Genomic DNA, 134,460 nt, shown 5'->3' with positions numbered 1-134,460 from the left:
TGGGAAATTCGTGAAGACTCTTGTGGGAAAGAAGTTTCCTGTGAAGTTGTTCAGAGAGTGGCCAGAAGAAGGTGGGGTCAGAAAGACAGCGTGTGGCCACATTCAATGTGGAGAATCAGGTCTGTGAACAGTCTGTGCTTTCTTCTGCTTCTTCCCTTCTGTGTCCTTCTTTCCCCCACGCTGATGAACTGATGATGGTCATAACCTCTCCCGACATCAAACACCTCTATCCATTCACAGCAGAGTTTTCTTCCCCTGTGACCCCGAAGCCCAGCCATAATACAAATGATCAACAGTGTTAATAACAGTAGAGTGCTGTCTCCCAAGGAGAGATGGAAGCCACCCCCCCAAAAACCCCCCAAAACAGTAATTCACAAAGAACCTGTGGAAGTGCTCAGCTTCTCATCGCTTGGCACATTTGTTGAAGGTTGAGAGCGCCAAAAACTGATATTCCGATTGTTCAAACTGAATGCATCTCAGAAGCCTACAAGGATAAGTAGTATTGGTTAAAGACAAAGAAGACATTGGGCAAAAATCTGTACAACAATATCGATGTTTAAACAGAGAGAATTTCAAATCTGGGGGAGAACGCCAGAGGACTTTTGGTGTCTGTGCCCTCTCTGTGGTCTTTGGGAAAGAGAGGAGTGCCTCAAGAATCCTACAGAGTCCTGGCGGTCTGTGGCCAGCAAAACGGTCAGAGAGCTTCTGCTACTCTCACCATTGCTGTCAGTGCTGGAAGAGGATGAGATCTCACTTTGAGCTCCAGGTGAGTGGGCCATTATGTCTGCTAAATCCGCTGAGATGTTGGTGGCACCTGGCTTCAGAGAAGATGCCGCTTGCTGCCAGGGAGCTGCAGAATTAGCTCTCCTGTGTAATAATAAGGTGGCGGACAAGTTCCTGGGGCTCTCATGGGAAGGGCTAGCTCTTTCAGAGCTGGCACAGGACTTGGAAGGCTCTGCCTGATTTCCCCCAATGTCTGGGAAGAAGGAGAGCGACTTCTGGCTCCCAGGCATTGGAGGAGGTACAGAGCACCTTGCAGAGGTGTCGGCTTGAATATTTGGTAAAATAGATAGCTTTCTCTGGCTGTCATTCGCAGTCCTTGGTTTTGTAGAAGACGGTGTTTGCCTGAGAAGTTGCACAGAGGCCAGCTGCGGTGAGTCCTCTGCCGTCTGTGGTAGCTCTTCAGGGACTTTTGGAGGTGGTATTTCTGTGGGTGCTGGCAGAGGAGCGGCATCCTGCCTAGTGGGTTTCTTGGGCAATTCTGCTTTGCTGAGAGTCGTTTTTGGTTGAAGAGCCATCTTTTTGCCCCTCCCTTCTGCTGTCGGCTTTCGAGGTTTAGACGAACTCTTCCGATATCCTTGCCTATACACTTCAGCCCAGTCAATCTGCGATGTTAACCGTATGGCACTGCCCTTCAGTTTCTTAAAGCCCAACATCATCTCAAGGAGGACCTTTGTTACTGGAACAGAGATAAATCCAATTTTCTCTGAAAGTGACTGATCGTACTTGCACTTGTGTAATATGTTCCTGACCGCCTTTTCCACAAGAGACTCAATGATCTCCTCTTGACTTTGGAAATGCTTGCCTCTTCCTGACTGATCCTTCTTCACCACCCTTTTAAGCAGGGTCCTTGGAGGGAGCTGAGATCCAACCTATCCGTATGTCCAGTTGCCAAGAAAGAATCAGTGTGAGAAAAAAAATATATTAAAAATTATATATTTCATTACCACTTGGAATGTAAGAAATAGCAAACATTTTCTAAACATGAAGACCCCTTTGTGGTCCTTTTTCATTGGCAGTAGTGGTTTCTGATTAACTTTAGTCAAAACAGCACCAGGCTAAACTCTGCTCTTGTTTGGACCGTGCACACTGAAGCCAAGGGAGCACGATGGGATTTATACCTGTGGTGTGGAAAAGAGCAAATGGCCTCTTATGCTGAGGACACGACAGTTTGGCGTGATACACCAGCTGAGGGGATGTGGGAGTCCAGAATAAACAATTAATCCACGCAGTTAAGCAGGCCCAATGTTGAGAACCATCATTTTGTCTTGTTGAAGGGCTCCCTGCCCCAACTTTCTCCTGACCAGCACCTTTGGATACTGAGCGGACCTCAGCAGCAGGAGGCATCAGAGGCATTCGTAACAGAAAGCTGCAGCTGTGCCTTTCAGATCACGGATGCTACAGCTCAGCTCAGCCTCAGCTACCACTTAATTTTCTATCCACAGAAGAGACACTGGAAGAAATGCAGTGGGGAGAAAATTGCCCTCTGAAGGATGGAAGTAGAAACGGGGTTAAAATTCACCCTCAGGGAGCACATAAGTTACGAACCCTGAGTACAGGAAGGCTGTTCTTTCCTCACCTTGGGACTGTGTACGTTTGCTGGCTCAAGGGTTCACGTGAAGGCTTATGGAGGTGCTATGGCTGTAAGAGACTTGACTGCTGTAGCTGCCTGAGCCCCCAAACAGCCTCACTGAAGTCCTGAGCCCTGCCGACCTCGACTGTCTTACTGGAGAGGATTTTTGTATCCCGTTTCCCTGTAGAGTTCATCTTACATGACTGCCTACCCCAAATGTGAGTTTGCCTTCAAGACGCAGAGCACAAGACGCACGCTACCAACTGTAAAAACAAGAGCTGCAGTGACATCAAGCACGTGTGTCTGCACTGTGCCAATAAAGCACACTGGCTGTTGTGAGAATACTCCAAAAGCAGTATTTTTGGGGCAACCATATGAATACCTGAATTTGAAGACTACATTGTTCTAGTGAAAGGTAAAGCAAATGAAATCTGATTCTTAGGCAGACATTGTAAAGTTACAGTTCAGGTAGACATCATGCAGAGCTGGGTGGGATAGCAGGAAAACCACCTGCCACGTACGATTGATCCAAGGATGTCATTTTGGTTGAGCTGGAAAAATAGAAAGTTACCTGGGAAACTGGAGGGTTTCCTTCACCCTTCTCCAATTTCTTGGCTTTAAGTTTCTGCTTCTGCAGCTGAGGTGGCTTGTTGTCTGGTGCCGGTGAAGGTTTCTCTAGTGGTGTTGGAGTGATTTTAGCCAGCGGAGGGGGCACGGATGTAAGCTTGGGCTGAGGTTCTTCCTCAGGTGGCTCTGGTTTGGTCTCCCCATGTCCCTGGGATTTGTCAGGGAGGTGGGACTGTTCTTCCATTACTGCATTGAGTACCTGGACAACAACCTCCTTAGTGATATCTTGGAGGGCTGTGAATAATACTGTCTTTTCTTGGAAGAAATGAGGAGTGCCAGGGGGAAACTGGCAATGATGGTCCTGAGAAGCTTCAGCTGGGGCTGCTTTTTTCAGGACAGCTGTGATTTCTTTCTCATGCTCTTTGCTAGCCCCTGATGGAGATCTCGTCTTGATCTTGTTAGACAGAAAATCAGCTGTCTTTTCAGTAACAGTCTGCAAGAGGAAGAAAGAGAGTGGAGCTCTTAGCAGAGGAAACAAGGGAATGTGTCAAAGGAAAGGGAAATGTGAAGCTCGTGAAGCACAGAGAGGCAGTGAGAGAGGGCTAAACTAGGCAAATCCCATCTCTGGTTTGAAGAGGGGCCAAAGCCCAGTCGGAAGTCCAAGCCTCAGTAAGTTTTAATGAGAGGTCTGCTGGAATGCAATTTCTTAACTGGACAAGTTCAGCTCTTGACCCTGAGGTGGACCTCAGGTCAGGCAGCCCAATGTCATGGTTTGGACACCACCGGATGCTACCGAGCATGTGCTATCCCAGCAGTTGCAGAGAGCTGGGCAGTGCTGTGAGCACAGCTGAGCTCATGACACAGGTCATGGATCAGACTATGGAAAGAGCTTCTCTTTTGGGATAGTTATTATATCTTCGCAGCTATGAGAAAAAACTTTGACAGTGTAATCCAAGTCTACTCTGAACAGCTCAGAAGGTAGCAGAACATACAAAATCGCTCTGTCTATGTGCTTATTTTAAAAACTTGTAGACTTTTCCTGTCTGGCTTATGGGAGAGTTTTGATAACTAATCTACATGAGTTTAAGCTAGAGCAAAACAGCATGTGCTTGCTCTTCTTCCAGGGTCTTGTTCCATGCCACTGTCCCGCTTATAGCACCAAGATTGCTCTCTGGGGATGTGCTCACATTGCATGAACCTGAAGCTTGCACTCAAGTCTTTGTGGGCTGAGGGCTTCTCTGTGGAGACAGAGCCTTTGCCAGATCCCCCAGGGCCTCGCTGTAGCCCGAAGGGGAGGTATGGCCCATGACCACAAGGCACGTGCCTTTAAGAAAAGTGCCTCCTGCCCATGCTGGGGTTCAGCTTTCAAGTGATGGAAGCCAAGAAGAGAAATTCACTGCTCTCTTCCTCTGTCTCTCCCTTCCACCCCAAGTACATACTGCTGGGTGCGGAGGAGGACTTGGCACAGAACTGGCTGTGTGTACAAGTGCATGCATATCCCACAGGAAGGGGCTAAGGTGGAGATTTTGCTGGGTATAGCTGTGCAACACTACGCATTTCATTTCCAATCAAATTGGATCATGTTCTTTGTGGCTTTCTACTCTGGGAAAAGGCCCTGGGCCCTGAGATGTAGAAGAGGGAGACCTTTGGGTGGAAAACTCTCTCTGCTTCCTCCGTCTATTTCCTCACCTTCCTGGATGCAATTTGGGCAGCAGATGTGTCCGGCATGCTCCATTCCGGGTCCTGCTCAGCTCTGGCCATGCACTGCTTCTCCCAGTCCCCTTCCGAGCTGGAGGTGGCAGGGTAGTGGCAGGAACAGAAATGGCTCCTCTCGGTCTGACAGGAACACCTTTGAGACTCAGTCTGTGGGCTGGAGCTGAGCTCTCCATATGTCAACATGGCATCCCTGATTTTCTGGGTGGTTTCTTTTATGACTGTCCAGAGGCTGTTAAACACCTCTCTGTCAGCAAGGATGTCTGTGAACTTGGCAAATTCCTCCACAGCTGGGTGGGAGGGGGAAAAGGGAGCATGTTGCTCCTCTTGGGCCTCCTCCACGGTGTTCCTCTCCTGGATGCTCCCAGAGGAAACGTCTCTGCCACAGCATGACTCCTGTGGGTCCTGGCATCCACCACATGTCGTCGGTCTAAACTGGACTCTCCAGTCTGTGGGCTTGTGGGAGGACATGTCTCGCTGTGAAGGACCAAAGCAGAGAGTCATTCCGGAGGAGACTGGAAAGGCTGGAAAACCCAGTGCTTGGAGCCCCTGCAAAGTTGATCGCTGACTCCAGTCTTCAGGATGGGATGGGTGTTATGGCTCTGTTGTGAAGCTGCTGCAGGGAATAACCATGCTGCGGGGAAAGGGCTAGATTCATGGCATCCTGATCAGTAAAAGGAAGACCCTTCCCATTCCCTTCTTGCCTTCCACTTCATGTTTCTACCTTGTAATATATGAAAGCACTGCACCACACGGGATAGAAGAGTTGTTTGGTCCCGTTTTGAAAACACGGGAAATACAGTCTGTCCCAGGTCGCAGCATGAGACGCAGCCAGCTCCGAGCTTTATTTGCAAGACTCTCCTTTCCCCTCTCTGACTTGCGTCAACTGACTGATAGAAGAGACGCAAGGTAGACAGAGTCTCATGCTCTCTTGCCTGATAGGGGATTCCAAGTCCTGCATAAACACGTGTGTGTGGTAGAGGCTGTGCAGAAAGAGGTGCACAGTGTGCAGAGAGCAAGGAGGGGTGAGGAGAGGCATGGTGGTGGGTGCCTGTGCCAGGCTGCGGTATCTGGTGTGCACCTCTCAGGGGAAGGTGGCAGGTGGGGGAGGCTGCAAGAGATGGTGAGGACCCAAAACAGTGGGTTCTGGGGTTAGGGGATTATCTGCGCCTGAGGAGTACTTCAGTGAGGCTACGACTTATAAAGACCATCCAAGACCACCACCTCCACCAGCTTAGAGGTGCTGCTGGGCGAGAGGTGAAGCCACTCTAGGTTTCTATGCGAGATTTATCTTCCACAAAAAATTGCAGTGTTTCCAACAGGAAAACTATTGCTACACCAACCTGCAGTCCCAAGAGGACTGGAAACAGAGTGTTACCCTCCAAACATGCTGCAAATATGAAAATGCCCTCCAGTCTCAAAGAGCTACAGGTATCTCCTACACGGAGACGTCGCCTTTCCAGCCATCTGTGCTACTTACAGCTACTTTCCCAGGGACTGACATCTCCAGACTTTGGTTTCTTTGGATTTCTTTCTGTACCAGGGGCTGGATCACAGAGTCTCCTTCAATCACAAGTCAGATAGGGTTTTTCTCAGTACACCTTGCAGGTGAGGAAGCCCCAGAGGGCAAGCCTGACTTGAACGCTGGGGGAAGCCAGACAACTGAGCCTGTCCAGAGCCTGACCATCCCCTCCAGTGGTCACCAGCAACTGTGACATCAGAGACTGTGACATCATAGCTAGGCAACCAGGTGAGTGCGTCAGTTGGGGCATCACAGGCACAACCGTCTCGGAGGCCAATGGGTGCTTTCCTTTGCCCTAGCAGGGGTGATAGCCAGAAGAACTGGTTCAAAGCAGTTTCCTCATAGAACAGGGAAGCCCGCTTTTTTTGTCTCACCCAAAGCTGGAGTTCATTGTTTCTGCTGAACTTCATGAAATTTCACCACCTGTAGTCCTGCTCTCTGATCACCTGAGGCTGGAGAGCTCCTCTGGCTTGTCTCTTGAGGAGAAAGAAGGACTGCATTTTGTGTCTGTTCTGCTGAGGGAGGCACTGGGTGGCCAGGACATGTCCTGGCTCTGAGAGCTCTCCCCTGGACACGCTGGTCAGTGTGCTCATTGCTGTGGCTTTACTGAAGGGGAGAGACTGGCCTGAACCTCCCCACTGTCCCTGCCTTGCTCTCCAGCTTTGGACCAAAGTACTAAGAGGTGTTACTCTGACCGTTTTGGGGGTAGCTGCAAGGGCTGTTTTGGCAGCCAGCTGGGGTATGGAGCCGTGGTGGGAAATGTCTCCTGGAAGCTACAGTGGATGAGGCGCTGGCAGGGGAAGCTCACAGCAGCGGTGGTGGTGGTGGGGAGGTCAGGGCACTGTCACTGTCAGGGAAGCTCACACCTGTGAGCTTTATGGCCAGCAGACCTCCTCTCCTTGTCAGCTCCTCCATCACCTGTGTCAGGAAGTTGTCATCAGTGTACTCCAGAAACCTCCTGGATGGCTTGTGCCCTGCTGTGTTGTCCCTCCAGCCAGGGTCGGGGTGATTAAGCCAATGTCACGAGGACCAGGGCTTGCAAACGTGAGGCTTCTTCCACTTGTCTGAAGAAGGCCTCGTCTGCTGCTTCTTCCTGATCAGGTGTCTGTAGCTGAGACCCAGCACAATGTCACCCTTGTTGCTTTGCCCGCTAACCCTGACCCGTAAGCTCTCGACTGGCTCATTGTCGATCCCAAGCAGAGCTCCCTTCATTCCAGATGCTCTCTCACATAAAGGCCAACTCCCCCTCCTCACCTTGCCCACCTGTCCTTCCTAAAGATCCTGTGTCCGTCCATTGCAGCTCGCCAGTCTTGTGAGTGATCCCACCATGTCTCTGTGATCCCAATGAGCTTGTGACTCAGCAGCAGCACACAGACCGCCCATGCCTCGTGTTTGACTTTCCGTGCTGCGTGCATTAGTGTGCAGGCGCTCCCGAGAGGCGCCTAGCTGTGCTGATTTCTCAGGAAGGGTGTGCGAGCTTCCCCCGTAATGCTCTCCTGTAGGTGCATCCTTATTTATGTGGCTACACTTGGGGTGGGCCCCTGCTGGCCCTGGTTTGTTGATTATAAAGTCCCGGCTGTTGATGTCACCCCACACCCTTTCCTTGCCAACCTGCTCCACCACTTCCTCGCTTGGTTACTGCTCATCCTCTCCCTCCTGTTGTTCCCGGGGTCAAGCTCTCCTTACCAGGTTTGCCAGCCTGTAGCAAAGATGCTTTTGCCCTACTTGGTCAGGCTGGCTCAATGTCTTCCAAACAATCCTTGATTGTCCAAGAGGGCCCCATGGGTCACAACAGCCAAAACCCTGCTGCCAACAGCAGCTGTTCAGCCAGTTTTTCACCCACAGGATCTATCCTGACCTCCTCAAGCCCTTCACCCTTACCAGCAGGATCAAAGAGAAAACTGTCTGGGAATCCCAGGTCCCCTGATCATCACCCACAGAGCAGGTAGTAGTGCTTGATGCTTTGCAGGTCTCCCCAGGCAGTGCCTTTGGTGCTGCGTGGATGAGCAGCAGGGGACAATAGTGTGAGGGAGACAAGGCTCAGCAGTCTTCACCGATGGGCCTTTCCACCACGACAGAAACGCCCTCACAATCATGATCGCAGCCAAGTCACTTTGACCTCCTCTCCCTCTTTCATCCCTGCAGGCCCTTGTTGCTCCTGGCTGGGCTTTGTTTTTATTGCAGGTCCTCGCAAACCCTGGACATCTGCCTGCCTCCTCCCCATGGACTTCAGACCCCCACAGCCTCAGTGACCTCCCTGCACTCCCTGGCACCTTCATGGCCTCGGAGACCCCCAGGAAACCCTGCACACCCAAGGACACCTCAACACCTGCCCATTGCCTCAGGGTCCCCCAACCCCTGCCCCCTCACTAGCCACAAGGTCCTCAGAGTGCCCTGTGGGGTTGTTTCCCTGGGGGACAAAAGGGGGTTCAGGGCCTCCCAGCTGAGGCCGGGAAAGGTCCTAAGGGGAGGAAGAGCTGCCTTCCTTCTCCTGATATGGGAGGGTCCACAGGGCTTTCTGTGTGGGTGGTGGTGAGCATCCCCCAGCAGTGCCCTGACCCTCCTCATAGCTCTGAGCATCTCCCAGTGGTGCCCTGCAGCCTCAGAGCTGTGAGCTTCCCCCGGCAGTGACGTGAACATCCCCACAGCTTTCAGTTCCCCCAGGCGTACTCTGACCCACCATAGCTGTGAACTTCCCCCAGCAGTGCCCTGACCCCCACATCTGTGAGCTTCCCCAGTGGTGCCATGACCACCTGTAGCTATAAGCTTCCACCAGGGTGCTCTGCACCCTGCAGCTGTGAGCTTCTCCCAGCAGTGCCCTGCGCCCCTCCCTCCCCCATAGCGATGGGCTTCCCTCAACAGGCATCTGGGATGATGGCCCTGGGGCAGCTTCCCCAGTGTGTCCATGCAACGCAGGGAGCAACCTGGGCTCGTCTCCTCTCCACCCTCCAGGTCCTGCTGCCTTTCCCAGGAGACCTGCATTTGTCCTGCAAGCACACTGCTCCCACATTGCCCATTGACACACGGTAGCTGCCTGCTGGCGTTTTTCCTCTCCTGGGCCCCTTACAAGCCCAGCCCGGCCCCTTCCCAGCTCTTCCCACCTCCCCTGCCCTCTCCTCAGCCCACCCAGCAGAGCAGCCCAGGTTGGGGTGGCCCCACAGCAGTGCCCACTGCAGGGGGCTGCAGAGCCCTGGGTACTCACAGCACAACCCCAGCCCCCCTGAAGGGCACAGCAGCTCCTGGGGGGCAGAGAGGGGTGTCAGCCTCCCCATCAGCCCCAGGTCTGGGAGCCAGCAGCGGCACAAGGAAACGGTGGCCAGTCACTCTCTGTCTCCCCTGCTCTTATCTCCAGAAGATCCTTGACCCAGACTGTCTGCAGCCCCTCTGTGCCAGCCCCTCTCCCCAGGACGGCACAAGAGTCCTGGCCCTGGGACTCCTCCAGCCACTCCAGTGACAGAGCATCCTGCTCTCAGCCAACAAATAGAGAAACAGGTTTTCATTTATTCCTCCTCACAAGCTCACAATTGCTCCTTTCTTCTTCTTCTCCAGAGACAACTCTGCTCCCCAGAGAGCCTTTCCCCAGGGTGAGTGTATCTGTGCTGGCCTGGCCGGCCATTCCTGCACCTCTCCGCTTTGCTTCCCCCAGGGCTCCAGGGCTGGTGGTGCTGCTCTGCAGCGCGAGCAGCTCTGGGGCCACAGGATGACTCCACACTGGCCATGCTGGTCAAGGCAGACCCAGCCGGACCAACATCATTGCACCTTAAAGCCCCCTCCCCATGATCTGTGACTGTGGAAGATGTTCAGAGCAAACACGGGGCATTTCTAACAGCTCAGGAGGTGTTCAGATGTGCCATTAGATCCAGCACTGTACTGAGGAAATCCCCTTTTATTATAGAGATGCTACCTGGGAGGTCAGCTCTGACACAGCACTAGGCAGATTTATAGAAGGACTCTGGGTCAGACAGATGGCGTTTGCGCTTCTGGAGAAGTGGGAAGAATTCAAATATTTGTGTACAAACATGACTATCACAGACCAAACGCCCAAAGCACCAGAGTTGCCTGAGACAACCGGGACATTGCTTGTGAAGAGAGAGACGCAGCTATTGCTGGTGAAATAGTACCAGCTGAACCAGTTTCCGCAGGGCATCCTTGAGCTCCTTGTTCCTCATGCTGTAGATGAGCGGGTTCAGTGTTGGGGGCACCACCGCATACAGAACGGCCACCATCAGGTCCAGGGATGGGGAGGAGATGGAGGGAGGCTTCAGGTAGGCAAACGCAAGAGTGCTGACAAACAGGGAGACCACGCCAGGTGAGGGAGGCACATGGAGAAGGCTTTGTGCCGGCCCTGCTCGGAGGGCATCCTCTGCACGGCAGTGAAGATCTGCACGTAGGACAGCACAATGAAAATGAAACACCCAAAGCTGAAACAGGCAGTAACCACAACCACCCCGGTTTCCCTGAGGAAGGAGTGTGAGCAGGAGAGCTTGAGGAGCTGGGGGATTTCACAGAAGAACTGCTCCACGACATTGCCTTGGCAGAGTGGTATGGAAAAAGTATTTGCAGTGTGCATCACAGCATTGAGAAAACCACTGCCCCAGGCAGCTGCTGCCATTTTGACACAAGCTCTGCTGCCCATGACAGTCCCGTAGTGCAGAGGTCTGCAGATGGCAACAAAGCGGTCGTAGGCCATGACAGTGAGGAGAGAATACTCTGCCGAAAATAAGAAAAAGAAGAAGAAGACCTGGGCAGCACATCCCGAGTAGGAAATGGCCCTGGTGTCCCAGAGGGAATTGGCCATGGATTTGGGGACAGTGACGGAGATGGAGCCCAGGTCGAGGAGGGCGAGGTTGAGGAGGAAGAAGTACATGGGGGTGTGGAGGCGGTGGTCACAGGCTACGGCTGTGATGATGAGGCCGTTGCCCAGGAGAGCAGCCAGGTAGACGCCCAGGAAGAGCATGAAGTACAAGAGCTGCAGCTCCCGCGTGTCTGTGAACGCCAGGAGGAGGAACTCGTTGAGGGAGCTGCCGTTGGACAATTGGTTCCCCTGGGCATGGGGGACTGTCCAAGGAGGAAAAGACAGTGACAGGTTAGAGCTTGCTTCTTGGAGCCAAAGTCCTTCCATGTCTCATAGAAACCCCCCTCTCTCCTTTACATTCAGGTTCAGTTCCCTTTCTGGAGCTCTGGTTTGCACTGCCTGAATGTGTCATGTGCAACAGGGGCCTCTTCCATGGTCTCTAGAGAAGTCAGTTCTGCTCTGCTGGAGGTGGAAATGGAGGTGTCAAACAGTCTCAGGGACCTGATGGGATTCCTGGGGCTGGGCGCTGTGAGTTGAGGGAAGGGGACTTGGTCCAGAGACGCAGTGAGACTAGTCTCAATTTGCCCTAAAAGAGCTGAATGCAGCACTCATGCCAGGTCTCCCTGAAACAGAAGACCCTTGTGAGGGATTCACCTCCTGCAACCTTGCCCTCTTGAACAGAGGTGTCTGTAGCTGAATCAGTCACACCAGAACCCACTCCAGCAAGGCAGAGAAACAGTCAAGTGAAGGCAGGGGGTGCCCGACCCTTTCTAGATGTCTCCATTCCAACGAGATAGACCCTCTCCTCACGTCGATTTACCATTTGTGCTCTATCTCCGGGTGCTGTAGTGGGAATGGGAAGTGACTAGCTCTGAGGTGCACATCCTGCAGCAGATTATATCCATCCCTTACGTGAAAAGGCTGCTCAACATTTTGAAAACCATTTTCTTCAGAAAATGATCTTCAGCAGAGGAGTCTGATTATATATTGATTTCATTTTTAGATGCCTCCTCCACCTGTTGGGAGCACTCTTGGACAGGGTAGAAATCTTTGGCATTTCAGTTGCTCTCAGCACGAGCCCTTGTGCATCCCAAGAGGAAAAAAGGGCTCTCCATGACCTTGTACAGAGTCACGGGACCGGGTCTGTCAATGAGTCTTGCCCCTCACTGCCCTGTGCTTGCACCTCCCTCAGCTAAAGGACAATCACACTCACATGTTCCTCTCAGAAAATCATGGACTGAGCTGAGAGCAGAGGAGTTCAGTTTTAAAGGGAAGATTTCCAAATTCTTCTCTCTCATCCCAGATAGGGAGGGCGTGCTGCAGAGTGTGACAAGGTTTCTGACTCACAGGACCAGACCGAGGACTTGCAGGCACCACAAAAATGCTTCAGGGAAGCTGTGCTCTTCTGGAGGGCAGTTGGCAGCTTGGCAGGACACCCCAGAGAAACAGTCAAGGGTCCTAAAGATGAGCTCTCCTTAAGAGGGGAACAGCTTTTTAAGAGTCAGCTCTCACTCTTGAGAGGCAGATTAAAAGGTCTGTGAGAAACCTCAGCAAGTCCCTTCATCTCCACCTCAGCCTACAGACAGCACCAGCCTCACCTTTGTGGCCTCAAGAGGGTTTTTCTGACCTGCTCCTTAGGACCTGTGGGCACAGAGATGCCTCTGGTCAATGCTCTGTCCTGTGAGGTTTCTATAGAGCAGAACTGAGCACCAGAGGGTGGGATGGCAGTCTGTGAACATCAACCAGGAAAAGACTTTGGGACAGAGAAAAACTCCTGGAAGGAACAGTTCTGAGCAGCAGGGATGGGCAGGGAATGATAGAGCATTGCTAACAGAAACATCATGGGAGGAGGGATCTGAGCAAGTCCTGGTCAGTTGTGCAATGCCAACACCTTCCCCAGTGTGCTCAGGTCTGCTCTACAGAAACCTCACAGGACAGGGCACTGGCCAGGGGCATCCTTCTGCGTGCAGGTGAGAAGGAGCAAGGTCAGAGAAACTGAGATGGCCACCATCAAAGGGGAATTTGGTGCTGTCTATAGACTAAGGGATTGGTGAAGGGTCTTTCAGAAGTTCCTAGCAGAACTATTGACTGCTAATTGAAACTGTTAATGCGTCTGAGTCCCTTGTCCAAAGCTGACAGCTCCATTTCCATTTCCCCCTTGCCAGGTGGAAGGAAACGTAAAGCACTGCCTCAGGGACTTGTCTTTTCTTTCAGTAAACATCTGCCTTCACCTTCCTTTTGAAAAGTCCCCTCAGAAAAGTCCTGTGCATGAGCTGAAGCTGTGAGCAGCCCTCATCCATGCATGCAGCACCCTCTCAACGGGAGAATGAACCTGCCCTGATGCAGCTCACTCCTTCCACCCAGAGCTTCTCCCCGCCGCACCGTGGAGAGTCCCCCGGGCAGGCTGATCGCTGACCCTCGCAGGCAGCAGAGTCACTGCCTGTGACTCGGGCACACAGCACCCTGGGGCGCAGGGACACTGCTCTGAATTACAGCCCTGGGCAGACCTGGGTGCGCACCCAGGCTCCACACCCCTGCAGCGTCCCCGGGAGAAGCTAGCAGCATGTGCTGCCCTTCTGACAGTGTGGCAGGGGATCCTTGTTCTGAAGTGCTTCCTCCTCCTCTGCACTGGAAATCCAGGAGAGACATCCTAAAAACCCTATCAATCATGAGATGGGCAGAGTTCAGAAGACCTTTCCAGGAACCTCAGCAGTATTGCCCTGCAGCCAGAGACTTACCATGTCAAGGGCTGTGAAGATTTCCCCAACAATGAGCTCTCCTCTGTCCTCCCACTCCACACTGCCTTTCACTTCTCTCTGCCTCGTCTCCTCTTATGTCAGCAAGAGCAGGCAGTGCCTGGAGCGTGATGCTCTTTGCAGAGGAGCTCCTCCCGGACAGAGCTGTCTCTCGGCAGTGCTGCCAGGTTGGCATGAGCTCCCTCTGTCCCAGGGGCCTGGCCCCGCTCAGGAGCAGAGGCCCGGCAGAAGGCGAGAATTTCTCTGTTCCTTGTGCTCCCTCCTCCTGGGAAGTAATCTGAAATATCATCTGTGGTCTGATTCCAAAATTGTAATTTGTCTCATCAGAGGATGGTTATCTGCAAGAGGTAGAAACGTCCCACTCCGGAAGCCCCTATTCCCATCTCTTAACTAGGCAGGACACCTCCACAGGATCAAGAAGGGAGTTCATTTTCCCGTGGTTCAGGTATCGATTCAGATGAGTTATTCCGGGCATCTCTTGCCAGTTTAGAAGGCCCTGGTCTGGAGTGCGATTCAGATCCCACCCATGAACTCCACAGACACACAGGAGTGGGATTCCCCTTGCCAAAGCTGAAGTGTCTACGCTCCCATTATAATCAATGAAGATGGAGGGTGGGAGACAGTTGTTCACGCACAAACACCTGGTGACATCTGAGGTGCCAGAGGTGGTCCAAGACAGGTGCTTTTGTCTGCTTGCTCTGTCAAAGCAACTATGAGACCCACTTTCTTCTAGAGCATCAGGTGGGGGCCAGGTGGGGAATTTCCTTGGTCATCTGAAGTGACACTAGATTCCTACCACGACTAGAGCTGCAGTCACTGTGAAACTGAGACACATGCACCCCAACACTGCAAATAATTTGATGTAATTCAGTTCAGACACTTGATTTAATGACATAAAAATAGGCCAGCAGGACCACGTCAGATGCCTGTGATGTGCCATTCAACTGCATGTTTCCAGCAGGTACAGCATGGGGCCTACAGGAAAACCATGCCCTTTTGCTGAGCAAAGACCCCAGGGCATTTCAGCTTTCCTACTTGTGCCCTAAAAAATTCATCCCATCACTGCCCTTAGGCCCAGTCCATCCTGTCTACATCCAAGCATGCTTCATAAATGGGAGAGGCACGTCACACCAAGGTTTCCACTCATGTCCCTGCATTCTCCAACCCTTCTAGCTCTCTTCCACCTGAACCTCTTCTCGCTCCCAGATGACATGAACAGGGACTATGCTAGTGATGTCCTACTACATCACTGTTTCTCCCTGGATTTGGGTACTGCAGGGTTTGCTCTCTCAGTGGGAACCTCCTTTCACCATTACATTGTCATCTGCTACCTATGCTGGTGGACTATTGCATACATGGTGTCCTTGGCTCTTGGCAACAGGTTGCACTATGACCAGTCTGTGCTCTGTGCCACAGCTGAGGCTCTGCAGCCCAAATATGTGAAAATGCATGAAGCCTGGGGCACAGACAGGGGGAGATGGAGATGCACAAGCTGTCACAGGGTTGCCACATGATTGGAATAACTGAGGTGTTGTGGGACCGCTCACATGACTCAAGTGCTGTGATCGTAGGGTACAAGGTTTTCAGGAAAGACCATCAGGGAAGACAAGGAGGGAGGCTGCCCTTTGTGCAGAGGGGCAGCCCAGATGTGTGGAGCACTTCCATGGGACAGACAAGAGGCTGGGTGAGAGCTTGTGGGTGAGCATCAGAGTAAGGGTGGCATTATGATGGGAGTTAGAGACCACCTGATCAGGTTGAGGAGGTGGACGCAGTCTCTTTTAAGCAAGCTGAGGAAACCTGTGGGTCACAGGGCCTGGTTCTTATGAGGAGCCCTTAATCTCCCTGGCATTCAGTGGAAGGGCCAACAGCAGAGTGCAAGGAGTCCAAGAGGCTTCTGGAGGCTGTCAGGGACAACTTCTAAGCACATCTGCCAGATGGGCCAAGAAGGGTGATGCTTTTTTTGGATCTGGAAATTGCAAAAAAAAAGGAGGTACTCCCCAGGTATGGGAAAGTCAATGTCAGCCTTGCCTACAGTGATCATGAGAAAGTGGAGTCCCAGCTCCCGAACAGAGTGAGGAAGGACTGTAGCAGAGTAAGGACGCTGCACTTCAGAGGAGCAGGCTTCAGCCTCTTCGGGGGACTGGTTGGAGATCCCATGGGAAGCAGCTCTGGAGGGCCCAGGAGCTCAAGAAAGTCCACAGGCCTTTAAGGACAGCACCCACCAAGCACAAGAATGTTTCCTACTGATACTCAGTAAAACTAGCAGGCATCTCAGGGAGCCACCCTGGCTAAAAAGGGAACTCGCACCTGAGCTCCCAGGCAATAAGGCAGCATATAGGAAGGGGGAGGAAGGAGAAGTTGCAAAGGAGGCATCTAGAAATATTGTCCAGCGATATAGGCATGGTGTTAGGGAAGCCAAAGCTCCCCTCGGATTGACACTTGTGGTGGCTTTCAAGGGCATGAAGATGAGCTGCCGCTGCTTCAGTAAGAATCAAAGAATCAAAAGGAAAAGGTGGGCTCACTGCTGAACGGGGCAGAGAATCTAGGAAGAGCAGATGCAGATAGGTCTGAGGAACTCAGCACCTTGTCAGCTTCAGTTTTTGCAAACAAGGTCTCCCAGGCTGTTGTGCCTTGAGTCGGGACTCCTGAGGAGAAAAACATCTGACAGTGGATGAGGGTTAGTGAGGCGCTGCTTGTGAGAACTCACACTATACAAGTCAATGGGGTTGGATGGGCTGCATACAAGGATGCTGGGAGAGCTGACTGCTGCCATACTAAGGCCACTCACTATCACCTTTGAAAGTTTGTGGAGATGGGGCGAGGTCCCAATGACTGGAGAAAGGCAAATGTTACATCCATCTTCCAAAAAGGCCAACGGCACGACCTGGGGAGCTGCAGGCAGTTCAGTCTTACTTTGGCAAGTGGTGGTTCATGGAGTGAATCCCCTTGATCACATTTCTGGACACATGAAGGAGAAGAAGGTGACAGGGAACAGCCAGGATAGATTTACCCAGGGTAAATTGTGCCTCACCGTCCTGATTGCCTTCCATGATTAAATAACTGTATTTGTGGGTGGAGAAGAGTAAATGACTTTTCCCTAGACTTTAGCAAGATGTTTGACACTGTCTTCAACAACATTCTTGCATACAAGTTAGAACATTGCAGACTAGAGGGGTAGACAACCAGCTGGGTAGAACTGCTTGGATGGTCAGGCTCAGAGGGCAATGGTGAATGGGTAGTACTCTTCCTGGAGGCCAGGGAGAAGTGGAGCACCACTGATCTCTCCAGGAACGTGTCCTGTTTATCATCTTGATTAGTGACATGGAGGAGGTAACACTCATCATACTTGGAGATGACCCCTAACTGGAGGCATGGAGGACCAGTCATATGCTTGAGGGCTGCCATTCAGAGGGACCTAGACAGGAGGAATGGGCTGTCAGGAACATCATGAAAATCAACAAGATCAGATGTCAGGTCTTGCATGTAGGATAACCCAGCACCCCAGTGTTAGAAGCTGGGGCCTGAGTGCTTGGGGAGCAGCTCTGCAAAAAAGGACCTGAGGTCCTGGTGGACGGGAAGCAAAATAGCAGCCAGAATCATTCCCTGGTAGCAAAAGTGACCAAAAAACATTGTGGGCTGTATGACCAGGAGCACAGCCAGGAGGTCAAGGGAAATGACCCCTGTCTAGTCAGTATTCATTAGACTAACAATAGAGAATCCCAGGGAAAAGAAAGAGGTTGATAACTGGAATGAGTTTGGCAGAGGGCCCTCCAGAGAGTTGGGGAGCTGGAGCACTTGCTCTGTGAGGAAATGGGGCTTGTTCAACCTGGAGAAAGATGGCTTTAGAGGGATCTCCTACCAGCCTTCCAATGGCTATGAGGATGTCATCAAGAAGATGGAGCCAGGCTTTTCACCATGGTGCGTGGGGGGCATAAATTGAAAAAAGAGATGTTCATGCAGGAGATAAGGAAAAGCTTTTTCACTAGGAAGATGGTTGCCCAGCACTGAAGCTGGTTGTCCAGAGAGGCTGTGCAGTGTCCTCCCTTGGAGGTTTCCAAGACCAGCCTGGATCAAGGCCAGAGCTGACCCTGCTGGGAGCAAAGGGATTGGGCTAGAGACCTCCTGAGATCCCTTCTACCCTGAGAAGTCTGTTGTTCCTCCTCTGGTTGCGGAAAGCATGCAGGTTCCCCGTGACAGTCCACCTTCTTGTCCTACCAGTCAGAGTTGTTCAGTACAGGGCTTCTTGGCAGGAATCCCCCAAAGAGCCCCGATGAATCCTTTGCTTCCCTTTTAATTTAGAGGCAGGGAGATCCATGGGTCAGAGCAAGGTGGGGAAGCAGGCTGGGTGTCTACAGGCCGCAGGTAAACAGCCACAGGATTGGGACAGCGTAGGACAGCCTGTGGTGGAGATGGCCTTTCAGCGCTGAAAAGGCTGAAAGCCTCCACCACAACTGAGGGCTTTGTCCTCTTGGCTATAGCTGGTGTCTCTGCCACCAAGGCCTACCAGAAGACCCTGTGGCAACAGGCCTCGTTTCCTCCTTGTCCCCAGGGCTACCAGGAGGTGCTGTATCGTTGTCCCGCACTTGGCCTTGCACACCCCCACCCTTGCACTGGCCCCAGGAAGAGCCCTGAGCAAAGTGTGAGGGACAGGATCACCCTACCTAGGGGCTGAGTGTCAGTGCTTGGCCCACCTGCTTGATAAAACACACCAAGGTTGACCTGGCATCAAAGCCACTTGCACATTGCCTTTGTCTACCTGTAGTTGGTGCCTCCAGCTTTCTGCTCTAATCAGCCCCCGAGGAGACTTTGTGAGCAACGGCCCTCAGTGGGACCCATTAACGCCCCAGGAAACTTTGGGATTTACTTCTGACTTTAACTTCTTGAGAGGTTTGTTCAGTCTCCTCTGACTATCTAAGGTCCACGGATCAACCCCAATTACATCCGAGGGGCCATTAAAATCGCCCAAACCCTAACAACCCGTGTCACTCCCCGGAATTATCTTCAATTCTTTTGTGGTTAATTGGAGGGTTTTCAGGAGTGAATTTAAAAGAGGGAGATTTCAATGAGCACCTGAAAACAAAAACAAAACAACAACAAGGATTGCTGCTTTCTAAGCTTTCCTTATTCTGCAGCTTATAGGATAAATGATATCTGCATTCTCCATTTCGTATTGATTCAGACTGTTCCCTACTGAATCTGGACGTGTAAGAAGAGCATTATTTTTGATAGAAGACGCGCGTGGACAGAATTCCTCCTCACCTCCCCAGCCTGCCATTTCTCTCACCAGCAACGTGGGATTTGCATCACTCTTATTAAAAAAACCTAACCTTTTCCCCCCTGAGTCTGCAGCTGAATGTTACGGCACATCTGCACCCATTCCCAACTGCTTTCCCTAGAGAACCAGCTGCAAGTAGCTGCAGAAGGATTTTAACTGAGATTAAACAAAAGTAAAACATGACCGAGTTTAATGGAAAAATAAAATACATTCCTCAGCATTATTTCAAGTCCAGGCTGCCTCCAGTAAGGGCCACTTTCCACAGGGGATAGCCTTACGAGAAAAGTTTGAGGCAGATAGAGAGGGAGGGGGAGAAACACAATTAAAGCGTTCGTTAAAGAGACAATATGGCCCCTGAAAGATGAGGCAAGCTTCAGACTCCTCAAAGCAGCAACGAGAGAGAGGAGAGGTATCTGAGTGAATAAAGAGTAAGGGTGGAGGAAAACTGGAAATCCAAGGAAAGGGCGCATGCCCAGATCATCTGACGTAAAGATGACTTCAGAAATGATCACTTTAATCAGGACGTGTGCAAATCTGTGAAAGATTCCTGCGATTATATACACAGCAGAATAAACAGAACGGTAGGAACACAAGTTCAGGGACGGATGAGTATTTCTTCTCCTGAGATTAATATCCTTCCTGAAAATTTCCATTATTTCATCATGGGAAAACACTGACATTTTATCAAAATTATTGAATCATTTCAGCTGAGGAGAAGGTGCACATGGTTTGTAAATGTTGGAAGAAGTTCTTCACCTTTCCAGGCAGAGCTCAGGTGTCCAACCACAAGCACCCCGAAGCACTTGGAGAGGCCCTGGGGGATCTGAGGTGCCTGGCAGCTCTTACAGGGGACCTGCGTGAGACTGGAGCCCCTTGGAGCTGCAGATGGAGGCTGGGCAGAGGGGACCAGGCCACCTGCAATGGCACCAGACATCTGTGACCCTGTGGCCACATCCCATCCCAAATTTGAAAATCACTTTCCAATTAAAACAAAAAAAAAAAAAAAGGAAAAAGAAAAAGAATTCCCCCCAAAGACTGATGTCTTAAAAAAGAAACAAAACAAAAAAAGTTGATAAGAACACAAAGAAATGGATAAGCTGGAAAGTGTAACAATTTTCTCTTTTTTTGCTTTAGATAGTTTTCTTAACTTCTTTCTTGTTTCATTTTTATTGTCATTCCCAGGGCTGTCCGTGCCCCTCAGAGCAAGCCACACTGAAGTATCAAGCTCTCTCGACCAGTAGTGGGCAGCAGAGCAACCACCTTCAAGGAATTGCTCTAATTTTGGGTGGCCAAATCTGTACAAATCTTAACAAACCTGTGTTACAGTGAGGTCTTAAAAGAGTCCCTAAATATCTAGCCACATCTGCTTTTTATCCCCTGCACGGTCAATGAAATACGTCCACATTTTAGGCGACAACAGGGATGACACTTTTCTCAGGTGTCGTTAGAGCCCTTCGGGGCAGAGGTCTATGCCCCACGGCATTTTCTAGACTTCCCGTTCTAGTCAAGGAAGAGAAATAAGTTGTCTCAACTGATACACGTCGAGATACTTTTCCTGGTGACCAGTTAACACTCCAGAAGGGATCCCGTAAGTCCTGGGTCACATTTCTCAGCACCACTTGGGGACCCAGCTACCCCAGGACGTCTCAGACAGCAATAGCCTCTACGTGTGGTCAGATGAATCAAGCCTTGAATGTACATTTTAGTCCTAAGTTGAAAGCTGTTCAAAAAAACAGCTGAAGAAAACCCCACCCTTCATTTCCATAACTTCAACTTTTATTTTTTTATCATTTCTGATTATTTCTTCTTTCTTTTTATTGGCAGCACCATATGTATGCAGTACAGTAATTACTCTCTCTGTGTTAGTGCATATACAGAGAGAGAGTTAGTCATCACGATACATTTCCTACCAACACTCTGAACGGAGAAACTTTGTTCTCAGGAACTACATTCACATGGACGTATTTCCTATCTCTTCTTCCGCCTCTCTGTCCTGTCTCCTTCCTCTGTCTATTCTGTCCTCCCAGAGCTCTCCAGCGAAAGGTTCATTGAATCACAGCACCCAGGGTGGACAGGACCTCTGGACGTCACCTAGTCCAACCGGCCACGAGCTGCACCTTGTACTACTGAGCAGAGCATTTTGGCCCCAGGGTCAATCTTCCACTTGCCTTATGGTCCATTTATCCAGTGCAGGTCTCAGCAATTTGATTAGAGGTAGACTATGGGCAATAGTCCATAATAGCTCCCCTTCCAATCCTTGTCCTTCACATATTTGAAGATGGTTTCCAGGAGGATTTGCTCCATCACCTGAGATGAAGCTGACTGGCCTGTCGTTCCCTGGATCCTCCTTCTTGGCCTTCTTGCAAATGGGTCCAACATCTGCCTTTTTGCAGTCACGAGGTACCTTCCTGATTGCCCTGACATTTCAATGACAATCAACTGCAGCATCGCAATGACTCCAGGACCCTAGGGGAGCACGTGCTCCGCCAGCACGTCTGGTCCCATGGACCCGTGCGTGCCCAATTGACACAAAGGCTCCCCAGCTATATCTTCCTCTACCATGGGTGAGGCTTTGCTGCTATGGATGCTGGTAAGAGACTTGGGGACCAGACATGCCTGGGGGCAGGTCTCTGCAGTAAAACACAAGGTAAAAAAGGGCCATGAGCTCCTCGACCTTGTCCTTGTCTTTGTCCCTGTGCTCCCTTTCCCACTGAGCAGTGAAAACATATTGTCTTTAGCTGCCTTCCTTGTGCTGAATGTACTTGGAGAAGCCCTTCAGGCTGTCCTCCCCACCCCTTGCCAGCTCCAGCTCCAGCTCCAGCTCCAGCTCCCATTCAGCTTTGGCTTTCCTTACTCCATCACTGCACCCCCAGGCAATGTCTCTATCTGCCTCCTGGGTAGCCTCTTCCCCCCTTCCACCCTCTTGGCACTTCCTTCTAGTGGTGGAACACCAAAGTCAGAGTGTCCCTGTTCATCCACATAGGCCTCCTGCCAGGTCCTGCTCAACTCCCTGCACGCCAGACTGGTGTGTTCCTGTGTTTTGAGGATGTCGTTCCTGAAAATCCGAGAGGGCTCCAGGGCCCCTCTGCCCTGCAGGGCAGTCTCCTGTGGGATCCTGCCAAGCACCTCCTCACCTGGCTGAAATCTGTTCTCCTGTAGTCCTCAGCTGTGATTCTGCTTTTTGTCTTTCTTCTCCACCATCTCATCTTCCTTGCAGCCATGGCTGCCCTCAACCTTTACATCCCCATGCAGTTCTGCTTTGTCTATGAGTAAGAGACTCAGCCCTCATTGGCTCGTGGATTGCCTCTGTCAACAAATTGTCTTCAACTCTCTTCAGGAATCTCCTGGTCTGCTCGTGCCCAAACTGACTGCCCTTACAGCAGATTTCAGGGTGGTTAAACTCCCCTGTGGCAACCACGATCTGTGACCATGAGGCTTCCTCCAGCTGCCTAACGAAGGCCTTAGCTACCTCCTCTCCCTTCTCGGGGAGAAGTCAGCAAACACCTATCACAACGTCACCCATGTTGGTGTGTCCTCTAATCCTTACCTCAAGCCCTTGCCTGACTCGTCACCTGCTGCTGTCCTCAATAGCCCATTTTCATCCTGCCACACGTGCGTAATCCCATGGCAAGAGGGGAGAAGGAGCTGCTGGTAAAGGGGACATGGCTGGGTTATTAAACGAGGGGTCCAGAAGAGACGAGGACTCGGAAGAGATGAGGTGGAGAGGGAGGCAAAGGTGACACACTTGCGGGGCTGATGGTGAGGTCACTTCTTTTACAGAGGTATGCAAAAAGGTGGGGAAAATACAAAAAAGGTAAGAAGGGAAAAAAGAGGCAAAAGACGGCAAAAATGGTGGAAAGGGATGGAGAACAGCAGAGAACAGTGGACACAGCAGAAAACGCCAGCAAGTCAGGTAATGGTAGAAACACATCTGAAAAGGCAAAAACCAGCAAATGCAGAAAAGAGCAGAAACCAAATAACTAACAGCTCAGGAAAACAAAGGCATGATATACAAAAAGGGCTAAACAAGGAAAACACTTGAAACTACAGGAACCCTAAGAAGCAACAGAAACAAAAGAAATGCAGAAAACTCTGAAAGAATGGCGGAGAACGCAAACAGAATGGAAAAAAGAAAACACTTTAAATGGCAGAAAAAAGTAAATAGCAGTAAAATATGAAAAAGCAAGAAATGTGGGGAAATTATGCTTAGAAATGTCAGAGCATGCCCAGAATGGTGGAAAACAACAGGAAAGAGTGGTAAATTTTGGAAAGCAGTGGACAATGCAAAAGGAGCAGAAAATGCCAAAAATGTGGAAAACGGTGGAAACTGAAAAAAACAGGACAAAATTCAAAACCTTGAGAAAATGGTGGAATACAAAACCAAGCAAAAAAGGCAGATAAAGAGTAGAAGATTCAAAAAAGATATAAAACTGGAAACTCTTACTGTGCAAAAAAGTAAGAAATGGAAAATGGAATAGCAGAAAACTGTGGAAAATGGTGGAAAAATGAAAAAAAAAACCCTAGAAACTGAAAACTCTTAAATGGTGGCAAATGCAATAATGATAGAAAAGTAACAATGGCAGAAAATGACAGAAGTCACAAAAAATCATAAAATGAAAACAAAAAAATGGCAGAAAAGGAGAAAATGATTGAGTTAATACATAATGGTAAAGACAATATGGAAAAAAGCCTCAAAATGGGTGGAAAACAGCAAGCAATGGGAAAAAGGAAAAATGGCAGAAAATAGCAGAAAATGCAAAGTGATGTAAATGGCAGCAAACAAAGATACCAAAAAGGTGGAATAGCTGGAAAATTCAAGCAGTGCAGCAAAAAAGAAAAAGAAAATGCAAAAAAGTGAAGGAAAAGGGCAGCAAATGGAGGAAAATGGTGAATGCAAAAGTTGCAGAAGCTGGTGCACCACCACTGCAAAAGTTGGTGCCAAATGAAAAAAGGTGGAAAATAGAGGGAAACAGCGAACGAAATACCTGCAGAAAAAGTCCAAAGAATAGGCTGCAAAACAGTGCCAAGAAGGCCAAAAGAAAAAGGCGAAAAGCCCACCAAAGAAACACCCCACTCAAAAATTACCAACCCTCCCCACAGCATCAGCCTCCCAACCCACTAAATCCCCCCACCCAAAATGCAGGTCCCCAACCAACTCCAAATCCTTCTCTGAACATCCAAATCCCTCCTTAAACATCTAAATCCCGGCCTAAATAAAGCACAAAAAGTGCATTAAAAATCTCTGCCAATCCCCCCCAAAAACCGCTTAGTCCCCCAGCCCTCCCAATCTCCAAAAGCAAATACCCTCCACCACAGGCCCTGGGTGATGTGCCTCTCCTGCCCGTAGCGGCCCTGGATGCAGATGCGCTGGACCTTGCCTACATGCAGTGATGGGATTCAGTTGGTGCCCCAAGGCCCTGAAGCTGTCTGAGATCCCTGGGGTGTCTGTCCAGCACCATCCCAAAGGGCACGGCCTTGCTGTAGGTCCTCTGCTCGTCCTGCCAGCCTCACGCAGTTGTGCTGGGCACACCAGGTACGGGACATGGCCACTAAGGCCCCTTTTTAGACCACTGAACTGAGTACCTGCACTGAATTATGCTGTGCGTCAGCAGTGTACGGACTTACATGAGTCAAAACTTCACAGGAGAAAAAAGAAGGAGAATGAAAGGAGAAATAGTAAATGCAGTTGATGGAGCTGAGAGAAAGACCTGGCTCTCCTGATGATACACACCGCTCTTTGGTCAGCGGAGTAGCTCTGAACTTACTCACCAGGAATGGGCTTAACTATCCAAAATGTGGGCACCTGGTGTCATGTCAGGTGGCCAAGGGAATTCCCCCCGCTGATGCTCCGCAAGGACGTGGGTGCCTCAGCAGCGCTCCATCAGAGCTTGCAGGGACTAGACATCCCGGACCACCTCTGGCACCTTAGATGTCTCTGGCAGTTTCTGGGTGACCAACTGAATCTTGTCCTCTCCACTGATGGTAGGGGAAGCTTACATGAGATACTCGCATGCAGACACTTATTTTATTCACACCCACAGTTCGGCAAGAGGAATCCCACTTCCTTCAGTGTCATGGTGCGCATGAGAGTGAGTTGAATCCCCCTCCACTCTGGGCCAGGCTTAGACGTCTAGACTGTGATTCCTCTGAATCACCACCCTAAGCAGGGTAAAGGAATCCCTGTGGCTGTCTAGGTGTCCTCTCTAATAACGGGAAAGAAACAGATTTCTCTTAGGCACCCATGGACTGATAGGAGAAAACACACTGATGGAAACGGTCTCTCTGAGCTTAGAGAGGCAACGCGGGTGATTATTTTAGTCTACTTCAAAGCAGGCGCACTGGGGTGACCCTGCTGCCTTTCAGGAGCTGTCAGCACTGCTGCTGCAGGGACATCTCGAGGGTACACAAGGGACAAAGAACGTCACGCCTTCAGCTGAGCCTCTGCTCCTGAGCTGGGCCAGGCTCCTGGGACCGAGGGAGCTCATGGAAACCAAGCAGGTGATGCAGAGAGAAGGCTCTGCACAGGAGCAGCTCCTCTGCAAAGTGCACCACGGCTCCAGACGCTGCCTGTGGGTGCAAAGAGTAGATGATACAAGCGGGAGATGTTAAAGTCAGTCCTGGGCGGGACGACAGAGGAGAGCTCATTGCAGGAGAAACCTTCATAGCTCTTAACACCGTAAGTCTCTGGCAGCAGGACAACGCAGCTGAGGTTCCTGGAAGGGTCTTCCAAAGCTAGCACATCCCACAGCTGAAAGGAGCTGTCAGGACAGCTCAGCCAGTTTCTCTTGCACGGAGCAGCTGGTGCTTTGGAGCAGGGATTCCCTGCACGTCATCAGAGGGACAGGGCATCGCGGCTCCCTTCTTCAGGGAACGGTTGCAGGGTGGGGTGAAGCCAGAGTGTGCGTGCTGGTCTGCACAGGGTCTCAGCTGTCCCTCAGCTGTCCCTCAGCTGACAGACAGCACCTTTGTGGCCTCATTGAGGATTACAGGACCTGCTCCTTGGACCTGCAAGCACAGAGATGCCCCTGGCCAGTGCCCTGAGCCAGGAGGTTTCTGTAGGGCAGAACTGAGCACACAGAGGGTGGGATGGCGCCTGGGAGCAGTGACCAGGGAAAGACATTGGGACAGAGAAACAGCTGCCTGCAGGGACAGCTCCAGGCAGCCGAGATGGGCAGGGAACGAGAGGCAACTGCTAACAGAATTGTCATGGGAGGATGGATTTGGGCAAGTCGTGATCAGTCCCTCGGATGCAGACACTTTCCTCTGAGCAAGCCCCCTGTGTCTCCTTTCCCCGCCAGCAGAGCCTCTGCCCTGACAGCCACGGAGTCCAGAGCATGAGCCGCTTCCTCTGCAACCAGACAGAGAGGGACATCTCCCCTACCATGGGCCCTTCTCATGCTTCCCGACAAAGGGGCTGAGAGCGATGTCACTATCTGCGAGGCAGCATGCAAAGCTGGGTACGGTGAAGGCTTTCCCAAGTGCCCGTCTGTCCTCTCCTTGCCTCCCTTGGCAGCAGTTGCTCCATGTTTCACCTCCTGCCCACGCTGCTCCTGCTCTTGCTTTTGGGCTGTCTGGGGTTGGGGGGGGGGGGGGTTAGCAGCAGTTCAGACATTTGCCCTGCGAGTTGTGCAACAGAGGGGTCTGCGTGGGAGTAAGGTTGCCCCAGCCCCTTTCTGACCTGTGGGACTGCAGGAAATGCTGTCCGTGGGGTTGGGAAATGAGCAGACTCTCCCTTAAGGAGTCTTCAGCCCTGCGGTGTCTTGCCAGGCTTTGGGCTGCCCTCCAGAAAGGCACCACTGTCTCATAGCATCTCTGTGATACCTGGGAGACCCGTGAAGAAGGTGAGGAGATGCTAAGACTATGGAAACGGTGGTGGGAGGCTGTATACGGGCAGCTGAAGAGAGCCCTGTGTGTCCCTGGCTAGAAGGGGAGTGTGGAGACCTTGCTCTGGTGCCCTGAGGAAGGGAGAGAAGGTTGGAGATCTGCCCTTTGAAGCTGGACTCCTCTCAGCAGTGCTTGGTTTCTTTTTAGGGCAACAGATGAGTGTGATCATCCTCCAGCTCAAAGCGGTGCAAGCACAGGAGACCTGGGACCAAGGCTAATAGACAGACTAGCTGTCCTCACTCTGCCCCAGGTGACAGTGAATCCTTTCCTCTCCGGGCTCACACTAGAAATGCTGAGGAGTTTGACCTTTGAGGAACACTCCCCAGGGGTAGCAAGGACATCTTAAAGAAAATACACACTATTAAAAAATCCCCACCACTCTGTTCCTCAAACCTCATTCTTTAGAGCGGGTGGTGAAGATGCTGGAAAGCCCTTCCGCATGAGCAGTGGATTTCACCCAACAGAAATTCTGTATGTCAGAGCTAGTCAACCCCACTCCCTCCTTCCCACCACTGTAGAACAGGACTGACTCTTCTGCAGCCCATGGGCAGAGGCTGCACAAGGATCCTCTCAGTAAAGAGAGAGGCAATATGGGGAATTCAATACGGGGGGTAGTATGAGAACTGGAACATTCAGGGTTTTTTTTTTTTTTGCTTGAAAAGTCTTCCTAACTTCTCCATGTCTTTTCCTCCTTGGACAGTCCCCACAGCCCAGAGGCATCAAATGTGCAACAGCAGCTCCCTCAACGAGTTCCTCCTCCTGGCGTTCACAGACACGCGGGAGCTGCAGCTCTTGTACTTCATGCTCTTCCTGGGCGTCTACCTGGCTGCTCTCCTGGGCAACGGCCTCATCATCACAGCCGTAGCCTGTGACCACCGCCTCCACACCCCCATGTACTTCTTCCTCCTCAACCTCGCCCTCCTCGACCTGGGCTCCATCTCCGTCACTGTCCCCAAATCCATGGCCAATTCCCTCTGGGACACCAGGGCCATTTCCTACTCGGGATGTGCTGCCCAGGTCTTTCTGCTTCTCTTCCTGTTGTCAGCAGAGTATTCTCTCCTCACTGTCATGGCCTACGACCGCTTTGTTGCCATCTGCAGACCCCTGCACTACGGGACTGTCATGGGCAGCAGAGCTTGTGTCAAAATGGCAGCAGCTGCCTGGGGCAGCAGCTTTCTCTATGCTCTCCTGCACACTGCAAATACTTTTTCCATACCACTCTGCCAAGGCAATGTCGTGGAGCAGTTCTTCTGTGAAATCGCCCAGATCTTCAAGCTCTCCTGCTCACACTCCTTCCTCAGGGAAACTGGGGTGGTTGTGGTTAGTCTTTCTTTATTCTTTGGGTGTTTCATGTTCATTGTGCTGTCCTACGTGCAGATCTTCACTGCCGTGCAGAGGATGCCCTCCGAGCAGGGCCGGCACAAAGCCTTCTCCATGTGCCTCCCTCACCTGGCCGTGGTCTCCCTGTTTGTTAGCACTCTCATATTTGCCTACCTGAAGCCTCCCTCCATCTCCTCCCCATCCCTGGACCTGATGGTGGCCGTTCTGTATGCGGTGGTGCCCCCAACACTGAACCCACTCATCTACAGCATGAGGAACAAGGAGCTCAAGGATGCCCTGAGGAAAATGGTTCAATGGGTCCAATGTCAGCACCAATAACCATCCCAGTGCACCTACTCCTCATTCCTAGGGTAGCTGACATGAAGACTACGTGTTGTTCACTTCTTTCTTTATTTTCTTCTGTTATATTCTTGCAAAAAGAAGAAAAGGTTTGGTTCGTGCCACTTCTCCTCAGGAATCTCTCATTTGAATCTGACCCAGAGAGCCAGGCTTCCCTCTTCATCATCAGAGAGGGGGGAACCTCAGAGCCCACTAGCCTAAGCTCCCTCAGATGCCTTCAGTGCAATGACGAGAGTTTCCGTTTGCAGTGACTCTTCTGCACTGACACCAAGGATGGTCAGGGGACAGAGTCAGGCTCAGATGAGTAAAGATGAGGGGACACCATGGGCTCCATGTCCTTTAGGAGAGCTCTGCTCCCCTGGCTACAGTCAGGGTGTGCTCTCACATCCCTCTCCCGCCAGGGTGGCAGCCAGCTGTCAGCTTGGGCTGATCCCTTCCTCTCCAGTGCTCCAAAACAGCAAGCGGAGGGGCAGTAGAGTAGTTCTCAAAAGCTGGTAGTGGTAGGGTTGCCTTTCCACGTGTATATGTGCTGTAAGTTCAGGCAGGCCCAGGCAATGGGCCCTCTTATGCCAGAGCCAACCTCCAGAATAACGTTCCTATAATAAAAAGGGATCTCCTCTGTGACGTGCCTGAAGTCTGGCCTTTCTTCAGAAGCTGGAATCACAAATATGCCCAAGGGATTGCAGCACAAAAGGGCCCGCTGTTCTGCCTGGGAACTCTGTGGGCTCTGGGGGACAAGCTCAGAGTCCCAGTGTGATCTGTTAGGGACCACAGGCTGCATCCAGGGCTCTTTCCTTGATGACCAGTGCCAGCAGAGATGGCGAATGGTCTCTGGGATTCCTGCCCAGGGCTTTCTCATAGGTGACAGTGCCACTGACAAATGTCCATCCTCCCGGAAGAGAACCTGAGCCACTAGGAAAGCTGCTGTCTATTGCCTTCACCCTTCCCCTTGCAAAAGGTCCTGCACTGCCCCCGGGCAGACACAGGCCGTTTGTCCGTCCCCGTGCTGCCGCGAGGAGGGGCTCAGCCTGCCCCGTGCTCATGGCCAGCTCCCTGGGGCTGGCACAGCTTGGATGGAGGCACCTCCAGCTCCTCGGCCTTCGCCCCAAGACAGTTGGCATGGGACGAGAGCTCTGAGGGCATGGCAGAACGAGTTCCCCTGGGAGAGCATCAGGGGAAGATCCAGAGGTGCCTGACTCAGCCCTGGCCTTTGGAAAACTCCCTCACGCACCCCGAGAGGCTCCATCTGCCTCTTCCACCCTGACCTCTGCTCCCTTCCCACCAACCAAAGCAGAGTCCAGCGTTGCCCGGGTCTCTTCCCTATGCAGAGGAGAGGGAGGTCCTTCACCAGCCCCACATGGACTCCTCCACCCCTGGCCTTTGCAGTTGCATGTGCCTGGGTCTGCTCACTGGCCTTCACCACAGTCGTGGATGCACTGGAAGCCCATGAAAATCCCAGCACTTCTAGCCTCAAGCTGACATCTGCCCTGAACCTGGAGCCTGGCCAGCCACAGAGGCATCAGCCATCCAGTACCCCAGTCGTGCAGCTGAGGGCAGGGGTCTTCGCCCCAATTTCCCTGCTCCTCCTCTGCTCCCAGTACTGCTGCTTTCCCAGGTAAGCTCTGCTTGAGGCCTTCAAACTCCCCAGGTATCCCAGCAGAGTCTGGGGGGTCTGAGCACTCAGCTCCTGCCCAGCCCAGGCTATGCCCCATGCCGGGATCAGTACACAGCCGTGCTCCAGGATCTGCTGGGGTCTGGCTCAGACAGGTCATGCAAGCCTGGCTTTTTCCTCTGCACGGGGATACGGTGACCAGCAGGAGGGCAGAGCTGGCCTACACAACTCCACAGCTGCTGGGAGCAGCCAGTGCTGGAAAAGGGTGATGTGAGGGGCTGCTCTGGGACAATGGCCCTGGGGCAGCTTCCCCAGTGTGTCCATGCAATGCAGGGAGCAACCTGGGCTCGTCTCCTCTCCACCTTCCAGGTCCTGCTGCCTTTCCCAGGAGACCTGCATTTGTCCTGCAAGCACACTGCTCCCACATTGCCCATTGACACACGGTAGCTGCCTGCTGGCGTTTTTCCTCTCCTGGGCCCCTTACAAGCCCAGCCCGGCCCCTTCCCAGCTCTTCCCACCTCCCCTGCCCTCTCCTCAGCCCACCCAGCAGAGCAGCCCAGGTTGGGGTGGCCCCACAGCAGTGCCCACTGCAGGGGGCTGCAGAGCCCTGGGCACTCACAGCACAACCCCAGCCCAGCCCCTGCCCAGGACAGCACCAGAGTCCTGGCCCCGGCGCTGCTCAGGCAGATCCTCCTGGCCCAACGACGGAAACGTCTGCCCCAGCCTCGTGCACACAGGAGAGAGTTTGTCGTTCCCTCCATTGCACGCTCATGCACCTCTGCTCTCGCCCTGTTTGTCCCTGCTCCCCACAGAGCCCTTCCTCAGCTGAGTGCTGGCCTGGCTGGCCACTCCTGAACCAGGCTTTGAGCTCATCCCCGCAAACCCGTGCAGAACCTCAGAAAAGCAAGAGGCCCTTTTAGGGTGCAACTCATTGAGTGAATTCTTGACACCAGCTTGGGAAGAGGCATCCCCATCCTCCTGGCATTGCACTCAGGAGAGCCCCTTTCATTACAGTGGGCCTCGTAGGGAGGTCAGCTCTGATACAGTGGTTCGCATTGCCTGGTGCTGCCTGTACTCACAGGAGTGTGACTGTAGACACAGCAGTACTGCCACCAAGGTCCAACAGACCTCAGGGCTTACACAAATACCAGGGTGTCAGAGTTCAACACTCTCTGACCACATTCTCTTACACAGTCCACGCGTGGAGGGCATAATGATTAATATCAAATTCATTTATTAGAAAATATTTGACATTGCATGGGATTTGGATTTAGCAGAGTGATGCAGCAAAACACCAAAATCACAATGCACATTAGTTACACTTAGCAGAATATAGGAATTGTAATATGAGTTTGAGTCACAGCGCAAATGCGGTTCCTCTTTCTGGTCTTTATAACAATGCTCACCATCACAGCGCTGGGCATCCTCAACCGCCAGGAAGGGATACGTGGGTTTGAAACAGCTCAAGTCTATTGCTCTCTTCAAAGTCCTTTTGTTGATTGTTCGGTTCTTGTACTCTGTGTTGGGAAACCAGTAATTTACAATAGCTGAGCATGTGATTTAACCTAATGTTTCATTCATACGTACTTTCCAGTTTCTGAGACAGCAGATTTACATCAAGGTTATGACAAATAACAAGACAGGGATCATTAACAGGAGGGGCATAGGATGCAACATCAACCGCAATACGTTGGTATTTTTTTGGTGCCCTTTGTGCTGAGATTCATCCAGCTTTCTTGGCAACACCTGTGGTCAGTCACAGCCAGGCTTCTGCCCTCAACCTTCTTCCATTGTGCGGATGTATTGCTTGGCCACAACGCAATAAGCAGAGAGAGTTCCACTTCTTGGAATAGGTGCTAGCATGCCACGCTAGAAAGCACAGCGGTGCCTCTGTCAACATCAACACCTACCGGTGGGAAAAGAGCCTTCTAGGCTGAAATCGACTCACGTATGAAGGTCAAAGAACACCAACTCAAGGGCTTGGAAAAGAAAGAGTGCTTTTCTCCTCAAAACAAAAAAAGGAGGGGGGAGGGCGGCTGGGGAAGGGGTTGGGGCTGGCAGTGGGGGTTCGGGCATCTCCCTGGGGTTGGTGCTTGGGGGCTGGTGTTGAGGGCAGGGCTGGGGACGAGAGCTGGCTGCATGGGGTGAGGGGTTGGGTGAGGCGTGGGGCGAGGTTTGGTGGTTGTGCTGCGGGTTTCTGGTGCTTGCTGTGAGCGTTGGCTAGCTTTGTGGGGGAGTGGGCTATGGCAGGGGTGAGGGCTGGGGTGACGGCTAGCATTTGTTGTCTAGGGCTGAGGGTTGGAGATGCCGGTGAGGGCTGGAGCAAGAGTTAGGGAAAGGGGTTGGAGGTCTGGGTTGTGGCTGGAGGGTTAGAGTTTGGGGTGAGGGATGAGAGGAGGGGATTGGGGCAAGAGGTACGGTGGGGTCAGGTTTTGAGGTGGTGCTGGTGGTTAGTGGTGAGCAGGTGAGTGCGGCCAGGCGTGGGCAGCCGGGGATGAAAGAGGAGGGAGCTGGCCATGCGGAGCCGCGCGCGGCCCCTCGAGCTGCCTCGCCCTGCCCTGCCCCAGCTCCCTCCTGCCCGGGGCGGCCGCGCTGCGGCCCTGGAGCCCCTGGCGGCGCCGGCTGCTGCTGCTGGAGCAGCTCGCGCAGCAGAGGTGACCTCAGAGCCGCCCCCGGCGGGGCCATTGTGACCCCCCCCGTTGTGACACCGGCGGCGCTGTCAGGTGCGGGCAGTGTCCGGGCGGACGGCGACGGGAGAGGGCAGGAGCGCGTGGAGCTCGAGGAGGAGCCCCCGAGCGCAGCCACGTCTTTCCCTGCCGCCCCGGCAGCCCCGCGGAGTCGAGGCGTTTGCCGAGGCCTTGCCAGCTCCTGCTGCGGGTGAGAGCGACGGGGCCGGGCTCGGCAGTGCCACGGGGCTGCGGGGGCCCTCGGCCGTGGCGGGGGCAGGACCTTGCGGCAGGGGCTGAGGCGCAGGAGAGCTGGCTCCAGGGCCGGGACGGGCGCGGGGACCTTTGACTGCGCTGCCCCCACCCCCGTGGGGACCCTCCCCAGCTCTGCATTAAACAAGTGTCCCCCTCCTGCCTCTGCTCCGTGCCGCAGGATGGCGGAGAGACCCCCCAGCCGCCCACGGGTGGCCTGGGAGCAGGAGTACGGCTGCCCGCGCCGGGCATCCCAGGAGCAGGACAGGGTTGCCGAGGAGAGCAGCTCTGCCTCGAGGCCCTTGGAGGGGTTCGAGTCCCAGGCGTGGCGGAGAGGTGAGTGAGCCCCCGTGGGGCTGGGCCGGGCTGGGGTGAGGGCCGGGGAGCGCACCCTGCTCTGCGCCGGGCTCCCATGTCCCCAGCACGTGGTGTCGGGGTGCCCGGGGTGGTGGCACAGCGGTGCCCGGATGCCAGGGCCCGCTCGGGGCTTGGGAGCTGGCCCCAGCGCAGCATGCGCCCAGGAGGGAGAGCGCAGATGGACGCAGCTCCTGCTGCCTGGGACGGGCAGCGAGCGGCAGCTCCGTGGCAGGAGGAGGGATGCTGCCCGTCTGGCAGCACGTTCCCCAGCCTGGTGCAGTTGAGGTTTGCCCTGGCTGGCTGGCTGCAGCAGGGCAGCCCATGTGCTGGGCACCGTGCAGCCTTGAGCAGCCTGGGGGAGACTGCGTGCCCGGGAGCAGGCCCATGGCTGGCCGGCGGGCAGAGCTCACTGCGCGGCTCTCTGCTGCCTGCCCTCCATCTCTGCAGTGCTCCTGGCTCTCTTCCTTTCTCAGGTGCAAGGTTTTCCATCAGCAGCTGGTCCGAGCTGTCCAGAGAGGATGAGGAAGCCTTGGACTTCATCCAGGCCTTTGTGGGTGGCCGAGAACAGGTAAGTGCAGCCGTTTCCATGGGGGCTGTGCCTGGGTCTCCCTGCGGGTCCGCCCATGTCTGCTGGCAGGCTGCTGGGGAGGTGCTGGCTGTGCAGAGCTGCTGCCGTCCGGGGTCCCGCCCAGCACTGCAGCCCCCTGGCTGCTCTGGTCCTGCTGGCCTTTCCTGTCTCCTCTCGCGCTCACTCTGTCTCTCTTCCCCGTCTGTCAGCAAGAGGCGCAGAAGCTGAAGTTTCTAGCGTCCATCGGCACCCTCTGTGGAGGCAGCAGCGCCAAGACCTTGTCCTGGGGCCTGGAGGTGTTCTGCTGCCGACACGAGCTGGCCGAGCATATCGAGGTGAGGGGAGAGGCAGCAGGTGTGAGGACAGGGGCAAGGCCAGCTGGGCCCTGGGTCTGCTGGTGCTGGGTGATGGCAGTTGCCGCGCTGACTGCCGGTTGTGCTGTGCAGGTGCTGCTGGAAGAGGAGCCCTTGGAGTGCCTGGGCACAGCAGTGCGCCAGCAAGCCATGCTTGCTATCACGGCAATGAGGTAGCTAGCAGAGCCCCTGGTTTGGCCAGGACCTGTGCACAGCATGTGCCTGATGGCACCGTCCCTGGCTGGGAGGTGTGCACCATGGTGGGAGGAGGCTGGCGGTGCTGTCTGCTGCGCTTCTGCTCTCCCCTGGCCCAGGCTTGTCAGCAGGGCAGATGGGAGGGCAGAGGGTTGCCTGCTGCAGCTCCCCAGGGCCCCTTGGCTTGTAGTGCAGAAGGGGAGGCAGGTGGTAGAGAAGGGGGGAGGCCTAGCTGCCTGGGCTCTCCTCTGGCCCTGGGCCAGTTCATGGAGGGAGGAGGTGCCTCCCTGCAGGGCTCCCTCACGTGCTCTCTGCAGCAGCCGGGGGACTCCTGCCCCAGCGGCCCACAGCCACCTCCCCAGGGCATCCAGGCACTGCTCCCAGCACCAGTGTCCAACAGGCATCTCTCTCTCTCTCTCGCTCTCTCTTTGCAGTGCAGTGGAGCCGGTTCTGGAGGGCAAAAAGAGCAGCCTTCTCCATGCCTGCTTCAAGAGTGTCTTCTTGCTTCCTCCAAGAGAAGACATGGAGACCGTGGACATGTCCCTCTACTCCAAGGTAGGTGCTGGGTGAGCTACAGGGAGCCCGCCAGCCCCTCTGGGCTTGCCCCTGGCTCCGCTGTGCTGAGAGGTGACTGTCAGCTCCAAGGCTGGGCAGGATCTCAGCTTTGTTTTCCCACCCTCCTGCCTTCATGCCCTTCCCGTGGGCTGGGCCATGGGCAGTGCCCAGGGGCTGGTCCGTGCACAGCAGGTCTCCTGCCCTGAGGCCTCTCGTTGGCCCGTGCAGGGCAGCGGGTGTCCTCGCTGGGCAGCAGGGGTTCAACTGAGTCTGCTGTGGGTCAGAGGCAGTGGGGAAGGAATGCCACAACCCCCTGTCCTCCTTGCAGACCCTCGATGCCATGGACAACATGTTGGAGGTGCTGGTGCTCAAGTCGGCCACTTCCAGCCTCCTGGAGCTGCAGAAGATCTTGCAGGTGTGGCATTTGCAAAGAGTGGGCTGCATTGGGCCTGTTCCTCAGCCCAGAGGGAAGTGACACCCTCGAGTGGACATTCCCCCCCTGAGTGCCATGTACAGGCAGCACGCTGCAGGCAGGGGGCGTTTCTCGCTTGGGTGAGCGGAGGTTCCCCACTGGGCTCTTCTGTGAGCCCAGTGCCCCCTGGCTACAGCCCAAGTCCCTTCCCACCCCAAACATCCTCCAGGCTCTTGGGAACACCTTGCCCCCATGAGCACTCCTGGGCCACCTCTGCCCCCAAAGCTCTCCTTGCACCAAAGCAGTGGGAGGAATGTCGTCACCCTTCTTCTCTAGGCACTGCACTGATGGCAGCTGGTGCTGCTGCCCCCCTGCCTCCGCGTGCCTTGTGCTTTCCTTGCCAGATCGGAATGGGGCAGAGACCCACTGGGAGCTGCCCGTGCTGCAAGGGGAGCCGAGGCCGGAAGCTTGGTTCTTCTGCCATGCCAGGAGGCCGGAGGCCAGGCTGCCCACTGCAGACCCCTAGGGAAGGTGTGGCCTGAAAGGCCTGCCATCCTGAAGAGGGCACCCGGGGCCATGTGCATGGCCAGGAGCAGAGGCTGGGAGGGGGCTTGGGTGTGGCTGGCTGCCTGAGGGCAAGGTGGGCCTTGCAGGCTGGGGCCTGTAGGGGCAGGAAGGCCATTCCAGGCTTGGCTCTAGCTCCGAGGAAGCCTTGGTGCACTGTAGGACTGCAGGCAGGCGCTTAGCAGAGCTGCTTCTGCTGGAGTGGGCGTCAGCTCCCCGGGCAGAGCAGTAGCCTTTCTCCTTGCAGATGCTGCTGCCCTTCACCAAGACGGAGAGAGCAGCTGTGCGTGAGAGGGCCGTGGGGAGGATTGGGAGGCTGAGCAAGTTGCTGGCCAACTATTCCTCGCTGGAGGTAAGGAGCCAAGCACCGTGCAGCCCCCGCTTTGGCCCTTTGCAGCAGCCCAGAGCACAGTGCAGCTCAGGGGGTCCCTCGGAGGGAAGCGTGGGCACAGGTTAAGGCACTGAGCAAGGCTCTGCCCTGAAGCAAAGCTCTTTGGCCCTCTCTCCATGGGCTTTTCTCTGCAGTCCCTTTGTCGCAGGAGCCAGCTGTGCCCCCAGCCCTGTGCAGGGGAGCAGTGCGCGCGGAGCATGATGTGAGCCGCAGCCTGGCAGTGCTGCCTTTGCTGGGCTGCTGCTTTGGGAGGCAAGGCCTGCAGGGCCCTCGAGAGCTTTGGCTCCGCTGGGATCCATGCCTGGGCAGAGTCTTGGCTTCAGGGCTTTGGTGGCGACTGCCTCCCGTCAGCCCTTCTACCTGTCCCACCCGCCTTGCCCAGGTGTGGCACCCCTTTGGAGGAGTGGATGAGAGCCCTGCCTGCTATGGGAAGATCCCCGTGCCGATGCTGGGACAGCTGGTGGGCTGTCTCATCCTTTGCTGTGCTTACGAGGACGCGGAGACCAAGGGTGGGGCCTTGGATGCTCTTCATTGCCTCTTCAGATTCGTCGTGCAGCGAAAACGTAAGAGAAGCTGTGCTGGGCTGTGTGCTTCTGCACGCGGCCACGCTGGCAAGGCCGGGGAAGGCATCGCACTGCCTCGGCCCCTCTGCTCAGTGAGGCAAAGGAGCAGGAGGCGCAGCTGATGTAGGAGCAGGGGAGCGGGCTGTTAGTACCTGTCCTGGATACCACTGGCCTGGAAAACGCTCAGCAGCCCCTGCTCAGAGGCTACGGCTTGTGTCGGGCTTCGCACCGGAAAGCCCGTGAGGCTTTTGGTACCCTTTGAAGCAGTTGCCCTTCTCTGCCCTGGAATAGGCCCCGACCCTCCCTGGGAATCCTGCTCCCCATCCATTCCTGGCATGCCCTTTGTCTCTGCCAGGCTGGTTTCTCTCTGACGCCATGAGTCTGCCAGCTGCAGCTCTGCATGACTCCTGCTGACCGCTGTGTCTTTCTGCTGCTGTTCAGGCCGGGCGATGCTGCAGGATGATCCAGAGTATGTGGAGCCCCAGAAGGAGAGGGAAGCCGACAATGAGCTCTGCCTTTCGTGGACGAGCAACATGAGCGTGATCATGAGGGTGAGGAGCACTTCCCTTGCTGGGACTGTTGGCCATGGGGTCCTGAGGAGACGTGGATGAGCAAAGGGATGCCTAACGAGTGGGGCTGAGGGGGCCTTGGGGTTGATGCAGAGGTGGTGGTGGAGAAGGAAGCAGCTCTGAGTGGCACCTAGAGTACTGGTTGCTGCCTGGTAGCAGCCCTGCTCTCACTGCTGTGTCTCCCGCTGTCCCTGAGCGGGGGGACTAGCCAGAGGCTTGGCTCCAAGAGTCCCAGCAGCAGCTGCAGCCTGCTGGCCACCGGCAAGCTAGGGTTGCCTGCAGAGCCAGTGCACTGTGAGCCTGCTCCCGAGCATCCTGCCTTGCCCTGGTGGCCCTCTGGCCACATGCCCCATGCTGCTGCTACCCAGCACAGCGCGTGCTCCTGGCTCTCCTGGGCCACGGTGCCAGCACTGCCCCGCACCTCTCTCCAGAGCCACATCCACTGCTTAGCTAAGCAGCAGTAGTGCGGCCCGCAGCGTGACATTTCTTCTCTCCTGGGTCCTTTCTGCCCCAGCTGTTTGTGAAAAACCTGCAGCCTTCCGAAAGGACAGACGTCATTGTCACAGCCATCGAGGGCATGAGGAACTGCAGCACCTACAATACGGAGGTGGCTTCCCACATGCTGACCATGTTCCTGCTGGACGCTTTCTCTGTGCTGGAAGATGTAAGGAGCCTGGGGCTGGCGTGCGTGGGGCTCGACCCTCTGGGGCGCTGTTTCCCCGCCGAGAGCCAGTGTTCGTGGGCAGCGGAGCCCCTTGGAAGGCAGCAAGGAGCGGTGGGAGTGGTGGAGAGGGAAGGAGAAGTGAGTGGGAGCTGGGGTATTGGCTGCTCTCTGGGAGCAGCCTCACCGTCCGCCTTGTGTCTTCCAGGTGCCACGCATCATAAGGTGCCTCTACAGGAACGTCAAGTATGTGAGGGAGCTGTCGGCCCGGGTCACCCTAAACAAGACCCTTTGCCAGCTGGCCTGCTTGGAGCCCAGCGAGGTGACCGTGAGCCTGCTGTACTGCTCGCCACTGTGCAACAGGTATGGGGCCCGTCAGCCTGGACGGGCTCCAGTGGCTCCTTGGCCATGGGGAGAAGGGCCCAAAGAGGGCCAGAGGCAAGCAGATGGCCAGCACACGGCTGAGGGGCAGGGCCCTGTGTCTCGCCCACCGTTTCCCAGCCCTGGTGCCTCAAGCAGGCCTTGAGGAGCCAGAGCTGAGCAAGTGTCCCTGCCTTGAGCCGCAGAGCGCAGCGGCTCTGCACGCTCCCTGCCGCGCAAGGGGCTTCAGCTTGGTCATGTGCTGCCTGCCTGGGCAGGACCCTCTTGGGGCTGCCAGGGAGGAGGGGGTGGGCAGGGGCAGGGCTGGCACACAGCTGGGGACCTCCAGGGCTGGCCCAGGCTACGGTGCTGCGGCCAAGGAAGTGCCACTGACAAGGCGCTCTGGGCCTGCAGCACTGCCGTGAGCATGTGGAAGGTGCTGATGGATAAGCCGATGCTTGCGCCGGACATGCTGCGGGAGCTGCTGAGCTTGCTGGAGGAGCGGCCACTGCGCAAGCAGTCCAGCTCCGACAGGGACAACAACTGCATCCTTCCGCTGGCCGTGAGTTAGGGGACGAGGCCTCCCGTGCCCCCAGGCTGGTGCCTGCCTCCCTGGGCCCCCTCCCCCTCTCCGCTGCCCGTGTGCCCCCAAGCAGGGACCTCTCCTGGGCCCATGGCTACAACATGGCCAGCGCCAGGCCTCCGACTGTGCCAGCGCACAGGGCTGCCAAGTGCTGCCTGGCCTCTCTGCACACCAACAGCCAGGCTGGCCATGCCCAGGAAATCTCCATCCGACGCTGTCCCTGCATCCGCCGACCTCGCTCAGCAGGCTGGAAAGCCAGGGTCGGGTTGGGGGCAAGGTGAGGGGCAGGAGTAGGGCTCCTGCAAAACCTGGGCAGGCAGCACGGCCTGGGACAGGGAGCCTGGCCGAGCGTGCACGCTACACGAAGCCTGCCGAGGTGATGGTCATGCTGAGGCAGGAAGGCTCACTGTGTACAACCAGGAGCTGAGGCCCAAGAGCCTGCGGGCGCTGGCCCTGGTCAGGCAGCCAGGCTGAGGCCTCCAGCTGCACTTCCCATGCTCCAAGGCTGTGCTCGAGCCTCCCACCTGGAGGGCTGTGGAAGCATGCCGGGGACTGCTCGGGAGTGAGAGGTGTGACTGGGTGTTTTCTGCAGGCAACGAGGGCACTGTGTGAGATCATCCGGGAGCCCGTCTGCCCAGAGGCGGTGAAGGCGTTTTTCCCCCAGCTCTTCCTGGCGCTGCTCTTGCAGATGGTCTTCACAGCAGAGTTCAGCCACCAGGAAGCAAATATCTTCTTGAGGGAATGCCAACGGGATGAGTCCCGTCCCACCAGCCACGTCAGGTGCTCGATCCCGCTCGCCCTGTCTCTGCACTGCACCTGGAGGCAGGGCCGGGCTGCCAGTGTGACCTGGGCTTTGCTCTGCATGCAGGTGCGCCGTGCAGGCCATGAAAAGTCTGCTGCGCTGCGCCCACTATGAGACCGTAGCCGTGACTGTTGAGAGGAAGGGCGGCTGGGACCTATTTCTGCATGCGGACACCTCGCAGAAGGGAGTGGTGGTGCTGGCCAGGTAGAGCCCTTTCCGGCCTGCTCTGGCCCAGCACCTCTTCCCTGGCTGTGGGGTGTGCCTCCCCATGTGCTTCTTGGTGGGGGAGGGGGAACGCCACTTCTCCAAGAAAGAGGCTGCAGCCTCAGCCCTTGTGGCAAGGGCTCGCCCAGCAGAAGGGCCCTGGGAGCTGCCATGCTGCCCAGCTTGGAGAGCTGCTGGGGGAGCAGGTGGTGTTAGGAGCTGTGGGAGAGGGTCGTGCGCAGGAGAACCTGGGGAGGGCCCAGGGGCACAGGAATCCAAAGCGGGCAGGAGAGGGGATGTGTGGGCAGGCCATGCCGCCTGGGCAGGAAGGCTGTTTCTCCGGTCTCCCACCAAGAGGAACGTAATGATGCCTGACGCTGACTTTCTAATGGCAAGGTGTGGTAGGGCAAGAGCAGTGCTCCATGAGCAAATGCCGCTGGCTGCAGGAGCTGCGTGCCAAGCAGAGCGATGCCAGAGGAGGTTTGCCTGCTCGGCTGAGGCCCAACACTGCCTTCTTGCCTCTGACAGAGCAATGAGGGGGGCTGCCAGTCACCTGCGTCGCTGGATCTTCCGCCAGCTGGCAAGGCTGCTGAGGAGGGAGGACCAGTTTCATCAGCTGCCCGTCATGGCTTTCTTTGTCGAGGTGGGCCTCATGGCAAGCAGTGCCTCTCTGGAGGGGCCTCTAAATGCTGTGCTCGCTTGTGCACATGCGTGTGGGGTGATGCTGGTGAATGGAGCTGGGGCAATGCATACGCTCCTGGTAGTAGCCCCGGCCTTGGCTCGTTTCTGCTGGGCGACCACTCGTAAGCACTTGTATTTCGTGCCTGCTTTGTGGCAGCTGTCTGTGTTCAATTGCTCCTCCAAGGGATGAGAACAAGAGGCTGCGGAGGGTTCAGGGGACGGGAGGAGGAGGCGAGCAGTGTGTGCAGTGTGCCGTGAGGCGCGGGGCTGTGAGCAGGGCCCAGGGGTGTCTGCACAATGCCTGCTGTGTTTGGGCTGAGCTTTGTGAGGGCCTGGTGCCCTTGCCCTGGATGGTGGGTGGGATGGAGAGCTGCACGCTGCGGGCAGTGCTGCCGGCTGTGCCAGTCTTTCAGTGCTGTGTCCATTTCAGCTGCTGGAATGCCCTGAGCTTGCCGACATGGATGAGGAGGTCCTGCCACTCGTCCAGGGTTATGCGCAGAGTGAGAGCCTGGAGATGCGCAGACTGGCGTTCAGAGGCCTCGTGGCCCTGTTGAATAGACCCAAGATGGTGAGGAGGGGGGCAGGCGGGTGAAGCCATGCTGGCAGCCTGGGGCTTGACAGGAGACACTGGGTCAGAGAGTGGCTTGGACTTGGCTGGCAATCCGGAGGTGTGGTAGCTGCTCCCAAGTCTCCGCTGCCCCATTCATCTGCCCCGAGTGTCATGCCAGGCCCTTGGCCGTGCTGCACAAGGAGAAAGGCACCAGTGCCCAGCGGGAAGATCTGGGAGAGGGACAATGAGCTGGAGCACAGGGCCGGGCTAAGGCAGCCAGCTGCTCCTGGGCCTTGAGGCAGCAGCTTTGCTCCCTACAGAGGCCAGTGCATGCTGAGGGCCCCCTTGGAGATCTGTGCCCTGCACTGCAGCCTCTGTGCCCAAGGCCTGCGTGTGTGCAGAGCCCTGGCCCTGGCCACTGAGCCCTGATGGGAAAAGAGCAGGCAGAGCACTTTTGGGCGGGCGGGGGGCGGGGGGGGGTCTGGCCTTGCTTCCCACAAAGAAAGTTGTGTGTTTCCCACAGAAAAGGAGAATGCAGAGCCTGCTCCCAGACAGCATGGAGTGGCTGCAGGATGCTTGCAGGGAAGTGCGTGTGGGAAGCCTGATGCTGCTGAGAAACATCCTCAGCTACCTGGAACAGAAGGGCTCCAACCCGATTGTTCTGCAGCTGGCCGAGAAGCTTCTGCCTCGCTTTGATGACGTAAGGCTGATGGGAGAGCCGGGGCTCTGCTGGTGTGTCCGGGGGTCCGTATGCGTGGTCTGGGTGCTGTGTGCCCCTCTGCATACGTGCCTGTTGGCACGTCCCCGCACAGGCCCTGCTGTATGTCAGGAAACCTTTTGCCCTGTGGTTCTCAGCCCATGCCCTGTGCTGGCCTTGGTGTCCAGGGCTGTGGGAGTAGAGCAAACCAGCCCCCTGTCTGCTCTCGGCTGCTGCGTCTCGTGCTTGACTGCGTGCGGCGCTTGCCGTGGCCTGGGGCAGCGATGAGCAGAGAGGTAGGAGCAGGCTAGAGAGCGAGGGAGAGGCCGTGCCGCGGGGCTGTCCCTTTCTGTCCTCTTGTTGTGTGCGGGGGCCCTGATGGAGGCCTCGGGAAATCCAAGAAGCTCCCTCCAGAGGGAGAGGGAGACAGAGCCCAGGGAGGCTTGTCGTGCTGCTGCCGACAACCCTCATTGTCCAGGCTGCCTCAGCAGAGGCTTGTCCTCAGCTCCGACCTCTGGCCGGGCTGGGGGACAGTTGTGCCCGGAGAGGACGAGGCCTTGCCACGGCAAACGCTCTTGTCGGGCCCCGTTCCTGGAGTCGTTGCTGAGGCCTCCCCTCCTCTCCTCCCTGCCTGCAGGAAGACAGCAGAGTGCGAGAGCTCTCCATGCTCCTCTTCAAAGACCTGCTGGAGATTGTGGTGGGGAAGAACAAACGGAACCTGAAGCAGCATGCACAGAGGAGCCTGGTGCCGCTCTTCCTCCACATGAGTGACAAGGTGCAGAGAGTGGCCCAGGTAGGGAGCAGTGTTTTGGGGAAGCAATGCTGACATGCCGTGGGTGGAGGTGAGCAGCAAGGCAAGGGCTGCTGCCAAGTGTGCCTTGGAACGCATGGCAGCATGAGGTGCAGCTTCCTGTGTGCCGAAGGACAAGGCAGAGCTGCCTCTGCCTTCAGGGAGGGCCAGACCTAGTGGCACGCTGCGTCGTGCCATTTGGGGCTGGGAAAGGCTGGGAGCCTTGCCAAGACGAGGGGGACCCAGGGTGTCCTGCCGTGGCTGCGGTGGCATCTCCTGGTCTCTGTTGCTCTGCAGGCCTCTCAGGAAGCCCTGGTGAGCGCTGCACAGTTCCTCAAGTGGGAGGAGCTCAAGCAGCTGGCCAGAAGAGCGGAGCCATGGAAGATCGGGGAGTGCGTGGTAAGGACGTGGCCAAAGCCCCCGGGGCCGCGGCGGGATGAGGCCTGCCGCCATGGCCAGTGGGCAGGGTGCACAGCTGTGCCCCTCACGCACTGCTGCAGCCCAGAGCCCTCTCCTCTAAGTGCCCGCTGGGGTGCTGAAGGGGCCCCTGGCCTGGCTGGGCCTTGGCAGAAGCATGGCGGGGATCTCAGCACCCGCAGGCCCCGCTCTGCCCTCTGCTCCCTCTGAACCTGGCTACCAGCCAGCTTCTAGCTGGGAGGCGTGGACAGGAAGGAAGAGGAGGCCGGAGCTGGGAGGAGGGACAGGCCTGGCCTTCTGGGGAGGCTCGGTGCCAACCCCCTGTCCTTGTGCTGTCTGCAGCTGCTGAGGGACAGGAGCAGAGCGGAGCAACACCTGCGCCAGAGCCTGCCTTACCTGGAGAACCCGGACGCATCCTTGCGGGAGGCAGCTGTGAGGTTCATTGGTGAGCCACAAGCCCAGGGCCATGCCTGCCCACCCAGACGGGCACACAGGAGGGTCTTCAGTCCCTCCCACCGTCCCTGGGTCCTGCACCGTGGGGACGGGGCTGGGGCCAGCCTTGCCCAAGGGGAGCAGGCTGCGTGGCCAAGCTGGCAAGGCCAGATGGGAGCTGTGCTGCTGGGGGCTTGCTGGGGAGTATGAGGGGTGAGCGGAGGTGTTTGCCTAGGGCTCATCGGGCAGCAAGTGAAGAAGCGGAGGAAGGAGAAGGTGCAGGAGCTGTGCACTGGTGAGTGAGAGCAGCGCTGTGTCAGGCAGCCCTGGCAGGGAGGAGGGAGGAGGCTGGGAAGTGAGCTGCAGTTCACTGGCCTGCCCCAGGTGAGGAAGGCTCTGTGTCCCTATGTGGGGGAGAGCAGGGGGTATTTGGGGCGCATCTGGGGCTTGGCCGACCTGCAAGTGCCAGCTGATCCATTTGTCCTACCTGCTGCCTCCTCCGCATGGGAAGAGCTGAGTGGGGCTGGCCCTGCCTGGGGGGGGATTCCTGGGATCTCTGCAAAGGTGGGAGTCTGTTCTCAGCTCGGTGCCTTTCTCTCGCAGCCCTCCAGCCCCTGGAAAATGATGCAGAACCTTTAGTCCGTTGCCTGGTGTCACAGACCATCATGAACCTGAGGGTGCCAAGGAGAACATCAAGATTCCACCTCGGAGCACTGTGTCCCTGGCTCCCGAGAGCATGGGCGAGGTGGCACCCTCCCGCCAGGACGTGACTCTGTTTGAGCAGAGCTGACGCAGCTGTGCCAATGCCATGGTGCTGCACACCACGCACACACGCAAGTGTGCTGGAAGGTCTGGCTCATTGCTGGCATCTCCCGCAGCCCCAGGACAGCTCGACTCCTCAAGCACAGCCCCTGTTGTGCTACCGCTTCATGGCTTTGTTGGGCTTCCCGCAAAGATACAGCCCCGTTTCCTCAGCCGGAGTGAGTGTTCTTTTTTTAGGGAGCCAAAGGCAAGGGGCAAAACTTGCTGCCTGCATGAATCTGGCTTGTCCTGGGGGGGACGGGGTGTCCACTCGTTCCAATATGCCAGGCCAGCGTAGAGCGGCCCGACACACTTTGGTTTTGCTGCAAAGCGTCAACTGCTCTGCTGGCCCACAATAGCCAAGGGAAAGGGGGAGAAAAGCTTTGGCCTCCCCTGCCCTCTCCAGTCACCCCAGGGCAAGAGCAGGCCCCTGCTGTCTTCAGGGCTTGCATCTCAGGTGGAAGGGCAGAGCTGGGGTATGACATGCAGCTCTGTTTCTATCGCCACTGCCTACCCTGCGCATGCAGGCCTCAAGGCCGAACCGTCCATGAACTCCAGAATCATTGCTGAGCATGTAACGGCCAAACCCATTAAAAGCAGCTAATAAAGATACACAGCTCGCTCATGGGGCTAAAAAGTAGACTGCAGGGGACAAGATGGGATGCACGTGGGTTGGGGTTGACCTCGGAGGAGATAAGGGACTGTGGGAAACAAGGACATGGCAACCAGTGTGGGCTGAAGGCCAAGACCAACCAGAAGGAGAGTAAAGAAGACTCAGTAAAGAAGATTGGGGGAGACCTTCCCTGGCAGGTGGGAAATAAAACTGTAAAGGGTCTAATTAGGCCAGAATTCCTTTGTTCAAGGTCCCTCCCTGGAGGCACCCAGCTCCAGCAGTTACTATGCTGCACCATCATTTAAATAATTAATTAGTGTTGCTGCTAGATGTGCGTGAGGTTCTGCTCCTCGGAAACCTAGGGCTGAAGTGTTTCCAGAGCACTTTGGCACCCCAGATGGGACCGTAGCCAACCACCATCAGACTCTCTCAGCTCCAAAATGGGGCTTCCCGGATGCCTGGGTCCCCTAAGGAGCCCCTGACCCACATGCCTGTGTCTCCTCTGGCCCCAAGCACAGGGGGCCCCGGTGTCCAGGCGCCCCCATGTGGCCAACTCTCCCCACGCTGTCTACAGGGGGCCCAGGCATCCGGGGGACCCAGGCATCTGTCCCAAAATTGACCCCAAGGTCTCCCGGCCGCCTGGGTCCCTCCTACATGGGATGGGGCATGCCTGGACACCTGGGCCCCTCCGAGAATCACCTCCATCCCTGGAAAGGTGATGGAACAGCTCCTCCTGGAGGTCATCACTAAGCATGTGGAGGACAAGGTCATCAGGAGTAGTCAGCATGGATTCACCAAAGGGAAATCATGCTGGACCAATCTGATGGCCTTCTCGGAGGGGATGACTGGCTGGGGAGATGAGGGCAGAGCAGTGGATGTTGTCTGCCTGGACTTCAGCAAGGCTTTGGACACTGTCTCCCATCACAGCCTCCTAGGTAAGCTCAGGAAGTGTGGGCTAGATGAGTGGACGGTGAGGTGGATTGAGAACTGGCTGGATGGCCGAGCTCCGAGGGTTGTGGTCAGTGGAGCAGAGTCTAGTTGGAGGCCTGTAGCTAGTGGTGTCCCCCAGGGGTCAGTCCTGGGTCCAGTCTTGTTCAATGTATTCATCAGTGACCTGGAGGAAGGGACAGAGTGCACCCTCAGCAAGTTTGCTGATGATACTAAACTGGGGGGAGAGGCTAACACACCAGAAGACTGTGCTGCCCTTCAGAGGGACCTGGACAGGCTGGAGAGGTGGGCAGAGAGGAACCTCATGAAGTTCAACAGGGGCAAGTGCAAGGTCCTGCACCTAGGCAGGAATAATCCCATGCACCAGTACAGGCTGGGGGTTGACCTGCTGGAAAGGAGCTCTGCAGAGAAGGACCTGGGAGTGCTGGTGGACAACAAGTTAAACATGAGCCAGCAGTGTGCCCTTGTGGCCAAGAAGTCCAATGGTCTCCTGGGGTGCATTAGGCAGAGTGTTGCCAGCAGGTGGAGGGAGGTGATCCTGCCCCTCTCCTCAGCCCTGGGGAGGCCTCACCTGGAGTACTGTGTCCAGTTCTGGGCTCCCCAGTGCAAGAGAGACATGGCACTCCTGGAGAGAGTCCAGCAGAGGGCTACCAAGATGATTAGAGGGCTGGAGCACCTCTCCTAGGAAGAAAGACTGCAAGAGCTGGGCCTGTTCAGCCTGGAGAAGAGAAGATTGAGAGGGGATCTCATCAACGTGTACAAGTATCTGAAGGGGGAGTGTCAAGAGGATGAGGCCAGTCTCTTCTCCATGGTGCCCAGCAACAGGACAAGAGGCAATGGGCAGAAACTGAACCACAGGAAGTTCCATCTGAACCTGAGAAAAAACTTCTTGACTGTGAGGGTGACAGAGCATTGGATCAGGTTGCCCAGAGAGGTGGTGGAGTCTCCTTCGCTGGAGATATTCAAAAGCCGTCTGGATGTGATCCTGGGCAATCTGCTCTAGAGGACCCTGCTTGAGCAGGGAGGTTGGACTAGATGATCTCCAGAGGTCCCTTCCAACCTAAACGATTCTGTGATTCTGTGATTCTGTGAGAATTGGGTCCCCCGGACGCCTGGGCCCCCCTGTGCACAATGGGAGGGGGTTTGTTGGGGGAAGGTGCCCGGATGCCTGGGTCCCTCCTACGTTGGGGGAGGTCAATAGGGGGGCCCAGGCATCTGGAGTGAGGGGGAGAATCCATAGGGGACCCAGAAGTCTGGGGACCAGAGGCATCTGAGGGACCCAGGCGTCTGGCTGCCCCCTAGACCAGCTCCCCTCCCCCACCCCGTATAGAGGACCCGGGTGTCCAGGTGCTCCCCGCCTCATGTACGAAGGACCCAGGTGTCCAGGGGGGACGCAGGCGTCCTGGTGCCACCTCCCCATCTGCTGCCATGGATGAGGGACCCAGGCATCGGAGGGACCCAGGCGTCCGGGGCGGGGTGGGGGGAATACATGGGGGACCCAGGCATCTGGGCAGGACCCACAGGGGACCCAGGCGTCCGGGTCAGGGGGATCCATAGGGGACCCAGGCGTCCAGGTGGGGGCGGGGGGAAAAGATGGACACAGGAAGACACCGAGCCCCAGAAGTGACTTTATTGACCAAAGCGCCGGGCGCCAACACAGCGCAGCGACGCGTCCCCAACATGTCCCCGAGTGTCCCCAGCCCTGTTGTGGCGATGGATGGTTTGGGGCTGAGAGGTGTCCCTGAGTGCCGGGGACATGGAGGGGACATGGGGACACAGGGCCTTGGGGACACGGGGACAGGGAGACATGGGGACATGCTGACATGGGACATGGGGATGTAGGGACACAGGGACATGGGGACATGGTGCCATGGGGACACAGGGCCATGGGGACATGGGGATATGGGGACATGGAGATATGAGGAGGTGGGGACACAGGGACATAGGGACATGGTGACATGGGACATAGGGATATGGAGATGTAGGGACACGGTGACATGGGGACATGGTGCCATGGGGACGTGGGGACATGGGGACACAAGGATGCAGGGACCCAGGGATGTGGGGACATGGGGACACAGGGACATGGGGACATGAGGAGGTGGGGACATGGGGTCATAGGGACATGGTGACATGGGACATAGGGACATGGAGATGTAGGGACACGGGGACATGGGGACCCAGGGATGTGGGAACACGGGGACATGGTGCCATGGAGACATGGGGAGGTGGGGACGTGGGGACATGGTGCCATGGGGACTTGGAGACCCGGGGATGGAGGGACCCAGGGATATGGGGACACAGGGACATGGGGACACAGGAATGGGGGGACACGGGGACGGGGGGGATGCGGGGACCCGGCTCCGTGGGGGGTCAGGGCGCGGGCAGCTGCAGCCAGGCAGCGGCGGCGTCCCCGTCCCCGTCCCCATCGCCGTCCCCGTCGGTGTCCCCGTCCCCGCGGTGGCGCACGGCCCGGCCGTGCAGGCGGCTGAAGCGGCGGCCCTCGAGCCTGCGGGCAGGGCAGGTGCGAGGGGCCCAGGCGTCCGGGAGGGCCCAGGCATCCGGGGAGGGACCCAGGAGTCCGGGAGAAGCCCAGGTGTCCGGGGAGGGACCCAGGAGTCCAGGGAGGGGCCCAAGCATCTGAGAGGGGCCCAGGTGTCCCGAGGGGACCAGGAGTCCAGAAAGGGCCCAAGTGTCCGAGAAGGGACACAAGTGTCTGGGGTGGAGGCCCAAGTGTCCAGGATGAGGGCCCAGGTGTCCGGGAGGGGCCCAGATGTCCAGGCAGGGAGGGACCCAGGCATCCGGGAGGGGCTCTGGTGTCCAGGAGGGGATCCAGGTGTCCGGGCAAGGAGGGGCCCAGGTGTCCGGGAGGGCCCGAGGTGTCCAGGAGCAGCCCAGGTGCCCAGGAGGGGCCCAGGCGTCGGGGAGGGACCCAGGTGTCCAGGCAGGGAGGGGCCCAGGCGTCCGGGAGGGCCCGAGGTGTCCGGGAGGGGACCCAGGTGACCGGGCAGGGAGGGGCCCAGGTGCCCAGGAGGGGCCCAGGCGTCCGGGAGGGGACCCAGGTGACCGGGCAGGGAGGGGCCCAGGCGTCCGGGAGGGCCCAAGGTGTCCGGGAGGGGACCCAGGTGACCGGGCAGGGAGGGGCCCAGGCGTCCGAGGCCTACCGGTATGGGCGCCGCTGCTCCTCAGCCAGCCCCCGCCAGAGCTGGGCCAGCTCCCGCGTGGCCGCCGTGGACGCCAGCCCCGGCCGGGCCCTGTCCCAGCGTCACCGTCACCGCGTCACCTGCCGGGGGTGACACCCGCCGCCCCTTCCCCGCCCCCAGGTCCACACGTCCCCCTGGTGTCCCCACATCCCCCTTGATGTCCATGTCCCTTTGGTGTCCCCACGTCCCCCTGGTGTCCCCACGTCCCTCTTGGTGTCTCCTCCCCCCCCTTTAGTGTCCCCATGTCCCCATTGATGTCCCCCACCCCTTGGCGTCCCCCTGCCCCTTGACATCTCCTCCATCCCTTGGTGTCCCCATGTCCCCCTTGGTGTCCCCTTGACCCCACTGATGTCCCCATCCCCTTGGTGTCCCACCATCCTTTGGTGTCCCTCCATCCTTTGGTGTCCCCACATCCCGCTTGGTGTCCCCTTGTCCCTTGGTATCTCCCCGGCCCTCAGTGTCCCCCCATCTCCTTGGTGTCCCTCCGTCCCTTGTTGTCCTCATGTCCCCCTCAGTGTCCCCCCCAGCCCTCAGTGCCCCCCCATCCCCTTGGTGTCCCCATATCCCCCTTGGTGCTCCCAGCCCTCGGTGCCCCGGCATCCCGTTGGTGTCCCCACATCCCCCTTGGCATCCCCATGCCCATCTTGGTGTCCCCATGACCCCCTTGGTGTCCCACTTCAATCCCTTGGTGTCCCCACCCCTTGGTGTCCCCACATCCCTTGGTGTTTCCCCATCCCCTTGGTGTCCCCATGTCCCCCTTGGTGTCCCTCCATCCCTTGGGGTCCCCACGTCCACCTTGGTGTCCCCCCCATCTCTCAGTGTCCCCCTCCATCCCTTGGTGTCCCCACCCCTTGGTGTCCCCCCATCCCTTGATGTCCCCACATCCCATTGGTGTCCCCCCATCCCCTTGGTGTCCACCTTGGTGTTGTCCATCCCCTTGGTGTCCCCATGTCCCCCTTGGTGTCCCTCCATCCCTTGGTGTCCCCACATCCCCTCTGGTGTCCCCACATGCCCCTTGGTGTCCCCCCCATCCCTTGGTGACCCCACGTCCCCCTCGGCGTCCCCCGCCGCCCCGCGTCGCCCCCGCACCGGATGTACTGCTTGCGGTGGAGCCGGCAGAACATGATGAAGCCGTTAACGCACTTCTTCTTGGGCGGCCGCCCGCTGGCCACCCCCTTCAGCCTCACCGGTGGCCCGCCACCATCACCGTCACCATCACCATCCTCCTCCTCGTCCTCGGCGGCCGGCGCGGGGCTGAGGCGGACGTCGGCGAAGAGCGCTGCCGCCCACAGCTGCTCGCCCACGCCGCCCGGCCCTGCGCCGCCCGTCCGCCCGCCCCCGCTGTCCCCCCGCCACCTACCAGGGTCCTCAGCGGGGCCCAGGCGTCCGGGCGACGACAGCAGCGACGGGCTGAGCCCCAGGGCAGCGGCAGCCGGCGGCGGCGCCTCTTTGGCCTCCTCCTCCTCCTCCTCGGCGGCCCAGCGTCGGCTGGGTGGGCGGGTGGGAGGCACCCATGGGTGCTGCGGCACCCAGAGCCGGTGACCGACCCCCCCCTTCCCCACTGCTGCCATCACCCATCGGAGGTGGCGGCGGCAGGACTCACCCCAGCACGGCCCCGAGGCCTTCGGCGCCGTCGTCATCGTCATCAGAGTCCAGCCACAGGGGCCGGTGGCACCCTGCGAAGGCGGCAGCGGAGGTGGAGGGAGGTGGGCTGGGGCCCAGGAGTCTGGGAGAGGGGTCCAGGAGTCCAGGAGGGGGCCCAGGAGTCAAGGGAAGGAGCCCAGGAGTCTGGGAGAGGGGCCCAGGAGTCCAGGAGAGGGGCCCAGGAGTCCAGAGAGGGGCCCAGGAGTCCAGGAGAGGGCCCAGGAGTCCAGGAGAGGGGCCCAGGAGTCTGGGAGAGAGGTCCAGGAGTCCAGGAGAGGGCCCAGGAGTCCAGGGAAGGGGCCCAGGAGTCTGGGAGAGGGGCCCAGGAGTCCAGGAGAGGGGCCCAGGAGTCCAGAGAGGGGCCCAGGAGTCCAGGAGAGGGGTCCAGGAGTCCAGGAGGGGGCCCAGGAGTCCGGGAGAGGGGCCCAGGAGTCAAGGGAAGGGGCCCAGGAGTCCGGGAGAAGGCCCAGGAGTCTGAGAGGACCCAAGTGTCCAGGCGGACCCAGGCGTCCGGGGGGACCCAAGTGCCAAGGGGAGGGGCCCACGTGCCCAGGAGGGACCCTGGCATCCGGGAGGGACCCAGGCATCCGGGAGGGGCCCAGGCGTCCAGGGAGGGGCCCAGGCATCCGGGAAGGACCCAGGCGTCCAGGAAGGGACCCAGGTGTCCATGAAGGGACCAAGGCACCCGGGCTGGGGCCCAGGCATCCGGGTAGCACCCACCTGCTGGAGGCAGGGCGGGGAGGGCCGGACGCCGGGGCCCCCCCAGCGTCTCGCGGGCCGCCGCCAGGCTGCTGCGCAGGTGCTCGATGTAGCCCAGCGCATGGCGCAGCACCTCCTTCTGCTCGGGGCGAAAAGCGGCCAGAATGAGCAAAACGGCTCAACCGACCAAAAAAAAATCCCCTCCCCCCCCAAAAAAAAAAAGTGGAATTTTTGGGGCGAATTCCGGCGGGTTTGGGCAAAGCCGGGTACCTGGGTGAGGCGGGGGCCGCCGGCGCGGGGCCGGGGCAGCAGGCGGGCCAGGTCGCGCAGCAGCGTCGCGCAGTCGCCCCGCCGCTGCTGCCGCTGCCTGAAACACCCCAAAGAGCCCCAAAACGGCACCGGGTGGGGGGGGGGGACGGTCACCCGAACCGGCCCCGAAAAAAACGCCCCCGAAACGGGGCCCGATTCAGCCAAATGGCCCCCCAAAAACGGCCCCGGGAGGGTGGGATTCACCCAAATGGACCCAAAATGGCACCGTGGGGGGTGGGATTTGCCCAAATTGACCCAAAACGGTGCCATGGGGGGTGGATTTACCCAAATTGACCCAAAATGGCACCGTGGGGGGTGGGATTGACCCAAATTGACTCAAAATGGCACCGGGGGTGTGGGATTCACCCAAACTGACCCAAAACGGTGCAGGGGGGGTGGGATTCCCCCAAATTGACCCAAAACGGCCCCGGGGAAGGGGTGGAATTTACCCAAATTGACCCAAAATGGCACCGGGGGGTGAGATTGACCAAAATCTCCCCAAAACGGCACCAAGGGAGTTGGATTTACCCAAACTGACCCAAAATGGCACCGGGGGGGTGGGATTTGCCCAAATTGCCCCAAAATGGCACCAGGGGGGTGAGATTTGCCCAAATTGCCCCAAAACGGTGCCGTGGAGGGAAGATTTACCCAAATCGCCCCAAAACAGTGCCGGGGGGGATGGAATTCACCCAAATGGCCCCAAAATGGTGCTGCAGGGGTGGAATTTTCCCAAACTAACCCAAAATGGTACCAGGGGGTAGGATTTATCCAAACTGCCCCAAAACAGTGCCAGAGGTGGGTGGGATTCACCCAAACGGCCCCAAAATGGTACGGGGGAATGGGATTTACCCAAATCGCCCCAAAACAGCACCAGGCGAAACAGTCTTGCTCCCGGGTGGAGGAATTTACCAAAACAGCAGAAAACGGAATGGGGAAAATTCCCCATTCAGGGTCGGTGGGATTCACCGATCCGGAAGAAATTGGGTCGTTTTGCCGGGGCCATTTTGGGACGGTTTGGGCCAGATCAGGGTGGTTTTGGGGCGGAACAGACGGTTTTGAGGAGGAACGGGGGAGTGTGGGGGCAGAACGGGGCGTTTTGGGGTGGATCGGGGGTTTTGGGGTGGATCGGGGCCATTTTGGGGCAAAACATGGGGTTTGGGGCAGGAAAGGGAGGTTTTGGGGTGGAACAGGGTGGTTTGGGGGCAGAACGGGCCATTTTGGGGCGGAACGGGCCGTTTTGGGGCAGCTGGGGGCATTTTGGGGCAGAATATGGCATTTTGGGGACAGAGCGCGGCACTTTGGACTGGAACAGAGTGTTTTGGGGCAGAATGAGGGGATTTGGGGTGCAATGGGGTGGTTTGGGGACAGAACGGCCCATTTTGGGGCAGAATGGGCCATTTTGGGGCAGAATGGGGCATTTTGGGGCAGAATGGGAAGTTTGGGGGCAGAATGGGGGATTTGGGGGCAGAAGGAGGTGTTTGGGGGGCAAATCAGGTGGTTTTGGGGGCAGATTGGGGCATTTTGGGGCAGAGGGGGTGTTTGGAGGCAGATCGGGGCATTTTGGGGCAGATCAGGGTATTTTGGGGCAGAACAAGGTATTTGGGGACGGACTACACCATTTTGGGGCAGATCGGGGTGTTTCGGGGCAGATCAGGGCATTTCAGGCCATTTTGGGGCAGATTGGGGCATTTCAGGCAGTTTCAGGGCAGATTGGAGCAGACTGGGGTGTTTCGGGGCAGACCAGGGTGTTCCAGGCCATTTTGGGGCAGACTGAGGTGTTTTGGGGTGTTACAGGCCGTTTCGGGGCAGATTGGGGTGTTTTGGGGCAGAATGGGCCATTTTGGGGCATTTCTGGCTGTTTCAGGGCAGATCAGGGTGTCTGGGGTCAGACCAGAGCATTTTGGGGTGTTTCAGGCCGTTTCGGGGCATATCAGGGTGTTTTGGGGCAGATTGGGGCATTTCAGGGCAGATTGGGGTGTTTTGGAACATTTCAGGCCATTTCAGGACAAACCGCAGCATTTCAGGCCATTCTGGGGCAGATTGGGGTATTTTGGGGCAGACTGGGGCATTTCAGGCCATTTGGGGACAGACAGGGGCATTTTGGGGCATTTGGGGACAGACGGGCATTTTGGGGCATTTAAGGCTGTTTGGGGACAGATGAGGGTGTTTTGGGGTATTTCAGGCCATTTTGGGGCAGATTGGGGTGTTTGGGGGCAGACTTGGGTGTTTTGGGGCAGATTGGGGTGTTTCGGGGCAGACTCGGGCGTTTTGGGGCAGACTGGGGTGTTTTGGGGCAGACTTGGGCATTTTGGGGCAGATTGGGGTATTTTGGGGCAGATTGGGGCGTTTCAGGCCGTTTGGGGACAGATGAGGTCGTTTGGGGGTATTTCAGGCCATTTCGGGGCAGACTGGGGTGTTTCGGGGCAGATTGGGGCGTTTTGGGGCAGATTGGGGTGTTTTGGGGCAGACTTGGGCATTTTGGGGCAGATTGGGGTATTTTGGGGCAGATTGGGGCGTTTCAGGCCGTTTGGGGACAGATGAGGTCGTTTGGGGGTATTTCAGGCCATTTCGGGGCAGACTGGGGTGTTTCAGGGCAGATTGGGGCGTTTTGGGGCAGATTGGGGTGTTTTGGGGCAGACTTGGGCATTTTGGGGCAGATTGGGGTATTTTGGGGCAGATTGGGGCGTTTCAGGCCGTTTGGGGACAGATGAGGTCGTTTGGGGGTATTTCAGGCCATTTCGGGGCAGACTGGGGTGTTTCGGGGCAGATTGGGGTGTTTTGGGGCAGATGGGGGCGTTTCGGGGCGTTTTGGGGCAGATTGGGGTGTTTTGGGGCAGACGGGGGCGTTTCGGGGCCCCCTCACCGCGGGCTCCGGGGTGGCTCCGGCGTCCCAGCGCGGCCCCCCCGTGCCCGCATCTGCTGGCAGAAAAGGGGGAAAAACCTGAGAAAAGGGGATTCGGGGGGGGTCCGGGTTTTGGGGGAGGGTCCTGCCCGGGGGGGAGCAGGGTTTGGGGGGGTCAAGGGGATCCCCAGTCCCGGGGGTGAAGGATTTTAGGGGGGATCTGGGATGGGGGTCTGGGTCTCCTGGGGGGGCCAGGATTTTGGGGGGTCCCTGGGGGGGGGCCCTGTCCCAGGGGGAGCCCAGATTGGGGGGAGGGTTCCCGATCCCGGGGGGGGAAAGGATTTGGGGGGGTCCCAGATTTGGGGGTGGGGGAGTTCCCAGTCCCCGGGGGGGGTCAGGATTTGAAGGGGTCCCTATCCTGGGGGGGGCAGATTTTGGGGGGGCCAGGGGGGCCGGGTCCCCTGGGAGAGAAGAATTTCGGGGGGGTCCCGGGGGGGTTCCCAGTCCCAGAGGGGTCCCGGATTTGGGGGGGGGTCCTGCGATGGGGGGGACAGGATTTGGGGGGGAGCCAGGGGGTCGGGGTCCCCTGGGGGGGAAGGATTTCGGAGGGGTCCCAGATTTGGGGGGGTCCCGGGATGGGGGGGCAGGATTTGGGGGGGTCCCAATCTCAGAGTGGGCCAGATTTGGGGGGGGAGCCGGGGTGGGCAGGTCCCCTGGGGGGGATTTCGAGGGGGTCCCGGGGGGGGGCCCAGTCTCGGGGGCAGTCCCGGATTTGGGGGGGGGTCCCTATCCCTGAGGGAGCCAGATTTGGGGGGGAAGGGGGGGCCGAGTCCCCCGGGGGGGAAGAATTTCGGGGGGGGGCCCAGTCCCAGGGGGGGTCCCGGATTTGGGGGGAGTCCTGGGATGGGGGGGTCCCAGAATGGGGGGGAACAGGATTTGGGGGGTCCCTATCCCGGGGGGGCAGATTTCGGGGGGGGGAGGGTCCCCTGGGGGGGAAGGATTTCAGGAGGGGCCCGGGGGGAGCCCAGTCTCGGGGGGGTCCTGGATTTGGGGGGGTCCCTATCCCAGAAGGAGCCAGATTTGGGGGGGAGCTGGGGGGGGCCGGGTCCCCTGGGGGGGAAGGATTTCGGGGGGGCCCCAGTCTCGGGGGGTCCCGGATTTGGGGGGGGTCCCTATCCCAGAAGGAGCCAGATTTGGGGGGGAGCTGGGGGGGGCCGGGTCCCCTGGGGGGGAAGGATTTCGGGGGGGGGCCAGTCCCGGGGGGGGTCCCGGATTTGGGGGGTCCCGGGATGGGGGGGGGGAGGGGGTCGCCCCGGGGCCCCCGCACCTTCCCCGGGGCAGCGCCGGCGCCAAACGCCGGGGGAGGCGGGGCCTGGGCGCGAGGGGCGGAGCCTCCCGCCAGGGGGCGGGGTCCGCGCGAGCGGCGCCTTCTCCGCGCTGGGGGCGGGGAGCGCTCTGCCCCAGGGGGCGTGGCTTGGGCCAGTGGCGCGCTCTGCCAAAGGAGGCGTGGCCTGGAGGAGTGGCGCGCTCTCTCCCGGGGGCGTGGCTGGAGCCAGTGGCGCGCTCTTCCCGGGGGGCGTGGCCTGGAGGCGCGGCGCGCTCCTGGGGGCGTGGCTGGGGCCAGTGGCGCGCGCTCTCCCAGGGGGCGTGGCCTGCGCTCCTGCCGCCCCCCCCCCCCACCGCCCCTGCAGCGCTGGGGGCAAACGGGGGAGGGGGCGGTTTTGCCCCTCGGGGGGGGGTTGGGGGGGGGCAGCAGCACGGGGCAACACCGGGCACAACCGAACCAGCTTTATTGCCCTGACAACAGGGCCAAGACACCGGGGAGGAGGGGGGCCAACCCCCCCCAGACCCCAATTGCCCCCAACGCCCCCCCCCGGGGCAGCACAAGCTGGGGGGGCCATGAAGTGACACTGGGTGGGGGCACAGGGCTCAAAGTGGGGGGGTCCCTGTGCTCCCAGTGTCATTTTGGGGCATCCAGCATGAGCCTGGGGGGAGTCCCAGTGCTCCCAGCTGGAATTTGGGGGGGTCTCAGTGCTGCTGCTATCATTTGGGGGGCACCAGTATGAGCCTGGGGGGGGTCCCAGTACTCCCAGCACCAATTTGGGGGGGGGGCAGTGCTGCCGTCCTCATTTTGGGGGTGTGCTAGGGGTTCCCGGTGTCATTTGGGTGGGGGACCCAGCACTCCCAGCTCAAACATTGGGGCGATCCCAGTGCTGCCGGCATTTTAGGGGTCTGGTGTAAGCCTGGGGGGGGGGTCAGCTTGAATTTGGGGGGGGTGCCAGGACTCCCAGCTTGAACGTGAGGGCGTCCCAGTGCTCCCAGCATCAATCTGCCAGGCTCCCAGCATGCCTTTGCAGCTCCCGCCGACCCTTCGGGGGCATCCCAGCGCTCCCAGTAAGAATTTGGGGGCATCCCAGTGCTGCCAGCGGGATTTTGGGCAGCGTCGCAGCACCCCCGGCCTGAATTCGGGGAAGGGGGGGGGGCTCCCAGCGTGCGTTTGCGGGGCGGTGAGGGGGAAATGGCGGTGCTTGGCCGAGCCGTCCCAAAGCCGGGATGGTTTGGAAGGAAGCCGAGAAGGTTTAGGGGGAGGCCGGGAAGGTTTTAGGGCTTTTGGGGGGGGGGTCCTTGGGGGTGCCTATTTGCCGGCGATGAGGGGGTTGCGCAGCACGACGATGACGGAGTCGCCGCGCAGGAACATCTTGGAGATGTAGCGGTCCTTGTTGACGGGCTTCGATTTCTTCTTGCCTTTGCCGCTCTTGGGCACCTCGGTCCACATCTCCTTGACGTTCTCCAGCACCATGTTGCAGTGCCTGCCGGGCACCCGAAAACCCGCTGAAGGGACCCCAAAGTGCCCTTGGGGGACTCCAAAATGCCCAGCGGGCCCTAAAATCCCCTCAGGGGAGCCCAAAATTCCTGAGACGGCTGAAATCCGTGGCGGGGAACCCAAAATCCCCAGGGGGATGTCAAAACATTCCCCTGAGTCGGTCTGCTCCCAGGCTGGAGGACCCGGGGTGGAACCAGGGGGGACTTTGGGGACACCAGGGGATACTGAGAAGGATCAGGGAACCCTGGGGGGACTTTGGGAGGAACGGGAAGACCCCAGGTGACAACAGAAGGGACTTTGAGGACATCAGGAGAGACGAGGGAGACCCCAGAGGGGACACCAGGGGGACTTTGGGGACCCCAGGGGACACTGGGAGGGACCGGGGGAACCTGGGGGTACTGGGGAAACCCCAGGTGACAACAGCAGGGACTTTGAGGACATCCGTGGGGACCGGGCAGACCCCGGGGGAGACTTTAGAGACGCGGAGTGGGATGGAGCAGGACCAGGAGGAGCGCCTGGGGACACTTTGGGGACATTGGGGTGACATCAGGAGGGACTTTGGGGACATCAGGGGACCCTTGGGGCGACCAAGGAGACCCTGGGGGGGACTTTGGGGACAGCGGGAAGGACCCCAGGAGATGCTGGGGGAGGGACCTTGGTGGGGATTGCGGGGACTGACGGGACCTCAGGGGGACTTTGGGGACACCAAGGGACACTGAGAGGAACTTTGGGGGACTTTTGGAAACCCCAAGTGACAACAGGAGAGACTTTGAGAACATCGGGGGGACCGGGCAGACCCCGGGGGGGACTTTGGGGACGTGGAGGGGGATGGAGCAGCATCAGGGGGACTCTGGGGGCATTCTGGGGACACTGGGGTGATGCCAGGAGGGACTTTGGGGACATCAGGGGACCCTTGGGGCGACCAAGGAGACCCTGGGGTGGACTTTGGGGACAGTGGGGGGGACCCCAGCAGATGCTGGGGGAGGGACCTTGGTGGGGATTGCAGGGACTGAGGGGACACCAGGGGGACTTTGGGGACACCAGAGGACACTGAGAGGGAGCAGAGGACCCTGGGGGGACTTTGGGGGGACCGACGGAACCCCTGGTGACAACAGGAGGGAGTTTGAGGACAACGAGGGGGACCGAGGAGACCCTGGGGCGGGGGGGAGGGGACTTTGGGAACATGGAAGGGGATGGAGCAGGACCAGGAGGACTCTGGGGGGTCTTCAGGGACACTGGGGTGCGGTCAGGAGAGACTCTGGGGACCTCACTGGACCCTGGGGGGACTTTGGGGACCCTGGGGGGGGGACTTTGAGGGCACCAGGGGACGCCAGAGGGGTTTTAAGGCCACTGGGGGGAGGATTTGGGGGAGACCAGCAGTCCCGGGGGGACTTTGGGGACATCAGAGGGTCTTGAGAGGTTCTGGGAGATACTGGGCGGACTTTGGGGAAGCAGGGGGGAACTTTGGAGACACTGGAGGGTCCGGGGGGAAGGTTGGGGACACTGAGGTTCCTGGGGGAACATTGGGAACACCGAAGGGGGGGACTTTGGGGAGGCGAGAGATGGATTTGGGGACACTGGGGGGAATTCAGGGAGTACCAGGGGTCCCAGGGGGACATTGGGGTCCTCGGGGGGGACACTGGGAGATTTTTGGGGACATGGGGGAGGGACTTTGGGAAAGAGGGAGGAATTTGTGGACAGCAGGGTTCCCGGGGGGGACTTTGGGGACACTGGGGAGGATATTGGGGAGGCAAAAGGGGGATTTGGGAACCTGGGGGGGTGCCAGGAGGAATTTTGGGGACACTAGGGGGGATTTGGAGACACCCGGGGCATTTGGGGGACACTGAGGTCCTCAGGGGGGACACTGGGGTGCTGGGAGGTTTTGGGGGGGACACTGGGGAGCACTTTGGGCCACCAGGAGGAGGATTTGGGAACCTGGAGGGCTCCAGGGGAATTTGGGGACACAGAGGTGATTTGGGGACACGGGGGACAACTTTGGTGTGGCAGGAGGGGGATTTGGGAACACAGAGGGGGATTTGGGGAAGCCAGGGTGGATTTCGGGGATGCTGGGGCAGGATTTGGGGGCACCAGGGTGGGATTTGGGACACTGGGGGGGACTTTGGGGTGGCAGGAGGGGGATTGGGGAACACGGAGGGCTGCAGGGGGCATTTGGGGACGTCGGGGAAGTATTTGGGGACACTGGGGGGGACTTTGGGGTGGCAGGAGGAGGATTTGGGAACACAGAGGGCTCCAGGGGGGCATTTGGGGACGTTGGGGCAGGATATGGGGACAACGGGGACAACTTTGGGGTGGCAGGAGGCGGATTGGGGGAATATGGAGAGCTCCAGGGGCACGTGAGGACACTGGGGGTGGGGGGGAATTTTGGTGACATTGGGATTCCTGGGGGACACCAGGCTCCCGTGAGGTTTTGGGGACACCGGGGAACACTGTGGGGAGGTGGCAGGGGGATTTGGGAACCGGGGGAGGCTCCAGGGGGATTTGGGGGACACCGGGGGGGATTTGGGGATGCGAGGCGCATTTGGGGGGACACTGGGGTCCTCAGGGGGGTAGTGGGGTCATGGGAGGTTTTGGGGGGACAATGGGGAGCACTGAAGAATTTGGGGACACTGGGGGGACTTTGGGGTGGCAGGAGGGGGATTTGGGAACACAGAGGGCTCCAGGGGGGCATTTGGGGATGCCAGGGAAGGATTTGGGGACAACGGGGACAACTTTGGGGTGGCAGGAGGGGATTTGGGAACACGGAGGGCTCCAGAGGGATTTAAGGAGGCTGGGGTGGGATTTAGGGACAACAGGGACGACTTTGGGGTGGCAGGAGGAGGATTTGGGAACACAGAGGCCTCTAGGGCAAGATTTGGGGGGGTCAGGGTGGGATTTGGGGACACCAAGGATAACTTTGGGGTGGCAAGAGGGGGATTTGGGAACACAGAGGACTCCAGGGGGGCATTTGGGGACATCGGGGAAGAATTTGGGGACACTGGGGGGGACTTTGGGGTGGCAGGAAGGGGATTTGGGAACACGGAGGGCTCCAGAAGGATTTAAGGAGGCCGGGGTGGGATTTGGGGACAACGGGGACAACTTTGGGGTGGCAGGAGGGGGATTCGGGAACACAGAGGGCCCCAGGGGAATTTAGGGACGCCGGGGTGGGTTTGGGGACACCGGGGGGTGGGTGACACGGACCTGTCGAAGGCCTTGACGCGCCCCAGGAGCTTCTTGTTGTTGCGGCAGTTGATGAGCACCTGGGTGTTGTTCTTGACGGACTGGGTGAGGACGGAGAGGGGCCCCGTGTTGAACTCCTCCTCCTCGCGCTTCTGCAGCTCCTCCGGCGTCATCTCGCTCTTGGGCTTGTTGAGCAGCGACCTGCGGCGTCACCCCGCCGGGTCACCCCAGGGTTGGGGACACCGGCATGGGGGGAGGGGGGGGGGAAACAGAGGACGGGGGGAACAGGACAGCAGGGAAGACGCGCCCGGGGGGACGCAGGAGTGGGCGCAAGGGCATGAGGGGGGCACTGGGAGGGGGGGGACAACGGGGAGCGGGGACATTGGGGAGAGGGGGGAGCCCAGACCTGGTCCCCTCCCTGCTCCCGGTTCCCACCGTCCCTGGTTCTCCCCTCTTACCAGTCCTCCCCGTTTCCGGTCTTCCCTGTTCCTGGCCCCCCTCCCCCGTTCCTGTTCCCTCCTGTTCCCAGTTCCCCCTCCCCCAGTTCCCCCCCACTCCCAGTTCCCCGTTCCCCCCATTCCCGGATCCCCCATGCTCTCGGTTCCCCCCGTTTCCGGTCCTCCCAGTTTCCCCTCATCCCCGGTCCTCCCATTTCTCCCCCATCCCTGGTTCCCCCCGCTGCCAGTTCCCCCCCATTCCCGGTTCCCCCCTGTTCCCATTCCCCCTGTCCCCGGTTCCCCCCCATCCCCAGTTCTCCCAGTTCCCCCTCCCCCCGGCCCCGGTTCCCCCCCCCGTTCCCATTCCCCCCGTCCCCAGTTCCCCCCCATCCCCAGTTCCCCCCTGTTCCCGTTGCCCCCGTCCCCGATTCTCCCAGTTCCCCCCCCCGTCACCCGTACCCCCAGTTCCCCCCCATCCCCGGTTCCCCCCGGCTCCCGGTTCTCCCAGTTCCCACCCGTCCTCGGTTCCCCCCCCCCCCGCTCCCGGTTCCCCCCATCCCCGGTTTCCCCGGTTCCCCCCTGTTCCCGTTCCCCCCCCCCATCCCCGGTTCTCTCAGTTCCTCCCGGCCCCGGTTCCCCCCCCCCGGCCCCGGTTCCCCCCTGTTCCTGTTCTCCCCATCCACAGTTTTCTCAGTTCCCCCCCATCCCCGGTTCCCCCCCGTTCCCGGTTCCCCCCCGTTCCCATTCCCCCTGTCCCCGGTCCCCCCCCGGCCCCGGTCCCCCCCCGTCCCCGGTTCCCCCCTGTTCTCGTTCCCCCCATTCCCAGTTCTCTGAGTTCCCCCCGCCCCCGGTTCCCCCCCCGCCCCCGGTTCTCTCAGTCCCCCCCCCCGCTCCCGGTTCCCCCCCGCTCCCGCTCCCCCCTCACATGGCGGCTCCCCTCGCGCGTCTCCCGCTCCCGCGCGCCGCCCGCACGGATCCACTTCCGGGGCGCCCAGGAGCTACTTCCGGGGTCACGGCGCACTCGCGGGGGGAAAGAGGGCGCTGCGCATGCGCGCCGGGAGCGGGGAGGGGGGAGGGAAGAGCCGCCGCTACGGCAGGGCGGAGCGGCCAAAAGAGGCGGGGCCGCGCGCGGCCACGGCGGCAGCGCTGGGGGGGGCGAGAAACTGCCCGGAGGGGGCTGGAAACGGACATGGGGAGGCTGGAAACGGACATGGGGGGCTGGAAACAGACATGGAGGGTGGAAACGGACATGGGGGGCTGGAAACAGACATGGAGGGTGGAAACGGACACGGGGGGCTGGAAACGGACTTGGGGGGGTTGGAAACGAACATGGGAGTCTGGAAATGGACAGAGGGAGCTAGAAACAGATAATGGGGGGCTGGTAACAGATGTGGGGGTTGAAACGGGCATGGGGAGTGGAAATGGACATAGGGGGGCTGGAAACTGCCATAGGGGCTGGAATGGGCATGAAGGGGCTGGAAACGTGTATGGGGGAGTGAGAACAGGCATGGGGGGTCTGGAAACGGACATGGGGTGCTGGAAATGGACATTGGGGGGGCTGGAAACAGACATGGGGAGTGGAAACAGACATGGGGGGGCTGGAAACGGACCTCATGGGGGGCCCAGGCTGACATGAGCCCCCGCCCCCCCCCAGTTGTACCAAAGCGGGAGGGGGCGTGGGGAGGCAGCGGGCGCAGAACAAGGTGCTGGGAGGCGCTGGGCGCTGGGGGTGCCCGGAGGAGAGCAGTGCAGGGTGTCCGGGGTGGGGGGCAGTGTGTGCCAGGGGTGCAGTGTGGGGTGCCACGAGGGAGGCAGTGGGTGCTGGTAGCGCAAGGGGGCAGTGCGGGGGTGCTGAGGATGCAGTGGGGGCAGTGCAGAGTGCGGGGTGGGGAGGCAGGGGGTGCAGTGCGGGGGGGCAGCGGGTGCCGTGGGAGATGTGGGGGGCAGCGGGTGCAGTGTGGGGGGCAGTGGGATGGCCGGGGGGGGCAGGGGGTGCAGTGGGGGGCAGTGAGTGCAGTGCGGGGGGGGCAGTGCGGGGGGGCAGCGGGTGCCGTGGGTGCCCCGTGGTGACAGTGCTGGGGGGGGGGGAGGGGGGCTGCCCGGAGCGGGGCGCGGGGCGCGGGGCGGGGGGAGGTCCGAGGGGCGTGGCCTCGGGGGCGTGGCCAAGGAACGGGGGTGTGCCGGCGATGGGGGCGGGGCGGGAGGGAGGGGGCGGGGCCGGCGGTAGAGCGGGGGGCGTGTCGCGCGGCGGGAGGGGGCGTGGCCGGCAGCGGCGGAGCAGGGGGCGTGGCGCGCCGCCGGAGGCGGGAGGGGGCGTGCGGGGGCGGGGCCGGGGGCGGGGCCGGGGGCGGGGCCGGGCGGGGGTCGGCGGCGCGGTGGGAGCGGGCGCGCAGAGGGCGGCGGCGGCGGCGGCGGCGGCGCCATGGCCGGGCGGCTGGCGGCCAGGTACGGGGAGGGGGGCGGAGCCTGGGCGGCCGGGGGCGGGGCCAGCGCGGCCAGGGGGGCGGGGCCGGGGCGGGGGGGGTCCGCCCCCTCCCCCACGCGTGTGCGGGGCGTGGGGGACCGGCCGTCCCGGGGTGAGGGGGGGGCACGAGGGTCCCCGAGGGAGCCGGACGGGTGCTCGTGCGACGCACGCGTGTCCCCGTGCGAGACACACGCGTCCCCGTGCAAGACACACGTGTCCTCGTGCAAGCCAGGCGGGTCCTCGTGCGAGTCACGCATGTCCTCGTGCGAGCCAGGTTGGTCCCCACGTGAGCCACGCGTGTCCTTCTGCAAGTCACGCGTGTCCTTCTGCGAGTCATACGTGTCCTCGTGTGAGTCACGCGTGTCCCCTTGTCAGCCAGATGGGTCCCCATGCGAGTCTCACATGTCCTCGTGTATGTCACACATGTCCCCGTGCGAGCCAGGCGTGCCCTGGTGCGAGCCGGACACGTCCCCGTGCGAGCCAGGCGGGTCCCCGTGTGAGTCACGCGTGTCCCTGTGTGAGTCACATGTGTCCTGGTGCGAGTCACGCGTGTCCCCGTGCGAGCCAGGTCGGTTCCCGTGCGAGTCACGCGTGTCCTGGTGCATGTCACGCGTGTCCTCGTGCGAGCCGGCCGTGTCCTCGTGCGAGCCACGTGCGCCGTCGTGCGAGCGGCGGCGGTGGCAGCCCCTCCCCGGCCGGCGGCCGCGGGGCCGGTGCCAGGCCGGGCGCCACGCCAGGGCCGAGGCGTCGCACACGCGTGTGCGCCGGGCCGGGCGCGTGCCGCCTCGCGGGCTCGTCACGCGTGGCCTCGGCGTGTCTTGCCCGGTGACACCCCCCCCCCTCCCGCCGGCCACGGGCCTCCCCCGGACGCCTGGGCCCCTCGGACGCCTGGGTCCCTGCTTGGTTCCCCACCGGCCTTAGGTGCGGACCCCCCCCCCCAAAAGGGGGCCCGGGCATCCAGGACACCCCCCCCCGACCAAGAAGGGGCCCAGGCGTCCAGGCCACACCCCCCTCCCCAAAGCTGACAGGGGCCCAGGCATCCGGGACCCCCTCCCCACCAAGAAAGGGCCCAGGCGTCCGGGCCACACCCCCCCCAAATGTTGGCAGGGACCAAGACGTCCGGGAACCCCCCCCAAAAGGGGACCCAGGCGTCCGGGTCCCCCCCCACCAAGAAGGGGTCCAGGCGTCCGGGACCCCCCCCCTTAAAAGGGGGCCCATGCGTCCGGGACCCCCCCCCACCAAGAAGGACACCCAGACGTTTGGGCCACACCCCCCCAAACGTGGCAGGGGCCCAGGCGTCCGGGCCCCCCCCACCACTAAGAGAGGACCCAGGCGTCCGGGACCCCCCCCACCATGAAGGGGCCAGGTGTCCGGGCCACACCCCCCCCGAAATGTGGCAGGGGCCCAGGCGTCCAGGACACCCCCCACCAAGAAGGGGCCCAGGCGTCCGGGCCACACCCCCCAAACCTAACAAGGACCCAGGTGTCCGGGACCCCCCCCCTTAAAAGGGGGCCCAGGTGTCCGGGAACCCCCTTCACCACCAAGAAGAGGACCCAGATGTTTGGGCCACACCCCCCCAAACGTGGCAGGGGCCCAGGCGTCCGGGATCCCCCACTAGGAGGGGACCCAGGTGTCTGGACCACACCCCCCGAAGCTGGCAGGGGCCCAGGCGTCCGGGACACCCCCCACCCCACCAAGAGGGGGCCCAGGAGTCCGGGACTCCCTCACCAAGAAGGGACCCAGGCGTCCAGGCCACACCCCCCTCAAAGCTGGCAGGGGCCCAGGCGTCCGGGACCCCCCTCCACCAAAAGGGGACCCAGGCGTCCCCCCCACCAAGAAGGGACCCAGGTGTCCGGGCCATACCCCCGCCCCCGAAGCTGGCAGGGCCCCAGGCGTCCGGGACACCCCCCACCCCCCCTAAAAGGGGGCCCAGGCGTCCGGGACCCCCTCCCCACCAAGAAGGGGCCCAGGCGTCCGGGCCACACCCCCCCAAACTTGGCAGGGGCCCAGGCGTCCGGGACCCCCACACACACCAAGAAGGGGACCCAGGCAGCCGGGCCACACCCCCCCCAAAACGTGGCAGGGACCCAGGCGGCCGGACCCCCCCCCCAACCAAGAAGGGGCCCAGGCGTCCGGGCCACACCCCTCCAAACCTGGCAGGGGCCCAGGCATCTGGGCAACCCCCCCCCCACTAAGAGGGGACCCAGGCATCCGGGACACCCCCCAAAAAGGGACCCAAGCGTCCGGGACCCCCCCCCAATAAGGGGCCCAGGTGTCCGGGACCCTCCCCCCCAAAAAGAGGGCGCAGGCATTCAGGACCCCCCCCACCAAGAAGGGGCCCAGGCGTCCGGGCCACATCCTCCCCCCCCCTTCTCCGAACCTGGCAGGGACCCAGGCGTCCGGGCCCGCCCCATAGACCCCTCCACCCCTCCCCCCACCGGGAGGGGACCCAGGCGTCCGGGCCGGGTGGGGGGGGGGGAGGGAAGCTGCTCTCCCAAGGGCAGAGAGGGGAAGGAGCCCAGGCGTCCGGGCCCCTCCCCCCGCCGCACCCCCCCCCGGTGGGGAGGGGGGGAAGGACCCAGGAGTCCGGGGACAAAACCAGTTAGAGCCCGGACTGGTCCCAGTTAGAGGCTGGGACTGGTCCCAGTTAGAGCTTAGACTGGTCCCAGGTGGAGCCCAGACTGGTCCCAGTTAGAGGCTGGGACTGGTCCCAGTTAGAGCCGGGGGCTGCGCCGCCGGGGCTGCTCCCAGCCCCCCCGCGGGGGCCGCCCCTCATTTGCATGCATTAGCATGGCCCCGCCCCCCCGCGGGGCCCCCGGCCGGGCCCGGCGCCAGGGACAGGAACAGCCCGTTCCCGCACGCACACGGGAGCGCACGGAGGCGCCGGGGCCGGGCCGGCCACCCCGCCCCCGCACACGCTAACGCACACGCTAACGGACACCCTAACGCACACGCTCATGCACACGCTAATGGACATATTAATGCACATGCTAATGCACATGCTAATGCACATGCTAATGCACATGTTGATATACACGTTAATGCACATGCTAATGGACACGCTAAAGCACACGTTAATGCATGCTCTAATGCACACGCTAGTGCACACGCTAATGAACACACTAATGCACACCCTAATGGACATGTTTATGCACACGCTAATGGACACGCTAATGCACATACTAGTGCACATGCTAACGCACACGCTAATGCACACGCTAACAGACACGTTAATGCACACGCTGACAGACACATTAATGCACATGCTAATGCCCACTTTAATGCGCACACTAACGCACATGCTAACAGACACGTTAATGCACGTGCTAATGCACACGCTAATGCACCTGTTCATGCACGTGCTAATACACATGTTAGCGCATACGTTAATGCACACGCTAATGCACCCATTAAGCACGCACTAATGCACGTGCTAATGCACATGCTAATGCACACGTTAAGGCACATGCTAATGCACATGCTAATACACGCGGTAACGCCCATGCTAACGCAGGTGCTAGTGCAGATGCTAATGCATACATTAATGCACACACTAAGCACATGCTAACACGCTAACACGCTAACACGCACTAATGCACATGCTAATGCACATGTTAATGCACACACACACATGCTAATGCACATGCTAGCGCACACGTTAATGCACATGTCAATGCACACGCTAAGTACAGACTAACTCAAATGCACATGCTAACACACACGCTAATGCACACGATAGCGCCCACACTAACAGATACGTTAATGCACATGCTAACACGTGTTAGTGCACGTGCTAATGCACGTGCTGCTGCATACGTTCATGCGCTCGCTAATACACACGCTAATGCACATGGTCATGAACATGCTAAGCACACGCTAATGCACACGCTAACGCCCACACTAACACACACGCTAACGCACATGTTAGTGCACGTGTTAATACACATGTTAATGTATATGTTAATGCACACACAAACACACACGCTAGCACACGTGCTAATGCACACGCTAGTGCACACACTAAGGTCATGCTAACACACGCGCTAATGCACACACTAATGCAGCCAGCATGGCCTGCATGCACCTGCCTGGCCCCCGCACACGCTAAGCACACGCTAATGCACACAGAGGACATAGCGCGGTGTCCCCTGTGGGTGCAGGCTCACCCACGGGTACTGGTGTCACCCTTGGGTGCTAGTGTCACCCACGGGCACAGTGTCCCTCATGGACACAATGTCACCCTTGGGTGCTGGTGTCACCCATGGGTGCTGTGCCCCTGCATGGGCAGGTCGGGGTGGGAGGGGCACCGGGAGCGGTGGCAGGACACGGCGTGGTGTCACCCACTAGCACAGCGTCCCTCATGGACACAATGTCACCCTTGGGTGCTGGTGTCACCCATGGGCACAGTGTCCTCCATGGACACAGTGTCACCCTTGGGTGCTGCTGTCACCCATGGGTGCTTTGCCCCTGCATGGCAGGTCGGAGCCGGAGGGGCACCGGGAGTGGTCGTGGAACCACCATGGGCGTGGTGTCCCCCATGGGCACAGTGTCCCCCATGGATGCAGTGTCACCCATGGGTGCGGGTGTCACCCATGGGTGCTGCCCACCTGCATGGGCAGGTTGGGGCAGGAGGGGCACCGGGAGCGGTGGCAGGACATGGGACAGTGTCACCCACGGGCACAGTGTCCTCCATGGATGCAGTGTCACCCTTGGGTGCTGGTGTCACCCATGGGTGCTGTGCCCCTGCATGGCAGGTCGGAGCCGGAGGGGCACCGGGAGCGGTCGTGGGATGCGGCGCGGTGTCCCCCATGGGCACAGCGTCCCTCATGGACACAATGTCACCCTTGGTTGCGGGTGTCACCCATGGGTGCTGTGCCCCTGCATGGCAGGTCGGGGCCGGAGGGGCGCCGGGAGCGGTCGCGGGACGCGGCGCGGTGCCGCCGCAGCCGGGAGGCGGCCGCCTTCGCCCAGCTGGCCCGGGCGCTGCCGCTGGCCCGCGGCGCCCACCTGGACAAGGCCACCGTCATGCGCCTCACCCTCAGCTACCTGCGCCTGCGCCGCCTCCTGCCCCACGGTCAGCACCCGCCGCCGGCACCCTGCTGGGCCCCCCAGCACCCACCAGCGCCCTGGGGACCCCCCGGGACACCCAACGCCCCATGGGACCCACCAGCACCCACCACCACTCCCAAGGACATCTAACACCCCATGGGACCCACCAGCACCCACCGCTGCCCCCAAGGATGTCTAACAACCCATGAGACCCATCAGCACCCACTGCCTCCCCCAAGGACATCTAACACCCCGTGGGACCCACCAGCACCCACCACCGCCTCCAAGGGCATCTAACATCCCATGGGACCCATCACCACCCACTGCTGCCCCCAAGGACATCTAACACCCCATGAGACCCACCAGCACCCACCGCTGCCCCCAAGGACATCTAACACCCCATGAGACCCACCAGCACCCACCACCACCCTGGGGACCCCCTGGGACACCCAACACCCCATGGGACCCACCACCACCCACCAGCACCCTGGGGAACTCCTGGGACCCACCATCACCCCCATGGGACCCACCACCACCCCCAAGGACATCTAACAGCCCATGGGGCCCACCAGCACCTACCAGCACCCTGGGGACCCCCTGGGACACCCAACGCCCCATGGGACCCACCAGCACCCACCACCATCCCCAAGGACATCTAACACCCCGTGGGACCCACCAGTCCCCAAAGGGACACCCAACGCCCCATGGGACCCACCAGCACCCACCACCACCCTGGGGACCCCCTGGGACACCCAACACCCCATGGGACCCGCCACCACCCACCACCACCCTGGGGACCCCCTAGGACACCCAACGCCCCGTGGGACCCACCACCACTCCCAAGGACATCCAACACCCCACAGCACCCACCACAGCCTTGGGGACCTCCTGAGACACCCAATGCCCCAGGGCACCCACCAGCACCCACCAGCACCCTGGGGAGCCCCTGGGACACCCACTGCCCTATGGGACCCACCAGCACCCACCAGCACCCCCAAGGACATCTAACACCTCATGGGACCCATCAGCCCCCAAAGGGACACCCAATGCCCCATGGGACCCACCACCACCCACCAGCACCCACCAGCACCCTGGAGACCCCCTGAGACACCCACCACCCACGAGACCCCCCAGCACCCCAGGGACCCATAGGATGCGGGGCTGGGAATGGGGTGGTGGTGTGTGCTTGGCATGTGCTTGATGTGTGGGTGGCATGTGGGTGGCACGTGCTTGGCGTGTGCATGGCATGTGCGTGGCGTGTGCGTGGCGTGTGCCGGCACTTAGACGCTGGCAGACGGGTGCAACCTGCCGGCGCTGAGCAGCGATGCCGTGGGAGCCCCCTCCCCATGCACCGGACTGAGGCGTGTGCTTGGCGTGTGCTTGGCGTGTGCTTGGCATGTGCAGGGATGCAGGTGGCGACAGATAGGTGCAACCTGCCAGCGCCGGGCCGCGATGCCACGGGAGCCCCATCCCCACTGGCACACGGGACTGAGGCGTGTGCTTGGCGTGTGCTTGACGTGTGCTTGGCGTGTGCATAGCGTGTGCAGGGGCGTGGGCGGCGGCGGAGCAGGCGGACGGGTGCAACCTGCCAACGCTGGGCGGCGGCGCCGCGGGAGCCCCGTCCCCGGGCGCAACACGGGGGCTGAGGCGTGTGCTTGGCGTGTGCGTGGCGTGCGCAGGGGCGCGGGCGGCGGCGGAGCAGGTGGACGGCTGCTACCTGCCGGCGCTGGGCGGCTTCGTCATGGTGCTGAGCGACGCCGGCGACATGATCTACCTGTCGGAGAACGTCAACCGCCTGCTGGGGCTGAGCCAGGTGAGCGGCACACGCGTGTGCGCGGGGGTCACGCGTGTGCGTGGCAGCGGGGAGGGGGCGGGGAGCAGCTCCGGCAGCCGCTGCGCCTCCCCGGGGCGTGCGCACGGCGGCGCGGGTGGTCGGGCCGGCCCCGGGCACACGCGTGTGCGTGGCGGGGCACACGCGTGGGCGGATTGGCGTGGCCTTGGCGGGCGTTTGGCGTGTGCGAGCGGCTCCCCCCTCCCCCTCCTCAGCTGGAGCTCGTCGGCCTCCGGCACCAGGCGTGTGGCTGGTGGGGGGTTGGCGTGTGGGTAGCGTGTGCTTAGCGTGTTGCCGGCTCTGTGCTTGGTGCAAGCCAAGAGGAGCATGGCGTTGGCATGCAGTTGGTGTGTGGTTGGCGTGCGGGGGGTGAGCATGCACTCGGCGTGTTCTCGGCGTGTAGTTAGCATGTCGCTGTGGGGTCAACGCATTGCTGGCACGTTGGCATGGCATCGGCAGGCGGCTTGTATGCGCTTAGCATGTTGATATGTTGTGAGCATGCTGTTAGCGTGTTGGTGGCTGCAGCTGGGGCTCACCGGGTACGGCGCGAGGTGTGTGCAAGGCGTGTGCGAGGCGTGTCATTAGCATGTCACTAGCATGCCCTTAGCGGGCCCTGCAGCTGGAGCTGATCTTCGTGCCTCTGATGTGTGTGCGGGGCATGTCGCTGGCGTGTGCTTAGCATGTTGGTGGTGTCACTGGTGTGTCCTTAGCGTGTGCATGCCCTGCAGCTGGAGCTGATGGGGCACGTGGGCGGCTTTGCCATTGTGCCCCCCAGGAGGCGTGTCACTGGCATGTCCTTAGCATGTTGGTGGCACGTCAGTGGCGTATGCCTTAGCGTGTTGGTCGCATGTCGCTGGCATGTGCCTTAGCATGTTGGTGGCAGGTCGTTGCCACCAGGTCGCTGGCATGTGCTAAGCGTGTTGGTGGCATGTTGCTGGCGTGTGCCTTAGAGTGTTGGTGGCAGGTCATTGGCGTGCGCCTTAGCGTGTGCGGGTCGTGCCGTGGGAGCTGCTCGGGCACGCAGGCTCCTTCGCCTCCGGGTCCCGGCGCGAGACGTGTGGCCGGCGTGTCCTTAGCGTGTCGGTAGCATGTCGCTAGCGTGTGCCTTAGCGTGGGCGGGTGGGGCGCGCGGGCGCCCTGGCCTCCGTGCCCGGGCGGGAGACGCGTGCGGGAGGCGCGTGCGGGAGGCGTGTGCGAGGCGTGTGCGAGGCGTGTGCGAGGCGTGTGCTGAGCGGGGGCGCGGGGCGCAGCTGGAGCTCATCGGCCACAGCGCCTTCGACTTCGTGCACCCCTGCGACCACGAGGAGCTCCAGGACGCCCTCAGCCCCCGCCAGGGTCCGTCGCCCCGCCCCCTCCTCGGCCCCGCCCCCTCCTCGGCCCCGCCCCCTCCTCGGCCCCGCCCCCTCCTCGGCCCCGCCCCCACCGCATCCCCGCCCCGCCCCCGGATCCCTGGACCCGCCCCCGAGCCGGGGACCTTCCTCTGTGCCTGGCCCCACCCTCGGGCCCCCGGCCCCGCCCACCTGGCCCCAGTCTCCGCCCCCTTCCCCGCCCACCTGGCCGCAGACTCCGCCCTTAGCCCTGCTCTCAGCCCCCCTCCAGGCCCCGCCCCCTGGCTGGCCAGACCCCGACAGCGGCTCCGCCCTCTGGTTCCCTAGACCCCGCCCCCGATCCCCCAGACTCCGCCCCCTGGCCTCCTAGACTCCGCCCTGACCCCCTAGACTCCTCCCCCCGGCCCCCCCAAACTCCGCACCCTGATTCCTCAGACCCCGCCCTCTGGTCCCCTAGGCTCCGCCCCCGGGCCCCGCCCCCTCGTCCTCCAGGCCCCGCCCTTCCACCCCCAGACTCCACCCCCGGTTCCCCAGACTCCACCCCCGACCACCTAGACTCCGCCCCCTGGCCACCCAAACCCTGCCCCTCGGTTCCCTAGACTCCACCCCTGGTCCCCCAGACCCCGCCTCCTGATCCCTCCTGGGGCCCCAGACCCCACCCCCTGGTCCGCCAGATCTCACCCCCGGCCCCGCCCCCTCAGACCCCGCCTCCCGGTCCCCCAAACCCCGAACCCCGACCCCGCCCCTGCTCCTCCAGGCCCCGCCCCCGATTCCCCCAGGCTCCGGCTCAGCCCCGCCCCCAGCACCCCAGACTCCACCCCTACGACCCCTCACCCAGCCCCCGATCCCCCAGACCCCGCCCCCCAGTCCCCAGACCTCCCCCTCGGCCCCGCCCCCAGGCCCCAGCCCCGCCCCGCCCCCCAGACTCCGCCCCTACTGCCCCCCCACCCCGCCCCCAGACCCCGCCCCCGGTCCCCCAGGCCCCACCCCCTGTCCCCAGACCCCGCCCCCGGTCCCCCAGGCCCCACCCCCGTGCCCCCAGACCTCGCCCCCGGCCCCGCCCCCAGGCCCCGGCCCCGCCCCGGCCCCCCCGACTCCGCCCCTACAGCCCCCCCACCCCGCCCCCGGTCCCCAGACCCCGCCCCTGGGCCCCTAGACTCTGCCCTGGTCCCGCCCCATGGTCCCCAAGACCCCGCCCCCGCCCCTGCCCCCAGACCCCACCCCCCGCCCCCAGGCCCCGCCCCCCTGCCCCCAGACCCCGCCCCCGGTCCCCAGACCCCGCCCCCGGTCCCCTGAGCCCGCCCCCCAGGCCCCAGGCCTCGCCCCCGGCCCCGCCCCCAGGCCCCGCCTCCTCGGCCCCCGGCCCCGCCCCCGGCCCCTCAGGCCCCGCCCCCGGCCCGGCCGGCGGCGGTGACGCGGTGGGTGCGGCGCAGGGCCGGGGCGGCGGCGGGGGGAGGGGCGCTGGGGCCGGCGCTGCTCGCTGCGCATGAAGAGCACCCTGAGCCCGCGCGGGCGCAGCCTCCACCTCAAGGCGGCCGCCTGGAAGGTGCCCGGCCGGGGGGGGCAAGGGGTCTGGGGGGGGTCTGAGGGGGGTCTGGGGGGGGCCTGAGGGGGGTCTGGGGGGGCTGAGGGGGGTCTGGGGGGGGTCTGAGGGGGGCCTGAAGGGGGCCTGAGGGGGGGCTGGGGGGCTGAGGGGGGTCTGGGGGGGTCTGAGGGGGGCCTGAGGGGGGTCTGAGGGGGGGCTGGGGGAGGTCTGGTTGGGTCCAAGGGGTCTGGGGGGGTCTAGGGAGAGGCTGAGGGGGGTCTGAGGGGGGTCTGGGGGTCTGGGGGGGCTGGGGGGCTGAGGGAGGTCCTAGGGGGGCCTGAGAGGGGTCTGGGGGGGGTCTGGGGGGTATGAGGGGGTCCTAGGGGGGCCTGAGGGGGGTCTGGGGGAGGTCTGGGGGGGTCCAAGGGGTCTGGGGGGGCTGGGGGAGGTCTGGGGAGAGGCTGAAGGGGGTCTGAGGGGGGGCTGGGGGGCTGAGGGGGGTCCTAGGGGGGCCTGAGGGGGGTCTGGGGGAGGTCTGAGGGGGTCCTAGGGGGGCCTGAGGGGGGGCTGGGGGGGTCCAAGGGATCTGGGGGGGCTGAGGGGGGCTGGGGGAGGTCTGGGGGGTCTAGGGAGAGGCTGAGGGGGTTCTGAGGGGGGTCTGGGGGGTCTGAGGGGGTCTAGGGGTCTGAGGGGGCTGGGGGGGTCCTAGGGGGGTCTGGGGGAGGTCTGGGGGGGTCCAAGGGGTCTGGGGGGGCTGAGGGGGCCTGAGGGGGGTCTGGGGGGGTCTAGGGAGAGGCTGAGGGGGGTCTGGGGGGTCTGAGGGAGTCTAGGGGTCTGGGGGGTCTGAGGGGGGTCTGGGGGGTCTGAGGGGGGTCTGAGGGGGTCTAGGGGTCTGGGGGGACTGAGGGGGGCCTGAGGGGGGTCCGGGGGGTGTCTGAGGGGAGTCCAAGGGGTCTGGGGGGGTCTGTGAGGGGTCTAGGGGGGTCCTAGGGGTCTGGGGGAGGTCTGGGGTGGCCAAGGGGTCTGGGGGGGGCTGTGAGGGGTCTGGAGGGGTCCAAGCATATGGGGGGTCTGGGGGGACCTGAGGGGGGTCCAGGGGTGTCTGGGGGGGTCTGGGGGGGGTCTGGGGGGGCCAAGGGATCTGGGGGGGGTCCAAGGGTTCGGGGGGGCCTGGGGGGGCCTGAGGGGGGTCTGGGGGGTCTGGGAGGGGGTCTGAGGGGGTCCAAGGCGTCTGGGGGGTTCCAGGAGGGTCTGGGAGGGGTCCAAGGGGTCTGGGGGGCTGTGGGGGGGGCTGAGGGGGGTCCAAGGGGTCTGGGAGATCTAGGAGGAGTCTGGTGGGGTCTAAGAGGGAGCTGGGGGGGCCTGGGGGTCTGGGGGGGCTGAGGGGGACTAGGGGGGTCCAAAGAGGGGTCTGGGGGCAGTCTGGGAGGGGTCTGGGGGATCTGGAGGGGGTCTAGGGGGGTCTGGAGGGGTCTGAGGGGTCTGGGGGGGGTCTGGGGGAGGTCTAGGTGGGTCCAAGGGGTCTGGGGGGGGTCCAGGGGGTGTTGGGGGGGTCTGGAGGGGGTCCATGGGGGATTGGGGGGTTCAGGGGGGGTCTGGAAGGGGCCTGGGGGTTCCAAGGGGGGGTGGAGGGGTCTGGCGGCGTCGGGGGGGTCCAAAGGGGGGTTCGGGGGCTCCATAGAGGGATTGGGGGGTTAGGGGGTTCGGGGGGTCCGGGGGGATGTCTGGAAGGGCTAGATGGGGCCAGAGGGGGTCTGGGGTGGTCCAAGGGGGGATTGGGGGGTTAGGGGGGCCCAAGGGGGGTCTGAGGGGGGTCAGGGGGGCCGGGGGGATTGGAGGAGTTGGGGAGGTTCCAGGGGGGTCCAAGAGAGGGTCCAAGGGGTACATGGGCGGTTGGGGGGGTCTGGGGGGTCTAGGAGGGGGTCGAGGGGGTTTGGGGGGATCTGAGGGGGTCTAGGGGAGGTCCGGGGGGGATTGGGGGGTCTTAGAGGGGTCTGAGGGTGTCCGGAGGGGTCGGGAGGGTCTGGGGGGTCTGGGAGGGGGTCTAGGAGGGCATCTGAGGGGTCCAAGGGGGGCCGGGGGGGTCTGGGAGAGGGTCCGGGGGGTTTGGGGGGTCTGAGGGGTCTGGGGGGGGATCTGGGGGGTCCATGGGATGATTAGGGGGGTTAGGGATTCCGGGGGAGTGTCTAGGGGGGTCAGGGGGGATTGGGGGTGTCAGGAGGAAGTCCGGGGGGGGCAAGGGGGATTGGGGGGTCTGGAGGGGGTTGGGGGGATCGAAGGGGGGACCATGGGGGATTGGGGGGGTTCGGGGGGTCTGGGAGGGGTCAGGGAGGGTCCAAGGGGGGGTTAGGGGGTCTAGGGGCGTCGGGGGGTCCAAAGGGGGGTCCAGGGGGGTCCATAGGGAGATTGGGTGGTTAGGGGGTTCGGGGGGGTCTGGGGAGGTCCGGAGGGTCCGGGGGGGGTCTAGGAGGGTTAGAAGGGGCCAGAGGGGGTCTGGGGGGTCCAAGGGGGGGTTGAGGGGTTAGGGGGGCCCAAGGGGGGTCTGAGGGAGGTCGGGGGGGCCAAGGGGGATTGGGGGGTTGGGGAGGTTCCAGGGGGATCCAACGGGGGGTCCAAGGGGTCCATGGGGGGATTGGGGGGGTTGGGGGGGTCTGGGAGGGGTAGGGGGTCCGGGGTGGTCTGGGGTGGTCTGGGGGGATTCAAGGGGAGGTCTGGGGGGGTCCAACGGGGGATTAGGGGGATTGTGGGATCTGGGAGGGGTCCGGAGGGGTCTGAGAGAGGTCGAGGGGGTCTAGGAGGGGCCGAGGGGGTCCAAGAGGGGGTCTGGAGAGGTTAAGGGGTTCCATGTGGGGGTTTGGGGGAATTCGAGGGGGTCTGAGGTGGTTGGGGGGGCTCAGGAGGGTCCAGGGGGATTTGGGGGGTCTGGGTGAGGTCTGGGGGGGTTCAGGGGGGCCCAAGGGGGGATTTGGGGCGTCTGTGGGGGTTAGGGGGGCTCAGGAGGGTCCAAGGGTGATTTGGGAGGATCTGGGAGATTAGGGAGGTTCAGGGGGTCCAAGGGGTGTTTGGGGAAGTCCGGGGTGACCAAGGAGGTACAAGGGGGAATTTGGGGGTCTAGGGGGGCCCAGGAGGGTCTAAGGGGGTGTTTGGGGGAGTTAAGGGGGCCCGAGGGGATCCAAGGGGGTATTTGGGGGGGTCCAGGCATGTCAGGGGGCTCCCATGGGGATTTGGAGGGTGTAGGGGTTGTTTGGGGATGTCCAGGTGGGTTAAGGGGGTCCAGAGGGGTCCAAGGGGGCATTTGGGTGGGACCAGGGGTGTCGGGGGATTTTAGGGGGTCCAGAAGGGTCAAGGGGTCCAGGGAGGATTTGGGAGAGTCCGAGGGGGTCCAGGAGGTGTCGGGGAGTCTGGAGGGGGTTGGGGGGGATAGGGAGGGATGAGGGAGTATTTGGGGGGGTCCAGAGATGGGGGGGTCCAGGAGGTGTTGGGGGATCAGGGGGGTTGGGGAGATTTAGGGGGTCGGGGGGTCTGGGAGGTATTTGAGGGGGTCCGGGGGATTTGGGGGAGATCTAGAGTGGTATTTGGGGGTGTCCAGGGGGGTCCGGGAGGTATTTGGGAGGGTCCAGGGAGGTATTTTGAGGGGGTCCAGAGAGAATTTGGGAGTTCCGGGGGGGTCCAGGAGGTATTTGGGGTGGTCCGGGGGGTATTTGGGGGGTTCAGGGGGGATTTGGGGGTGTCCAGGGGGCATTTGAGGGGGGTCCAGGGTGATATTTAGAGGGGGGGGACAAATCCAGGGCGGCGGGGAGGCGGTATGGGGAGGGGGGAGGAGGGTCCCGGCGCTGAGGCCGGGGGGCACCCTCAGGTGCTGCACTGCGCGGGCCACATGCGCTCGTACGCGCCGACGGAGGCCGGGGGGGCCGGCGCCTCCCCCGGGGCGCCCCCCACCCGCTGCCTGGTGCTCATCTGCGAGGCCATCGCCCACCCCGGCGCCATCGAAGCCCCCCTGGGCTCCGGCACCGTCCTCAGCCGCCACTCGCTGGACATGAAGTTCACCTACTGTGATGACAGGTGGGATTCGGGGACACCCCCCCAGCACCCTGAAACACCCTGACCCCCCTGACACCCCCCCCGACCCCCAGGGACCCCACAGCCCCCTCCGCAATCGACATGACGTTCACCTACTGCGACGGCAGGTGGGATTCGGGGACACCCCCCCGGCACCCCGAAACACCCTGACCCCCCCTGACACCCCCCTGACACCCCCCAGACCCCCAGGGATCCCCCAGCCCCCCCCACTTGACATGACGTTCACCTACTGTGACGGCAGGTGGGATTCGGGGACACCCCCCCCGGCACCCTGAAACACCCTGACCCCCCCGACACCCCCCTGACCCCCAGGAACCCCCAAATGCCCCCCCAAGGACCCCTCTAGGCTCCCCAAGGTGCATTGGGGACCCCACTGGGGACCCCAAGCTCTCAGGGATCCCCCCAATTCCATGGGTGCCCCCAGGACCCCCCAGGGGACCCCCCCCGATCCCTTGGGACCCCCCAGGGTCCTTTGGGGACCCCTGCCCCAAGCTCTGGGGTCCCCCAGAACCCTGTAGGGACCCTCTGAGGCCTCGGGAACCCCCCAGCACCCCTTCTAGGCCCCCTTTGACTGCAGTGGGGCACCCATGGGTGCTGTGGGACCCCATGAGGTGCTGCAGAAGCCTGGTGGGGCTGTGGGTCCCCCAGAGGTGGGGCATGGGGCACCCATGGGTGCTGTGGGTCCCGGGTGCACCCATGGGTGCTGTGGGTCTGGCACAGCAGCACCCACGGGTGCCATGGGTCCCACGCAGGAGCACCCACTGGTGCAGTGTAGAGGAGGCAGCGGGCAACGCACTGTGGGTCCCCGGGTGCCGTGTGGGTCCCCGGGAGCTGTGGGTCCCCCCAGGGTGGTGCATGGGGCACCCACGGGTGCTGTGGGTCCCGGGGGCACCCACAGGTGGCTGCCCGCAGGATGGAGGAGGTGGCGGGCTACGCACCCGAGGAGCTGCTCGGCTGCTCGCTCTACGAGTACGTCCACGCGCTCGACTCCGGCACCCTCAGCCGCAGCGTCCACGCGTGTGAGTGCCCCCCCGGCACCCATGGGTGCCCCCCGCGCCCCCCAACAGCTCACCCTGTGTCACCCCATGGCCTCTCACCACTCCAACACCCCCCCAGGCACCCCAATGTGGCCCCTGGGCACCCTTGTTACCCTGACACCCCGCTGGGCATCCTGATGTCCCCTCTGGGCACCCCTGCACCCCCCGGGCACCCCAATGTGACCCACAGGCACCCCAATGTCACTTCAACACCCCCCTGGGAACCCTGATGTCCCCCCTGGGCACCCCAACTCCCCCCCAGGCACCCCAATGTGGCCCCTGGGCACCCTTGTCACCCCAACACCCCCCTGAGCACCCTGATGTCTACCCAGGCACCCCTGCACCCCCGACACCCCTGTGGGGCCAGTGACACCCCACCACGCCCCCCCATCACCCCCCTGTGTCACCCTTGCAGCATCCTCGGGCACCCCAGGGGTGTCACATCCCACATGTCCCCCCCCAAGTCCCCCCGCACTCCCGTCCTGCTGGCCCTGCTGATGGGCACCCCGTGTTTCCATGTCCCGCTGTCCCCGTGTCCCCCCGACCCCACTGATGGGTGCTCGCGTCCCCCTGTCCTACTATCACCATGTCCCCTCATCCCCACTGACTGGCACCCGCATCCCCACATCCCACTGTCACTGTGTTCCTATGTCCCCTTGTCCCCGCTGACAGGTACCCCCAGCCCCATGTCCCACCACCCTGTGTCCCTGTGTCCCCCTGTCCCTGCTGATGGGTGTCCCTGGCCCCACATCCTGCTGTCACCATGTCCCCATGTCCCCCCATCCCCACTGACGGGTGTCCCCAGCCCCACGTCCCACTGTCATTGTGTCCCCGTGTCCCTGTGTCCCCCTGTCCCTGCTGACGGGTGCCCGTGTCCCCACATCCTGGTGTCCCTGTGTCCCCGTGTCCTCCCATCCCTGCTGACAGCTGCTGTGTGTCCCCACATTCCCGTGTCCCCCTGTCCCCGCTGATGGGCGCCCCGTGTCCCTTGCATCCCCGCAGTGCTGAGCAAGGGACAGGCGGTGACGAACCAGTACCGGTTCCTGGCCAAGCGTGGCGGGTACCTGTGGGCGCAGACCCAGGCCACCGTCATCGCCAACAGCCGCAGCGCCCAGCCCGAGGGCATCGTCTGCCTCCACTTCGTCCTCAGGTGGGCGTGGGGACGGGGTCGGGGGATGCGGTGCCCCAGCGGTTGTACCCGCTGCCCGTGTGGTTGTATCTGGCCCCTGCTGCTTGTGGGGTTGTTCTCTGGTGCCTGGTGGGTTGCGCCTGGTATCTGCTGTTTGTGACCTTGTGCCTGGTGCTTTTGGGGTTGTCCCCAGCACTGGTGCAGTTGTACCTGATACCGGGTGTCTGTAAGGTTGTACCTGGTATCTGTGGAGTTGTACCAATTGTCTGGTGTCTGTAAGGTTGTAGCAGGTATCTGGCGTCTGTGGGATTGTAGCAGGTCCCTGGTGCCTTTGGGGTTGTACCTGGTGTCCATGGGGTTGTAGGGGGTGCCTGGTGTCTGTGGGGTTGTTTTTTGTACCTGATTGTACCTGGCTGTTGAGTTGTGCCCAGAGCCCGTGAGGTTGTAGGTGCCCCGTGGTGCCTGTGGGGTTGTACCCAGCACCTGTTGGGGCCTGTACCCGGGGGCCTGCGGGCTGTGCCTGGTAGCTGGTGCCTGGTGGCAGCGGGTGGTCCTTGGAGGCCGTAGGTGGTTGTGGGTGGCCCATGGTGGCCATGGGTGCCAGTGGGAGACAGTGGCAGTGGGTGACCCCCTCCCCGCAGCAGGGCAGAGCAGCCGTGGGTGACGGCAGGTGGCCATGCTTGTGGAAGCGGGTGACAGTGGGTGACGCCCCCAGCAGTGGGGTGGAGCATCCCAGGGTGGTGGTGGGTGTCACCTGCAGTGGGGTGGAGCACCCGGGGGTGAGAGCGGGTGATGGTGGGTGTCACCTGTAGTGGGGTGGAGCACCCCAGGGTGGCAGTGGGTGATGACAGGGGATGGCAGGTGTCACCCACAGTGGGGTGGAGCCCCCCCAGGGTGGCGGCGGGTGACGGTGGGTGTCACCCGCAGCGGGGTGGAGCACCCCGGGGTGGTGCTGTCGCTGGAGCAGACGGAGCGCCGGGGCCAGGGCCGGCGCCTGGCCCCCCCCGGCCCCCCCGAGCCCCCCGACACCCTCCTCGACCTCCGCTTCGGTGCGCACGGGGGGACGGGGGGCACTGGGGGGGGGACTGGGAGCCTGGGGGGAGGATGATAGGGGTACTGGGGGGGAATTGGGAGCACTGGGGGGGGATGATGGGTGCACTGGGGTGGAACTGGGAGCACTGGGGGGGACTGGAGGATACTGGGAGCACTGGAGGGGAGACCTGGGGACACTGGAGGGTGGAACTGGTGGCACTGGGGGGGAACTGGGAGCCTGGGGGGAGGATGATAGGTGCACTGGAAGGGACTGGGAGCACTGGGGGGAGATGATGAGGGTACTAGGGGGGAATGAGAGCACATGGGGTGGATGATGGGTGCACTGGGGGGGACTGGGAGCCTGGGGGGGGGATAAACTGGGGGGATTGTGGGGTGGTGACAGGGACACTGGGGGGCACTGGGAGGGGATATTGGGGTCCCTGGGAGGGACTGGGAACCCTAGGGGGGTCCATGGGGAGTTTGGGGGGTCTTCATTCAGTTCAGGGGACTCTTGGCTGGTTTGGGGGGTCTGTGGGGGCTTCTGGGGGGGTCCTGGGGAGGAGGGGGCTTCTAGGGGCTTCTGGGCAGTTTGGGGGTTGGGGGGAGGTTTAGGGGGGTCTGGGGGTTTTGGGGGAGGTTTTGGGGGTTCTGGGATGTTTTGGGGGTCTCTGGGATGTTTGGGGGGTCTAGGTGGGTTCTGGGGTGTTTTGGGGGGTTCTGGGATGTTTTAGGGGGGTCTAGGGTTCTGGGGTGTTTTGGAGGGTCTCTGAGGTGTTTTGGGGGGTCCTGGAGGGTTCTGGGGTACTTTGGGGGATCTCTGGGGTGCTTTGAGTGGGTTCTGGGGTGTTTGGGGGGGTCTGTAGGGTGTTTGGGGGGGTCCCTGGGGTGCTTTATGGAGGTTCCTGGGGTGCTTTGGCAGTGTTTTGGGGTGCTTTGGGGACATCTCTGGTGTGTTTGGGGATCTCAGGGGTGTTTGGGGGTCCCTGGGGTGCCTTGGGTGGGTTCTGAGATGTTTTGGGGAGTCCTTGGGGTGCTTTAGGGGGGTTCCTGGGGAGCTTGGGGGGTCTATGGGGTGGTTTGGGTGGGTTCTGGGGTGTTTTGGGGAGTCTCTAGGGTGCTTTGGGGGTCTCTGGGGTGCTTTGGGGGGTCTCTAGTGTGTTTTGGGGTCTCTGGGATGTTTTGGGGATGTTCTAGGGTGCTTTGGGGGGTCTCTAAGGTGCTTTTGGGAGGCTCTGGAGTGCTTGGGGGTGTTCTGGGGTGCTTTGGGGTCTCTGGGGTGTTTGGGGGGGTCTCTGGGGTGCTCTGGAGGGGTCCAGGCTGCCCGCGGCGGGTTGCTGGGTGCTGACGCCGGGCGCAGAGCTGCGGGGCCCGCGGGTGCTGGCCTTCGTGCGCCCAGCCCACGTGCCCGAGGCGGCGCTGCAGCGGGACCCCCGCCGCTTCTGCACCCCCGAGCTGGCCCGCCTGCTCGCCCCCATCTTCGAGCCCCCCCCGGCCGCCCCCCGCCGCCACCCCCGCAGCCCCTCGCCGGTGAGCTCCTGCCTTGGGGGAGGGCTCTGGGGGGGGTCTCCGGAGGGTTGGGGACCCTGGGGGGGCTATGGGGTCCCTGGGGGGACTCTAGAGTCCTTGGGAGGGATCTAGGGTCCTTGGGGGGACCCTGGGGAGGTCTTGGGGGGTTCTGGGGTCCCTGGGGGGGTCAAGGGGGGTCACTAGGGAGTTTATGGGGGGGTCTGGGGTCCTTGGGGGGGCCCTTGGGGGGACTCTGGGGAGGGTCTCGGGGGGGTCCTGGGTCCCTGGGGGGCCAAGGGGGGTCTCTGGGAGGTTCCTGGGAGGGATCTGGGGTCCCTGGGGGTCCTTCAGAAGGATCTAGGGTCCTTGGGAGTCCTTGGGGGGGCCTTGGAGAGTCTACGGAGGTCCCTGGGAGGGTCTTGGGGGGGTTCTGGGCCCCTGGGGGGTCCCTGTGGGGGTCCCTGGGGATTCTCCAGAGGGGTCTGGGGTCCTGGGGGGGTCCTTGAGATCCTTGGGGGTCCTTGAGGATGCTGGGGGGGGTGTCTGGGGTCCCTGGAGACCCTTGAGGGGTCACAAGGGGTCTATGGGGGTCTCTGGGAATCCTTGGGGGTCCAGGGGGGGTCTCTGGGAACCCTTGGGGGGTCACAAGGGGTCCGTGGGGGTCTCTGGGTGTTCTTGGAGGGTTCTGGGGGCTTGGGGGGTCCCTGGGGGGGCCTTGGGGCTCCTTAGGGGGCTGGTGGGAGGGCTCCGGGGTCCTTGGCGGGGGCTCTGGGCAGCCGGGGGGGTCCCGGGCAGGGGGAGGTGGGAGTGGGGGGGCAGTGACTGACGGTGCCCCCAGCCCGCCGGGGACGAGCTGCTCTTCGAGGTGCAGAAGCTCTTCGCCACCAGCCCGGGGCAGGGGACGGCCCTGCAGGTTCGGGGGCGCTGGGGGCTGGGGCAGGCGGGCTTCAGGGCTGGGCAGCGGGGTGCAGCAGGGTGCAGTGTGGGATGCAGAGGGTGCGGTGGGGGTGCAGTGGGGGTGCAGTGGGGTGCTGTTGCGCAGGCGGGGGCGCTGGACCTGGCCATGCTGGCCCCCTCCATCCCCATGGGGGTGCAGTGCAGCGGGGTGCAGTGTAGCAGGGTGCAGTGCGGGATGCAGAGGGTGCAGTGGGGTGCAGTGGGGGTGCAGTGGGGTGCTGTTGCGCAGGCGGGGGTGCTGGACCTGGCCATGCTGGCCCCCTCCATCCCCATGGGGGTGCAGTGCAGCGGGGTGCAGTGTAGCAGGGTGCAGTGCGGGATGCAGAGGGTGCAGTGGGGTGCAGTGGGGGTGCAGTGGGGTGCTGTTGCGCAGGCGGGGGTGCTGGACCTGGCCATGCTGGCCCCCTCCATCCCCATGGGGGTGCAGTGCAGAGGGGTGCAGTGCGGTGCGGGGTGCAGTGCGGGGTGCAGTGCGGGGTGCAGTGCGGGGTGCAGTGGGGTGCTGTCGTGCAGGCGGGGGCGCTGGACCTGGCCATGCTGGCCCCCTCCATCCCCATGGGGGTGCAGTGCAGTGGGGTGCAGTGCGGGGTGCAGTGCGGGGTGCAGTGGGGGTGCAGTGGGGTGCTGTTGCGCAGGCGGGGGCGCTGGACCTGGCCATGCTGGCCCCCTCCATCCCCATGGGGGTGCAGTGCAGTGGGGTGCAGTGCGGGATGCAGAGGGTGCAGTGGGGTGCAGTGGGGGTGCAGTGGGGTGCTGTTGCGCAGGCGGGGGCGCTGGACCTGGCCATGCTGGCCCCCTCCATCCCCATGGGGGTGCAGTGCGGTGCGGGGTGCAGTGCGGGGTGCAGTGGGGTGCTGTCGCGCAGGCGGGGGCGCTGGACCTGGCCATGCTGGCCCCCTCCATCCCCATGGGGGTGCAGTGCAGCAGGGTGCAGTGCGGTGCGGGATGCAGTGCGGGATACAGTGCGGGGTGCAGTGGGGGTGCAGTGGGGTGCTGTCGCGCAGGCGGGGGCGCTGGACCTGGCCATGCTGGCCCCCTCCATCCCCATGGGGGTGCAGTGCAGCAGGGTGCAGTGCGGTGCAGGGTGCGGTGCGGGGTGCAGTGGGGTGCAGTGGGGGTGCAGTGGGGTGCTGTCGCACAGGCGGGGGTGCTGGACCTGGCCATGCTGGCCCCCTCCATCCCCATGGGGGTGCAGTGCGGTGCGGGGTGCAGTGCGGGGTGCAGTGCGGGGTGCAGTGGGGTGCAGTGGGGTGCTGTCGCGCAGGCGGGGGCGCTGGACCTGGCCATGCTGGCCCCCTCCATCCCCATGGGGGTGCAGTGCGGTGCGGGGTGCAGTGCGGGGTGCAGTGCGGGGTGCAGTGGGGTGCTGTCGCACAGGCGGGGGCGCTGGACCTGGCCATGCTGGCCCCCTCCATCCCCATGGGGGTGCAGTGCAGCGGGGTGCAGTGCAGTGCGGGGTGCAGTGCGGGGTGCAGAGGGTGCAGTGCAGTGGGGTGCAGTGGGGTGCTGTCGCGCAGGCGGGGGTGCTGGACCTGGCCATGCTGGCCCCCTCCATCCCCATGGGGGTGCAGTGCAGAGGGGTGCAGTGCGGTGCGGGGTGCAGTGGGGTGCTGTTGCGCAGGCGGGGGTGCTGGACCTGGCCATGCTGGCCCCCTCCATCCCCATGGGGGTGCAGTGCAGAGGGGTGCAGTGCGGTGCGGGGTGCAGTGCGGGGTGCAGTGCGGGGTGCAGTGGGGTGCTGTCGTGCAGGCGGGGGCGCTGGACCTGGCCATGCTGGCCCCCTCCATCCCCATGGGGGTGCAGTGCGGTGCGGGATGCAGTGCGGGATACAGTGCGGGGTGCAGTGGGGGTGCAGTGGGGTGCTGTTGCGCAGGCGGGGGCGCTGGACCTGGCCATGCTGGCCCCCTCCATCCCCATGGGGGTGCAGTGCGGTGCGGGGTGCAGTGCGGGGTGCAGTGGGGTGCTGTCGCGCAGGCGGGGGCGCTGGACCTGGCCATGCTGGCCCCCTCCATCCCCATGGGGGTGCAGTGCAGTGGGGTGCAGTGCGGGATGCAGAGGGTGCAGTGCAGTGCAGTGGGGTGCAGTGGGGGTGCAGTGGGGTGCTGTCGCACAGGCGGGGGCGCTGGACCTGGCCATGCTGGCCCCCTCCATCCCCATGGGGGTGCAGTGCAGTGGGGTGCAGTGCGGGATGCAGAGGGTGCAGTGCAGTGCAGTGGGGTGCAGTGGGGGTGCAGTGGGGTGCTGTCGCACAGGCGGGGGCGCTGGACCTGGCCATGCTGGCCCCCTCCATCCCCATGGGGGTGCAGTGCAGTGGGGTGCAGTGTGGGATGCAGAGGGTGCAGTGGGGTGCAGTGGGGTGCTGTCGCGCAGGCGGGGGCGCTGGACCTGGCCATGCTGGCCCCCTCCATCCCCATGGGGGTGCAGTGCGGTGCGGGGTGCAGTGCGGGGTGCAGTGGGGTGCAGCGGGATGCAGTGGGGTGCTGTCGCGCAGGCGGGGGCGCTGGACCTGGCCATGCTGGCCCCCTACATCCCCATGGACGGCGACTTCCAGCTGGGCGGGGCGGAAGTGCCGGGCGGGCGGGGGCGGGGCCCGCGCCCCGGCCACGCCCCCCGGCGCCCGGCCCCGCCCCCGCGGCCCCGCGCCCGCAGCTTCCCCGGGCGCCGCCCGCCGGCCCCGCCCCCGCCGGCTCTGCCCCGCTGGGGCAGCGACCCCGCCCTCGGCCGGCCCCGCCCCCCGGCGCGCCCCGCCCCCCGCAAGAGGTGGGCGGGGCCGCCGCGGCGCGGGGGGGGCGGGGCGAAGTGGAGCGGGGCGGGGGCGTGGCGAGGGGGAGGGGGCGTGGTCCACTTCGGGGAGGCGTGTTTCAGAGGGGTGTCCCGGGGAGGGGGCGTGAGCGGGGGGGCGTGGTCAAGGAAGGGGGCGTGTCTCGCTATTGTGGGAGGTGTGTAGGGAAGGGGGCGTGGCCGGGGGGTGTGTCCCGCAGGTGGGGGGCGGGGACGGGGCGGGGCCCTATTTGGGGGCGTGGCCTGGCACAGGGTGCGGGTGTCCGGGGGGGGCATGTGGGAGGTGTGTGGGAAGCATGTCATGGCGGGGCAGTGGCGTGTCAGAGGCGTGACGGTGGCGTGTGCGAGACACGTTGCGGGGCCGGGACGCGTCGGTGGCGTGTGGGAGTCACGTCGGTGGCGGGGCAGGGCGGTGGCGCGTGGGAGGCGTGTTGCGGGGCGGTGGCATGTCGCGGGGCCGTAGGGTGTCAGTAGCATGTGGGAGGCATGTCGGTGGTGTGTCAGAGGCGTGTCGTGGGGTGGTGGCGGGTGGGAAGTGTGTCAGTGGTATGTGGGAGGCGTGTGGGAGGCGTGTCGGTGGTGGGCGGTGGCGTGTGGGAGGCGTGTCGAGTGGTGGGCGGTGGCATGTGGGAGGCGTGTGGGAGGCGTGTGGGTGGTGGGCGGTGGCGTGTGGGAGGCGTGTGGGAGGAGTGTTGGTGGTGGGCGGTGGCGTGTGGGAGGCGTGTGGGAGGCGTGTGGGTGGTGGGTGGTGGGCGGAGGCGTGTGGGAGGCGTGTGGGTGGTGGGCGGTGGCATGTGGGAGGCGTGTGGGAGGCGTGTGGGTGGTGGGCGGTGGCGTGTGGGAGGCGTGTCGGTGGTGGGCGGTGGCGTGTGGGAGGCGTGTGGATGGTGGGCGGAGGCGTGTGGGAGGCGTGTGGGTGGTGGGTGGTGGGCGGTGGCGTGTGGGAGGCGTGTCGAGTGGTGCCCCGCAGGGCGCTGGAGCCGGGTGCCGACGACGCCGGCGGCCCCCTGAAACGCCCCGAGCTGGAGCCCAGCCTGGGCCCCCCCCACCGCCTGGTAGGAAGCCACCCGGAGGGGGACACTGCAGGGGGACACGGGGGGACGCGGGGTCACGGGGGGACACAGGGACATGGGGCATGAGAGGACATGTGACATGAGAGGAACATGGGAGACATGGGACACGGGGATGCAGGGGGGACACGGCGGGGATGCGGGGAGACACGGCGTGGACATGGAGACACGGGGGTCACGGGGCACACGGGGGGACATGGGGGGACACAGGACACGGGGACACAGGGATGTGGGGGACACGATAGGGACATGGAGACATGGGGGCACAGGGTCATGGGAGGACACGAGGACACAGAGGGACATGGGGGGACATGGGGGCACACAGGGATGTGGGGGACACGATAGGGACATGGAGTCATGGGGGGACACAGGGTCATGGGAGGACACGGGGACACGGAGGGACATGGGGGTCATGGGACATGGCGGGGACGTGGGAGGACATGGGACGTGGGGGGACATGGGGGCACAGACATGGGGGGGCACAGGATGGGGGACATGGGACATGGGGAAATGGGGACACGGGGGACACAGAGACATGGGACATGGGGGGACATAGGGACATGGGGACAGGGGACACTGATATGGGACATGGGGGACATGGGGACATGGGGGGACACGATGCAGGGACATGGGACATGGGAGGACGTGGACACGGGACATAGGAGGACATAGGGACATGGGGACATGGAGGGACATGGGACATGGAGATACAGGGACATGGGACATGGGGACACAGGGACATAGGGGGACATGGGACATGGGAACACGGGGGGACATGGGACATATGGGGACATGGGACACAGAGACATGGGGGACACAGGGGGACATAAGAGATGCGGGAGGACGTGGGACATGGGGTGGACACAGGGACACAGGTGGACATTGGACCTGGGGGGACATCGGGAGACACAGGGGACACAGGGACATGGGACATGGCGGGACACAGGACAGAGGGACATGGAGGCACAGAGGGACACATGGGACACGGGGGACGGGGGGACACGGGGGACACCCAGACATGGGGACATGGGGGGGGGACATCCAGACATGGGGGGGATCATGGGGGCCACAGGCCCCCGGGGGATGAGGGTGGCACAAGGGTGACGCGGGGAGGCAGGGATGTGCGTCCCCACGTGTCCCCGTGTCCACCCCATGTGGCCTGTCCCATCACCCGTGTCCCCCCCGTCCCTGTGTCCCGTCGTGTCCCCCTGTGTCCTCATGTTCCCCCCATGTCCCCCATGTCCTTGTGTCCCCCTGTGTCCCCTCTGTCCCATGTCCCATATGTTCCCCACATCCTTGTGTCCCCCTGTGTTCCCTATGTCCCCCATGTCCCCATATCCCCCATGTCTTTGTGTCCCCCCATGTCCCCCTGTCCCCTATGTCCTCCTATGTCCTTGTGTCCCCGTGCCCCCATGTCCCCCTGTGTCCTTCTGTCCCTGTGTCCCCCCATGTCCCCCCATGTCCTTGTGCCCCCATGTCCCCATGTCCCCCTGTGTCCTTCTGTCCCCCCCGTCCCCTATGTCCCCATGTCCCCTGGGGTCCCCATGTCCCCCCATGTCCTTGTATCCCTGTGTCCCCCCATGTCCCCCCATGTCCTTGTGTCCCCGTGTCCCCATGTCTCCCTGTGTCTTTGTGTCCCCTCGTGTCCCCTATGTCCTCCCCATCCCCGTGTCCCTCATGTCCCCATGTCCTTGTGTCCTACCATGTCCCCCCGTCTCCTATGTCCTCCCCATCCCCATGACCCCCATGTCCCTGTGTCCTTGTGTCCCCCCATGTCTTCCCATGTCCTCTATGTCCTCCCCATCCCCGTGTCCCCGTCTCCTGTGTTCTTGTGTCCCCCATGTCCCCTATGTCCCCCATGTCCTTGTGTCCACGTGTCCCCTGTGCCCCCCACGTCCCTGTGTGTCCCCCCGTGTCCCCTGTGTCCCCCATGTCCCCATGTTCCCCCGTGTCCCCCTGCGTCCCTGTGTCCTCCCGTGTCCCCTATGTCTCCTCATGTCCCCCCGTGTCCCCCCATGTCCCCCTGTGTCCCCCCAGGGGCTGCTGCTGAGCGGGGCCGAGGGCCGGCGGCTGCAGGAGCCCTGCGGTGAGGGGGGGCCCGTCCGGGGGGGGCCCGCTTTGGGGGGGGGCCCCGGTTTGGGGGGGGCCCGTCCAGGGGGGCCTGTGGCGGGTCCCTGGAGGGGGTCCCAGTTTGGGGGAGTTTCTGGGGGGGTTCCCCAATTTGGGGGGTTCTGTGGTTTTGGGGGACTTCTCGGTTTGGGGAAGGTCCCTGTTTTGGGGGGTCCCCAGGGGGTGTTCCTGGTTTGGGGGGGTCTCTGATTTTGGGGAAGTCTCGGGGGGGGTTCCCCAATTTGGGAGGGTTCTGTGGTTTTGGGGGACTTCCTGGTTTGGGGGAGGTCCTTGTTTTGGGGGGGTCCCTGGGGAGCCCAGTTTGGGGGTCCCTGGATTTGGGAGGGGCCTATCTGGGGGGCTCCTGGAGGAGGTTCTCGGTTTAGGGGGATCCCTGGTTTTGGGGGGGGGGTCCCTGGGGGTTTGCAGTTCAAGGGGGTCCCTGGTTTTGGGGGGGGTCCCTGGGGGGATTCCCAGTTTTGGGGGGGGTCCCTGATTTTGGGGGAGAGGTCCCTAGTGGAGGGGGTACATGATTTTAGGGGAGTGGTCCCTGTTTTGAAGGGCTCCCTGATCTGGGGGGGGGGGCGGTCTGGTTTTTTGGGGGGTAGGTCCCAACTCAGGGAAGGGGGGTGTCCCCAGTTGGGGGGGTCCCTGATTTTGGGGGTCCGCTGACGGCGGCCCTGCAGGGCTGCCGGGGCCCCCCCCGGCCACCGCCGAGGACGAGGAAGCCGCCGCCGAAGGCCTCCCGGGGGGGGGCTTCGCCCTGGGGCCCTGAAGGGGGCCCGGCCCCCCCCCCAAAAAAAACACCCACCCTGGGGGGGTCCCCGACCCCCCCATCCCCATCCGGGACCACCCGGGCCCCCCCTCTCCCAAACCCCGGGCACCCCCCCCCACTTTTATACTCCTCTTTCGTATGATCCCCTTTTATACCGGCTTCCCCCCAACTCCCCGGCGTGGGGCCCTCGTGCGAAGGACGCCCTCGTGCAAGATCACGGCCCTTGTGCGAGAGCCACGTGCAAGAGCCGCCCTCAAGTGAGATCATGGCCCTCGTGTGAAAGCCTCGGGCGAGAGACGCCCTCGTGCAAGAGCATGGTCCTCGTGCGAGAGCTTCGTGCAACAGACACCCTCATGCGAGAGCACGGTCCTCCTGCAAAAGCCTCAGGCAAGGGATGCCCTCGTGCAAGATCTCAGCCCTCGTGCGAGAGCCTCGGGTGAGAGCCACCCTCATGCGAGAGCATGGCCCTCGTGCAAAAGCCTCGGGTGAGAGACGCCCACGTGCAAGATCACAGTCCTTGTGTAAAAGCTTCGTGCAAGAGCCGCCCTGATGCGAGAGCACGGTCCTCGTGCTAGAGCCTCAAATGAGAGATGCCCTTGTGCAAGATCACGGCCCTTGTGTGAGAGCTTTGTGCGAGAGACACCCTGATGCAAGAGCATAGTCCTCCTGCGAAGGACACCCTCGTGCAAGAGCTGCCCGGGTGCAAGATCACGGCCCTCGTGCGAGAGCCCCTGGCGAGAGCCGCCCTCGCACAAGATCACTTCCCTCGTGTGAAAGCCTTGTGCAAGAGCCCCCCCTTCCTGTGCCAGCTGCCCTCGTGCGAGAGCTCCCCCTCACTGGTGCAAGAGCCTCGGGCAAGAGCCCGTTGTATGAGGACCATGTGTGAGAGCCGCCCTCGTGCAAGATGGCTGCCCTCGTGCAAGATGGCCACCCTCATGCAAGAACCGCCCGGAAGACCCACCCCTGGGGTGAGAGTCTTGTGAAGCCTCCCCCCTCAACCCTGGTGCTACGGCCACGCACGAGCACCGTCCTCGTGCAAGAGCCTCATGAGAGAGACGCCCTCGTGCGAGAGCATGGTCCTTATGCTAGAGCCTCGTGCAAGAGACGCCCTTGTGCAAGATCACGGCCCTCGTGTGAGAGCCTCGTGTGAGAGATCCTCATGCGAGAGCACGTTCCTCCTGCGAAGGATGCCCTCGTGCAAGAGCTGCCCGGGTGCAAGATCACAGTCCTCGTGTGAGAGCCCCAGGCGAGAGATGCCCTCATGCAAGATCATTTCCCTCGTGCAAAAGCCTCGTGCAAGAGCCGCCCCTTCCTGTGCCAGCTGCCCTCGTGCGAGAGCTCCCCCCTCCCCAGTGCAAGCGCCTCGGGCAAGAGCTCCCACCTCGTGCCAGAGCCTCATGCAAGAGCCCGTTGTATGAGGACCACATGCGAGAGCCACCCTTGTGCAAGATGGCTGCCCTCGTGCAAGATGGCTGTCCTCGTGCAAAACTGCCCAGAAGACCCACCCCTGGGGCGAGAGTGTCATGAAACCTCCCCCCTCAACCCTGGTGCTACGGCTATGCACGATCGCCATCCTCATGCAAGAGCCTTGTGTGAGAGCTGCCCCCTCGCCACCGCAAGATCCTCACCCTCGTGCGAGGGCCTCGTGCAAGAACCCCCTCCGGGGGAGCCCCGTGGCCTAGGGCACGACGACTCCCTTCGCGCCCGCCACCCTAGTGCAAGCGCCTGCCCTCGTGCGAGTCAGCTGCCATGGCGCGAATGAGCCCTCCCCGCTACCTGCCGGGAGACGTCTGCCCTCGTGCGAGAGTCCGGCCCTTGTGTGAGTCCCTCCTCGTGCAAGATTGCAGCCGTCGTGCGAAACCCCCTCGTGTAAGAGTCCGCCCATCATGCAAGCCCCTCTTGTACAAGAGTGCAGCCCTCGTGCAAGACCCCCTCGTGCGAGAGTTCACCCATTTTGTGAGACCCCTTTGTGCGAGAATCTGGCCGTCGTGCGAGAGTCCGGCTGTCGTGCGAGAACCTGGCCCTCATGTGAGCCCCCCTCGTGTGAGAGCGTGGTCCTCATGCGAGATGCCCTCGTGCGAAAGTTCAGCCCTCGGGCGAGTCCCTCCTCGTGCAAGAGTCCACCCATCATCTGAGAACCCCCTCGTGCGAGAGCCTGGCCCTCACGTGAACCCCACTTGTGCAAGAGTCGAGCCCTCGTGCAAGAGACTGGCCCTCGTGCGAGACCCCTTCATATGGGAGCCCGGCCCTCATGCAAGACCGACTTGCGCGAGACTTCAGTGCTTGTGCGAGCCCCTCCTCGTGCGAGAGCCCACCCCTCGTGCGAGAGCCCCCCTCGTGCAACCACCCCCCCACCCCAGGGGGCCCCGGCGTGGCAGGAGGCTGGGGGCTCCGGCCCCGCCGCTGCACCCACACGCACAGCCCGGGGCGCCCTCGTGTGCCGCTCGCACGCCCGGCGCCTCCCCGCCTGCCTCGCACGCGCTTGTGCACACCCGCCGCTACGCGAACCCCCTCCCTCCCCCCTCCAACCCCCGCACAGGCGGACGGGACGCGGGGACACACGTGCGCACACAACACGGAGACCCGGGCCAGGTTGCATGCCCCCGCGCACGGGACGCCCCGAGGACCCCCAGCCGCCTGTCTCCGGCTGTAGGCGGAGCCGCGGCCGCCTGTACCTGCCGCTCGCTCGCGCCATAAACCGCTCTGGCAACGCAATGGCTCGGCCTCTGGTACGCGGCGGGGGGGACGCACAGGTGGGGGGGACACGCGGGTCGGGGGACACGCCGGGGGGACAGCAGGGGACACAGGAGGAGCCACACGGCGCTGCAGGTGCTCAGAGGCCCCATGGTGGCCCTAGGCCATGGGCATGGCCGCTCTGGCCCCTCTTCTTGCCATTCTATGGTAAGCCTGGGGGGGGGCCAACCTGCCACAGGCCTGGCTGCTCTGGCCCCTCTTGTTGCCACTCTATGGCGGGCAGCAGCCCCATTCCCCCCCCCCCCCACTGCAGACATAGCCGCTCTGTCCCCTTTTCTTACTGCTCTATGGTGGGCAGTGGCTCCATTTCCCCCCCCCATTGTGGGCCTGGCTGCTCTGGTCCCTCTTGGTGCCACTCTATGGTGGGTGGTGACCCCATTTCCCCCCCTCCCACCACGGCTGCCCTAGGTTGCAGGCCTGGCCACTCTGGCTCCTCTTGGCGCTACTCTATGGTGAGCAGCGGCTCTAGGCCGCGGGCCTGGCCGCTCTAGCCACTCTTGGTGCCGCTCTATGGTGGGCGGCAGCCCCACCCCCTGCCACAGCCCTAGGCCGCAGGCCTGGCCGCTCTGGCCCCTCTTGGCGCCGCTCTATGGCGAGCGGCGGCTGTAACCTGGCCGCTCTGGCCCCTCTTGACGCCGCTCTATAGCGAGCAGCCGCTCTAGGCCGCGGGCCTGGCCGCTCTGGCCCCTCTTGGCGCCGCTCTATGGCGAGCGGCGGCCCCGCCCCCCCCAGCGACGCCTTCGCCGCGCGCCTCGGCGCGGCCCCGCCCCCTCCTCCCCTCCCCTCCCCTCGCGCCGCTTTTGCGACAGCGGGCGGCGGCGCGGGGCGGCGGCGGCGGGGTCGCGGCGTTGCTAAGGGGCGCTTTACGGCGCGGCCATGGCGGAGGGGGAGCGGGCGGAGAGCGGTGGCCCCGGGCGGCCCCCGAGCCCCGGCGCGCTGGAGCGGGCCGAGGCGCTGAAGGCGCGGGCCAACGAGTACTTCAAAGGTAGCGGCTGCCCCCCGGGGGGGCCGGCGGGGTGCCGGAGAGGGAGCCATGTGGGGGGGGACGGAGGGGAGGGGGTGCCAGATAGGGAGCCATGGAGGGAGGACATAGGGAAGGGGCTGCCAAATAGGGAGCTAGGTCGGGGCGGGTATGGGGGGTGCCAGATAGGGAGCCATGAGGGGGAGCATAGGGAAGGGGCTGCCAGATAGGGAGCCGGGGGGAGGGGGGACATGAGGGGTGCCAGATAGGGAGCTACGTGAGGGGATATGGGGAGGGGGTGCCACATGGGGAGCGGGGGGGGGCATGGGCGTGCCAGATAGGGAGCCATGGTGGGGGGGGGGGATGAGAGGGGACAAATAGGGGGCTGGAGCAGGGGGGAAGAGGTGCCAGATAAGGAGCCATGTGGGAAGGGTACAGGGGAAGGGGTGCCACATAGGGAGCCGGGGGGGCTGCCAAATAGGGAGCTGAGGGAAGTGCCAGATAGAGAGCCATGATGGGGGGATCGGGGAGGGGGCTGCTGCCAGATAGGGAGCCATGGAGGGGCAATTAGGGGTGCGACCTGCTGCCAAATAGGGGGGGATGTGTTCAGGCTGGGTTTTGGGGCGATTCCTGGAGGTTTTGGGGGTCCCTCGGGGTTTGGGGTGGTCAAGGTGGTTTGGGGGAGGGGGATCCCCAGGGTTTTGGGGTGGATCGCTGTGGGTTTGGGGGGCTCAGGCTGGGTTTGAGGGGGATCCCTGGGGTTTTGGGCTGAATCCCTGCAGGTTTGGGTGGCTCAGGCTGGTTTTGGGTGGGGGTGACCCCCATGATTTGGGGGGGATTCCTGTGGGTTTGGAGGTCCCCATGGTTTTGGGCTGGATCCTGGCAGATTTGGGTGGCTCCAGGCTGGGTTTGAGGGGAATCCCTGTGGTTTTGGGCTGTATCCTTGCAAGTTTGGGTGGCTTTGAGTGGGGGTGACCCCCATGGTTTTGGGGTGGATTCCTGTGGGTTTGGGGAGCTCAGGCTGGGTTTAGAGTAAATTGCTGTGGTTTTGGGCTGGATCCTGGTAGATTTGGGTGGCTCAGGCCAAGTTTGAGGGGAATCCCCATGGTTTTGGGCTGGATCCTGGCAGATTTGAGTGGTTCAGGCCAGATTTGAGGGGGATCCCCATGATTTTGGGCTGGATCCCAGCAGATTTGGGTGGCTCAAGCCAAGTTTGGAGGAGGCTCCCCACGGTTCGGGTGGTGGTGGGGTGGGGGGAGTTCCCCGTCGTTGGGGCCGGCTCCCGGGGAGGATCGCCGCCTTTTTTGGGGGCGCTCCCCGCCGTTTTCGGGGGCGGCGGCTGAGGCCCCGGCGGGGGGGGGGTGGTCGCGCAGCGAAGGACTACGAGAACGCGGTCAAGTACTACAGCCAGGCCATCGAGCTGTGTCCCACCAACGCCATCTACTATGGGAACCGGAGCCTGGCCCACCTGCGGGCCGAGAGCTACGGCTACGCCCTGGCCGACGCCACGCGGGCCCTCGAGCTCGACGCCGCCTACGTCAAGGGCTACTACCGGCGCGCCGCCAGCAACATGGCCCTGGGCAAGTTCAAGGCCGCCCTGCGCGACTACGAAACGGTGAGGGCTGGCCCCGGCCCCCCGGGGTGTCAGTTGTGTTTAGGGAGCGCTGCTGTAGTCCTCTGGGGTGTCACTGCGTGCCTCCAGCCGTGTCTGGGGACCCCGTGTCATCCTCTGGGGTGTCACTGCGTCCCTACAGCTGTGGTTAGGGACCCTATGTCGTCCTCTGGGGTGTCACTGCCTCCCTATAGCTGTGTTTGGGGTCCCCGTGTCATCCTCTGAGGCGTCGCTGCATGCTTACAACCACGGTTAGGGACCCTGTGTCGTCCTCCAAGGTGTCGCTGTGTGCCTACAACCGTAGTTAGGGACCCCATGTTGTTCTCCAGAGTGTCACTGCGTGCCTACAGCCGTGTTTGGGGACCCTGTGTCGTCCTTTGAGGTGTCACTGCGTCCCTACAGCCGTGTCTGGGGACCCCGTGTCATCCTCTGGGGTGTCACTGCATCCCTACAACCATGGTTAGGGACCCCATGTTGTCCTCTGGGGTGTCACTGCGTCTCTACAACCGTAGTTAGGGACCCTACATCGTCCTCTGAGGTGTCACTGCGTCCCTACAGCTGTGTTTGGGGACCGTGCGTCATCCTCCGAGGTGTCACTTTGTCCCTATAGCTGTGGTTAGGCACCCCGCGTCGTCCTCTGAGGTGTCATCGCATCCTGACAGCCGTGTTTAGGGACCCTACGTTGTCTTCCGGGTTGTCATTGCGTCCCTACAACCGTGGTTAGGTACCCTGCGTCATCCTCCGAGGTGTCACCATGTCCCTACAGCTGTGTTTGGGGACCCCATGTTGTCCTGTGGGATGTCACCGTGTCCCTGCAGCTGTGGTTAGGGACCCTGCATCACCCTGTGGGGTGTCACCGCATCCCTATAGCTGTGGTTAGGGACCCTGTGTCGTCCTCTGGGGTGTCACTGCATCCTGACAGCTGTGGTTAGGGACCCTGTGTCGTCCTCCGGGGAGGTCATTGTGCCCCAGGAGCTGTGTTTAAGGACCCTATGTCACTCTCTGAGATGTCACCGTGTCCCTAGAACTGTTTAAGAACTCTGTATTGGTCGCTAGGGCGTCACCATGTCCCTACAGCCGTGTTTAGGGACCCTATGTTATTTTCTGGGGTGTCACCACATCTCCGCGGCCGTGTTTAGGGACCCCACATCGTCCTCTGAGGTGTCACTGCGTCCCTACAGCCGTGTTTGAGGACCCCACGTCACTCTATGGAGCACCGTCCTGTCCTTATGAACATGTTTGGGGAGCCGGTGTCACCCTCCCACGTGTCACTGGTTTTCCGCAGCCATGTTTAGGGACCTCGCATCACCCTCTGGGGTGTCACCACGTCTCTAGAGCTGTGTTTAAGAACCTAGCATCATTGTCTTGGGTGTCACCACGTCCCTACAGCCGTATTTAGGAATCTGATGTCACCTTCTGTGGTGTCGCCCTGTCCTTACAGCCGTATTTAGAGATCCTATGTCCCCTTCTGCACTGTCACTGTGTCTCCATGGCCATTTGTAGGGACCTCGTGTCATCTTCTGGGGTGTCACTGCAGCCCTACCGCTGTTTTTAGAGGCACATTGTCACTCTCTGGGCTGCCAGCACATCCCTACAGCTGTCTTTGGGGACCGCGTGTCACCCTCCAGGGTGTCACCGCGTCCGTACAGCCAAGGTCAGGGACCCCGCGTCGCCCTCCAGGGTGTCAGTGTTCCCTACAGCCGTGTTTAAGGAACCCGTGTCGCCTTCTGGGGTGTCACCGCGTCCCTACAGCCGCCTTTAGGGACCCTGCGTCGCTCTCCGGGCCGTCACCGCATCCTCGTGGCTACAGGGACGCTTGGGGACCCCCTTGTCCCTTGGTGTCACCGCCCCCCCTGCCACCGCAGGACCTTCGGGGACCCCCTCGTCCCCCCCCGCCATCACCACATCCCCACCACCACAGGTGCCCACGGGTGCCCCTTCGTCCCCCGCTGTCCCCACAGCCTTGGGGACCCCCGGGGACCCCCTCACCCCCCCGCCCCGATATCCCCACATCCCCGCAGGCCCCCGGGGCCCCAGGCGGGCGGCCGCCCGGACACCTGGGCCCCGCTCCCCGCGCCTGGGGACAACGCTGACGTTGGCGGTGATGGTGGCAGGTGGTGAAGGTGCGACCCAACGACCGGGACGCCAAGCTCAAGTACCAGGAGTGCAGCAAGATCGTCAAGCAGAAGGCCTTCGAGCGCGCCATCGCCAGCGACGAGCACAAGCGCTCTGTCGTCGACTCCCTCGACATCGAGAGCATGAGTGAGCCCCCCCCCGCTCCGCCGGGCTGGGCTGGGGGCCCTGGGGGGGGGCTTGGGGTGCTGGCAGGGGTCCCTGAGGGGGTTAGGGTGCTGGTGGAGATCTTCGGGGTGAGCGTAGGGGGCCTGAGGGGTCCCTGAGGGGCTTGGGGTGCTGGTGGGGGTCCCTGGAGGGCACATAGGGTCCCTGAGGGGGTTGAGGTGCTGGTCGGGGTCCCTGGGAGGCACTTAGGGGACCTGCAGGGTCCCTGGAGGGTCCCTGAGTGGTCCCTGGGGAGCTTGGGGTGCTGTTGGGGGTCTTGGGGGGTGCTTAGGGGGCATGCAGGGTCCTTGGAGGGTCCCTGAAGGGTCTCTGGGGGGCACTTGGGGTGCTGGCGGGGTCCCTAGGGGGTGCTTAGGGGACCTATGGGGTCCCTAGAGGGGTCCCTGAGGGGGTTAGGGTGCTGACGGAGGTCCCCGGGGGTGCTTAGAGGACCTATGGGGTCCCTAGAGGGGTCCCTGAGGGGGTTAGGGTGCTGACGGAGGTCCCTGGGGGGTGCTTAGAGGGCCTGTAGGGTTCCTGAGGGGTCCCTGGGGGGGCTTCAGATGCTGGCAGAGGTCCCTGGGGCACCTATGGGGTCCCTGGGGGGGCTTTGGGTCCTGGCAGGGGTCTTTAGGGGGCACCTAAAGGGCCTGCGAGGTCCCTGCAGGGTCCCTGAGGGGTTCCTGGGGGGGCTTGAAGTGCTGGCAGGGGTCCCTGGGGGTGAGTAGGGGGCCTGGGGGGACACATAGGGGACCTATGGGGTCTCTGGAGGGGTCCCTGGAGGGGCTTGGGGTGCTGGTGGGGGTCTCCAGAGGCGCGTAGGGGGCCTGCAATGTCCCTGAGAGGTCCCTGGGTGATGCTTGGGATGCTCAAGGGGCTGGGGTGGGGGGTCCCTGGGAGGTGCCTGGGGGCCAAGGAGGTCCCTGGGGGGGGTCTTGGGGTGTCCAAGGGACCAGGAGGGGTCCCTGTGGGGGGCTTGGGGTGCTCTAGAGACTTGGGGGGGGACATTTAGGAGCCCTGGGGGGGGTCCTTGAAGGTCCCTGAAAGGTCCTTGGGTGATGCTTGGGGCGCTCAAGGGGCATGGGGGGGGTCCCTGGGAGTGCTTGGGGCAGGCTTGGGGTGCTGTAGGGGCTTGGGGGGGGCTAGGAGGTCTCTGGGGGGTTCCTGGTGGTCCCTGGAGAGGGACTTGGGTTGCAGAAAGGGCCTACAAGGGTCTCTGATGGTCTCTGGAGGGTGCTCGCAGCACCCAGGGGCTCCTTACAGGGTGCTTAGGGGGCCTGGGGGGGTCCCTGGTGGTCTCTGGGTGGTGCTTGGGGTGCTCAAGGAGCCTAATGGGGTCCCTGGAGGGCCTAGGAGGTCTCTGGTGGTCCCTGAGGTTGCCTTGGGGGGCTCAAGGGGCCTGGAGAGGGTCCTAGGGGGTGTTTGGGGGACCTTGGAGGACCCTGGTGGTGGGAGTTGAGATCCTCAAGGGGTCTGGGAGGTCCCTGCAGGGTGCTGGAGGGTCCTGGAGGGGTTTGGGAGTGCTCAGGGGGCTTAGAGGATCTGGGGGTTCCCCAGGGGGTGCTCAGGAGGGTCCTGAGGGTGCTCAAGGGGCCTCAGAGGGTCCCTAGGTGTCCCTAGAGAGTGCTCGCAGCACCTAAAGGGTCCTTGGGGGGTGCTGAGGGTCCCTGGGGGAATTTCAGGGTGCTCAAAGGGCCTGGGGGGGGGATGCTCAGGGGGTCCCTCGAGGGGCTCGGGGGTGACCCCAGGAGGTCCCTGGGGGGTTGCTCAGGAGTCCCTGGAAGGTGTTTGGGTGGCCAGGGGGGCTCTCAAGGAGCTGTGAGGATCTCCAGGGGCTGCAAGGGTCCTTGGCAGAGGCTCAGGGTCCTTATGAGAGTCTTGGGGCATCATGGTGGTCTCTAGGAGGGTCTTGGGGGAGGGGGGGGGTCTTGTGGTCCCCATGAGGGTCTTCTGGTCCCCATGAGGGTCTCAGGGATTTGTGGGTGTCTCAGCAGGGTCATGGAGATCCCCCTGAGGGTCTCAGGGGGCTATAGGGGATCCCCATGAGGGTCTTGGGGTCTGCATGAGGATCTGAGGGGGTTATCGAGGGTCCCCATGAGGGTCTCAGGATCCTGGTGAGGGTCTTGGGGTCATGGGGGTCCCCATGAGGATGTTGGGGTTGTCATGAAAGTCCTAGGGGGCCTTGGGGTCCCCATGAAGGTCTTGGGCAGGTCATGGGGGTCCTTGCAAGGATCTTGGGACCCCTTTGAGGGCCACAGGAGTCCTCGTGAGGGTCTTGGGGGGTCACAGGGGTCCCCAAGAGGGTCTCAGGCTCTCTGTGAGGTTCCTGGGGGGTTATGGGGGTCCCCTTGAGGGTCTCAGGGGGTTCCAGGGGTCCCAGGGAGGATCTTGAAGTCTCTGTGAGGCTCTCCAGGTCCCCACAGGTCTTGGGGTCGCTGGCAGAGGCTCAAGATCCCCATGAGTGTCTTGGGGTCCCCGTGAGGGTCCTGGGGTGTCATGGTTGTCCCCATGAAGGTCTCAGGGTCCACATGAGGTTTTGGAGGGGGGGGTTGTTTGGTGGTCCCCCGGAGGATCCTGTGGGGTTGCGATGGTCTCGGGGCCCTTGGGAGGGTCTCGGGGTCCCCATGAGGGTCTCAGGGTCCATCCCGGCATCCACCACCCCACATGGGTCCTCGGAGCCCGGCCGAACTCAAAGGGCACCTCGCGCAAACAACACCCGGAAAAAAAAAACCCAAACGATCCAAAACGGCGGCCGCTTCCGCAGCCATCGAGGACGAGTACAGCGGCCCCAAGCTGGAGGACGGCAAAGTGACGCTGGCCTTCATGAAGGACCTCATGCAGTGGTACAAGGAGCAGAAGAAGCTGCACCGAAAATGCGCCTACCAGGTACCGCCGGGCAGGGGGACGCCGGGTGTGCGACTGCCACGCGCACACCCACCACGTACCGCCTGTCCGCCCCGCAGATCCTGGTGCAGGTGAAGGAGGTGCTCTGCAAGCTGCCCACGTTGGTGGAAACGACGTTGAAAGAGGTCGGTGGCCCTCCAAACGCCCCGAGACGGCGGCCGGAAACACCCGAAACGGTGGCGTTGGCAGAAGACGCCCCGAAACGGTGGCGCGCTGACGCTCACCCCCTTCCCCGCTGTTTCTCCCCACAGACAGAGCAGGTGACGGTGTGCGGCGACACCCACGGGCAGTACTATGACCTGCTCAACATCTTCGAGCTCAACGGGCTGCCCTCCGAGTCCAACCCTTACGTATCCTCACCATGCACACGGGGCGGTTTTTGGGGGGAGTTTCACCAGGAACGGGCAAGATCGGAGAGGTTTTTTTGTTTTTTTTTTTTGTTTTTTTGCCGTTTTTATCCTCAACCCGCCGCAGATCTTCAACGGCGACTTTGTGGACCGCGGCTCTTTCTCAGTCGAGGTCATCCTCACGCTCTTTGGCTTCAAGCTCCTCTACCCTGACCACTTCCACCTGCTGCGAGGTAGAGCCCGGCGACAGCGGTGGCATCGGGAGCTTCCCGGGGTGTTTTCCCACCGGCCAGTCACCGTTTTGGGGGCGTTTCGCCCCGTTTTGCGGTGGTAGGCAACCACGAGACGGACAACATGAACCAGATCTACGGCTTCGAGGGCGAGGTGAAGGCCAAGTACACGGCACAGATGTTCGCCCTCTTCAGCGAGGTCTTCGAGTGGCTCCCGCTGGCCCAGTGCATCAACGGCAAAGTGCTGGTGAGAGGTCACCCTCGTCCCCGGTGTCCCCGTCGGGCTTCGGCCGTGGGGTCACCTCCTGGCCCTGTCCCCAACCCCAGTGGCGTTGGGGTTGGCCTGTCCCCGCTGATGTTGGGGCGCAGGGTCCATGTTGTTCCCATCCCTGTTGGGGTTCGGCCGTGGCGTGTCCCCCTGTCCCCAACCTTGGTGGCTCTGGGGCGTGGAGTCTCCTCTGTCCCCAGCCCTGGTGGCATGATGGCATTGGGTCCCCACTGTCCCTGGTGGTGTTGAAGTCTCCCTGTCCCTGACGGTGTTGGGGCACAGGGTCCCTGTTGCCCCTATGGGGATTTGGCCATGGGGTCCCCTCCTGTCCCTGTGCCCAGCCCTGGTGGCATCAGGGCGTTGGGTCCCTCCTGTCCCTGGCCGTGCTGAGGTCCCCGTTGTCCCCATGGAGGTTCGGCCATGGGGTCACCTCCTGGCCTTGTGCCCAGCCCTTTTGGCATCAGGATGTTGGGCCCCCCCCATCCTTGGCTGTGTTGAGGTCCCCGTTGTCCCCATGGAGGTTTGGCCATGGGGTCATCTCCTGTCCCTGTGCCCAGCCCTGGTGGCATCAAGGCGTTGGATCCCCCCGTCCTTGGCCGTGTTGGGCTCCCCATTGTCCCCATTCCCGGTGACGGTGGGGCACAGGGTCCCCGTTGTTCCCGTTGGGGGTTCAGCCATGGGGTCCTGTCCCAGTTGATGCTCAGATGCGGAGTGGCCCTGTCCCCAGGGTCCCCGCACCCTTACGGAGGTTTGGACACAGGTCCCTGTGTCCCTGGGGGACATTTTTGGGGTGCAGGTTCCCCGGTCCTGGGGGGTTTTGGGGTGCCCATCCCTTGGGGACGTTTTGGGGCATGAGGTCCCTGTCCAGGGGTGGTTTTGGAGTCCCCCATTCCTAGGGACGCTTTAGGGTGCAGGGTCCCCTATTTTAGGGGTCAATTTTGGCGTGCGTAGTCCCCATCTTGGGGGTGTTTTGAGGTCTACCATCCCTGGGGACATTTAGGGATGCAGAATCCCCATCCCGGGGGGGGGGGGGGGTTCGGGGTCCCGGAGGGGGTTTGGGGTCCCCTGTCCTGGGGGTTTTTTCGGGTCCTCATCCTGGGAGGACGTTTTAGGGTGATGGGTCCTTGTCCTGGGTGGGGGGCTTGGGGTTCTCCATCCCTGGGGACATTTTGGGGGTGTGGAGTCCCCTGTCTCTGGGGGACATTTTTGGGGTGCAGGTTCCCCTGTCCCGGGGAGGGGGGCGTGGGGTCCCCATCCCTGGGGACACTTTGGGGCATGTCCCCCCATCCTTGTTGGGGGGAGTGGTGGTGGTGGCAATTTGGGGTCCCCTGACCTGGGAGGGGGGATTTTGGGGTCCCCCATCCCAGGGGGATATTTTGGGGTGTGGCATCCCCATCCTTTGGGGGCCCCAGGGGGGTTGGGGGTCTCCCCCATCCCGGGATGGAGGGGTTTCGGGGGGGGGTCCTGGGCAGGGGCTGAGGTGGCTCTGCCCCAGATCATGCACGGGGGCCTCTTCAGCGAGGACGGCGTCACCCTCGATGACATCCGCAGCATCGAGAGGAACCGGCAGCCCCCGGACTCAGGTGGGCTCAGCCCCCCCCCCCCCCCCCAACGAGTGGTCTTGGGGGTCCTGAGGGGGTCAAAACCCCCTGTGAGGGGTCTTGGGGATCCTGGGGGGGTCAGACACCCCCCCACAAGGGGTCCTGGGGGGATCAAAACCCCCTATGAGGGATCTTAGGGGTCCTGGGGGGGTCAGACACCCCTGCTGGGAGTCCTGAGGGGGTCAAAACTCCCTATGAGGGGTCCTAGGACACCCCCCATGAGGGGTCCTGGGGGGAGGGGGTTAGACACCTCTCAGGAGGGGTTGGGGGGGGTTCTGGGGTGGGTAAAAACCCTCTATAAGGGGTCCTGGGAGGCCTAAGGGGGGTCAGACCCCCCCATGAGGGGTCCTGGAGGTTCTGGGGGGGGTCAGACCTTCCAGGAGGGGTTGGGGGGGTCCTGGAGGGGTCAAAACCCCCAGTGAGGGGTCTTGAGGGTCCCGGGGGGGGGGTCAGACATCCCCCACGAGGGGTCCTGGGGGGTCAAAACCCCCTATGAGGGGTCCTGGAGGTCTTGGGAGAGGGGGTCAGACCTCCCAGGAGGGGTTGGGGGGGTCAAAACCCCCAGTGAGGGGTCTCGAGGGTCCTGGAGGGGTCAGACATCCCCCACGAGGGGTCCTGGGGGGGGGTGTCAAAACCCTCTATGAGGGGTCCTGGGGGTCCCAAGGGGGTCAGACAGCCCCTGGGGGGTCAGATGTCCCCTAGGAAGGGTTTAGGGGGTCCTGGGAGGGGGTTGGACCCCCCCCATGAGGGGTCCTGGGGGTCCCGGGGGGTCCCTAGGTGTCACCTCCCCCCTCAGCTCACTGCATCCTGCCCCGGCAGGTCCCATGTGCGATCTGCTCTGGTCGGACCCCCAGCCCCAGGTGAGTGGCGGCTGCCTCGCACGGCCCCTCGCACGACTGCCCCTCGCACGACAGCCCCTTGCACGCTTACGTGGCCCCTTGCACGCTCGCGTGGCCCCTCAACGCGGCCCCCCACACAGCCCCTCGCACAGCGGGTTCATGGCCCCTCGCACACTCACACGGCAGGTTCACGGCCCCTTGCACGCTTGCATGGCGGGTTCACAGGCCCTCACATGGCGGGTTCACGGCCCCTTGCACGCTCGCACGGCTGGTTCGCGGGCCCTCGCCCGATGGCCCCTTGCACGGCGGGTTCACAGCCCCTCGCACGGCCCCTCGCCCGACGGCCCCTCGCACGGCGGGTTCACGGCCTCTTGCACGCTCGCACAGCATGTTCACAGCCCCTTGCACACTTGCACGCCGGGTTCACGGCCCCTCGCCCGACGGCCCCTCGCACGGTGGGTTCACGGCCCCTCGCACAGCATGTTCACGGCCCCTCGCATGGCCCCTCGCACCCTCGCCCGACGGCCCCTCGCCCGACAGCCCCTCGCACGGCGGGTTCACGGCCCCTCGCACCGTCGCACGGCGGGTTCACAGCCCCTCGCACGACGGCCCCTCGCACGACGGCCCCTCGCACGGCGGGTTCACGGCCCCTCGCACGGCCCCTCGCACCCTCGCACAGCGGGTTCACGGCCCCTCGCCCGACAGCCCCTCGCACAGCGGGTTCACGGCCCCTCGCACCGTCGCACGGCGGGTTCACAGCCCCTCGCCCGACGGCCCCTCGCACGGCGGGTTCATGGCCCCTCGCAGGGCCCCTCGCACGCTCGCACGACCCCTCGCCCGACGGCCCCTCGCACGGCGGGTTCACGGCCCCTCGCACAGCGTGTTCACGGCCCCTGGCACGCTCGCACGACCCCTCGCCCGACGGCCCCTCGCACGGCGGGTTCACGGCCCCTGGCCCGACAGCCCCTCGCACAGCGGGTTCACGGCCCCTCGCACCGTCGCACGGCGGGTTCACAGCCCCTCGCACGACGGCCCCTCGCACGACGGCCCCTCGCACGGCGGGTTCACGGCCCCTGGCACGGCCCCTGGCACGGCGCCGGGGGGAGGCCGGGGTCGGCGGCGGCGGGGAGGGGGTGGCCCGGCGGGGACGGCGGCGTGAGCCTGCCCGGGCGCCGGCAGGAGGGCCGCTCGCTGAGCAAGCGGGGGGTGAGCTGCCAGTTCGGGCCGGACGTGACGCGCCGCTTCCTGGAGCGCAACCGCCTCGACTACGTCATCCGCAGCCACGAGGTGAAGGCCGAGGGCTACGAGGTGGCGCACGGCGGCCGCTGCGTCACCGTCTTCTCCGCCCCCAACTACTGGTGAGCCGGCGTCCCCCGGGCGGTGCTGGCACCGCGCGCTCCCAACCGGGGTCCCCAGGGTGCCCCGGGTGGTGCTGGCACCGTGCGCTCCCAACCGGGGTCCCCGGGGTGCCCCGGGCGGTGGTGGCACCGCGCGCTCCCAACCTGGGTCCCCGGGGTGCCCCGGGCGGTGGTGGCACCGCGCGCTTCCAACCGGGGTCCCCGGGGTGCCCCGGGCGGTGGTGGCACCGCGCGCTCCCAACCGGGGTGCCCCGGGGTGCCCCGGGCGGTGATGGCACCACGCGCTCCCAACCGGGGTCCCTGGTGCCACTATGTCCCCTGAGTGGTGCTGGCACCGCGCGCTCCCAACCGGGGTCCCCGGGGTGCCCCGGGCGGTGATGGCACCGCGCGCTCCCAAATGGGGTCCCTGGTGCCACTATGTCCCCTGAGTGGTGCTGGCACCGCGCGCTCCCAACCGGGGTCCCCGGGGTGCCCCGGGCGGTGATGGCACCGCGCGCTCCCAACTGGGGTCCCTGGTGCCACTATGTCCCCTGAGTGGTGCTGGCACCGCGCGCTCCCAACCGGGGTCCCCGGGGTGCCCCGGGCGGTGGTGGCACCGCGCGCTCCCAACCGGGGTCCCCGGGGTGCCCCGGGCGGTGGTGGCACCACGCGCTCCCAACCGGGGTCCCCGGGGTGCCCCGGGCGGTGATGGCACCACGCGCTCCCAACCGGGGTCCCTGGTGCCAATATGTCCCCTGAGTGGTGATGGCACCGCGCGCTCCCAACCGGGGTCCCCGGGGTGCCCCGGGCGGTGGTGGCACCACGCGCTCCCAACCGGGGTGCCCCGGGGTGCCCCGGGCGGTGGTGGCACCGCGCGCTCCCAACCGGGGTCCCCGGGGTGCCCCGGGCAGTGATGGCACCGCGCGCTCCCAACTGGGGTCCCTGGTGCCACTATGTCCCCTGAGTGGTGCTGGCACCGCGCGCTCCCAACCGGGGTCCCCGGGGTGCCCCGGGCGGTGGTGGCACCGCGCGCTCCCAACCGGGGTCCCCGGGGTGCCCCGGGCGGTGCTGGCACCGCGCGCTCCCAACCGGGGTCCCTGGGGTGCCCCGGGCGGTGCTGGCACCGTGCACTCCCAACCGGGGTCCCTGGTGCCACTATGTCCCCTGAGTGGTGCTGGCACCGCGCGCTCCCAACCGGGGTCCCCGGGGTGCCCCGGGCGGTGGTGGCACCGCGCGCTCCCAACCGGGGTCCCCAGGGTGCCCCGGGCGGTGGTGGCACCGCGCACTCCCAACCGGGGTCCCTGGGGTGCCCCAGGCGGTGGTGGCACCGCACGCTCCCAACCGGGGTGCCCCGGGGTGCCCCGGGCAGTGCTGGCACCGCGCGCTCCCAACCGGGGTCCCCGGGGTGCCCCGGACGGTGGTGGCACCGCGCGCTCCCAACCGGGGTGCCCCGGGGTGCCCCGGGCGGTGGTGGCACCACACGCTCCCAACCGGGGTCCCTGGTGCCACTATGTCCCCTGAGTAGTGCTGGCACCGCGCGCTCCCAACCGGGGTCCCCGGGGTGCCCCGGGCGGTGGTGGCACCGCGCGCTCCCAACTGGGGTGCCCGGGGTGCCCCGGGCGGTGATGGCACCGCGCGCTCCCGCCCGGGGTGCCCCGGGCGGTGATGGCACCGCGCGCTCCCAACCGGGGTCCCCGGGGTGCCCCGGACGGTGGTGGCACCACACGCTCCCAACCGGGGTCCCTGGTGCCACTATGTCCCCTGAGTGGTGCTGGCACCGCGCGCTCCCAACCGGGGTCCCCGGGGTGCCCCGGGCGGTGCTGGCACCGCGCGCTCCCAACCGGGGTCCCCGGGGTGCCCCGGGCGGTGATGGCACCGCGCGCTCCCGCCCGGGGTGCCCGGGGTGCCCCGGACGGTGGTGGCACCGCACGCTTCCAACCGGGGTCCCCGGGGTGCCCCGGGCGGTGGTGGCACCACGCGCTCCCATCCGGGGTCCCTGGTGCCACTATGTCCCCTGAGTGGTGCTGGCACCGCGCGCTCCCAACCGGGGTCCCCAGGGTGCCCCGGGCAGTGGTGGCACCGCGCGCTCCCGCCCGGGGTGCCCGGGGTGCCCCGGGCGGTGGTGGCACCGCACGCTTCCAACCGGGGTCCCCGGGGTGCCCCGGGCGGTGGTGGCACCACGCGCTCCCATCCGGGGTCCCTGGTGCCACTATGTCCCCTGAGTGGTGGTGGCACCGCGTGCTCCCAACCGGGGTCCCCGGGGTGCCCCAGGTGGTGATGGCACCGTGCGCTCCCAACCGGGGTCCCCGGGGTGCCCCGGGCGGTGGTGGCACCGCACGCTTCCAACCGGGGTCCCCGGGGTGCCCCAGGCGGTGCTGGCACCGCGCGCTCCCAACCGGGGTCCCTGGGGTGCCCCGGGCGGTGCTGGCACCGTGCACTCCCAACCGGGGTCCCTGGTGCCACTATGTCCCCTGAGTGGTGCTGGCACCGCGCGCTCCCAACCGGGGTCCCCGGGGTGCCCCGGGCGGTGGTGGCACCGCGCGCTCCCAACCGGGGTCCCCGGGGTGCCCCGGGCGGTGGTGGCACCGCGCGCTCCCAACCGGGGTCCCCAGGGTGCCCCAGGCGGTGGTGGCACCGCGCACTCCCAACCGGGGTCCCTGGGGTGCCCCAGGCGGTGGTGGCACCGCACGCTCCCAACCGGGGTGCCCCGGGGTGCCCCGGGCAGTGCTGGCACCGCGCGCTCCCAACCGGGGTGCCCCGGGCGGTGGTGGCACCACACGCTCCCAACCGGGGTCCCTGGTGCCACTATGTCCCCTGAGTAGTGCTGGCACCGCGCGCTCCCAACCGGGGTCCCCGGGGTGCCCCGGGCGGTGGTGGCACCGCGCGCTCCCAACTGGGGTCCCCGGGGTGCCCCGGGCGGTGATGGCACCGCGCGCTCCCGCCCGGGGTGCCCGGGGTGCCCCGGACGGTGGTGGCACCGCACGCTTCCAACCGGGGTCCCCGGGGTGCCCCGGGCGGTGGTGGCACCACGCGCTCCCATCCGGGGTCCCTGGTGCCACTATGTCCCCTGAGTGGTGGTGGCACCGCGCGCTCCCAACCGGGGTCCCCGGGGTGCCCCGGGTGGTGATGGCACCGTGCGCTCCCAACCGGGGTCCCCGGGGTGCCCCGGGCGGTGGTGGCACCGCACGCTTCCAACCGGGGTCCCCGGGGTGCCCCGGGCGGTGGTGGCACCACACGTTCCCAACCGGGGTCCCTGGTGCCACTATGTCCCCTGAGTGGTGCTGGCACCGCGCGCTCCCAACCGGGGTGCCCAGGGTGCCCTGGGCGGTGCTGGCACCACACGCTCCCAACCGGGGTCCCTGGTGCCACTGTGTCCCCTGAGTGGTGGTGGCACCGCGCGCTCCCAACCGGGGTGCCTGGGGTGCCCCGGGCGGTGGTGGCACCGCGCGCTCCCAACCGGGGTGCCCCGGGCAGTGGTGGCACCGCACACTCCCAACCAGGGTCCCCGGGGTGCCCCGGGTGGTGGTGGCACCTCACACTCACAACCGGTGTCCCCGGGGTACCCCAGGTGGTGGTGGCACCACACGCTCACAACCAGTGTCCCCAGGGTACCCCAGGTGGTGGTGGCACCACACGCTCACAACTGGTGTCCCTGGTGCCGCTGTGTCCCCCCGGCAGTGGTGGCACCGCGCACTCACAACCGGTGTCCCTGGGGTACCCCAGGCAGTGGTGGCACCACACGCTCGCAACCAGTGTCCCCGGGGTACCCTGGGTGGTGGTGGCACCGTGTGCTCACAAATGGTGTCCCCGGCGTACCCTGGGTGGTGATGGCACCACACACTCACAACCGGTGTCCCTGGTGCTGCCGTGTCCCCTGGGGGTTGGTGGCACTGCGCGCTCGCAACCGGTGTCCCCAGGGTACCCCAGGCGGTGGTGTCACTGCACGCTCGCACCCCAGTGTCCGTGATGCCACTGCGTCCTTGGTGTCCCTGCGCACTTGTGCCCGAGCGTCCCCAGTGCCACCACATCCCCGGTGTCCCCTGTGTGGCAGTGTCCCTGCGCACTTGCGCCCAAGCGTCCTCGGTGCCACCATGTCCCTGGGCCTTGGTGTCCCCTCTGTCCTGTCTCTGCTTGTCCCTGGTGTCTCCTGAGTGTCCCCATGAGCTTGTCCCCAATCGTCCCTGGTGCCCCCATGTCCCCTCCGTCCTGTCCCCTCTTGTCCCCAGGGCCTCGGTGTCCCCCTGCCTCGATGTCCCCACGCGCTTATCCCCAAGTGTTGTTGGTGGCCCCATGTCCCTGATGTCCCCTGTGCGGTGGTGTCACTTTGTCCCCAAGCATGCTCAGTGCCCCCATGACCCCAGTGTCACCGTGTGCTTGTCCTCGAGTGTCCCTGGTGCCTCGGTGTCCCCTCCACCCCGTCCCCAAGTGTCCCCAAGCATCAGTGTCCCCATGGGGCTGCAGGGCCGTCCCCAGGGGTCTCCTCCTGCTGGTCCTGGCTGTCCCCAAGTGTCCCCATGTGTCCCCACATCCCCTCGTATCCCCTTGCAGCATTGCCGGTGCCCTTTGTGTCCCCTCGTGTTGTCTCCAGTGTCCCCTTGCGGGATCCCTGATGTCCCCTCACGAGGTCACCCATGTCCCCTGGCACTGTCCCCATGACCCCTCGCAGTGTCCCCTCACAAGATCCCTGTGTCCCCCCATGTCCCTGTGTCCCCTCCTGGTGTCCCCACATCCGTGCGTCTTCCCTAGTGTCCTGCCCATGTCCCTTCATGGTGTCCCCACGTTCTTGTGTACCCCACATCCCCTCCCAGCATCCCCCCATGTCCCCACGTCCCCCGCCTTGTCCCTGTCTGCCCATGTCCCCTCATTGTGTCCCCTCATGTCCCCTCTGGTCCCCACGTCCCCCTCATGTCATGTCCCCACGTCCCCTCCCATGTCCCTGTGTCCCCCCATGCCCCCTGTGTCCCCCGTCCCCCTCATGTCCCCATGTCCCCTGTGTCCCTCCCATGTCCCCATGTCCCCCCCCATGTCCCCCCCCATGTCCCCCCCGCGTCCCCTCACGCGTCCCCTCCGCCGTCCCTGCAGCGACCAGATGGGCAACAAGGGCTCCTACATCCACCTGCGCGGCAGCGACCTGCGGCCCCAGTTCCACCAGTTCACGGCAGTGGTGAGACTGGGACAACCCCCTCTGGGACCCCCCAAATCCTCCCCAGGGACCCCCAAAACCACCTGAAAGCCTAGATGTCCCCCCACCCCCCTCCCTGGGGATCCCCCAAAACTCCCCTGGCACACCCCCCAAACCCCCCCGGGACCCCCCAAATCCTTCCCAGGGACCCCCAAAACCACCTGAAAGCCTAGATGCCCCCCAATCCCACCTGGGGACCCCAAAACTCCCCTGGGACCCCCTCCAGCCCCCCCAACACTCTCTCAGGGACCCCTCGAACCCCCCCCCGGAGCCCCCCAAAACCTCCCTTGGGCCCTCCCAAATTCCCCTGGGACCCCAGCCCCCCCCAGAGCCCCCCAAACCCACATGGGACCTCCCCAACTCCCCTCTAGGAGCCTCCCAACCCCTCCTAGGGACCCCCAAGCCCCCCAGGGCTCCCCCAACCCCCCAGAGCCCCCAAATCCTCTCCTGGGACCCCAAAACCACCTGGGGGGACCCCCCAACTCCCTTCTAGGAGCCCCTCAAACCCCCCTGGGACCCCGCAAGCCCCGCAGGAGCCCCCAAAACCACCTGGGACCCCTAAAACCCTCCCCAGGGCCCCTCCAACCCCCCAGAGCCCCCAAATCCTCTCTGCGGACCCCAACACCTCCCTAGGGGATCCCCCTAGCCCCCCTAAAAACACCTAGCATCCTCCAACCCCTCCAGGAGCCCCCCAAATCTCCCCGGGACCCCCCAAACCCCTGTGGGACCCACTAACCCCCCCCAGCAGCCCCTCCAAAACCCCCTGGGACTCTCCAACCCCCCAGAAGCCCCTCAAAACCACCTAGGACTCCCAATCCTCCCCCCAGGAGCCCCCCCCAAATCCCCTGGGACCCCCAAACCCTCCCCGGGGCCCCTCCCACCTCCCCAGACCCCACAAATCCTTTCTGGGGACCCCAACACGTCCCTAGGGGACCCCCCAACCCCCCTGGGACTTCCCCAATTCCCCCCCCCAGGAGCCCCCCAAAACCCATCAGGAACTCCCAACCCCCCGAGGAGCCCCCTCAAAACCCCCTGGGGCCCCCCAAACCTGCTGCACCGGGTTAGGGGGGGTCAGCCCCCCATTACCCCCCTATTCCCCCTGGGACAGGGATTGGGGGGGAGTCTATCCTAATGCGGGGGGGTATTTACCCGGGGAGGGGGGTATTTACCCAGGGTGGGTATTTACCCTGAGGGGGGGGGTGTTTACTACCCGTCTGCCCCGCAGCCTCACCCCAACGTCAAGCCCATGATGTACGCCAACACCCTGCTGCAGCTGGGCATGATGTGACCCCCCCGGCGCCCCCCGCCCCCCCACGGGCGCCCCCCCCCCCCGCCCACGGGCACCCCGGGGGCTTTTAATAGACCGGATTGTATTTATTCCCCGCCCCCGCCACCACCCCCGGCCCAGTGCTCCCAGTTCCCCCCCCCGCCCCGTGCTGGGGTGGCGGCAGCACCCAGGGTGCCCCCCCCCCGCTTCCTGGGGGGGGGAGGGGGCGGGGGGGCCGGGCCGGGCCGCCCCTCCCCCCCCCTCCGTGGGGGTGGGGGGGAGGGGCGGGGGGGGCCGCTTGGGGGGCGCCGCCTCCGCCCCGTTTTACTGTCTGTAATTAAAGATGTTAAAATAAAGTAATTATTGGAAGCCTTGCGGGGGCCCAGGCGTCCTGGGAGGGGGGTGGGGGGGGCGCTGGAGGTCCCGTTGTCAGGGAGACCCGTCACCCTTCCCCCCCCCCACCGCCGGCCTGGCGTTGCCGTGGCGACCCGCTGACCCGGCCGTGCTGGCACGTGACGGTTGCCGTGGCGACCCGCTGACCCCGGCCGTGCGGCCACGTGACGGTTGCCGTGGCGACCCGCTGACCCGGCCGTGCTGGCACGTGACGGTTGCCGTGGCGACCCGCTGACCCGGCCGTGCGGCCACGTGACGGTTGCCGTGGCGACCCGCTGTTGCCACGGGGGGGGCAGGTGGCCGTTGCCATGGGCGGGGCGGGGACTCCCCGCACGTGACGACCTGTCTGCCCCCGGGGAGGGGGGGGGGCTGGTGACGCAACGCGGGGCAGCGGCGGCCAATCAGCGCCGCGCTCTCATCGCGCCGCCTCCTCGCAGCCAATGAGGAGGCGGTGCTCAGCGGAGGGGCGGGGTCGCCCCTCCACGCCATGGAGGGTGGGAGGGGCGGGCGTTGCCATGGCGACGGGGCAGCGCACATCCACAGCGGGGTCTTCTGTGCACGGGGAAGGCTGGGGGGGTCCCGGATGCCTGGGCCCCCTTTACAGGGCCTTTGGGGGCGGGGGGGTCCCGGACGCTTGGGACCTTCAGATGCTCCTGGGAGACCTGGGTCCCCAGGACTCCTGGGCCCCTTGGACGCCTGGGTCCTCTACGCGTGGGGTGGGGTGAGCACCCGGACGCCTGGGACCCTCGGTTGCCTGGGTCCCGGGCACACGAGTGCAACGCCCGCGCCGATGTGCAACCCCCGTGCAGTTGTGCATCCCCCGTGCATTGCACGTGTGCAACCCCCATGCAGATGTGCAACCCCCGTGCATTGCACGTGTGCAGCCCCTAGGTGCACGCGCGCGCGCCCCCCCCTCCTTGCGCGCGCGCGTTGCGGCCCCGCGCGCCGCTCTGCCCACACCCGCGCTGCCGCCCTCGCCTTCAGCCCTCCGCCCCCCCCTTCCATCGCGCGCCGCTATTGGCCGCGCCGCCCGAATGCCCTCACCCCATTGGCCGAGCGCCCAGGCGGGCTGCGCGGAGGGCGGGGCAGGAGGCGCTCGATTGGCGGGCGGCGGCGGGCGGCGATTGGCGGGCGGCGGGCGGCGGCGGGCGGCGATTGGCCGGACGCGCGCAGGGGGGCGGGCCGAAGGTTCCAGAAGGAGCGGGCGGCGGCGCGGCGCGGCCGCACCATGAAGGCGGCGGCGGCCTCGGCCGGGCCGGGCCCGGCGGTACCGGTACCGGTACCGGTGGTGGGGGCGGCCGCTGCCGCCGTCTCGGTGGCGGTGAGCAGCAGCCTCAACTCCTTCCGCGCCCACAAGCGCTACAGTCGCGGCCTCACCATCGCCGAGTTCAAGGTACCGGCCGCCGCCCCGGCCCCGCCCCCAACCGGAACCGGAACCGGGACCGGGACCGACCCGGACCGGATCCCCCCGGCGGGGACCGGAACCGGGACCTGACCGGATCCCCCCGCCCGGGACCGGAACCGGGACCGACCCGGACCGGATCCCCCCGGCGGGGACCGGAACCGGGACCTGACCGGATTCCCCCGCCCGGAACCGGGACCGGACCGGGCTGGATCCCCGGGACCGAGACTGGCCTGGGCCGGATCCCCCCGACGGGGACCAGAACCGGGACCGGGCCGGGCTGGATCCCTCCGCCCAGAACCGGGACCGACCCAGACCGGATCCCCCCCGACGGGAACCGGGACTGAGCTGGATCCCCCCGCCCGAGACCAGGCCGGATCCCTGGGACCGAGACCGGACCGGACTGGATCCCCCCGGTGGGAACGGGAACCCGGACCGGGCCGGATCCCCCCACCCAGGACCGGGACCCGATCCCCGGGACTGGGCCTGGCCTGGACCGCTCCGCACTGGATCCCCCCAGCCCGAGAGCGACCCGAACCGGGACCAGGCCGGATGCCCGGGACCGAGACCGGCCTGAACTGGATTCCCCCAGCGGGGACCAGAACCAGAACTGGGACCGGGCTGGACTGCCCCCCCCCCGGGACCGAGACCGGCCCGGACTGGATTCCCCCGGCAGGGACCAGAACCGGGGCCAGGCCGGATCCCCCCACCCAGGACTGGGACTGGGACTGGGACTGGGACTGGCCTAGACCGGATTCCCCTATAGGGGACCAGAACCGGGACCAGGCTGGATCCCCCCACCCGGGGCTGGGACCGGCCTGGACCGGATTCCCCTATAGGGGACCAGAACCGGGACCGGGCCGGATCCCCCCACCCGGGACTGGGACTGGCCTGGACCGGATTCCCCTATAGGGGACCAGAACTGGGACCGGGCCGGATCCCCCCACCCGGGACCGGGACTGGCCTGGACCGGATTCCCCTATAGGGGACCAGAACCGGGACCGGGCCGGATCCCCCCACCCGGGACTGGGACTGGCCTGGACCGGATTCCCCTATAGGGGACCAGAACCAGGACCGGGCCGGATCCCCCCACCCGGGACTGGGACTGGCCTGGACCGGATTCCCCTATAGGGGACCAGAACCAGGACCGGGCCGGATCCCCCCACCCGGGACCGGGACCGGCCTGGACCGGATTCCCCTATAGGGGACCAGAACCGGGACCGGGCTGGATCCCCCCACCCGGGACCGAGACCGGCCTGGACCGGATTCCCCTATAGGGGACCAGAACCGGGACTGGACTGGATCCCCCCACCCAGGACTGAGACTGGCCTGGACCGGATTCCCCTATAGGGGACCAGAACCAGGACCGGGCTGGATCCCCCCACCCGGGACTGGGACCGGCCTGGACCGGATTCCCCTATAGGGGACCAGAACCGGGACCGGGCTGGATCCCCCCACCCGGGACCGAGACCGGCCTGGACTGGATTCTCCTAGTGGGGACCAGAACCGGGACCGGGCTGGATCCCCCACCCGGGACCGAGACCGGCCTGGACCGGATTCCCCTATAGGGGACCAGAACCGGGACCGGGCTGGATCCCCCACCCAGGACCGAGACCGGCCTGGACCGGATTCCCCTATAGGGGACCAGAACCGGGACCGGGCTGGATCCCCCACCCAGGACCGAGACCGGCCTGGACCGGATTCCCCTATAGGGGACCAGAACCGGGACTGGACTGGATCCCCCACCCGGGACCGAGACCGGCCTGGACCGGATTCCCCTATAGGGGACCAGAACTGGGACCGGACTGGATCCCCCCACCCGGGACCGAGACCGGCCTGGACCGGATTCTCCTAGTGGGGACCAGAACCGGGACTGGACTGGATCCCCCACCCAGGACCAAGACCGGCCTGGACCGGATTCTCCTAGTGGGGACCAGAACCGGGACCAGGCCGGATTTCCCCACCTGGGACCGAGACCGGCCTGGACCGGATTCCCCTATAGGGGACCAGAACCGGGACCGGGCCGGATTCCCCTATAGGGGACCAGAACCGGGACCGGGCCGGATCCCCCCCCCCCCGGGACCGAGAGCAGCCCGGAGCGAAGCGGGCTGACTCGCGGCACCCTCTGCCCCCGCAGTGCAAGCTGGAGCTGGTGGTGGGCAGCCCGGCCTCCTGCATGGACCTGGAGCTGTACAGCGCCGACGACCGGCTCCTGGCGCGCCTGGACCGCGACGAGGCCCTGCTGGGCTCCTACCCCGTCGACGACGGCTGCCGCGTGCACGTGGGTGCGGGGCAGCGGCCGGGCGGCGTACGGGGCTGGGGGGGGGGGTTTCGCGAAAGAGGGGGGCCCCCGTTTCGTCGCTCCTGCCCCCCAGAACGGGCTCGGAAGCGGCAGCTGGATCTGAGCTCTAGAGAGCACCCCATTTCGTCGCTCCTGCCCCCAAAACGGGGTCGGAAGCGGCAGCCGGATCCGAGCACCGGGCAGCGGCCGATTTCGTCGCTCCTGCCCCAAAACGGGGTCGGAAGCGGCAGCCGGATCCGGGCAGCGCCCGATTTTGCCACTCCTGCCCCAAAATGGTCTTGGAATCGGCAGCTGGATCTGAGCTCTGGGCAGTGCCCGATTCTGTTGCTCCTGCCCCCAAAACGGGGTCAGAAATGGCAGCTGGATCCGAGCCCCGGGCAGCACCCGATTTTGTTGCTCCTGCCCCAGAATGGTCTTGGAAGCGGCAGCAGGATCTGAGCGCTGGGCAGTGCCCAGTTTTGCCGCTCCTGCCCCAAAACGGGCTCGGAAACGGCAGCTAGACCTGTGCTCTGAGCAGCGGCCGATTTTGCCGCTCCTGCCCCAAAACGGGCTCGGAAGCAGCAACTGGATCCGAGCACCGGGGCAGCGGCCGATTTCGCCGCTCCCGCCCCGAACCGGGGCTCGGGGCTGGGGCTACGGCGGCGGCGCCTGCCCGCAGGTGATCGACGGCAGCGGCGCCCGCGTGGGCGAGTACGAGGACGTGTCGCGGGTGGAGAAGTACCGCATGCCCGAGAGCGAGTACGACAAGAGAGCGGGTAAGGAGGGGGCGGCGGCGGCGGGGGGGGGCCGAGGCGGCGGCGGCGGCGGCCCTGACGCGGCGCGGGCGCCGCAGAGTCGGCGCGCTCCTTCCTCAAGCGCAGGCAGCTGGGGCGCTACGCCGAGGCGGAGCGGCGCGGGGCCGAGCAGGAGCGGCGGCAGGCGGAGGAGCGCGAGCTGGCCGACGCCATCCCGCTGGGCGCCCGCTGCCGCGTGCGGGTGCCCGGGCAGCCCGCCAAGCTGGGCACCGTCATGTACGTCGGTGAGTGGCAGCCGGCGCCCCGCGTTTTCCCCGAATCGCCCGCTCCGCCTTCGGGCCGCTGACGCTCGGCGCTCTTCCTCCTCCTCCTCCTCGCAGGGCTGACGGATTTCAAGCCGGGCTACTGGGTCGGGGTGCGCTACGACGAGCCGCTCGGCAAGCACGACGGCAGGTAGGCGGGCGCCTGTCCCCTTCCCGCTCGGAGCGGTGACTACAGCCGGAGCCCCCGGTGCCCGCTGGTATTTTTTTTCCGCGCTCCGACGCTGTTTTTCCCCCCTCCACCCCTTTTCCCCGTCTTTGCCAGCGTCGCCGGCCGGAAGTACTTCGAGTGCCAGCCCAAGTACGGCGCCTTCGTCAAGCCGGCGAGCGTCACCGTGGGCGACTTCCCCGAGGAAGACTACGGCCTGGAGGACGAGATGTGAGCGAGGCCGGCGCTCCGCCGCCGCGAGGGACGCTGACCCGCCAACAGGCGGTTGTTTCGTTTCCTTTTGTTTCCTTTTTTTGTTTTTTGGAGGAAAACGCTGTTTTGGTTTTTTCCCCCCCCCCCTTTTTTTCCCGCTCCGGTCCAGAGCCGGCCGGCTCGCCGCAGCCTCGCGTGCCCGAATTTCCCGGCCGTGCCGGATCGTCCCTGCTGCCGGTCCCGTGTACAAAGCCGCTTCGTCCCCCCCCCAAACAGAAAATTCCCCATTGCGGCGGTTTTTGCCCCGTTTTCTCACCGCTGCTTTTTATTTCTTTCCTTTTTTTCCCCTCTTGTTGCCGTCGGCGATCGCTGCGCCGGGGGCCTCGCCGCCGCGCCGCTCTCCCGCCGTCCCGCGCCTCTTTTGGGGCCGAAAGCGGGAGGGTTGGGTTTGCTCCCGGTAAGTTATTGTTCGCTTTGTCCCGCCGCCGGGGCCCGTCCCTTAAATAAAGCCCCCGAGGGTGAAGCCGTCGCCGTGGCCACCGGGAAGGGGGTATTTTTGGGGGGGGGGGGGGGTTGGAGCGGCCCCCGGGAAGGAGCCGCCGCCGGTACCGGACCCCACGTGGTGGCAGCGCAGGGGTGGTGCCTCTGGGGGCGGGGCTTCCCCGCAGCCAATAGGCGGAGGCGCCGCCGCGCAGGGGGGCGTGCCCAGGTGGGCGGGGCCGGAAGGGGTGACGGCGTCGCGGGAAGGAGAGGCCGCGCGGGTGAGCGGGACGGGGAGACCCTACAATAACAACGCCGGGGGGGGGGAGCAACACAGCCCCAGGAGACCCTACAATAACAACGAGGTGGGGTGGGGGGGTGGAGACACGACCGCCCCGGGAGACCCTACACTAACAAGCGGGGTGGGTGGGAGAGAGACACCCCCCCCCCGGGAGACCCTACAATAACAACGAGGGGGGGATGGAGACACAATAACAACAGCAGGTGGAGACAAAACCAGCCCGGGAGACCCTGCAATAACAGCCTGGGGTGGAGGAACAACACAGCCCCAGGGGCTGTGACCCTACAATAACACACACACACACACACACACACACACACACACACACACACACACACACACACACACACACACACAGGGACCCTACAACCACCACCCCTCCCCAGGGCCACAACTCCACAACCCCTCCTCGGGGCTGCGACCCTACAACCACCAGCTCTGGGGCTGCAGCCCTGCAACAACGCTTGGGTTGCCACCCTACAACCACCCCTGGGTTCACAACCCTACAACCATCACTCCCAGGGCCACAGCCCTGCAACAACCCTTGGGCTGCGACTCTACAGCCACCACCCCCAGGGCTACAACCCTGCAACAACCCTTGGCCTGTGACCCTACAACCACCCCCGGGGCCACAGCCCTGCAACAACCCTTGGGCTGTGACTCTACAGCCACCACCCCCAGGGCCACAACCCTACAACCGCCATCCCCAGGGCTACAACCCTGCAACAACCCTTGGCCTGTGACCCTACAACCACCCCCGGGGCCACAGCCCTACAACAACCCTTGGGCTGCGACTCTACAGCCACCACCCCCAGGGCCACAACGGTACAACCACCACCCCCCAGGGCTGCAGGGCTGCAACCCTACAACCACCACCTCCAGGGCCACAACCCTACAACCACCCCCACCTCCCCGGGCCCACTGTCCGCCCTTGGCCGACTGTGCACCCCTAACAAAGCGCCTTTCCTTCACGTCCTGGGGGCACCGCAGCCAACACCCGGCAATTAACACCCCTGGCAATTAACACCCCCGCAGGGCTAACTGTCCCCCCTCCTTCCCCCCCCCCCAACCGCAGCCAGAGGCCGCTGGGGGCCGGATTCGCCCGTCCCCGGCGCCATGGCGGCCCGGAGCCGGCTGCAGAGGGAAGTGCTGAGCCTGTACCGGCAGCTGCTGCGCGCCGGCAAGGACAAGCCGGGCTCCGAGCAACGCATCCGAGAGGAGTTCCGCCGGCACGCCGGCACGCCGGCCGGCGACAGCCTGCGCCTCGAGTTCCTGCTGCGGCGCGGCCGGCGGCAGCTGGAGCAGCTGCGCGCCGCCAGCACCAAGCGGCTGAGCGCCTTCGGCCGGGCGGCGGCGGGCGCCGAGCCGAGGCTGCGGGCCGCTCCGGAGGAGAAACAAGCGCTAAAAAGAGGGCGGCCGGGAGACGGTGGCTCCTCCTAAAGGATCGCGGGTGCCGGAGGTGGGATCTGCTCGTTTCCGCCGCTGGGGATTATCGGGGGTTCGGGCCGGTTTGGCGGTTTGTTCCCGTCGCGTTGTGCGCGTTTTGGGGGGAACCAGCTCCGGTCCGTCCTGAAATGAGGAGGAGGAGGAGGGGGGAAAAAAGGAACGCGTCGCCTTCAAAAGGCTGTTTTCCGGTGACGGACGGAGTTTGTTCGCCGTTCCTGACGGAGACACCGCAGCGACTCGCGCCGTTCTCGCAGCAGCGTCACCCGCCCAAAAAAACGTTTTCCTCCTCAAACGGCACCCGGTTGCAATGCGGGGCGGGACGGCAGAGTTCGGCGAAAACTGGCCACCCGGGAGGGTTTGGTGCCGTTCCCGCTCGCGCCCCGGGCTGGCGTTTTATTGCATTTCTAATAAAGGCGAGTTTTAAAGTGGAGAAAAACAGGTTTTTGGGGGGTTTTTTGGGCAGCATGGCAGCAGCATCCTGCTCGACCGCCCGAAAAGTCGTAAAAACCCCAAAGCGCCTTCCCTTGGGGGGACGAGGCCAAAGCGGAGCCCAAACTGTTCTTTGTGCCACGCTCGGGGTAACGAGCGTGCCCGGAGCTGCCTGATTACGGCTGCGGTTTTTGCCCGGTTTGCGTTTGGCCGCGCTGCTGCTTTGGGGCAAACAGGGCACAATCGGTATCCTTTTAGCAGCGCCCTTTTCTTTTATTTTTTTAATGATTCTTTTGCCAAAAAGGCTGCGGAAAGTGCTTCTTTACCTGGCTAGCGTGCTTGTTCGCTGTGCAAGTCCAACGCCTAGCACGACACAACTTCAGGCTTTACACTAATCCAAGCAGTGACCGTATTGACATCAGTAGGTTTCAGGGTTAACAGCACACAGCAGTAAACGGTGCTGCGCGGCTTCAGGCTGCTGGCAGGTCCAGCAGAGGATGTCACCGAGGGCTGGAAATTTAATACGGAAAGTACTATTTTGGCTTTGAGGCCGGAAAGCCACGCCGCTACGAGGAGAGGCCCAAGGAGCCCGACCGGAGCCCTCGCCTACAGCGACGCCACGTTTGATTTGGGGGGGGGTTATTTTTTGGTTCCCCCCCTCTTGGTCTGAAGGCCCGGGAGGGGGAGGGGGGTCACGTTTTCACGCGCCAGGTCGCTCGTCTGGGCTCCTCGCTGCCTTGGCTGGCTATGGCCCCCCCTCAAACACCCCTTCCTGCCCCCTAAATACCCCCTTGTGCCCCCCCACCTCAAATACCCCTTCCTGCCCCCCCAATACCCTTTCCTGCTCCTCCTCGCCTCAAATACCCCCTGTGCCCTCCCCAATACCCCTTCCTGCCCCCTCAAATACCCCTTCGTGTCCCCCAGGACCCATTCCTGCCCCCCAAACACCCCCTTGTGCCCCCCTCACCTGCCCCCCTGCCTCAAATACCCCTCCCTGCCCCCCCAAATACCCCCTTGTCCCCCCTCACCTGCCCCCCGCTTGAAATACCCCTCCCTGCCCCCCAAATACCCCCTTGTCCCCCCTCACCTGCCCCCTGCTTCAAATATCCCTCCCTGCCCCCCAAATACCCCCTTGTCCCCCCTCACCTGCCCCCCTGCCTCAAATACCCCTCCCTGCCCCCCAAATACCCCCTTGTCCCCCCTCACCTGCCCCCCTGCCTCAAATACCCCTCCCTGCCCCCCCAAATACCCCCTTGTCCCCCCTCACCTGTCCCCCTGCCTCAAATACCCCTCCCTGCCCCCCAAATACCCCCTTGTCCCCCCTCACCTGTCCCCCTGCCTCAAATACCCCTCCCTGCCCCCCAAATACCCCCTTGTCCCCCCTCACCTGCCCCCCTGCCTCAAATACCCCTCCCTGCCCCCCAAATACCCCCTTGTCCCCCCTCACCTGCCCCCCTGCCTCAAATACCCCTCCCTGCCCCCCAAATACCCCCTTGTCCCCCCTCACCTGCCCCTCTGCCTCAAATACCCCTCCCTGCCCCCCAAATACCCCCTTGTCCCCCCTCACCTGCCCCCCTGCCTCAAATACCCCTCCCTGCCCCCCCAAATACCCCCTTGTCCTCCCTCACCTGCCCCCTGCTTCAAATATCCCTCCCTGCCCCCCAAATACCCCCTTGTCCCCCCTCACCTGCCCCCCTGCCTCAAATACCCCTCCCTGCCCCCCAAATACCCCCTTGTCCCCCCTCACCTGCCCCCTGCCTCAAATACCCCTCCCTGCCCCCCAAATACCCCCTTGTCCCCCCTCACCTGCCCCTCTGCCTCAAATACCCCTCCCTGCCCCCCAAATACCCCCTTGTCCCCCCTCACCTGCCCCCCTGCCTCAAATACCCCTCCCTGCCCCCCAAATACCCCCTTGTCCTCCCTCACCTGCCCCCTGCTTCAAATATCCCTCCCTGCCCCCCAAATACCCTTGTCCTCCCTCACCTGCCCCCTGCTTCAAATATCCCTCCCTGCCCCCCAAATACCCCCTTGTCCCCCCTCACCTGCCCCCCTGCCTCAAATACCCCTCCCTGCCCCCCCAAATACCCCCTTGTCCCCCCTCACCTGCCCCCCTGCCTCAAATACCCCTCCCTGCCCCCCCAAATACCCCCTTGTCCCCCCTCACCTGCCCCCTGCCTCAAATACCCCTCCCTGCCCCCCAAATACCCCCTTGTCCCCCCTCACCTGCCCCCTGCTTCAAATATCCCTCCCTGCCCCCCAAATACCCCCTTGTCCCCCCTCACCTGCCCCCCTGCCTCAAATACCCCTCCCTGCCCCCCAAATACCCCCTTGTCCCCCCTCACCTGCCCCCCCGCTCCCTTCCCAGCCCCCCGGCAGCCCCCGGCCCGGCCTCGCTGAGGGGCTGAGGGGAGCCACCTCCCGCCAACGGCCGCCCGCGCCCCGCCCTCCCGGCGTGCCCCGCGCCCCGCCAACCAGCCAATAGCGAGGCGGCACCGCCCTCCTTCCGCCCCTCTGTGGGCGGGGCGAGAGGCGGGGCGGCGGAAGGGGTGGGGAGGGTGTGCGGTGGACAGCGGGCGCGGCCAATCGCCGGAGCGCTCTCCGCGCGGTGGGCGGGGCGGCGCTGACGGACAGCTGGCGCCGCCTACGGGCTCCGCGGGCTCGGAGGCGGGGCGCGGGAGAGTGGCGGCGGCGGTGACCAATGGGAGCGCGGCGGCCCTCCTTTTTCCCCCCCCATCATCCCCCCCCCCCCCACTCCGGCCTCCCGCCGCCGGGCCGGCAGAGGCGGCCATGGGCTGGTGGGGCCGCGCCGTGGGGCGGGCGGCGGCGGCGGGGCTGGTGCGGGGCGCGGCGGGGCGGCGGCCCGGCCGGGGGCCTGGCTACAGCCTGGGGCGCGGCTCGGCCGCGCCGCCGCCCGCCGCCAGCGAGCTGGAGAAGGCGGACGCCTGGCTGCTGCGCAAGGCGCACGAGGGCGGTGCGTGCGGACGGGGGGGGCGGGGCGTGGGGCCCGGGGGGCGGGGACACGGCGGAGGGGCGGGGCTCGCGGTCTAGGGGCGGGGCCGGCCCTTCGCGGAGAGGGGGGAAGGGGCGGGGCGAGGGGCCCGGGGCTGGCAGCGCGCGGACACGGGGAGGGGCGGGGCGAGGGGTTGAGGGCGGGGCCAGCAGCGAGCAGGCACGGGGAAGGGGCGGGGGCGGGGTCCGAAGTGCATGGGCATGGGGAAGGGGCGGGGCTCGGGACCCGGGGGCGGGGTCAGTAATGTACAGACACGGGGAAGGGGCGGGGTCCGGGTCCGAAGTGCATGGGCATGGGGGGGAAGGGGCGGGGCTCGCGCCCCGGGGGCGGGGCCAGTAGCGGACAGACGCAAGGAAGGGGCGGGGCCAACAGTGCACAGGCACAGGGAAGGGGCGGGGCCCGGGGGCGGGGCCCGCATTGTATGGATAGGTGAGGGGCGGGGCTTGGGGCGGGGCCAGCCGTGCACAGACACGGGGAAGGGGCGGGGCCGGGGAGGCAGAGACGGGGCCGGCAAGGGGGTGGGGCTCTCGGCCCGGAGGGGCGGGGCCTGGAGGGCGAGGGGCGGGGCGGAGGGCACCTGGAGGGGTCACTGCAGGGCGGGGGGGAGGGGCAGTGTGGGAGAGGAGCCCCAAAACCCCCAGAATTCCCCCCATTTCGGCCCCCCCCCCCCGGCCAGGTTTCCTCGCCTGGTTCCGCAACGGCCTCCTGGCCACCGGCATCGGCGTCATCGCCTACGTGCAGAGCGACACCGGCCGCGACGCCGCCTACGGTGAGCCCCCCCCCGAGACCCCCGGCCCGAGACCTCCCCGACCCCCCTGAGACCCCCCCGAGACCCCCCAACCCCCCTCCACCCCTCTGACCCCCCCGAGCCCCCCCAACCCCCCCTCCACCCCTCTGACCCCCCCGAGCCCCCCCGAGACCCCCCAACCCCCCCTCCACCCCTCTGACCTCCCCGAGACCCTCCCCGAGACCCCCCAACCCCCCCTCCATCCCTCTGACCCCCCGAGACCCCCCCAACCCCCCTTCCACCCCTCTGACCCCCCCGAGACCCCCCAACCCCCCCTCCATCCCTCTGACCCCCGAGACCCCCCCAACCCCCCCTCTGACCCCTCCGAGACCCCCCAACCCCTCCTCCACTCCTCTGACCCCCCCGAGACCCCCTGGCCCCCCTGAGACCCCCCAAACCCCCCTCCACCCCCCTGAGACCCCCCGAGACCCCCCCAAACCCCCCTCCACCCCTCCGACCACCCCGAGACCCCCCGGCCCCCCCTCCACCCCTCTGACCCCCCCGAGACCCCTGGCCCCCAACCCCCGAGACCCCCGTGAGACCCCCCAACCCCCTCCTCCGACCCCCCCGAGACCCCCGGCCCCTCCTCCACCCCTCAGACCCCCCCGAGACCCCCGGCCCCCAACCCCTGAGACCCCCCCAACCCCCCCTCCGACCCCCCCGAGACTCCCCAACCCCTCCTCCACCCCTCTGACCCCCCTGAGACCCCCCCCGAGACCCCCCCAACCCCCCCGAGGCCCCCTCGTCCCCCTGAAACCCACCCCTGACCCCCCAAAGTCCCCCGAACCCCCTCCACTCCCCATGACCCCCGAGCCCCCTCCACCCCCGTGACCCCCCGTGACCCCCTGACCCCCCGAATCCCCCCAAACCCCCTCCACCCCCTGTGACCCGCCACCCCCCAAATCCCCCCTGAACCCCCCATGACCCCCGACCCTCCCCAAATCCCCCCTGAACCCCCTCCGCCCCCCCAAACCCCCACCTCCCCCACTCCCCCCCAATCCCCCCACATCCCTCTGCCCCCCAAGGCCCCCCCAAAACTCCCCAAACGCCTTCAGATTCCCCCAAATCCCCCCAACCCCCCCTGAAGCCCCCCCCATCCCAGGGGCCAGGCCCTGCTGCCATTTTGTGCCCCCATTTTACCTCCTTCCGCCATTTTGTGCCCCCATTTTCCGTCTTCCACCATTTCGCGCCACCATTTCATCTCTTTCCGCCATTTTGTACCCTAAATTTTCCCCGTTCCGCCATTTCATGCCGCCATTTCACTTCCTTCCGCCATTTTGTACCCCAAATTTTCCCTTCCTTCCACCATTTCGCACCACCGTTTCCCCTCCTTCCACCGTTTCGTGCCCCCGTTTCCCCTCCTTCCGCCATTTTGTACCCCAAATTTTCCCCCTTCCACCATTTCTTGTCGCCATTTCCCCTCCTTCCGCCATTTCCCCTCCTTCCGCCATTTCGTGCCACCGTTTCCCCTCCTTCCACCATTTCGTGCCCCCGTTTCCCCTCCTTCCCCCATTTCCCCTCCTTCCGCCATTTCGTGCCCCCGTTTCCCCTCCTTCCGCCATTTCGTGCCCCCGTTTCCCCTCCTTCCCCCATTTCCCCTCCTTCCGCCATTTCGTGCCACCGTTTCCCCTCCTTCCGCCATTTCGTGCCCCCGTTTCCCCTCCTTCCCCCTATTTCCTCCTTCTGCCATTTCTTGTCGTCATTTCACCTCCTTCCGCCATTTTGTACCCCAAATTTTCCCCCTTCCGCCATTTCTTGTCGCCATTTCGCCTCCTTCCGCCATTTCTTGTCGCCATTTCACTTCCTTCCGCCATTTTGTACCCCAAATTTTCCCCCTTCCGCCATTTCTTGTCGCCATTTCACCTCCTTCTGCCATTTCTTGTCGCCATTTCACCTCCTTCCGCCATTTCCCCTCCTTCCGCCATTTCGTGCCGCCGTTTCCCCTCCTTCCGCCATTTCGTGCCGCCGTTTCCCCTCCTTCCGCCATTTCGTGCCGCCGTTTCGCCTCCTTCCGCCATTTTGTACCCCAAATTTTCCCCCTTCCGCCATTTCTTGTCGCCATTTCCCCTCCTTCCGCCATTTCGTGCCCCCGTTTCCCCTCCTTCCGCCATTTTGTACCCCAAATTTTCCCCCTTCCACCATTTCTTGTCGCCATTTCACCTCCTTCTGCCATTTCGTGCTGCCGTTTCACCTCCTTCCGCCATTTTGTACCCCAAATTTTCCCCCTTCCGCCATTTCTTGTTGCCATTTCCCCTCCTTCCGCCATTTCGTGCCCCCATTTCCCCTCCTTCCGCCATTTTGTACCCCAAATTTTCCCCCTTCCGCCATTTCGTGCCCCCGTTTCCCCTCCTTCCGCCATTTCGTGCCCCCGTTTCCCCTCCTTCCGCCATTTCGTGCCCCCGTTTCCCCTCCTTCCGCCATTTCGTGCCCCCGTTTCCCCTCCTTCCGCCATTTCGTGCCCCCGTTTCCCCTCCTTCCGCCATTTCGTGCCCCCGTTTCCCCTCCTTCCGCCATTTCGTGCCCCCGTTTCCCCTCCTTCCGCCATTTCGTGCCCCCGTTTCCCCTCCTTCCGCCATTTCGTGCCCCCGTTTCCCCTCCTTCCGCCATTTCGTGCCCCCGTTTCCCCTCCTTCCGCCATTTCGTGCCCCCGTTTCCCCTCCTTCCGCCATTTCGTGCCGCCGTTTCCCCTCCTTCCGCCATTTCGTGCCGCCGTTTCCCCTCCTTCTGCCATTTCGTGCCGCCGTTTCCCCTCCTTCTGCCATTTTGTACCCCAAATTTTCCCCCTTCCGCCATTTCTTGTCACCGTTTCACGTCCTTCCGCCGCGTCATGCTGCCATTTCATCTCCTTCCACCGTTTCGTGCCGCCGTTTCACCCCCTTCCGCCATTTTGTACCACCATTTCCCCTCCTTCCGCCCTATCGCCCCCGGCCCGGCGCCGTCTCACCCCGCTCGCCCTTCCCGCCGGGCCGCAGGCTTCTTCATCCTGGGGGGCGCCTGCGTGGCGCAGGGCAGCGCCTCGTCCCTGCTGAGCCTGCTGCGCCTGCGCCGCGCCATGATGCTGCCGGCGGCGGCGGCGGCCGCCCGGGCCCTGGCCCTGGCCCTGCCGGCCCTGCTGTGGCTCTGCGCCCTCTCCCTCTACGTGGGCCGCCTCGAGGTGGAGCTGGTGGCCGAGGAGCGCCCCGACGGCCGCCCCGGGCCCTGACGCCGCCAACGGACGCCGCCGCCGCCATCTCGCCCAGGTGGGCAGACGGTTTGCAAGCAGCGATTTTTTTTGTTTGTTTGTTTGTTTGTTTGCCAACGCCATGGTTTTGCGAAAACCGCCGTTTGCAAGCGCCCCTTTTTTTTTGCAAAAGGTGCTGTTTGCGAACGCCGCGTTTTCCAAGTGCCGCGTTCGGGAAAAGCTCCCATTTGCACACGCCGCTTTTTCACAAAAGCCGCTTTTTCCAAATGGCGTGTTTCGCAAAAGCTGCGTTTTGTGAACACGGAGTTTTTGCAAAAGTCGCGGTTTTGCAAACATCGGCTTTTTGCAAAAACTGCCTCTTGTAAATGCTGCGGTTTGCCTACGCCGCGTTTTTGCAAAAGCCACGTTTTGCAAATGTCACGTTTTTGCAAAAGCTGCATTTTGTGAACACGGAGTTTTTGCAAAAGCCACATTTTCCCAAGTGCCACATTTGGGAAAAGCTCCATTTTGCACATGCCGCCTTTTCACAAAAGTCACTTTTTCCAAATGCCGTTTTGCAAAAGCTGCGTTTTTGTGAACATGGAGCTTTTGCAAAAGTTGCGGGTTTGCAAGCACCAGGTTTTTGCAAAAATCGTGTTTTGCAAACGCTGCGGTTTGTGAACGCTGCGTTTTTGCAAAAGCCGCGTTTTGCAGATGCTGTGTTTTTTGTAAAAGCCACGTTTTCCAAGTGCTGCGTTTGGGAAAAGCTCCGTTTTGCACATGCCACGTTTTTGCAAAAGCCGCTTTTTCCAAATGCCGTGTTTTGCAAAAGCTGCGTTTTGTGAATACTGAGTTTTTGCAAAGGCCGCGGGTTTGCAAATACCGGCTTTTTGCAAAAACCGCCTTTTGCAAACGCTGTGGTTTGCAAACGCCGCGTTTTTGCAGAAGCCACATTTTGCGATCGCCGCGTTTTTGCAAAAGCTGTTTTTCTCCAAATGCCGTGTTTCGCAAAAGCTGCGTTTTGTGAAGACCGAGTTTTTGCAAAAGCCGTAAGTTTGCAAACACTGACTTTTTTGCAAAAAAAAAAAACCACGTGTTTCGCAAAAGCCGCGTTTCGTGAGCGCTGGGTAGGCACAAATGCCATGTCGTGCCCAAGCCACGTGTTGCGAATGCCACGTTTTCGCGCACGTTGCGTCCCGCACACGCTGCGTTTTACGACTGCCGCTTTTATTTTATTTTTTTGCAAAAGCCACGTTTTGCAAATGCTGCAGTTTGCGAACGCCGCGTTTTTTTATGACTGCTGCTTTTTTGGCAAACGCCCCGTTTTGGCGAAAGCGGCCTTTTTTTCCCCCTTTTTTGCAGGGCTGCAAAAGCCGCCGCGAGCTGCCCGAAAGCCGTTGGGAAACCCTCCGCCTTTCGCTTCAGCAGCTCCATTCCTGCTTTTCCTTCTTTTTTACCAAAAAAACAGGTTTTGGGCCAAAGGAAAACAAACCACGTGTCACGTATTTAATTCCGCCGGAGACCGGCGTGATCTTCCGGCAGGAGACGGACCGCCAAGCTGCGCCGCCGGGACGGATGTTCCCCCTTCGCCGCCGGCCAGAAAGGAGCTCGCGGGCGAGGAAAAAAACGCTGCCGTTTTGGGGTGAAAACGTCGCGTTTTGGGGGGGGTGGGGTAAAGACATGCGGTAACGCTTCGCAAAAATAAAAACTCTGTTCCCCAAACCCTCCTCGTTCGGCCCCGATCCCGGCAGAGGTTTTTTTTTTTTTTTTTTTTAATCCTGCAAAGAAACGGAGAGAAAGCAAAAACCAACCCGGCCGGCAGCGCGGGAACGAGTCGCTGGCGAGCCGAAATTGCCCTCGTTCTGCCCCAAAACGGAGGTGAGGCCGGGAGGGAAAAGGCGTCGCCGTTTTTTGGGGTTTTTTGGATGTTTTTCCATTAACATCCCACGCCTCGAAATGACGCAAACCCCCCACAGTCTGCGACAGGGTCCCGGGGGGGGGGGGTCCTCCAGCCTTTTTGGGGGTTCCCAGAGGGGTCTCCAGCCTTTTTCTTGGGGGGTTCCCCAGCCCTTTTGGGGGGATCCTGGGGGTCTCCAGTGGTTTTTGGGGGTCCCCAGTTCTGCTTGAGGGGGTCTTGGGGGTCTCCAGTCTTTTTTGGGGGTCCCCAGCCCTTTCTGCGGGTCTTGGGGGTCTCCAGACTTTTTTAGGGTTCCCGGGGGGGGTTCCTGGGGTTCTCAAGCATTTTTGGGAGGGGTCTCTGGCCCTTTTGGGAGGGGATCCTGGGGGGTCTCTGGCCTTTTTTAGGGGTCCCCGGCCCTGCTTGGGGGGGATCCTGCAGGTCTCCAGCATTTTTTGGGGGTCTTGGGGGCCCTGCTTGGGGGGATGCTGGGGGTCTCCAGCATTTTTGGGGGATCCCCGGACCTGCTCGAGGGTGTCCTGGGGCTCTCCAGCGTTTTTTGGGGGTCCCTAGTTCTGCTCAAGGGGGTCCTGGGGGTCTCCAGTCTTTTTGGGGGGTCTCCAGCCCTGCTTGTGGGGATCCTGGGGGTCTCCAGACTTCTTTAGGGTTCCCGGGGGGGTTCCTGGGGTTCTCCAGCCTTTTTGGGAGGGGTCTCTGGCCCTTTTGGGGGGGTTCTGGTGGAGGGGTCTCTGGCCTTTTTTGGGGGTCCCCGGCCCTGCTTGGGAGGGGATCCTACGGGTCTCCAGTGTTTTTTGGGGGTCTTCAGCCCTGCTTGGGGGAGTCCTGGGGGGGTCTCTGGCCTTTTTTGGGGGTCTCCAGCCCTGCTTGGGGGGGGATGCTGGGGGCGGTCTCCAGCGCTTTTTAGGGGTCCGCAGCCCTTTCTGCGGGGTTTTGGGGGTCTCCAGCATTTTTTAGGGGTCCCAAGGGGGGATCCGGGGGGTTCTCCAGTCTTTTTGGGAGGGGCCTCTGGCCATTTTGGGAGGGGTCCCCAGCATTTTTGGGGGGTCTCAGGCCCTGCTTGGGGGGGATCTTGGGGGGGGTCTCCAGTGTTTTTTGGGGGGCCCCAGCTCTGATTGGGGGGATCCTGGGAGTCCCCAGCCCTGTTTGGGGGGGATTCTGGGGGGGGGAGCCGGTTCGGGGGGGGGGGAGGAGGGAGCCGGAGGGGGATGTTTTGGGGCTAAATCCCCTTGAAGGGGAACATTTGGGGCCCAAACCCCGTTAAGAAGAACATTTTGGGGCCAGACTCTGTTAGTAGGAACATTTGGGGACCAGCCCCTCTTAGGAAGAACATTTAGCAGCAGACCCCGTTAGCGGGAAGATTTGGGGGCCAGACCCCGTTAGTAAGAACCTTTTTGGGGCCCGACCCCATTAGTGGGAACATTTGGGGGCCAGACCCCGTTAATAAGAACATTTGAGGCCAGACCCTGTTAGTGGGAACATTTAGCACCAGACCCCCCCCCCCCCTTTAGTGGGACCGTTTGGGGGCCAGACCCTCTTAGGAAGAACATTTGGGGGCCAGACCCCATTAGTGGGAACATTTGGGGGCCAGACCCCGTTAGTAAGAACCTTTTTGGGGCCAGGCCCCGTTAGTGGGACGATTTGGGGGCCAGACCCCTTTAGTGAGAACATTTAGGGCCAGTCCCCCCATTTAGTGGGAACATTTAAGGGCCAGACCCTCTTAGGAAGAACATTTCGGGGCCAGACCCTGTTAGTAAGAAGATTTGGGGACCAGACCCTGCTGGTGGGAACATTTGGGGGCCAGACCCCATTAGCGGGAACATTTGGGGGCCAGACCCCGTTAGTAAGACCATTTCAGGGCCAGACCCTTTTAGTGAGAACATTTAGGGCCAGTCCCCCCCATTAGTGGGAACGTTTGGGGGCCAGACCCCCTTAGTGAGACCATTTAGTACGAGACCCCCCCCATTAGTGGGAACATTTGGGGGCCAGACCCTGTTAGTAAGAACATTTCGGGACCCGTTGCTGCTAGTGGGAACATTTGGGGGTGAGACCCTCTTAGGAAGAACATTTTGGGGCCAGACCCCTATAGTGGGAACATTTAGGGCCAGACCCTGCTGGTGGGACTATTTAGGGGCCAGACCCCATTAGTGGGAACATTTGGGGGCCAGACCCCTATAAGGGGAACATTTGGGGGCCAGACCCTGTTAGTAAGAACCTTTTTGGGGCCAGCCCCTGCTAGTGGGACGATTTGGGGGCCAGACCCTTTTAGTGAGAACATTTAGGGCCAGTCCCCCCCATTAGTGGGAACATTTGGGGGCCAGACCCCGTTAGTAAGAACCTTTTTGGGGCCAGCCCCCGTTAGTGGGACGATTTGGGGGCCAGACCCCTTTAGTGAGACCATTTAGTATGAGATCCCCCCATTAGTGGGAACATTTGGGGGCCAGACCCTGTTAGTAAGAACATTTCGGGACCCGCTGCTGCTAGTGGGAACATTTGGGGGTGAGACCCTCTTAGGAAGAACATTTTGGGGCCAGACCCCTATAGTGGGAACATTTAGGGCCAGACCCTGCTGGTGGGACTATTTAGGGGCCAGACCCCATTAGTGGGAACATTTGGGGGCCAGACCCCTATAAGGGGAACATTTGGGGGCCAGACCCTGTTAGTAAGAACCTTTTTGGGGCCAGCCCCTGCTAGTGGGACGATTTGGGGGCCAGACCCTTTTAGTGAGAACATTTAGGGCCAGTCCCCCCCATTAGTGGGAACATTTGGGGGCCAGACCCCGTTAGTAAGAACCTTTTTGGGGCCAGCCCCCGTTAGTGGGACGATTTGGGGGCCAGACCCCTTTAGTGAGACCATTTAGTATGAGATCCCCCCATTAGTGGGAACATTTGGGGGCCAGACCCTGTTAGTAAGAACATTTCGGGACCCGCTGCTGCTAGTGGGAACATTTGGGGGTGAGACCCTCTTAGGAAGAACATTTTGGGGCCAGACCCCTATAGTGGGAACATTTAGGGCCAGACCCTGCTGGTGGGACTATTTAGGGGCCAGACCCCATTAGTGGGAACATTTGGGGGCCAGACCCCTATAAGGGGAACATTTGGGGGCCAGACCCTGTTAGTAAGAACCTTTTTGGGGCCAGCCCCTGCTAGTGGGACGATTTGGGGGCCAGACCCTTTTAGTGAGAACATTTAGGGCCAGTCCCCCCCATTAGTGGGAACATTTGGGGGCCAGACCCCGTTAGTAAGAACCTTTTTGGGGCCAGCCCCCGTTAGTGGGACGATTTGGGGGCCAGACCCCTTTAGTGAGACCATTTAGTATGAGATCCCCCCATTAGTGGGAACATTTGGGGGCCAGACCCTGTTAGTAAGAACATTTCGGGACCCGCTGCTGCTAGTGGGAACATTTGGGGGTGAGACCCTCTTAGGAAGAACATTTTGGGGCCAGACCCCTATAGTGGGAACATTTAGGGCCAGACCCTGCTGGTGGGACTATTTAGGGGCCAGACCCCATTAGTGGGAACATTTGGGGGCCAGACCCCTATAAGGGGAACATTTGGGGGCCAGACCCTGTTAGTAAGAACCTTTTTGGGGCCAGCCCCTGTTAGTGGGACGATTTGGGGGCCAGACCCTTTTAGTGAGAACATTTAGGGCCAGTCCCCCCCATTAGTGGGAACATTTGGGGGCCAGACCCCGTTAGTAAGAACATTTCGGGACCCGCTGCTGCTAGTGGGAACATTTGGGGGTGAGACCCTCTTAGGAAGAACATTTTGGGGCCAGACCCCTATAGTGGGAACATTTAGGGCCAGTCCCCCCCGTTTAGTGGGAACATTTGGGGGCCAGACCCCGTTAGTAAGAACCTTTTTGGGGCCAGGCCCCGTTAGTGGGAACACTTGGGGGGCCAGACCCGTCCCCCCCCCCATTATCATTATCATGCCTTTTTTTTTTTTTTTTTTTTACAAGATCGATTTATTAACTATGATACATATCACGTAAGGCCTTTCAGTTTTTACACCATTCCCATTGAGACAATTACAATACTCTGTAGCAAATACATGATTTTTTTGTGTGTGTGTGGGTTTTTTTTTCGTTTTTGTGTCTGTTTTTTGTTTTTTTTGTTTTTTTTTTTGTTTTTTCCTCCTTTTCTCGTCTCTTTTCGACTCAGCAGCCGAAGGCCGGCGGGGGGGGGGAAGCACACCCCCCCCCCGCCCCGAGCCGTCACCGTTTCCATGCACTACTCGGATCGGCCCCGGCAAATACCACAAAGTGTTAAAAAACGTCCGTAAAAGAAGCATAAAAGGGGAAAAGTCTATCACCAAGAACTAAAGGGTGGAGGTGGTTTAGGCCCCTAAAATACAAAGAAAGAACCGTTATGCTTTTTTTTTTGTCTTTTTTTTTTTTTTTAACATACAGATGTCGCTTTTTCCTGCTCCCCCCCACCTCCCCCCCCCAAAAAAAACCCCCCTTCCTCCCTTTCGCCTACCGCCTCCGCCGAGCTCGGTTTTAACCAGCCGAAAACACCCAAGTACCGGAGAAAGAAGCCGGGGGGGGGGGGGGAGGCAGCGCTAAATCCGACTTTGCCAGGACGAGTTTATTCCCGCGCGGGGTTCGGCACGGCTTTCTACGGGCGGGTGCTGGTGCTGCTGGTGGTGGTGGTGGTGGTGGGGTCTCCCGTCGCTTTTCGCCTGTACGCGGGAGGGAAAACAAACCAGGTGAAGCTTTTTTTTCCCCCTCCTTTCCGCAGTCAGCTCCGGGGCCGGTACGACGTTCCTAGTGCGTTCGGGGTTTTACATCCCCCAAAAAAAAGAGAGGGGGGGGGTTAAAACTGGGAAAAACTAAGAGCGATTACCCAGGGAGTAGGGATGGGAGGGGAACCCCCCCCCCCCCCAAAAAAAGACCCCAAACTGGGGAGTTTTTTGGGGAGGGGGGGCCAGGCAGCGCCGCGGGCCAGACGGAGCGAGGCGGAGGGGGAAACGGCGGGCGCCGAGAAAACCGGCCGGAAGGAGAAAAATAATAATAATTAAAACCAAAAGAAAAAAAAAGAGCGGAGTCCAGGCAGGGGCAAAAAAAACCTCCCGGCTGAGCCGCCGGCCGCATCCGAGCCCGGAAAAGGGGGTTTTTAGGGTTTTTTTTCCCCCACTTCTTTAAGGATAATTTGTTGCCCGTCTCCCTCCAGGGTTTCGCTCCGGCCCCGGAGGCCCGAATCTCCGCTGGGAAGCGCCGAGAGCCGCGTCGGGCCTCAGCGCCGCGGAAAGGCAGCGGCGGCCTCGAGCCCGGCTCCGATTTAGTGTTGTTGGTTGTTTTTTTTTTTTTTTGTCAGATTAAAAAAAAAAAAAAGATATTTACAGAAACCGTCGGTTTCGAAGCAGAACAGAAAAACGCGGAGGAACGGGGCGGGAAGCCGCTTCCGAGCTCGGCCGCGGGGAGGCCGCCGGGTTTTTCATCTCAGTACATAAATATCCCATTTTTCCTCGGCCGGGGGGACGCGGTCGGCGGCCGCCCGGCTTTTCGGGGGCCGTTCGACGGGCGGCGAAACGGCAGCTCCCGTTTTGTTGTTGTTGTTGTTTTTTTTTTTTTAAAGTGCGAAGAGACCCAGGAGGGCTCGCGCGGGGATCGCTCCCCGTCTTCTCCCAGTGGTACCATAGAAAGTCCGGGTAAAAAGCGCCCGGGAAAAGCTGCGGGACGCGGGGAAAAGCCGCGGCGGCCAAGGCGGATGCGCGGCGGCACCGTCCGAGCTTCCCGGGCGGCGGGGGGGGGGAAAAAAAAACAAAACAAAACAAAACCAAAAACCAATCCTCGTGGCGGCGTCACCTCCAAATCCCCGGCGGCGTTTCGGTAGCGTTTCCCGAGGAACGCGAAGGCAGCTGAAACGTCCCGACGGGCACCGGCTGCC

The 134,460-nt window shown here is 62.9% G+C and overlaps 9 protein-coding genes, 3 long non-coding RNA genes and 2 pseudogenes across 13 annotated transcripts; 9 read left to right on the top strand and 5 right to left on the bottom strand.

Annotated features, from left to right (window-relative positions):
* Positions 1-10,255: 10,255 nt before the first annotated feature.
* Positions 10,256-11,277, bottom strand: LOC104147411 (olfactory receptor 14J1-like; annotated as a pseudogene).
* Positions 11,278-27,588: 16,311 nt separating this feature from the next.
* On the top strand, positions 27,589-32,815 carry LOC104147410 (olfactory receptor 14J1). The gene is made up of 2 exons (XM_068909682.1): positions 27,589-28,494; positions 32,798-32,815. Exons 1-2 carry the CDS (start codon positions 27,589-27,591, stop codon positions 32,813-32,815), a joined length of 924 nt encoding a protein of 307 aa, XP_068765783.1.
* Positions 32,816-40,768: 7,953 nt separating this feature from the next.
* On the top strand, positions 40,769-42,070 carry LOC138061167 (uncharacterized). The gene is made up of 3 exons (XR_011134804.1): positions 40,769-40,855; positions 41,324-41,461; positions 41,967-42,070. It is a non-coding gene; the product is annotated as an uncharacterized lncRNA (long non-coding RNA).
* Positions 42,071-48,415: 6,345 nt separating this feature from the next.
* On the bottom strand, positions 48,416-52,278 carry MEIOSIN (meiosis initiator). The gene is made up of 7 exons (XM_068910318.1): positions 51,958-52,278; positions 51,709-51,826; positions 50,948-51,020; positions 50,705-50,832; positions 50,434-50,623; positions 49,306-49,395; positions 48,416-48,650 (listed from the first exon to the last, which is right to left on the bottom strand). Exons 1-7 carry the CDS (start codon positions 52,264-52,266, stop codon positions 48,515-48,517), a joined length of 1,044 nt encoding a protein of 347 aa, XP_068766419.1. The 5' UTR covers positions 52,267-52,278; the 3' UTR covers positions 48,416-48,514.
* A 9-nt stretch (positions 52,279-52,287) lies between these two features.
* LOC138061318 (uncharacterized) lies at positions 52,288-54,950 on the top strand (annotated as a pseudogene).
* Positions 54,951-56,611: 1,661 nt separating this feature from the next.
* On the bottom strand, positions 56,612-62,331 carry SNRPD2 (small nuclear ribonucleoprotein D2 polypeptide). The gene is made up of 3 exons (XM_068910216.1): positions 62,202-62,331; positions 60,861-61,040; positions 56,612-57,648 (listed from the first exon to the last, which is right to left on the bottom strand). Coding segments are annotated over exons 1-3 (357 nt in total). The 5' UTR covers positions 62,204-62,331; the 3' UTR covers positions 56,612-57,473.
* Positions 62,332-63,693: 1,362 nt separating this feature from the next.
* HIF3A (hypoxia inducible factor 3 subunit alpha) lies at positions 63,694-85,771 on the top strand (the record flags this gene model as incomplete). Its single annotated transcript, XM_068910558.1, has 12 exons — positions 63,694-63,721; positions 68,630-68,814; positions 70,469-70,602; positions 71,871-71,955; positions 73,382-73,494; positions 77,330-77,535; positions 78,466-78,572; positions 79,593-79,740; positions 80,647-80,768; positions 82,109-82,278; positions 83,096-83,170; positions 85,706-85,771. Coding segments are annotated over exons 1-12 (1,434 nt in total), but the record flags the coding sequence as incomplete, so codon positions are not given.
* A 119-nt stretch (positions 85,772-85,890) lies between these two features.
* On the top strand, positions 85,891-92,656 carry LOC138061231 (uncharacterized). The gene is made up of 4 exons (XR_011134930.1): positions 85,891-85,974; positions 86,966-87,050; positions 89,103-89,151; positions 89,861-92,656. It is a non-coding gene; the product is annotated as an uncharacterized lncRNA (long non-coding RNA).
* An 885-nt stretch (positions 92,657-93,541) lies between these two features.
* On the top strand, positions 93,542-111,900 carry PPP5C (protein phosphatase 5 catalytic subunit). Its single transcript, XM_068910217.1, has 13 exons — positions 93,542-93,688; positions 95,038-95,279; positions 97,391-97,538; positions 100,321-100,442; positions 100,520-100,585; positions 100,712-100,810; positions 100,935-101,040; positions 101,142-101,284; positions 102,801-102,888; positions 103,726-103,766; positions 104,925-105,103; positions 110,165-110,246; positions 111,490-111,900. The coding sequence occupies exons 1-13, from the start codon at positions 93,580-93,582 to the stop codon at positions 111,550-111,552; spliced, it is 1,488 nt and encodes a 495-aa protein (XP_068766318.1). The 5' UTR covers positions 93,542-93,579; the 3' UTR covers positions 111,553-111,900.
* A 1,183-nt stretch (positions 111,901-113,083) lies between these two features.
* Positions 113,084-117,566, top strand: TBCB (tubulin folding cofactor B). The gene is made up of 6 exons (XM_068910212.1): positions 113,084-113,317; positions 115,464-115,607; positions 116,287-116,383; positions 116,461-116,646; positions 116,743-116,815; positions 116,948-117,566. The coding sequence occupies exons 1-6, from the start codon at positions 113,153-113,155 to the stop codon at positions 117,063-117,065; spliced, it is 783 nt and encodes a 260-aa protein (XP_068766313.1). The 5' UTR covers positions 113,084-113,152; the 3' UTR covers positions 117,066-117,566.
* On the bottom strand, positions 113,324-114,232 carry LOC138061292 (uncharacterized; the record flags this gene model as incomplete). The annotated part of the gene is made up of 1 exon (XM_068910524.1): positions 113,324-114,232. A coding segment is annotated over one exon (909 nt), but the record flags the coding sequence as incomplete, so codon positions are not given.
* SDHAF1 (succinate dehydrogenase complex assembly factor 1) lies at positions 117,367-119,702 on the top strand. Of its 2 annotated transcripts, none has more exons than XM_068910214.1 (2): positions 117,367-117,500; positions 118,900-119,264. In XM_068910214.1, exon 2 carries the CDS (start codon positions 118,941-118,943, stop codon positions 119,262-119,264), a length of 324 nt encoding a protein of 107 aa, XP_068766315.1. In that variant the 5' UTR covers positions 117,367-117,500; positions 118,900-118,940. The 2 variants fall into 2 exon arrangements, with proteins under 2 accessions (XP_068766315.1, XP_068766314.1); XM_068910213.1 differs by lacking the exon at positions 117,367-117,500 and adding an exon at positions 117,655-117,804 and having other exon boundaries at positions 118,900-119,702.
* On the bottom strand, positions 119,258-122,129 carry LOC138061230 (uncharacterized). Its single transcript, XR_011134929.1, has 3 exons — positions 122,042-122,129; positions 120,026-120,209; positions 119,258-119,393 (listed from the first exon to the last, which is right to left on the bottom strand). It is a non-coding gene; the product is annotated as an uncharacterized lncRNA (long non-coding RNA).
* Positions 122,130-122,486: 357 nt separating this feature from the next.
* Positions 122,487-128,766, top strand: TMEM160 (transmembrane protein 160). Its single transcript, XM_068910557.1, has 4 exons — positions 122,487-122,670; positions 123,386-123,478; positions 126,469-126,735; positions 128,125-128,766. Exons 1-3 carry the CDS (start codon positions 122,487-122,489, stop codon positions 126,696-126,698), a joined length of 507 nt encoding a protein of 168 aa, XP_068766658.1. The 3' UTR covers positions 126,699-126,735; positions 128,125-128,766.
* The last annotated feature ends 5,694 nt before the right edge of the window (positions 128,767-134,460 follow it).

Source organism: Struthio camelus, chromosome 16, assembly GCF_040807025.1.
Source record: "Struthio camelus isolate bStrCam1 chromosome 16, bStrCam1.hap1, whole genome shotgun sequence".
NCBI classification, from domain to species: domain Eukaryota; kingdom Metazoa; phylum Chordata; class Aves; order Struthioniformes; family Struthionidae; genus Struthio; species Struthio camelus.
Note: the sequence above shows the minus strand (reverse complement) of the source record. Positions and strands in the feature narration are given on the sequence as shown.

What these genes read in the sequence shown, in the direction of transcription:
- LOC104147410 (XM_068909682.1), top strand. Translation starts at nt 27,589, where the DNA reads ATGTGCAACAGCAGCTCCCTCAACGAGTTCCTCCTCCTGGCGTTCACA.
- MEIOSIN (XM_068910318.1), bottom strand. Translation starts at nt 52,266, where the DNA reads ATGGCACCGTTTTGGGTCAATTTGGGCAAATCCCACCCCCCACGGTGC. An exon ending in GCGGCCCCCGCCTCACCCAG is followed by an intron (nt 51,827 to 51,957) that starts GTACCCGGCTTT and finishes CGCCCCGAGCAG; the next exon opens with AAGGAGGTGCTGCGCCATGC. An exon ending in GAGCAGCGGCGCCCATACCG is followed by an intron (nt 48,651 to 49,305) that starts GTAGGCCTCGGA and finishes CCCTGCCCGCAG; the next exon opens with GCTCGAGGGCCGCCGCTTCA.
- SNRPD2 (XM_068910216.1), bottom strand. An exon ending in CGCGTCAAGGCCTTCGACAG is followed by an intron (nt 57,649 to 60,860) that starts GTCCGTGTCACC and finishes GGTGCCCGGCAG; the next exon opens with GCACTGCAACATGGTGCTGG.
- PPP5C (XM_068910217.1), top strand. Translation starts at nt 93,580, where the DNA reads ATGGCGGAGGGGGAGCGGGCGGAGAGCGGTGGCCCCGGGCGGCCCCCG. An exon ending in CCTCGACATCGAGAGCATGA is followed by an intron (nt 97,539 to 100,320) that starts GTGAGCCCCCCC and finishes CCGCTTCCGCAG; the next exon opens with CCATCGAGGACGAGTACAGC. An exon ending in ACCGAAAATGCGCCTACCAG is followed by an intron (nt 100,443 to 100,519) that starts GTACCGCCGGGC and finishes TCCGCCCCGCAG; the next exon opens with ATCCTGGTGCAGGTGAAGGA.
- TBCB (XM_068910212.1), top strand. Translation starts at nt 113,153, where the DNA reads ATGAAGGCGGCGGCGGCCTCGGCCGGGCCGGGCCCGGCGGTACCGGTA. An exon ending in CGAGTACGACAAGAGAGCGG is followed by an intron (nt 116,384 to 116,460) that starts GTAAGGAGGGGG and finishes CGGGCGCCGCAG; the next exon opens with AGTCGGCGCGCTCCTTCCTC. An exon ending in GGGCACCGTCATGTACGTCG is followed by an intron (nt 116,647 to 116,742) that starts GTGAGTGGCAGC and finishes TCCTCCTCGCAG; the next exon opens with GGCTGACGGATTTCAAGCCG.
- SDHAF1 (XM_068910213.1), top strand. Translation starts at nt 118,941, where the DNA reads ATGGCGGCCCGGAGCCGGCTGCAGAGGGAAGTGCTGAGCCTGTACCGG.
- TMEM160 (XM_068910557.1), top strand. Translation starts at nt 122,487, where the DNA reads ATGGGCTGGTGGGGCCGCGCCGTGGGGCGGGCGGCGGCGGCGGGGCTG. An exon ending in GCGCAAGGCGCACGAGGGCG is followed by an intron (nt 122,671 to 123,385) that starts GTGCGTGCGGAC and finishes CCCCCCGGCCAG; the next exon opens with GTTTCCTCGCCTGGTTCCGC. An exon ending in CGGCCGCGACGCCGCCTACG is followed by an intron (nt 123,479 to 126,468) that starts GTGAGCCCCCCC and finishes GCCGGGCCGCAG; the next exon opens with GCTTCTTCATCCTGGGGGGC.